The 137,259-nt window shown below is 52.1% G+C and overlaps 7 protein-coding genes, 3 long non-coding RNA genes and 1 pseudogene across 48 annotated transcripts in view; 5 read left to right on the top strand and 6 right to left on the bottom strand.

The window, feature by feature from the left end:
- Positions 1-9,067: 9,067 nt before the first annotated feature.
- LOC697791 (carboxylesterase 4A) lies at positions 9,068-30,463 on the bottom strand. The gene is given in 16 exon segments (XM_028841241.2): positions 9,068-9,824; positions 11,979-12,051; positions 12,277-12,405; positions 13,394-13,547; positions 13,911-13,991; positions 14,557-14,697; positions 15,230-15,268; positions 15,423-15,558; positions 22,153-22,172; positions 23,061-23,114; positions 23,227-23,380; positions 23,798-23,931; positions 24,105-24,243; positions 24,353-24,557; positions 26,664-26,786; positions 30,244-30,463. Coding segments are annotated over 14 exon segments (1,425 nt in total). The 5' UTR covers positions 24,355-24,557; positions 26,664-26,786; positions 30,244-30,463; the 3' UTR covers positions 9,068-9,655.
- Positions 30,464-39,036: 8,573 nt separating this feature from the next.
- On the bottom strand, positions 39,037-51,439 carry LOC695543 (cocaine esterase). Of its 8 annotated transcripts, none has more exons than XR_013410996.1 (12): positions 50,655-51,409; positions 45,516-45,720; positions 44,413-44,554; positions 43,132-43,265; positions 42,792-43,050; positions 42,265-42,363; positions 41,841-41,981; positions 41,639-41,719; positions 41,223-41,367; positions 40,646-40,808; positions 40,094-40,229; positions 39,037-39,630 (listed from the first exon to the last, which is right to left on the bottom strand). XR_013410996.1 is itself a non-coding variant. In XM_015126353.3 (12 exons), exons 1-12 carry the CDS (start codon positions 50,728-50,730, stop codon positions 39,444-39,446), a joined length of 1,680 nt encoding a protein of 559 aa, XP_014981839.3. In that variant the 5' UTR covers positions 50,731-51,439; the 3' UTR covers positions 39,037-39,443. The 8 variants fall into 8 exon arrangements, 7 of the variants coding, with proteins under 7 accessions (XP_014981839.3, XP_077840277.1, XP_077840276.1 ...); XM_015126353.3 differs by having other exon boundaries at positions 40,094-40,166; positions 40,671-40,808; positions 50,655-51,439; XM_077984151.1 differs by having other exon boundaries at positions 40,094-40,191.
- On the top strand, positions 51,300-59,517 carry LOC144337627 (uncharacterized). Its single transcript, XR_013410997.1, has 5 exons — positions 51,300-51,439; positions 54,414-54,619; positions 56,158-56,280; positions 56,767-56,897; positions 57,820-59,517. It is a non-coding gene; the product is annotated as an uncharacterized LOC144337627 (long non-coding RNA).
- Positions 57,696-68,965, bottom strand: LOC114674438 (cocaine esterase-like; annotated as a pseudogene). Its single transcript, XR_003725544.2, has 12 exons — positions 68,612-68,965; positions 63,548-63,752; positions 62,457-62,598; positions 61,464-61,597; positions 61,124-61,382; positions 60,612-60,710; positions 60,193-60,336; positions 59,991-60,071; positions 59,574-59,718; positions 59,020-59,157; positions 58,447-58,519; positions 57,696-57,983 (listed from the first exon to the last, which is right to left on the bottom strand). The product of XR_003725544.2 is annotated as a cocaine esterase-like (transcript).
- Positions 68,966-72,603: 3,638 nt separating this feature from the next.
- On the bottom strand, positions 72,604-84,987 carry CES2 (carboxylesterase 2). 17 transcript variants are annotated; one of them, XM_077984141.1, is made up of 13 exons: positions 84,006-84,965; positions 79,514-79,628; positions 78,751-78,955; positions 77,649-77,790; positions 76,684-76,817; positions 76,344-76,602; positions 75,816-75,914; positions 75,393-75,536; positions 75,191-75,271; positions 74,775-74,919; positions 74,220-74,357; positions 73,643-73,715; positions 72,604-73,179 (listed from the first exon to the last, which is right to left on the bottom strand). In XM_077984141.1, exons 4-13 carry the CDS (start codon positions 77,766-77,768, stop codon positions 72,990-72,992), a joined length of 1,383 nt encoding a protein of 460 aa, XP_077840267.1. In that variant the 5' UTR covers positions 77,769-77,790; positions 78,751-78,955; positions 79,514-79,628; positions 84,006-84,965; the 3' UTR covers positions 72,604-72,989. The 17 variants fall into 17 exon arrangements, 15 of the variants coding, with proteins under 15 accessions (XP_077840267.1, XP_077840268.1, XP_077840270.1 ...); XM_077984142.1 differs by having other exon boundaries at positions 83,796-84,532; XM_077984144.1 differs by having other exon boundaries at positions 83,842-84,532.
- A 55-nt stretch (positions 84,988-85,042) lies between these two features.
- CIAO2B (cytosolic iron-sulfur assembly component 2B) lies at positions 85,043-87,397 on the top strand. Its single transcript, XM_015126352.3, has 5 exons — positions 85,043-85,237; positions 85,394-85,473; positions 85,718-85,843; positions 86,630-86,675; positions 87,152-87,397. Exons 1-5 carry the CDS (start codon positions 85,081-85,083, stop codon positions 87,247-87,249), a joined length of 507 nt encoding a protein of 168 aa, XP_014981838.2. The 5' UTR covers positions 85,043-85,080; the 3' UTR covers positions 87,250-87,397.
- Positions 87,398-93,148: 5,751 nt separating this feature from the next.
- RRAD (RRAD, Ras related glycolysis inhibitor and calcium channel regulator) lies at positions 93,149-97,780 on the top strand. The gene is made up of 5 exons (XM_001086160.5): positions 93,149-93,974; positions 94,189-94,573; positions 95,565-95,638; positions 95,764-95,968; positions 97,120-97,780. Exons 2-5 carry the CDS (start codon positions 94,204-94,206, stop codon positions 97,395-97,397), a joined length of 927 nt encoding a protein of 308 aa, XP_001086160.1. The 5' UTR covers positions 93,149-93,974; positions 94,189-94,203; the 3' UTR covers positions 97,398-97,780.
- A 2,206-nt stretch (positions 97,781-99,986) lies between these two features.
- CDH16 (cadherin 16) lies at positions 99,987-111,182 on the top strand. Of its 10 annotated transcripts, none has more exons than XR_013410991.1 (18): positions 99,987-100,426; positions 101,152-101,209; positions 101,505-101,588; positions 102,829-102,984; positions 103,055-103,193; positions 103,899-104,057; positions 104,857-105,053; positions 105,657-105,779; positions 105,989-106,139; positions 106,370-106,597; positions 106,701-106,777; positions 106,855-107,043; positions 107,145-107,386; positions 107,973-108,106; positions 108,785-109,075; positions 109,158-109,301; positions 109,924-110,040; positions 110,821-111,182. XR_013410991.1 is itself a non-coding variant. In XM_015126349.3 (18 exons), the coding sequence occupies exons 2-18, from the start codon at positions 101,165-101,167 to the stop codon at positions 110,916-110,918; spliced, it is 2,490 nt and encodes an 829-aa protein (XP_014981835.1). In that variant the 5' UTR covers positions 99,987-100,426; positions 101,152-101,164; the 3' UTR covers positions 110,919-111,182. The 10 variants fall into 10 exon arrangements, 8 of the variants coding, with proteins under 8 accessions (XP_014981835.1, XP_077840256.1, XP_077840257.1 ...); XR_013410990.1 differs by having other exon boundaries at positions 109,138-109,301; XM_015126349.3 differs by having other exon boundaries at positions 108,785-109,027; positions 109,194-109,301.
- Positions 111,183-128,480: 17,298 nt separating this feature from the next.
- Positions 128,481-129,746, bottom strand: LOC144337624 (uncharacterized). The gene is made up of 2 exons (XR_013410987.1): positions 129,340-129,746; positions 128,481-129,020 (listed from the first exon to the last, which is right to left on the bottom strand). It is a non-coding gene; the product is annotated as an uncharacterized LOC144337624 (long non-coding RNA).
- A 170-nt stretch (positions 129,747-129,916) lies between these two features.
- On the top strand, positions 129,917-132,343 carry LOC144337625 (uncharacterized). The gene is made up of 3 exons (XR_013410988.1): positions 129,917-130,296; positions 130,620-131,732; positions 132,119-132,343. It is a non-coding gene; the product is annotated as an uncharacterized LOC144337625 (long non-coding RNA).
- A 642-nt stretch (positions 132,344-132,985) lies between these two features.
- PDP2 (pyruvate dehydrogenase phosphatase catalytic subunit 2) overlaps positions 132,986-137,259 on the bottom strand; it is a 7,804-nt gene continuing 3,530 nt past the window's right edge. For 5 of the 6 annotated variants that reach the window (XM_077983423.1, XM_028840363.2, XM_077983421.1 and 2 more), the window contains exon 2: positions 132,986-135,969. In XM_077983423.1, the coding sequence (XP_077839549.1) occupies positions 134,325-135,914 (1,590 nt within the window). In that variant the 5' untranslated portion in view covers positions 135,915-135,969 and the 3' untranslated portion in view covers positions 132,986-134,324. 6 annotated transcript variants of the gene reach the window in all.

Below are 137,259 nucleotides of genomic sequence, written 5' to 3'. Positions count from 1 at the left end.
GGGCATGGCCTGGAAAGGACTTTCTGAGCCTCTGGGGCCTGCTACATCCATAGCTCTTTCAAAGGATCCTGCTTCTATCAGCATTAAATGATCCGGCTGGACTGGGACCGGACCTGCTCTGGGAGCTGAAGGGAGCCATGCATAGCTAGAGCAGAAGCGCGGGCTCCAAAGCCTGACCAATGTGGATGCTTTAGGTTAGGTGGTGATTGTGATCAACCAATCAGAGCCTTCTCTGAGGCAAGTGTGTGGTGTGAGTGTGCATGTGGGTACCAAGCCCAGAGGAGGCAGTCATGAAGCTCAGGTTACATCCAGGCCTCATTCAGACTGTAAACCATGGAAATGGTGCCCCCTAGAGGTGTGTGCTGCAACAGCTATTCTGTCAGCCATGCCTGGATGCTGGCAGGTGGGGCTGCTACCAGAATAATGGGTTCCACATTCAGGCTGCCTCCCTGCTTCTCACATGAGACCTCCCACTACCAATGATTGTTTGGGTATAGTTGCATCCTCACTCTTCAGAAAAATATTCTTGTCTCAGATATACTGAGTATTGTGGATGTATTGGTCGCCTAGAGGCCAGGAAGGTTAGGATTTCTCCTGGCAGGGAGTATCAGAGAAGTCAATTGAGTGTCTGAGATCACACAGCAGAGGGAAGAGTTATATTAAAACCCAAGCCCCCCTACTCATTAGCAGTCTTTCCTAGCACTGCAGAATCCTGTGATGTAGGAGCAGCAAATCCATGGTGGCACCCCTGCCAGGTGCTGAGAGGCCCAGCAACAGGGCCAGGGATCTGGGGTCTCTGGAAGGCCCTGGAAGCTGCCAGCCCTTCCCCCAGGCCAGAGGAGCTGCCTCTTTGGCAAGAGACGTGAATCAGCCACAGGCGCCTCCGCCAGCTTTTGATGAATTTTCCTGCCACTGGTGCTAATTTCCTGAAAGGCTTTTTCTTTCACCTTCAGGCTCCCCCTCAAAAGGGTTCTTGCTCTTTATCGGTGGGGGATCCATAATGATCACCCAGCAGCTCCTTGGTGAGGTCACCAACATGCTCCACCAGCAGCTCCTGTGGCTGAAAGGGCTGGGAGTGGACAGGGGTCCTGGACCATGGCTAGAGGGAGCTGAGGCCAGAGTCCTGTCCTACCACAGGGACTGTTCCCAAAGAAAGTCTGGCCCAGAGAGGCAAGTGGTCTGCCTGAGGACACACGGAAGAACAGGCCCAGACAGGAACACACAGCTCCCTAAATTCTGCCTAAGAGAGGCGTGGTGAACTCTGCTCTGTGGGCCATGTGATCTCAGCCTCTGAGTTCTTTCTGTGCTCAACTGGGCCCTCCTCCCCTACCTACTGGCTCCCCAAATAGACCCAAGCCTAACCCCTCATGGCAGTGGAGTCATCATTGCACAGAGGGCTGGTGGTGGGAGGTGAGAGTGCTGTCTTAACAAGCTTTCTGTGGGGTGGGAGGTCTGTTTGTGTCTCTACCCTGGACTGGACACCCTCTTGGGGCTTTTCCTGGGCCCAGTGGGTAGGTGTCAAGGTCTCCCAGGCCTGGGGAGGGACCACATGAGTTCCCAGACTTGGCTGGGTGGGAGTACACTAGGCCAGAGTACCCCAGGGGCCATTCTGTGAGTGGGGGAGGTGAGTAATCAGAGCTGACCTCCCACCTTGGCCTAAAGTTCCTTGGAGAAACAGGACACCTGCCCTTATGTGTCACTAGGTCCTGACCATCTACTTTGGGAACTTGCTCGCTCGATTCCATGAAGGACCACTGTCTAGTTCTCTGCCACCATCCCCCGGTCTACTCACTTCCACTCTCTCTTCCTCCAGTGTCTCTGTACTAGGTAACCTCAAAGACCCTTCTGGAAGGTAAATCTGACCAAGACATGCCCCTCCCATGGCTCCCTAGTGCCTCCGCTTAGAGTCCATGCTCCCTCCCAGCTTACAGGCCTGGTGCTCCAGTTCTGGGCCATTTCCTCTTTCAGCCTTTCTGTGGGGGTCATGCTGACTGACACAGAGCTGCTGGGACTGAACAAGCCAATTCCTGCCTCCAGGCCTTTGCTCCTGCTGTGCCCTCTGGCTGAGATAGCTTCCCCTCCACTCCCACCTTCATTCCCTCCACTATTCCCTATAGGTTCTTTCAAACGCTCCTCCAGGAAGCCCTCCCTTTCCATCACCCTCCCACCCCAAGGTGTCTCAGTGGTCAGACAACTGTGATGAGAAACAGATCCCACAGCTACCTTCTGAGTGTCCAGGCATGGCCCCCCTCCTGCCTGAACTGCCCCAGCACTGCCCTGGCTCTCTTTCCATTTGTCTGTCTGGCTGTGTGTCCACCAGCTTCTGCCTCTTTCCTCCACCCCTGACTTTTTTTTTTTTTTTTTTTTTTTTGACAGGGTCTCACTCTGTGGCCCAGGCTGGAGTGCAGTGGCACAATCTCGGCAACCTCCGCCTCCCAGGCTCAAGTGATTCTCGTGCCTCAGTCTCCTGAGTAGCTGGGATTACAGGTGTGTGCCACCATAACTGGATAATTTTTTTTTTTTTTTTGAGACGGAGTCTCGCTCTGTCGCCTAGGCTGGAGTGCAGTGGCCGGATCTCAGCTCACTGCAAGCTCCGCCTCCTGGGTTTCCGCCATTCTCCTGCCTCAGCCTCCCCAGTAGCTGGGACTACAGGTGCCCGCCACCTCGCCCAGCTAGATTTTTGTATTTTTTAGTAGAGACGGGGTTTCACCGTGTTAGCCAGGATGGTCTCGATCTCCTGACCTCGTGATCCGCCCGTCTCGGCCTCCCAAAGTGCTGGGACTACAGGCTTGAGCCACTGCGCCCGGCCCTGGATAATTTTTGTATTTTTATTAGAGGCAGGGTTTTGCCATGTTGGCCAGGCTGGTCCAGAACTCCTGACCTCAGGTGATCCGCCTGCCTCGGCCTCCCAAAGTGCTGGGACTACAGCCTTTTAAAAAATCTTGTCTCACTGCAACCTCTGCCTGCCAGGCTCAAGCCATCCTCCCACCTCAGCTTCCCAAGTAGCTGGGACTGCATGGGGATGCCACCATGCCCGGCTAATTTTTGTATTTTTCGTAGAGATGGGGTTTTGCCATGTTGTCCAGACTAGTCTTGAACTCCTGGGCTTAAGCCATCTGCCCGCCACAGCCTCCCAAAGTGTGGGGATTACAGGTGTGAGTCACGTGGCACCCGGCCAACCCCCTGACTTTCTTGGCTGATTGTTCCATCCTCATTCTTTAATGCAGCTGCACCTCATTCCATTGGACTCAAGGTGGTGTCATTGTCGCTATGTTCCTTCATTGTTGCTATGTTCCTTCATTGTTCAGTCTGCATCCTCCAGTTTCTGAAAGGGGCTCTCTCCCTCTCCACACAGTTAATTACCTTGGTAGAAAGAAGGAGTTCTGGTTCTTTTAGAGACATGGGCTACACTTTCCCAAAGAAAGTGTGGCTCAACAAGACCTGAGTAAAGTTCCAGAGCACGTAGCAGGCTCCCAGCCCTCCAGACCTGAGGGAGCAGAGGGAGAACACACAGAAAAGGTCACTGCATCCAGTTCTGGTCCAGCCTCAGCTCTTCTAACCCAGTCCCTTGTGGCACTCATGGGGAAACAGCAGGATCTCTTTGGTCAACCTCACCTGTGGACCTTCCTACTGAACCTTCTCCCACTTCTTGTTCTAGAAACTTCAGCCTCCTGCAGAGGATGTACTGAGCTCAGGCCCACTTTGTCCCTTACTCCGGGGCCCCAGTGTGACCAGCTACAGCGGCAAGGGGGTTCGTTGGGGGAAGGGAAAGCCTTGACGTGGTGTCATCTGTCCCCTACAACTCCCTCTTCCAGCCCTTTTTTCACCCGATGCCTCCCTTCCTGGACCTCGGGGCTTTCTTTAGCTTGGGGTCCTAGCCAAGCTCCTGGAGCCTCTGCCCATGCAGCCCGCAGGCTCCTGGAGGACAGGACCCATCTCTCTTGGGTCTCCCAAAGCCTATAGGTGGGTAAGTCAGGTTGCGCACGGGACGGAACCAGGGGAGGAAGTTCATGCATTCACTGTCACTAATGAGTTCTTGTTTCCCTGTGCTGCCCACCCTCCACCCTGCCCACGTGCCTGTCGCGGGGCACGATCCAGCACCGGCCGTGGGTTTCCAAAGCCTGGCTCTGCCATAGCCTCCAGCGGGGAACTGCTCCAGTCGGCCAGCCCAGAACCGGGCCTTGGAGGTCCGGAAGAAGCAAGGAGGGCCATGAGAAGGCAAGAAGGCTTGGGCCGAATCGCCCCCGCCTGGAGACCGGCGGCGAGATTCAGCTCCCGGCGCCCGCACGTCCGCCCAGGCTCTGGACCAGCGCCAGGCGGTTGGATCCGTGACTGCAGTTGGCGGGAGGCCGGACGGCGTGTCCCCCGGGGCTCCCAGGCAGCCAGCGCTGTCGGCCAGGCCGGGAGGACTGCGGCAGGCGGGCGGGCGACGGGAGCCTGGGGACCCGCGGCGGAGGCAGCGCTGCGTGGGCTGCGGTCAGCAGGGGCCCCGCAGAGGGGCCGCGTCTCTTGCGCTAATTGGCCCTTTCCCAGCCGCCTGGGCCGGTAATTGCTGCTTCCAGGGTGGAAGGTGGGGGCGTGGCGGGGGAGAAGCTGGGGAGCTGCTTCCGGAGCCGGGAGCCAGGCTCAGCCGGAGGTGGGCGGCCCGGCCCGGCCAGCAGGGGGCGCGTGTGTGCGCTGTGCCCGCGAGAGCTTAGCGCCCGCACTCGTTCGTCCCCGCGGTAGCGCCGGCTGGTGTGAAATCCAGGGGATGGGGAGGGCGGCTGGGGGCAAGACTCAGAAGTGTTCTCGGGCTTTCACCAAGATCCAGTCTGTTGTGCGCACCGATCCACGCGGGATGGGGCCTAGCAACAGCTTCAGGAGAGACTCCGGGTGGCCGTGGGAGGACCTGAGTGGGGACAGGAAGACAAGGTGGGACGATGGGGCAGTAGTAAGTAGCCCTCCCGCCTCCGTCATCCAGCAGTGCAACCCAGGAAGGAGCTGACTGGAAGAGGGACACCTTCCTGGGTGTATGGGGAGGGTGTGGAGCCAGGGCTGTGGGAGGCAGGGGCCAGCCCAGCATTCAGACTGCCCACTGGGGTTCTCCCAGGCTTGTCCTCCCTCCTAGGGAGGGTTCTAGGGTTTCCCCAGAGCCCTTTATGATTGTCATATCTGCCACAGCCAGCCCAGACCCGACAAAGCCCTGGCTCCTGCTCAGCTGCACTTCCTCCAATTTGGGGAGGAGGGCCCTGGGTAGGTGGCCCTTAGAAGCAGCTGCCCTCCCCACAGACCCGTGTGAGAGAACATGAGGAGGGGCGTTCAAGAAAAATCATTCATGATCCTTGTTAAAGCTCAGTAAAGCAGACTTTATTCAGGAGCATCGAAATAGGCATAGGGGCCGAGTCGTAGCTCATACCTGTAATTCCAGCACTTTTGGAGGACAAGGCGGTAGAGAGGTTCTCACTCTGTCACCCAGGCTGGAGTGCAGTGGTGTGATCATAGCTCACTGAAGCCTCGACTTTCTGGGCTCAAGTGATTCTCCCACCTCAGCCTCTTGAGTAGATGGGACTACAGGCATGTGCCACCATAACTGGCTAATTTTTTTAATTAATATTTTTTGTAGGGATGGGGTCTTGCAGTGTTGTCCAGGTTAGTCTCAAACTCCTGGGCTCAAGCAGTCCTCCTGCCTCAGCCTCCCAAAGTGCTGGGATAACAGGCATGCGCCACCATGTCAGACCCAAACATTTTTTAAAAATCAGCCGAGGCTGGTGGTGCCTGCCTGTGGTCCCAGCTATTTGGGAGGCTGACGTGAGAGGATTGCTTGAGCCCAGGAGTTTGAGGCTGCAGTGAGCTGTGATTGCACCACTGCACTTCAGCCTGGGCAACAGAGATGACCCTGTTTCCAAAAAAAAAAAAAAAAAAAAAATTGACATAAGGACTGCCACAGTGGGGTTTTGCAGTCAGGCAGTTGGGGAGAGAGATTGGGCTCAACTCTGAATACAGCATGGACAAGTAAGAATTTATAGCCAAGGAGCAAGGTGGGGTCAGTGGATGGAAAATTACTGAAAGGAAACATCAGAGATAAAGGGGGAATTCTGGCTAAGCCCATCCAATAGGATTCTTGCTGCAGCCAGGCCGGGGTGACCAGACATCACCTTGGGGATAATAGAGGCTAAAGAACTTTTGTTTTTTTATTTTTTTTTTGAGGCAGAGCCTTGCTCTGTCACCCAGGCTGGAGTGCAATGGCACGATTTCAGCTCATTGCAACCTCCGCCTCCCGAGTTCAAGTGATTCTCCTGCCTCAGCCTCTCAAGTAGCTGTGATTACAGGCACCCACCACCACACCCAGCTAATTTTTGTATTTTTAGTAAAATGGGGTTTCACCATGTTGGCCAGGCTGGTCTCAAACTCCTGAGCTCAAGTGGTCTGCTTGCCTTGGCCTCCCAAAGTGCTGGGATTACAGGCGTGAGCCACCGTACCTGGCCCAGGCTAAGGAACTTAATTAGATTATGGAAGGTGATCAGATGTCAAGGATGGGGGGCTCTGGTTAAACTGACTTAGCAGGAATCTTGCTAAAAAGTCAGGCCTAGCTGAAAAAGTTCAGGAAAGTCTGAGTAGAGTTTGGTCAACGAGAGAATCTTTGTCAGGAGAGAAATCGGGAGGAACCATTAGAGGCAGGCCTGGGCTAGCTCCTGGGCTGTGCCAGCAGGCCCCAGGGTGAGTAGCCAAGGACCTCCAGGTCACAACGTCCCTTGTGGACACTGGAGTGAAATCTGGCTCAGTTGGAGCTGAGCCCCTGCTGAGTTCTGCACTGGCTGCCCCAGGACCACCTTCCGGGGGCTGAACTAGCAGCCCTCACTCTGGCTCCTTACTGATGAGTGGCTGTTTGTTTGCCTGCGACATCCTCCAGCTGTGCTTCCTGAGACTAGAGCTGCCCCATCTCCTGTGGTAGCCACCCTCCTCAGGGATTGCTCCAGGTCTGGATGGAGGTGGCAGGGTGCCTCAGGCTGGCCTGGACCCAATTCCTGCTCTGCCTCCACCAGCTCAGGCCCTTGGGCAAAGCTTTTCAATGTCTCAATGCTTCAGTTTCTTCATCTGTAAAATGGGGATAATAAGATCCATGGTCGTTGTGAGGATTGTTTGCTTGGAAGGGGCTTCCCCCCTCCTCCACCATCCCTTTGCTTTGGGGGTTAGATCCTGGGGTATGAGGAATTAGATGGCCTCGTCCCACAGATCTATGCAGCTTCCATTTGCCCCAGAGACTCAGGAACCTCTGGGAATAAAGGACCTAATCAACACTACTTTGGGACAAAAATACTGTGGAACACTATGCCAGTGTTCATAGCAGCATTATTCACAATAGCCTAAAGGTGGAAAGAACCCAAATGCCCATCACTGGATGAATGGATAAACAAAATGTGGTATATACCTGCAATGGAATATTATCCAGCCTTAACACGGAAGGAAATTCTGATAGATGCTACAGCATGGATGAACCTTGAAGACATCATGTGAAGTGAAATAAGCCAGACACAAAAGGACAAATACTGCATTACTGTACTTATGTCAGGCACCTGGAAGAGTCAAGTTCATAGAGACAGAAAGCAGAATAGGGGTTACCAGGGGCTACGACGAGGGGGTAACAGCGAGTCATTGTTGAACGGGTACAGAGTTTCAGTTTAGATGATGAAAAAGTTCTAAAGACAGAATAGTGGCAATGGTTGTGCAATGATGTGAATGTACTTACTGATATTGAACTGTACATGTAAAAATAGTTAAAATGGGGCTGGGCATGGTGGCTCATGCCTGTAATCCCAGCACTTTGGGAGGCTGAGGCGGGCGGATCACAAGGTCAGGAGATCGAAACCATCTAGCTAACACAGTGAAATCCTGTCTCTACTAAAAGTACAAAAAATTAGCCGGGCATGGTGGTGGGCACCTGCAGTCCCAGTTACTCCGGAGGCTGAGGCAGGAGAATGGCATGAACCCAGGAGGCGGAGCTTGCAGTGAGCTGAGATGGCGCCACTGCACTTGCCTGGGTGACAGAGCAAGATTCCATCTCACAACAAAAAACAAAAATAGTTAAAATGGTAAAATCTGTCACATGTATTTTACCACCAAAAAGCCCACAGTGGCCAGGCATGGTGGCTCATGCCTGTAATTCCAGCACTTTGAGAGGCCGAGATGGGCGGATCACCTGAGGTCAGGAGTTCGAGACCAGCCTGGCCAACGTGATGAAACCCCATCTCTACTAAAAATACAAAAATTAGCCAGGCATGGTGGCGGGCACCTGTAATCCCAGCTACTCGGGAGGCTGAGGCAGGAGAATCGCTTGAACTCAGGAGGTGGAGGTTACAGTGAGCCAAGATCACACCACTGCACTCCAGCCTGAGTGACAAGAGCGAACTCCGTCTCAAAAAATAAAAAACTTTAAAAAAAAGCCCACAAAACAATGAAACAAAACTGTGGGACAGGGCCGGGCGCGGTGGCTCAAGCCTGTAATCCCAGCACTTTGGGAGGCCGAGACGGGCGGATCACTAGGTCAGGAGATCGAGACCATCCTGGCGAACACGGTGAAACCCCGTCTCTACTAAAAAATACAAAAAACTAGCCGGGCGAGGCGGCAGGCGCCTGTAGTCCCAGCTACTCGGGAGGCTGAGGCAGGAGAATGGCGTGAACCCGGGAGGCGGAGCTTGCAGTGAGCTGAGATCCGGCCACTGCACTCCAGCCCGGGCGACAGAGCCAGACTCCATCTCAAAAAAAAAAAAAAAAAAAAAAAACTGTGGGACAGGCTGGGATATGCACGGGCTGCAAGAGAGGCCAGAGGAATCTGGATGCAGGAGTAAGACCTAAACTGATGGACAAGTGAGCATGGGGTGTGGCTGTCCTACTGTACTGCACTTGAGACCATGAAGGCAAAAGGCAAGTGTTTTGTACCCCAGGCAACTTTGCAGTAGCACCCCTTGACTGAGTGTAGCATCCAGGCACAGCCCACTAAGGAACAGGCAGCAACACTCCCTTTCTCCCAGGGCTCAAATTGAGACACCATTCACTTCATGCACCCATTTTATAGGTGGAGAAATTCAGGTCAAATCAACACTTCTTTATTGAGAACATCCCTGTGGATAGACTTTGGAGTGGCCCTGGGGGAGATAAGTGCGGGTGGGAGAGAAGATCCCAAACTACCAAAAGTTTGCTCCATGTCACAACCTGCCCTAGGCCTCCAGGCCAATGTGAACAGATGGGCACAAGGTTGAGCAGGATGGATGGTAAATGCCAAGCTGGGTGCAGTGACAGGGGCAGTAGCAGTCTGGGTCGACCTCCCATAAGAAGGAGCCACAAGGAGACATTGAAGGGTGGGAGGATTTGAAGAAGGGAAAAAGAGAGGTTGTCCCGAGGCTGGAGAGCTGGGCACAGTATGGTGTTGACAGGGCCTGGCCTAACTGGATGTCAACATTGAGGTAGGGGGCATCATGGGATGTCAGGCTGGAGAGGGCAGTGCAGGTCCCACACAACAGGCAAAAGCTCTAGCTCTGGCCTGGAGGCAGCAGGGAGCTCCTGCAGTTCTAAATTGGGGTGGGTAGAACTCTTGTCCCCAGGTATGTCCATGGCCAGTCTCCCCAGGGCCTGGGTGGTGGGGCAAACCCCTCTTTGGCTCCTTCCTGCATAGCCACCCTTAGAATTGCCTCTGCTTCTCAGGTCTCTGAGACTGGTACAGACTCACGCAAAAAGCCATCTTCTTCTCCTTGAGCTTCATGCCCACGCTCATGGTAAAATCCAGCTGCAGGTACTTTTCATCCTTGTTGTAGCGTGGCCAGCAGGGCAGATTTCCATCATTGGGATTTCTGCCCAGAAGAAAAAAAGAGAGGATTACGTGTGTTCCTCTTCATCATGCTTCTTTCTCTCACCCTGCCCTCATTTAATTTGCCCTTGGGAATTGGGGTTCCAGAGGGCTTTACAGAGATGATACTTAGATCTTTAAGAAAGAGTAGGAAAGTGTGTATTGGGGTGGGCCTTCCAAGCAGAGCAAACCGTATGTGCCAGGTTGAGAGATATAAAAGACCAAGGCTTTTGGAGGAAGCATAAGTCAAGAGTTAGGTAAAAACAGAGTGTGTGTGTGGCCAGGCACAGTGGCTCACGCCTGTAATCCCAGCACCTTGGGAGGCCAAGGCAGGCGGATCACGAGGTCAGGAGATCGAGACCATCCTGGCTAAAATGATGAAACCCTGTCTCTACTAAACTACACAAAAAATTAGCCGGGCGAGGTGGCGGGCGCCTGTAGTCCCAGTTCCTTGGGAGGCTGAGGCAGGAGAATGGCATGAATCCAGGAGGCGGAGATTTCAGTGAGCAGAGATCGCGCCACTGCACTCCAGTCTGGGTGACAGAGCAAGACTCTGTCTCAAAAACAAAACAACAACAACAACAACAAAACAGAGTGTGTGTGAAAGGGATCGAAGTGGAAAGGAGATGACGTACGAAAGATTTTGAAAGGCCTTTCATGCAAGGCTGAGGGGCCTTTATCTTGAGGCAGAGAGAAGCCATGAAGGGTTTTAAGCAGGTGAGTGACTTGGTCAGATGTTATTTCGGAAAGAACCCTTGGGCTGGGTATGGTGGCTAACGTCTGTAAGACCAACACTTTGGGAGACATAGGTGAGAAAATGGCTTGAGCCTGGGAGTTGGAGACCAGTCTGGGCAAAATAGCAAGACCTCATCTCTCCAAAAAATACAAAAATTAGGCCAGGCATGGTGGCTCACGCCTGTAATCCTAGCACTTTGGGAGGCCGAGGCGGGTGTATCACCAGGTCAGGAGATCGAGAACATCCTGGCTAACATGGTGAAACCCCGTCTTTACTAGAAATACAAAAAAATTAGCTAGGTATGGTGGCAGGCGACTGTAGTCCCAGCTACTCGGGAGGCTGAGGCAGGAGAATGGCATAAACCCGGGAGGCAGAGCTTGCAGTGAGCCGAGATTGCGCCACTGCCCTCCAACCTGGGTGACAGAGCGAGACTCCGTCTCAAAAAAAAAAAAAAAAAAAAAAAAAAATTAGCCGGGCATGGTGGTGTGTGCCTGTAGTCCCAGCTACTTGGGAGGCTGAAGTGGGAGGATCACCTGGGAGGTCAAGGCTGCAGTGAGCTGTGATTGCACCACTGCACTCTAGCCTGGGCAGTACAGTGAGACTGTCTCAAAAAAATTTAAAAAAAGAAAAAGACAGACAATGAGTATCATCTGGATGGATTGAAAGGAGAGAAGCCAGGCGCAGTGGCTCATGCCTGTAATCCCAGCACTTTGGGAGGCTGAGGTGGGTGGATTGCTTGAGGTCAGGAGTTCAAGACCAGCCTGGCCAACATGGTAAAACCCCATCTCTACAAAAAGACAAAAATTAGCCGGGCGTGGTGGCCTGTAATCCCAGCTCCTCGGGAGGCCGAGGCAGGAGAATCGCTTGAACCTGGGAGGCGGAGGTTGCAGTGAGCTGGGATTGCGCCACTGCACCCCAGTCTGGGTGACAGAGTGAAACTTTTAAGAAAATAGTCACAAGGCTATCCAAAGCTCTCTTTACATGTCACTTGCCCCCTATACTGGGTCAGACACCTCCTCTATGCTCTCAACATGCCTTGTGCTCCCCCAGTACAGCTCTCAGCGTGCCAGATTATAATTTCCTGATTTTACGTGGTGAGCTGCTGGAGGATGGGGCTCATGTCTGCAATATCCTTGAATTCCAGCTCCCAGTACCGGGGCTGGGCCCAAAAGAGAGCAGTGGTGAATGACTGTGGAATGCTTGAGTGAATGAAGAGTGTGGGTCATGGATCAAGAAGGACACATTCTGGAGACATTTAGGATCTGGTGACTGACTGGGGAAAGCTGAGGAACAAGGGGCACTCTGGTTGGGTCAACTGGGCAGTTCCTGTAGGACATGCTGGGGCAAATATCCAAAGCAGCTGGCCATCGGGTCCAGCACTGGGCAGGTAGAATGGCCAGATGTGTTGGGGGGTAGACTCACCCTGTGCAGGCAAAGTTGGCCCAGTATTTCATCATCTGGAGGCTAAGTGCCTTCTCCTTACCTGTGAAAAGGCCTGGGGGCAGAATGGGATGTGGGATTTCAGACAGAGCAGGAGATGCTGACATCCCACCCTACTCTTGCTACTTTTGCTGCCTCCAGAGCAGAAGACTTTCATTTGGGAGAGCATCACAGATTAGGAACTGGTGAGCTCTCTGTGGCCAGCCGATGGAGGGGTGGGTCTGCATACAGACGTGGAAAACTGGACACCCAGTCGGGGTGTCCGGTGGGGCCTTTATACCTGTGGCGAAGGGGCCCCCGAAGAGGAAGTACATCTCATCCCCATGGTCTGCCCAATCAGTGCGGGGTTTGACAATTATTCCACGAGCGTGGTGCTCAAATTCATACAGGTAGACAGGGAGTCTGGCATCTGTGAAGAGGGAAACTGAGGAGGGCTGCAGGAAAAGCCTCAGCCTAGGCTTCTCATCCACCCCGTGTGTCCCACTAACCTGCACCAAGCAGGAAAAAGAACTTTGGCTTCAGAATCAAGGGAGCAGACTTGAATCCTGTCTGTGCTATTCATTCGCTGTATGATCTAAAGCAAGTAGCTCTACCTCTCTGAATTGTATCAATAATTCCTTATCTTCAGACTGAGAATGCTAAAACCTAATTCACAGGATTGTGGCCGGGATCATGGAAGCCTTTCTTTTCCCTGTTCTGAACCTTCCTTTCTTGGCCTCTTATTGAAGGGTCTTCGGTGTCTGCAGTTTCCAGCCCCCACTTTAACCTGTCACCCACATGTTCCCTAGCCCCAGTCAGCCTGGACTTTCACGGTGCCCCTAAGCCTGTCCTTTCAGCCAGCAAGCCTTCCCTGACCACCCCAAGCTTCTCCTCTGTACTGTCTGAGGTTGCCCTTGTTCCTAAGGAAGAACAGTTCCTCTCTTATACCCTTTTTTTTTTTGAGACGGAGTCTCGCTCTGTTGCCCAGGCTGGAGTGCAGTGGTGTGATGCTGGCTCACTGCAGCCTCCCCCTACTGGGTTCAAGCAATTCTCCTGCCTCAGCCTACCGAGTAGTTGGGACTACAGGCATGCACCACTATACCTGGCTAATTTTTTTGTATTTTTAGTAGAGATTGGTTTTCACCATGTTGGTGAGGCTAGTCTAGAACTCCTGGCCTCAAATGATCCGCCCCCACCTCAGCTTCCCAAAGTGTTGGGATTATAGGCGTGAGCCACCGCTCCTGGCCCCTTCCTCTCTTATAGTTGATAGCATGCTGCCTCCTCTGTGGTATTTTAGAATCCTACACTAGCCCAGAAGTACAGAGAGGGTTGGGGAGCAGTCAATAAGCCCAGTTGGTAAACAGCACACCTGGAGAGTGGACAGGGCCAGTGTGGCCACTCATGGGGACCCCACATACCTCAGTGGTAGTGAACAGTCTGCAGCATGGCGTACACGAAAGTGGCATCTTGAACTATGTCCATCATACAGTTTCGTAGCATCTTCCAGTTATGCTCATTGACATTGTCCAGGTACTCCTCCACCACAAGTGGTACCTGCTCCTTGGTGATATTCTGGGTGGGGAGGCCACACTTATCTGAGGCCTGGGTGCCAGCTGGGCCAGAGGTGGGCCCACCAGTGACTTGGATCCAGGCTCAGCCCCCCAGGAGTTTTTGGCCTGGGAGGGGAAAAAGGGAGATTCCTGGGAAAGTTTCCATCTCAGCAGATTGTAACCCCGAATTTTGCTGCATAACTTCCCCTATGACCCTGAGCACCTTACCTATAAGCAGTCATCTGATCCCACACCAAACCCCAGGCCCTCCAAGAAAGATCCTTACCCTGGATGGGAGCCCCTTTGCAGAGAGTAGCTACTAGGTTAAAAAAATGGGGGGTCAGCCCTGTCCAAACTGAGCACCCCTGCCAGCTGGGTCCCTCACCAACAGGCTGCGGGTACTCCAGAGCATCTTAGTGATGGTTTCCTTTCTCATCGCCTGCCGGTTTAGCGGGAACTTCATGATCTGTTCACAAGCCAAGGACCCCAGTGTGGGTCAGGCCTGAGCATTAGGAGGGATTCTGGCCAGAGCCACAAAGGCCCCAAGGGTCTTGCCCATCTAATGATGAGTTCTCAGACACAGCACACAGCCCAGGAAGGGCCCATGACTCTCTCTTGCCCGCCTGCTCCCATCCTACTCATCACTACCACCTGGGCTAGAGCTGAAGTGGTACTGAGTGGGGGTCCCTCCTGAGCTGGGGCATCTACCCTGACCCAGGAGCAAGGGAGGGCTTCAGGATTTGCAGTTGCCTAGAGGCTTGAGAATGAACATCATAAGCCATCTAAACTATGATCTGAGAATTTTTGGCCCTCAAATCTCCAACAGGCCACACTTTGCCCTTCTTCCCCTCCAACATTCATGGCCAGTTTTTACTGTACAGGGACTACAGGAGGCTCCCAAATATGTGTGCATCCCCAGAAGGGCTACTGGCATCTGCCCTGGTGCCCAGCACTGTCCAAGAGGCATCCTTCCCTGCCTCCACTGTGGTACTCACGTAAGGCAAGAGCCAATTGAACTCCTACTCACTTACATAAGGCAAGAGCCAGTTGAACTCCAGGTTGTTGACACCTAGAAGGTAGGGCACAGATGAAACCTGCCCCTGGGTCAGGAGCACCAGAGAGTCATCTGGGATCACCACACCATCCTCCACAGGGCTCATGGACCAGATAATCTACAAGGCAAAGGGCATTTCCAGCCAGTCTCCTCAAGTATCCTCCCAGGGTCCCTGCGACCTTTGGTGCCCCTTCAGAGGCTGCTCTAGCCTAGGCTCTTTGATTGCAAAAAGACTGGAGCTGGCATGGTGAGCCCCAGGAGGATGGGTGTGGGAGGGGAGCAGGATAGGCAGGACCAAGCTACGTGGACTTGGGATGCTTACCGCGGGTATCTGTATAGCTCACTCCTTCACCTCTTGAAAATCTTTGCTAAATTTCACTTCACTGAGTCCTGTCCTATCCATTCTATTTAAAAGTCCACACCTCCCAACATGTCTAACCCCTTTACCCTCTCCATTCCTTGCTATTCACTTATCATCTTCTAAGGAGGTGGATAATATATTTATTTACAGAGTTTATTGTCCTTCCCCACTGGAACATCAGCTCCACTCGGGAAAGGATCTTGGCCTGAACAATTCCCTAAGTATCCCAAGTGCCTGGCACAAAGTAGTGCTCAGTAAATACTCAAATTGCAGAATGTGGCCTGATTACCTCTTCAGGGTCTCTCTGGAAGTTCAGTTGGAGGAATCTCTGTGGTGGAGAGGAAGGGATCAGAGTTAAAGGAAGTCTCCCCAGTGTGCTCTTGAGACAGGGTCCCTGGGGAAGTAGTTGGGGGTGGCTGGGTACCAGGATAGGAGGATGGCCTTCAGGTAGCCAGGTCAGGCAGCTGGAATGTTCTACCTACCATCTTGTTGGACACACACATCACCTTGGCCCCTGAAAGTGCCCTCAGGCAGTTTACCAGGATCTGTGTGCTGTTCTGGTTGTATCCAGCCAGGTGGGCAACCTTCTATAGAGAGAAGAAGGGATGCTCAGGGGTGCTTCCATCCTGTCCCTTCTTGCTGAGCCCTGTTTAAGGCCCAGCTCAAGTGGTGTCTCCTCTGCTGGTCACTTCCTCTTCTGTGACTCCTGATGTCCTGTCCACTTTTTTTTTTTTTTTTTGAGACGGAGTCTTGCTCTGTTGCCCAGGCTGGAGTGCAGTGGCACGATCTTGGCTCACTGCAACTTCTGCCTCCAGGTTCAAGCAATTATCCTGCCTCAATCTCCCAAGTAGCTGGGACTACAGGCACACACCATCATGCCCAGCTAATTTTCGTATTTTTAGTAGAGTCGGGGTTTCACCATGTTGACCAGGCTGGTCTCGAACTTCTGGCCTTAAGTGATCTGCCCACCTCGGCCTCCCAAAGTGTTGGGATTACAGGCATGAGCACCGTGCCCGGCCTCCTGTCTGCTGTTGACTGTGTCCTGGCTGGAGTTATTTTAGTTGGCTGTTTTCCTCCCCAAGTGACCATGCTCTTCCCAAGGGCAGGAATGGAGGTAGACTCATCTGAGTCCTGGCACCCAGCCCAGTGCCTTATACTTTGTGGATATTTGGGGTATTTTTGGAGCATGGGCTCTCTGGCCACCTCGCCTTTTCTCCCTGCTGGCCCAACCCCTAGGTGTCTATTCTCATAACAGCTGGGCCTGGACCATTTGGGGTGCAGGACACCCTGTTTGCCTCGCCTTGTTCCTCTGCTCCCTTCTGCTGTTGTCCTAGCCTAGCCTGTTCCCAGAGCGTCACTGCTCCCTTTCACCAGTCCTTCCCTACAGCATTCCAACACTCCTCAAGCCAAACCTGTCCACCCCCACCCACATTCCCAGCAACTATCCCATCTCTCTTTCCCTCAGGCCAAACTTTTTAACAGGCTGCCTTCCCCTCCACTCCCAGGAGAGACCCAGTTTCTCCAAGGTATCAGCATCTGTATCTCTATAGATTGTTTTTTGTCTTCTTTGATTGACTTCTTGGCAGCAGCTAATGTGGTATTAGAATGCTGTCTAGTAAACCACATCTACCTTCTCACTAGGAAAGCCAGGGCTCTGATAGCCAGGAACTGGGACTATGAATAGCCAAGGCTTCTGTGTCCATCCCACCCCCAGAGCCATCCTGCCATGGTCACCAGTGACATCCATCTAGCTAAATCTCTGTCATTGTCTTACTTGCCCTGACAACCCTCAACGTGGTTGACCACATTATATTCCCTTTTGTTCTGTCTCTTTCTCTCTTTTTTTTGTTTGAGACAGAGTCTCGCTTTGTCGGCCAGGCTGGAGTGCAGTGGCACGATCTTGGCTCACTGCAACCTCCGCCTCCTGGGTTCAGGTGGGAGATATCAGCTCACTGCCTCGGCCTCCTGAGTAGCTGGGATTATAGGCACATGCCACAACACCTAGCTAATTTTTGTATTTTTAGAAGAGATGGAGTTTTGCCATTTTGGTCAGGCTGGTCTCAAACTCCTGACCTCGTGATCCACCTGCCTCGTCCTCCCAAAGTGCTGGGATTACAGACGTGAGCCACTGTGCCCAGCCTCCTCTCTTTTTTTAGAGACAGGGTCACCCAGGTGAATGCAGTGACATGATCATAGTTCACTGCAGCCTTGACTTCCTGGGCTCAAGTGATCCTTAGCCTCCCAAGTAGCTAGGACTACAAGCACGCACCATCACACTGGATAATTTTTAAATTTTTTGTAGAGACAGGGTCTCACTATGTTGCTCAGGTTGGTCTAGAACTCCTAACCTCAAGGGATCCTCCCACCTCAGCCTCCCAAGGTGTTGGGATTACAGGTGAGAGCCACCACGCCCGGTCAGATGCTCTTTCTCGAACAGCTTTCCTTCTCTGGGCTTCTGTAAAACCCCGTGCTCCTGATTTTCCTGCCACCTTGTTAGTGGTTCCTCCTCCTCTCCAGGCCTAAGCATGAGAGTGCCCAGTCCTCGACCCTCAGTTTTTTTTTCTGACCATCCTTTCTCCCATCATCCAGGCCCAGGGGCTTCATACTACTGATGTGCTGATGATCAGTTTGCCTTCTGTCTCCTCTCTCCAGCCACCTACCTGCCCTCCACATGGAACATCTGTCAGCACGTCAAGTTTAACAGGCCCCAAAAGGAACTGTGTGTGTGTGGATGGGTGTGTGTTTTAGATAGGGTCTCACTCTGTCTCTCAGGCTAAGAGTGAGTGGCATGATCACAGCTCACTGCAGCCTCAACCTCCCAAGCCCAAGCGATCCTCCTACCTCAGCCTCCCAAGTAGCTAGGACCACGGCACTGCGCCCAGCTAATTTTTTAAATCTCTTGTAGAGACAGGGTCTCACTAGGTTGCTCAAGCTGGTCTGGAACTCCTGAATTCAAGTGATTTTCCTGCCTCGGCCTCCCAAAGTGCTGGGATTACAGGCCTGAGTCACTGCTCCTGGCTCAAAATGAATTCCTATTTTGCCCAAACTTGCTCTTGCTCCAGTCTTCCTCATTTTGATAAATGGTACCCCTATTTCCTTGTCTGCTGTGGCCAAAAACTAGTCATTATCAGTGATTCCTCTTCTTCCCTTGTGGCTTATATCCAATTCTCCAGCAAATCCTGTCAATTTTACTTTCTAAATAAATTTGGAGTCTGATACCTTCCTTCCACCTCCCCGGTAACTACTCAGGCAGAAACTACTATCTTTGCAACATCCTTCTCTCCCGCTGCCCACTGCAACCACCACCCATGGGCTATTCTGAGCAATCCACAAATTCTCACACTTGACACTCTGTTTCCAAACAGGCATTGTTCTGACAGCTCATAGTCAGTTTCTAACACCTGACACTCAGACTTCTATACAGTGAACGTCCTAACCTCTAAATCCCTGATCTCCAAGGTCCTAACAGTGGCCATCCCATGTTCTGTCACCTGATCTTTGGGATTCTAAATAAGTCACAGAATGTTCAGGATAACTGGGATCTTTCCAGTGACAGCCAATGTTCTGACAATGAACACCCTGGTATTTTAGTAACTGCTGGTCGTGTTCTAACAGTGGACAACCTGTTTCTTTCTTTTTTTTTTCTTTTCTTTTTTTTTTTTTTTGGAGACAGGGTCTCACTCTGTGGCCCAGGCTGGAGTGCTGTCAGTGGCGACTCATGGCTTACTACAACCTTGACCTCTTGGGCTTTGATCAAGTGATCCTCCCACCTCAGCCTTTAGAGTAACTGGGACCACAGGTGCTCACCACCACCCCCAGCTATTTTTAAAAATTTTTTTGTAGATATGGGGTCTTGCCATGCTGCCTAGGCTGGTCTTGAACTCCTGGGTTCAAGCAGTCCTCTTGCCTTGGTCTACCAAAGTTCTGGGATTAAAAGTGTGAGCCACTATGCCCAGCCAACAACCTGTTTTTAACAGCTAGACACCTAGGGTGGTATTTGTATCTTTTTATATCAGCTGATATCCAGGTTCTCAGACATTTTTCTAAACCTTGTGCTTTAACCAACCGATGCTGAGCATTGTTAATGATTGCCACAGAATGTTCTGGACAGTGGATTACTCAATAGTCTGAATAAATAGTAAATACACTTGTTCTGGGTAAACTGCCAAGCCCTGTGCTTCAAAGGGCAGTCATTGTTCCAATTATGCTTCTGTGACTCAGGCCTCAGCCCCCAGAGAGAGGGAAGAGCTCCGGAATGGGTCAGGAGGGTGATGTGAGAGTGAACACTGCCCCTCAGACACATTCAGGAAAACGCAGCTCCCCAGCAGGTGCTGGGGCACGGTCAGTGACAGCCCCCCCCTTGCCTGGAGCTCTCCTCTAAGAAACCAACAACAAGGCTGGGAGTGGTGGCTTATGCCTGTAATCTCAGCACTTTGGAAGGCTGAGGCAGGTGGATCACGAGGTCAAGAGATCAAGACCATCCTGGCCAACATAATGAAACCCTATCTCTACTAAAAATACAAAAATTAGCTGGGCGTGGTATAGCATGCACCTGTAGTCCCAGGTACTCGGGAAGCTGAGGCAGGAGAATCGCTTGAACTCAGGAGGCAGAGGTTGCAGTGAGCCGAGATCATGCCACAGCTCTCCAGCCTGGTGACAGAGCGAGACTCCATCTAAAAAAAAAAAAAAAAGAAAGAAAAGAAACCAACAACAGCATTGTCAGTGACTTAAACACCATCGGGACCAGTTAGCTCATGATATGGGTCTGAAAACTGAGGCCCAGAATGGGCCCTAGGCCTGCCTGTGGTCACACAGTGAGTTATTCTCAGTGAGTTGTGCAAAGCCCCACCCAGATGCAGGCACAGGCCCACTGCCCCCTCCCGCGGACAGGCCTCTGACTCTTACCCAGGTGGGTGGGTGGTAGCATCTCTGATTCCTTTCCAGGGCTCCGGGGGTTCTGGAGGCGCAAACCTGCGGACACCTAGAAGAGGTCTGGAGAAGGGGACTCCCAAAAAGACTTGGATGGGTGTCTTCCCCACGTGCATCTGTTTTCCTTGCAGGGTTCTATATTTGGTGACCACTTGAGGCTTCTTGGTGTGCAAGGCACCTGGGAAGAGAAAGGAAAAGGGTCACCTCTGCTCAGCCACCCAGCCACAAATGGGATCCTGGCTCAGCCACTCAGCCACAAATGGGATCCTGGCTCAGCCACTCAGCCACAAATGGGATCCTGGCTCAGCCACTCAGCCACAAATGGGACCAAGACACCTGGGAAGAGAAGGGAAAAGGGTCATCCCTGCACAGCCACTCAGCCACAAATGGGACCCTGGCCCATCTGTCATGGGAAGCGGCAGCTGCTTTTCATAACAATTGATCATAACCATTGTGTGTCTGTCCACTTTTTCTTGTGCTTCTCTCAGAATTTTTTCTCTCATTTAACTCCCTTCCTCCCCTCCCCTCCCCTCCTCTCCTTTCCTTTTTGAGATGGAGTCTCGGTCTGTTGCCCAGGTTGGAGTACAGTGGCACAATCTCGGCACACTGCAAGCTCTGCCTCCCAGGTTCATGCTATTCTCCTGCCTCAACCTCCCAAACAGCTGGGACCACAGGCACCCGCCAGCATACCCAGCTAATTTTTTGTATTTTTAGTAGAGACAGTGTTTCACCATGCTAGCCAGGATGGTCTCGATCTCCTGACCTCGTGATCCGCCTGTCTCGGCCTCCCAAAGTGCTGGGATTACAGGCTTGAGCCACCGCGCCCGGCCTTTTTTTTTTTTTTTTTTTTTTTTTTTTTTTTGAGACAATGTCTCGCTCTGTCACCCAGGCTGGGGAATGCAGTGGTGTGATCTTGGTTCACTGCAACCTCCACCTCCCAGGTTCAAGCAATTCTCCTGCCTCAGCCTCCCGAGTAGCTGGGACTACAGGCCTCTGCCACCACATCCTGCTAATTTTGTATTTTTAGTAGAGACAGGCTTTTGCCACGTTGGCCAGGCTGATCTCAAACTCCTGACCTCAGGTTATCCACCCACCACAGCCTCCCAAGATTTTGAGATTACAGGCATGCGCCACTGTGTCCGGCCAAAGTATTTTAATTTTTGTTTTTTTGTGATGGAGTTTCGCTCTGTTGCCCAGGTTGGAGCGCAGTGGTGCCATCTCAGCTCACTGCAACCTCTGCCTCCTGGGTTCAAGCAATTCTCCGGCCTCAGCCTCCTGAGTAGCTGGGATTACAGACATATGCCACCATGCCCAGCTAATTTTTGTATTTTTAGTAGAGATGGGGTTTCATCACGTTGGCCAGGCTGGTCTTAAACTCCTGCCCTAAAGTGATCTGCCTGCCTCAGCCTCCCAAAGTGCTGGGATTATGGGCGTGAGCCACCGTGCCTGGCCTAATCTCTTTAATGATTTATTTCACTGTGCATTTTTAATTTTGTTTTTGTCATCATTGTTTTAAGTGTTTGTTTTAGGGCTTACCACAAACATTTTACCTAATCAGAATAAGCTTCAGTTTTGTTTTTTGCTTTTTTGTTTTAGACAGGAAGGAAGGGGAGAGAGAGAGAAAGAAAAAGAAAAGGAAGGAAGGAAGGGAGGGAGGGGAAAGAAAGAAGAGAATAGAAAAGAGAAGAAAGGGAGAGAAAGAAGAAAACACAAAGACTCCAGCCTGGATGACAGAGCAAGACCTTGTCTCAAAAAAGAGGGAAAGGGAGAGAGAGAGACGGAGGGAGGGAGGGAGAGAGAGAAAGAGAGAGAGAGACAGAGACAGAAAAAGAGACAGAAGAAAACACAAACGATAGGAGTGGGGGGAATTTTGTGTAAGGACTGACTCTTGACACAGCACTAAGCTGCAGAGGGTCTTGGAAGGGACAGATGACTCCTAGTTATCCTGCAAAACCCAGCTCTTCTCCTTCCAGGGTGCCTTTGGAGGCCAGGAGTGATCTGCTGAAGCCCCTTAGTCCTGTAAAACGACAGAGTCTTACTCTGTCACCCAGGCTGGAGTGCAATGATCACAGCTCACTGCAGCCCTGACCTCCTGGGTTCAAGGATCCTCCCACTTCACCCTCCCAAGTAGCTGGGATCACAGGCATGAGTCACTATGCCTGGCAAATTTTTTCATAGAGACAGAGGTCTCACTATGTTGCCTAGGCTGGTCTCAAACTCCTGGGCTCAAGCAATCCTTCCACCTTGGCCTCCCAAAGTGTCGGGATTGCAGGCATGAGCCACCATGCTCGGCCCAATGCTGTCTCTTACCCAGAATTCTGGCCTGGCCCTTTCCAGCCCCACTCCCCAGGCTCAGGCCAAGACCCGGGTATGCCTCCAGCTAGCCACATGGGGACAGAGCAGCAGCCCTGTACTAATGTTAGTTGTAGGGCACGGTGAGGGTCCAGGAGGTGGGCCAGGGCCAGGAGCCTGGCTGTGTTGTGGTCTGGGGCTCACAGAGGAACAGACAGGGCCTGACCAGGACTCGCCCTAGGCATATGGCGAGTCAGACTGCTTCTAGGCCTTCCTTGGGGTGGCAACATTAGGTAGCTCCCACCCCAGGGGATGGACCTGATTCCCAGGCATGGCCCCCACTTCTCTAGTGCCTTCACTTCCTGCCCTGTCCCCTAACCTGAGAGCTTGCTGCTGCAGGACCTGTCACTCTCTCCCACACCTGCAGCCTTTGCAGATGTAGTTCCCACTGTGGCTTCCCCTGGATTCTCTTCACAAGGCCTTACAATGAGGATGTAGGGTGGGGATCTGGAGCCTGAATGGAGAGCTCTCAGGCAGCAGGTGGCTGGGAATGGAGACCCCCTCCACCATGCTGCCTGGGGCAGAGAAGGGTGCTCCTCAAGACCCCACCCTGGAGAAAGGGCCAATGATGATGTGCTTCAGGGTGGCATCCTTCAGGAAGCCCTCCCTGACTGCCCACATGCTGGAATGCAGCAGTTGTTTCCTCTGTTCCTCCTTCATCCTAGTGGGCTCCTCTTTGCTAACAGGAAGTTCCCTGCCAGCAACCCCCACTACTCTGAGACCCCAGGGCCAGCACAGAGTGGGGTACGGGAGGCACACATAGAGTAAGAGAGGGAAGGAAATGCAGACCTGAGCTAGGGGCCGGGGTGAGACTCGATGATCCCTTGGCTGGTGATGACCCCACTCTGTGTGATGGCTCTGTGGAACAGCCCTGCAGCCACTGGGGACAGGACCTGGGTGCAGTGGAGACAGCAGGTGGCTGTCAGATGAGGGCAGAGGGGCTGGGAGTTCTGAGACCACCGGAGCCCTCCTGGCCACCACTGCCAGTCCCCTATGGTGACTTACCAGGCCAGAGACAATGCTTCCACCAGCAGATCCACCAAAGACGGTGACACAGTTGAGGTCACCCCCAAAGGGAGTGATGTTTCCTTGCACCCAGCGCAGAGCAGCTACCACATCTAGGAAGCCCTGGTTGCCAGGTGCATGCTCATCTCCAGTGCTGGGGGCAGTGTGGGGCAATGGTTAGTTCAGCCTGGCTCCTCGCCAGCCTCTGCAGGTTTGCTTTGAATTAGCCACCAGGATGCCAGACACTTCTCTGCTCCCCAGGTCTGGCCTGACTGGGAGCCATGGTTGGCATCTCCAGGGCCTGTTGCTCTTTGTCCCATATCCTGCTGGAACCTGGGCTTCAGCCCAGGAATCAATGCCCTCTACAGGGACCAAGTTCACTGTATAATTCTGGCTTTGGCTGGACCGCTCTCCCAGGGTGGAGGTTTGGGGGGTGCCCTTCTCTGCCCTAGACAGCATGGGTAAGCAGCCCTCCATTCAGGCTCTGGTCCCCAGCCTAGATCCCCAGCTGCTCTGGTGAGCTGGCCACTCCCTGGTGCAGGCAGTGCTCTGGCCAGGCCCGTCATCTCACCTGAAGAAGCCAAGGACCCCAAGGTGGTACTGGACTATAACCACGACCACGTCCCCATAGGCAGCCAGGGCTGATTCATCATAGGAGGTGGCAGCGCCAGTTATCAGAGAGCCTCCATGGACCCATACCATGACCTGCAGAGGTGGCCATGGGGCAGTGACCCCCAAGATCCTGAGACCTCAGCTGCCCACCTGCCAGCCCAGGGCAGTCTCAGGACCTCTAGGGTGCTTTGGAAACAGGGATGGGGAGGGGAAAGGTGGGAGTAGTGGAGCTGGATCGGGTGGACAGGGCCCTCTGGGGTGCCTACCGGCCTACTGGCCCCTGCGGTGGCCTCAGCTGGGCTATAGATGTTGAGGACCAGGCAGTCCTCTGAAAGAGAGAAGATCTGCTGTTTTCCATTGAGGATAAATCTGCTGTTGTTCATGCTCTCCACGTCTTGTAGGCACCTGTGGCCAAGGGTGGGGCCTGAGGTTGAGTTGTTCAATCCCACAAGCCCCAGCAGCAGGATTCCCCCAGTAACCTGCTGGTTTGCCCGCCTCCACCAACACTACTCACATAGGGGGTGCACTGCTGGCATCCTGCACACCCTCCCAGGGCTGTGCTGGGCGTGGGGCTGAGAACCGGTCAGGCCCCAGTGGTGGCTGGGCAAATGGAATGCCCAGGATGACATTCACAAGGCGGTCTGTGCCCTTCACGCCCACCTGCCGGCCTCACACACGACCCAGGGTGGTACGTACCTCAGGCTGAGCAACTTTGGGCCCTGAGGGAAGGACAGAGAGGCCATGGGGTGAGTTTGCAGCCCCCACGAGGGGAAGGAGTGAAAGACAAACACTCGGGCTGTTCTCAGTACTTACCACACAGCACCTTGGTAACCTTCCCAGCAAGCTGGTGAGCCTGGTCTTAGGTTGACTCCCAACTTACTCCTCCCTGCCTGCCTGAGAGTCACTACCACTCCACTCCAGGCCAGACTGGGCCTGCCACTGGGGCCTTGAGCCTTGGGGCCAGCCACTTGCCCATTTGTTTGTTTTTATTTTTTGTTTTTGAGACAGGGTCTAGCTCTGTTGACCAAGCTGGAGTGTAGTGGCATGATCTTGGCTCACTGCAACCTCTGACTCCTAGGTTCAAGCAATTCTAGGACCTCAGCCTCCCAAGTAGCTGGGATTACAGGTGCGCACCACAACACCTGGCTAATTTTTTTATTTTTAGTAGAGACGGGGTTTCACCATGTTGGCCAGGCTGGTCTCGAACCCCCGACCTCAAGTAATCCATCCACCTGGGCCTCCCAAAGTGCTGGGATTACAGGCATCAGCCATCACGTCCAGCCCTGAATTATTTTTAAAAATATAGAGACGGGGTCTCATTATGTTGCCCAGGCTGGTCTCAAACTCGGGGGCTCAAGCAATCCTTTCATCTCAGCCTCCCCAAGTGCTGGGATTACAGGTGTGAGCCATCGTGCCTAGCTGGCACCACCATGTTTCTTATACGGCCTGCAGAACTGTGGGTTAATTAAACTTCTTTTCTTTGTGAATTACCCAGCTTCATGTATTGTTTTACAACAACACAAACAGACTAAGACTGGAGGACTGCCTCTCCCAGGCTAGATAATTCCCGGAGATAGGAGGCAGCTCTCTGGGGAGTTGGAATTGGCAGGCAACTCTCTAGGGAGCAAATGCAAACCAGTCCAGAGCCACATCCCAACCACCTCCTTTATATAGCTCTCAGCTCCTGGCTGCCATCAACCAGCCGTAATCACCACAGAGCCAGGTACCAGGAAGCTGGGGACAGCCCCTTTTCCCAGAGCCTGCTGCCAATCATAAACCTGTTTAGCCTGCCTTGCCTACTCCTTCCCGCGGAAACCATGGCAAAAGGGCTTGCCCACATTTCCCCCCTGCTCCCTCTGCCTCCTGGCGAATGCCACCTGGTGCTTCCCTTTGTGGCCTTGTATGGCATGGCCTGCTTCCTGTTCACAGGGAACTATGAGCAAACTTCTTCCCTCCTGATAGTCATTTGCATATCTGCTTGTCTTACTATACTTGATTAAAACAAATCTCGGCCGGGCCCAGTGGCTCACGCCTGTAATCCCAGGACTTTGGGAGGCCAAGGCGAGCGGATCACGAAGTCAGGAGATCGAGACCATCTTGGCTAACATGGTGAAACCCCATCTCTACTAAAAATACAAAAAATTAGCCGGGCATGGTGGCGGGCGCCTGTAGTCCCAGCTACTCGGGAGGCTGAGGCAGGAGAATGGTGTGAACTCTGGAGGCGGAGCTTGCAGTGAGCCGAGATCCTGCCACTGGGCTCCAGCCTGGGGGACACAGCCCGAGACTCCATCTCAAAAAAAAAAAAAAAAAAAAAAATCTCAGGCCCCCTTGAAACATAAAGACAGGCCAGGCTTGGTGGCTCATGCCTGTAATCCCAGAACTTTGGGAGACCGAGGTGAGTGGGTAACCTGAGCTCAGGAGTATGAGACCAGCCTGGCCAACATGGTGAAACCCCATCTCCACTAAAAATACACAAATTAGCCGGGCGTGGTTGCAGGCGCCTGTAATCCCAACTACTCAGGAGGCTGAGGCAGGAGAATCGCTAGAATCCAGGAGGCGGAGGTTGCGGTGAGCTGAGATCGCGCCATTGCACTCCAGCCTGGGCAACAAGAGTGAAACTCTGTCTCAAACAAACAAACAAACAACAATAACAACAAAAACAAATATAGCAAGAGCAGAGCACCTGCCCAGAGAGAATGCACAACCCCCGGTCTGCCTCCAAACAGGACTCTTTCCTGAGCGGTCTGCCCACTGCTCCCTGTACCTGTCTCACTCTTGACTTCTCCACACCAAGTCCCTCTGCAGGCCCAGCACGTGTGTCTTACCAGTGGCTATGGCAGGGCATGCCAGGAGCAGACAGGCCACCAGGATAAGGACCCCAGACTCCACTCTCACTGCTGTCTCCATTCTCCTGGGGCTTTCTTCCTTCTGGTGGGTTTGTGGTATCGCTGTCAGGAGTAAAGTTGCAGACCTTCGGGGTGAGTGTTACAGCTCCTAAAGACACTACGTCTGGAGTTGTTCGTTCTTTCCGGTGGGTTCATGGTCCCGCTGGCTTCCGGAGTGAAGCTACAGACCTTCTCGGTGAGTGTTACAGCTCCTGAAGGCAGCGTGGACCCAAAGAGCAAGCAGCAGCAAGACTTACTGCATAGAGTGAAAGAACAAAGCTTCCACGGTGTGGAAGGTGGACCCAAGCAGGTTGCCACTGCTGGCTCGGGCAGCCTGCGTTTATTCCCTTATCTGACCCCCACCCACAGCCTGCTGATGTGTAAGAGAGCTGATTGGTCCGTTTCAACAGAGTGCTGATTGGTGCGTTTACAATCCTTGAGCTAGACAGAGTGCTAGACATAAAGGTTCTCCAAGTCCCCACTAGACTCAGGAGCCCAGCTGGCTTCACCTAGTGAATCCCGCACCCGGGCAGCCGGCGGAGCTGCCTGCCACTCCCGCGCCGTGCACCCGTACTCCTCAGCTCCTGGGCGGTTGATGGGACCAAGCGCCGCGGAGCCGGGGTGGCGCTCGTTGGGGAGGCGCGGGCCGCGGGGGAGACCACCACGAGGTGGGGCTCGGGCATGGCGGGCTGCAGGTCTCGAGCCCTGCCCCACGGGGAGGCGGCTGAGGCCCGGCGAGAATTCGAGCGCGGTGCATGTGGGCCGGCAGTGCTGGGGACCCGGCGCAACCTCCGTAGCTGCTGGCCCTGGTGCTAAGCCCCTCACTACCCTGGGCCGACGGCGCCAGCCGGCCGCTCCGTGTGCTGGGCCCGCCAAGCCCATGCCTGCGCCCGCCGGAACTCGCGCTGACCAGCGAGCTTCGCGCGCAGCCCCGGTTCCCGCCAGTGCCTCTCCCGCCTTCCCGCCAGCGCCTCTCCCGCCACACCTCCCCGCAAGAGGGAGGCGGCTCCGGCCTCGGCCAGCCCAGAGAGGGGCTCCCACAGTGCCAGGCGGGCTGAAGGGCTCCTCAAGCGCCGCCGGAGTGGACACCGAGGCCGAGGAGGCGCCGAGAGCGAGGGCCGCTAGCACGTTGTCACCCCTCACTGGGATTACAGGCATTAGCCACCACACCCAGACGAAGATCCGGTTGTTTAAAGGAGCCTAGCAGGCCAAGTGTAGTGGCTCATGTCTGTAACTCCAGCACTTTGAGAGGCCGAGGTGGGTGGGTGGATCACTTGAGCCCAGGAGTTCAAGACCAGCCTAGGCAACATGGTGAAACCCTCTCTCTACAAAAGATACAGAAATTATCTGGGCATAGTGGTGCATGCCTGTAGTCCCAGCTATTTGGGAGGCTGAGGCAGTAGGATCGATTGAGCCTAGGGAGTTGAGGCTACACTGAGCTGTGATGGCACCACTGTACTCCAGCCTGGTCAACAGGGCAAGACCCTGCCTCAAGAAAATGAAATAAAAAAAATAAAAGAACCTGGCATTTATCTTGCTCTCTCTCTTGCCATGTGATGACATCATCTGCCACGATTATAAGCTTTCTAAGGCCTCACCAGAAGCTGAGCAGGTGCTAGCACCATGCTTGTACAGCCTGCAGAACTGTGAGGCAAATAAACCTCTTTTCTTTATAAACTACCCAGTCTCAAGACTTTCTTTCTTTTCCTTTTCCTTTTTTCCTTCCTTCCTTCCTTCCTTCCTTCCTTCCTTCCTTCCTTCCTTCCTTCCTTCCTTCCTTCCCTCCCTCCCTCCCTCCCTCCCTCCTTCCTTCCTTCCTTCCTTCCTTCCTTCTTGTTTCACTATTGTTGCCCAGACTGGAGTACAATGGCACGATCTTGGCTCATCACAAACTTGGCCTCCTGGGTTCAAGCGATTCTCCTGCCTCAGCCTCCCGAGTAGCTAGGATTATAGATGCCCACCACCGTGCCCAGATAATTTTTTTTGTATTTTTAGTAGAGATAGGATTTCACCATATTGGCCAGGCTGTTCTTGAACTCCTGACCTCAGGTGATCCACCCCCCTCGGCCTCCCAAAGTGCTGGGATTACAGGCATGAGCCACCTCACCTGGCGCCAGGTATTTATTTATACCAATACAAAATGGACTAACACAGGGCCAGTGTCCAGTCTTGCCTACTAGGGCTGTGCCTGAGCCTTGATGTGGGGTTGGGGGAACTGATGTTGATTTTTTTCTTTTTTTTTTTTTTTTTTTTTGAGACGGAGTCTTGCTGTGTCTCCCAGGCTGGAGTGCAGTGGCGTGATCTCGGCTCACTGCAAGCTCCGCCTCCCAGGTTCACGCCATTCTCCCACCTGAGCCTCCCAAGTAGCTGAGACTACAGGCGCCCACCACCACGCCCGGCTAGTTTTTTGTATTTTTAGTAGAGACGGGGTTTCACCATGTTAGCCAGGATAGTCTCGATCTCCTGACCTCGTGATCCACCCGCCTCGGCCTCCCAAAGTGCTGGGATTACAGGCTTGAGCCACCGCGCCCGGCCGATTTTTTTCTTAAATTGAGGTGAAATTCACATACAATTAACTATTAAAAAGCATACAATTCAGTGGCAATTAGTGTATTCCAAATGTTATGCAACTACCACATTTCTAGTCACAAAAATGGTTTCATCACCCCAGCAAAAACACTGTAACTATTAAAGGCTGGGTGGAGTGGCTCACACCTGTAATCCCAGCAGATTGGGAGGATGAGGTGGGTGGATCACCTGAGGTCAGGAGTTCCAGACCAGCCTGGCCAACATGGTGAAACCCAGTCTCTACTAAAATTACAAAAATCAGCCGGGCCTGGTGGCATGTGCCTGTCATCCCAGCTACTCAGGAGGCTGAGGCAGGAGAATTGCTTGAACCCGGGAGGCAGAGGTTGCAGTGAGCCGAGATCACGCCACTGCACTCCAGCCTGTGTGAAAGAGCGCGACTCTGTCTCCAAACAAACAAAAAACCATAAAGACAATCATGGCCCCTGGCAGGGCTGCCCTTGGCCATCATTCAAGATAGCAAGAGCAGACCGGTGCAGCGGCTCATGCCTGTAATCTCAGCACTTTGGGAGGCCAAGGCAGGTGGGTCATTTGAGGTCAGGCATTTGAGACCAGCCTGGCCAACATGGTGAAACCCCATCTCTGCTAAAAATACAAAAATTAGCCGGCCATGGTGGCAGGTGCCTGTAATCCCAGTTACTCAGGAGGCTGAGGCAGGAGAATCGCTAGAATCCAGGAGGCGGAGGTTGCAGTGAGCTGAGATCGCGCCATTGCACTCCAGCCTGGGCAACAAGAGTGAAACTCCGTCTCAAACAAACAACAACAAACAACAAATATAGCAAGAGCAGAGCGCCTGCCCAGAGAGAATGCACAACCCCTGGTCAGCCTCCAAACAGGACTCTTTCCTGAGCAGTCTGCCCCCTGCTCCCTGTCCTGTCTCAATCTTGACTCCTCCACACCAAGTCCCTCTGCAGGCCCAGCAGGTTTGTCTTACCAGTGGCTGTGGCAGGGCATGTCAGGAGAAGACAGGCCACTCCAACCAGGACCCTGGACTCCACTCTCACTGCTGTCTCCATTCTCCTTATAACTAGTTGGACAGAAGCTTCAGAAGGTAGAATAAGATCCCTGCCCTTCAGCACAACCAATCTCTAAAGGGCTGTGCTATATAACCTCCATGGACAGCCCTGCCTAGCTGGTGGCCAGCCCCTAGACCCAATGCCTCATGCTCAGGCTGAGTCAGAGGCAGGGCTGGATGAGTGCCCTGCAGAGGCCTGGATGATATGACAGCCCTTCCCGACCCACTGTTTTCAAATTCCAGCTCTCCTGACTTGGTGATCTCCATGAAATCCCGTGCCTTCATCTCAAGATGACCACATCACTGACCCGAGGAAGTGGTGGCCAGTGACCCCGGGGTGCCACTCTGAGTAGGCAACCTGGCCTGAGGTGAGGGCTTGATATGGTTTGTATGTTTTGTCCCCTCCAAATCTCATGTTGAAATGTGAAAGAAAATAGAACAGTGATGATAATAGGACCCACCTCATAGCACTGAAGTGAGGGTACATGTTTCATGTGTGTGCGTGTGTGTGTGTGTGTGTGTGTGTGTGTGTGAAAACATGAGGCTTGGGACTGGGTGTGGTGGCTTATACCTGTAATCCCAGTGCTTTAGGAGGATGGGGCAGGAGGATCGCTTGAGCCCGGGAGTTTGAGACCAGCCTAGGCAACACAGGCAGGGAGACACATCTCTAGAAAAAATAAAAAAAATTAGCCAGGTGTGATGGTGCATGCCTGTGGTCCCAGCTACATGAGAGGCTGAGGTGAGAGGATCATTTGAGCCCAGGTTGTCGAGACTGCAGTGAGCTGTGATAATGGCACTGCACTGTAGCCTGGGCTATAGAGTAAGACAAAGAAGGAAGGGAAGGGGAAGGGAAGGTAAAGGGAAGGGGAAGGGAGAGGAGGGGAGGGGAGGGAAGGGAAGGAAGAGAGAGAAAGAAAAAGAGAGAGAGAAAGAAAAACAGAGAAAGAAAGAAAAAGACAGAAAGAAAGAAAAAGAGAAAAAGAAAAATAGAGAAAGAGAGAAAGAAAGGGGGGAGGGGAGAGGAGCAGAGGGGAAGGCGGGGGAGGTGAGGGGAGGGGAGGGACTTGGAACCAGAACTGATGGAAGCCTGCTCTTGACCAGGGCGGGGATTTGCAGGGCATCTGTCTCTCTGCTGGCTTAGGAGACTCCCACCCCAAGGGAGAGCAGGACTCACTTCTGGGCCTCAGTGTCAGGAACATGGCTGGCTGGGAGTAGGCGGTGGGAGGATGGATAGATATGTGCTGGCCCAGTGAAGGACAGAGTGAGGGTTGTGCCTAAACACGATGCCAGATCCTCTTCCGGGGCTCCACCTGGCACCCAGAGCTGAAGAGAAAGGCTTTAGGATGAAACTTCCCTTCTGCCAAAAATAACCAGTGCCAGCTGGGCATTGTGGCACAAGTCTATAGTCCCAGCTACTCAGGAGGCTGAGGCAGGAGGATTTCTTGAACCCAGGAGCTTGAGGCCAGCTTGAGCAACATAGCAAGACTCTGTCTCAAAAAAAACACAAAAAAACACAAAAAACCCCCCCAAAAAACATTGCAGCTTCCTGAATCATCCTGGCAGCCTGGGGTGGGCTTTGCTTTTCAGAGCTGCCTCCAGACCTTTGTCTTTCCCTTCTCCACCTTCCTCTTCTTGTTGCCATCACAGCCCTGCCACTCCCCAGCCACACACCCTCTTGATCATTTGCTGAAGATTTTAGCACCTGGCTCTAGCATGCTTTCCACCTTCAACACTCAAATCAAGGCACCTGGATCTCTTCTCTGCCTGCAATCTTACCTTCCATCTTCAGGTGTGGATGCTGTCAGGCGAGATCTCCATCTGCTCCCAAGGCCAAGTTTCCCAACTCCCTGCAGCTAGGTCTGCCCTCCCTCCTAGCATTGCGGATGGGCCTACCAGGGTCAGGACCAGGGTGAGACAGGTCAGCAAGACACCCAGGGCATAAAAGTTAAAGAGTCACTCACCCCCGGGGTCATACCAGTAGAGGGTCAGCACCTGAGAATGAGTGCCTTCTAAATTTTATACTTGCTTGTCTTGCTCTAGTCCCAGCTCTTGGACCTACCCATGGACATTAGACCTTGGTCCCCTCCCAGCTCCTCAGGGCTGTCTCTTCGGCAGCAGCATCCCTCCGATCAGCTGCAAACCCAGCTTCTGTGTAAATGCCACCATACAAAGCCTGCCTTGACCCACTTTGCCCTCTAGCTATTGCTCCATTCCTCTGTTTTTCTTTCCCTCCCTCCTTCCTTCCTTCCTTCCTTTCTCTTTCTTCTTCTTCTTTTTTTTTTTTTTTGGAGACAGGGTCTCACAGATTCACGCCATTCTCCTGCCTCAGCCTCCCGAGTAGCTGGGACTACAGGCACCCGCCACCACGCCCGGCTAATTTTTTTTTTGCATTTTTAGTAGCGACGGTGTTTCACCGTGGTCTCGATCTCCTGACCTCGTGATCCGCCTGCCTTGGCCTCCCAAATTGCTGTGATTACAGGCGTGAGCCACCGCACCCGGCCTATTTTTTATTTTTTAGCTAGGCTAGTGGTGCACGCCTTTAGTTGCAGCTACTCAGGAGGCTGAGGTGGGAGGATTGTCTGAGCCCAGGAAGTCAGGGCTGCAGTAAGCCATGATCGTGCCACTGCACTCCAGCCTGGATAATAAAGGGAGACTGTCTCAAGAAAAAAAAAGTGAAAGGAAAAGAAGAGTCATCTCAGGAGCACATTTATCTGTGTGTGAGGAAATGTTACATATATAGTAAATGTAGAGAGATGGAGACACACACAGAGAGAGAAAGAGTCAGAAGCGGAGACTAAAAGTCCACGTAACCAATTGCAATGAGATGCCACTACACACCCATTAAAATATCAGGGTCAGGTGTGATGGCTCACACCTGTAATCCTAGCAATTTGGGAGGCCCAGGCAAGAGGATAGCTTGAGCCCAGGATTTTGAGATTAGCCTGGGCAAAATAATGAGATCCCGTCTCTACAGTTTTATTTATTTATTTATTTATTTATTTATTTATTTATTTATTTTTTTATTTTTTTTTTTTTTGAGACGGAGTCTCGCTCTGTCCCCCAGGCTGGAGCGTAGTGGCCGGATCTCAGCTCACTGCAAGCTCCGCCTCCTGGGTTTACGCCATTCTCCTGCCTCAGCCTCCCAAGTAGCTGGGACTACAGGCGCCCGCCACCTCGCCCGGCTAATTTTTTGTATTTTTTTTAGTAGAGACGAGGTTTCACCGTGTTAGCCAGGATGGTCTCGATCTCCTGACCTCGTGATCCGCCCGTCTCGGCCTCCCAAAGTGCTGGGATTACAGGCTTGAGCCACCGCGCCCGGCCCAGTTTTATTTATTTATTTTATTTTTTTTATACGGAGTCTCGCTTGGTCGCCAGTCTGGAGTGCAGTGGCACAATCTCAGCTCACTGCGACCTCCAACTCCTGGGTTCAAGCAATTCTCCTCCCTCAGCCTCCCCAGTAGCTGGGACTACAGGTTCACACCACCACCCCCAGCTAATTTTTGTATTTTTAGTAGAGACGGGGTTTCACCATGTTGGCCACGACGGTCTCAATCTCCTGACCTCGTGATCTGCCTGCCTCAGCCTCCCAAAGTGCTGGGATTATAGGCATGAGCGACCGCGCCCCGCCACAGAATTTTTTAAAATGCCTGTATTGCTGGCTACTCAGGAGGCTGAAGTGGGAGGATTCCTTGAGCCCAGGAGTTCAAGGTTATAGCGAGCTATGATCATGCCACTGCACTCTAGCCTTCGTGACAGAGAGACCCTGACTCTAAAAAAACAAAAACCAAAACCCGAAAAAATCAGATTTAAGGTCCATAAGACCAAGTGTTGGTGAGGATAGAAAACATCTGGAACCCTCACGGATGGCTGGTAGGGTTGCAAAAATGACATAGTCATTTTGGAAAACAGTTTGGCATTTTATTTTTTAAAAAATTCTGGCAGGGCACAATGGCTCATGCCTGTAATCCCAGCAGTTTGGGAGGCCAAGGTGGGCAGATCACTTGAGGTCAGGAGCTCAAGACAAGCCTGGCCAACATGGTGAAACCCCGTCTCTACTAAAAATACAAAAAATTAGCCGAGCGTGCTGACGGGCACCTATGATCCCAGCTACTCGGGAGGCTGAGGCAGGAGAATCATTTGAAACTGGCAGGTGGAGGTTGCAGGGAGCCAAGATTATGCCACTGCCCTCCAGCTTAGGTGACAGAGCAAGAGTCCGTCATGAAAAAAAAAAAATCTATTTATCGTGTAGTGTAGATATTTATTTATTTATTTATTTAGAGAATCCTGCTCTGTCGCTCAGGTTGGAGTGTAGTGGTGCAATCTCGGCTCATTGCAACCTCCACCTCCTAGGTTCAAGCAATTCCCGTGCCTTAGCCTCTCAAGAACCTGGGATTACAGGCATGTGCCACCATGCCTGGCTAATTTTTGAATTTTTAGTAGAGACGAGGTTTTACCATGTTGGCCAGACTGGTCTTGAACTCCTGACTTCAGGTGATCCTCCCACCTCAGCCTCCCAAAGTGCTGGGATTACAGGCGTGAGCCACCAAGCCCAGTCTAGTATATATCTTGAAATAAGAGGCATTTTCTTTAAAAGTGAAACACACCCTTGCCATATGACCCAGAATGGCATTATATGGTGAGTGCCCACTCTCAGCTATCTACCCCAAAGAAATGAAAGGCTTGTCAGAAAATGTTCATGGCAGCTTTATAAAAATACTCCCAAAATGGAAGTCACTCAAATGTGCACCCACTGACGAATTAATACAATTGCGTATATTGGCGAGGCACAGTGGCTCACTTCTATAATCCCAGCACTTAGGGAGGCTGAGGTGGAAGGATTGTTTAAGCCCAGGAGTTCAAGACCAGCCTGAGCAACACAGCAAGACGCTATCTCTAAAGAAAAGGAAAGGGGGTATATTTATACATGGAATACCACTCTGCGATAAAAGAAAAGAACTAACTGGTTGAATTTCAAAAACACACTTGACAGAAGCCAATAGCAAGTTATTTCATTTATATAATTAGTACTATCATATTAATTTATCCTTTGTATTCATTTATATTCTAGAAAACGCAAACTATAGCAACGGAATGCAATTTGGTGGTTGCTTAAGGGCATGGATCAGGACAATGATTGACTGCAAAAGGGCTTGAGGGAATTTTGGAGTGATAGAAACATTCTAAAACTCCATGTGGTAGTGTTTGCATGTCTTATACATTCACTCAAAGTAATCAAACTGTACACTGAAAATGGGTGAGTTTAGGCCGAGCACAGTGGTTCACATCTGCCTGTAATCCTACCAATTTGGGAGGCCTAGATGGAAAGATCACTTGATCCTAGGAGTTGGAGACCAGCTGGGTAATCTAGTAAGACTTCATCTCTACCAAAAATAAAAAATAAAAAAAATTTAAGTTATCCAGCCATGGTGGCGTGTGCCTGTGGTCCTGGCTACTTGGGAGGCTGAGATGGGGGATGGCTTGAGCCCAGGAGGTGGATGCTGCAGTGAGCTGTGATTGTGCCACTGCATTCCAGCCAAGGTGACAGAATGAGATCTTGTCTAAAAAAAAAAAAAAAAAAAAAGGCGGGGGGAAGGTAAATTTAATTGTAAATTGTTTAACTATAAAGCTGTTAAAAAGTAACTATTAAGTCTAAACAGTAATCCTGGGAACCGACTTTGGGAAAGTATATTGTACATCTGCAGAACTGAAAAACGTACAGAGACATGCATGCAGCTGGTGCTCAATAAACACTTTCAGAATGTAGTGGGAACATTATGCACCAAACAGTGTTCATTGAAAGGAAAGTCTCCTCCCTCTCTCAAGTCAGCCCAGGCTTAATATTATCCTTGTCTACCACCTGGTGGCCAAAATGCACAATGTGGCTGTTCTGGTCTTTCACTCCTAACTTCAAAAGGCTCTGTAGTTGGGCTTAAGGGCCGTGGGTGGAAAGAAGGGAGACGTTCCCCCTGGGAAACTGGTGCCCTGAGAGGCAAGTTGGTCAGAGGTAGGGGCATAAGGGGATCGTTAGGGTCTATGGGACAGGAATACAGCCTCTTAATGACAGAGAGAATATACTTTGGTGAAACCAAGAGGCTGCTTGAACACAGTTGGCCACCTTTGCACACTGAGGTAAAATATGAGGTTTTTGCAGAGCGGGGCAGGAGAAAGGTTTAGGGACAACAATGAGGTAAGTAGGAAAATAATCATGTGGACACACACGGTGAGTTCGGGGATGCTCAGGGGGTTGAAAGGTTGGCAGGGGAACTCTGAAAGGTGAGAGGACATCTCCCTGGATAGAGAGGCCCCTGGGAGCCAGGGGACAGGAATCTCTTGGCAAGTGTGCTAATATCCTGCGAGTATGGGCCTTACAGTGTCTGTAAACCACCGAGAAGAAGAGCAAACTTCAGGAGACGGGCCACTGAGGAAGCAGCTTGGCTTTCCTGGCCACTGTGCAGGCAGCCCAGGCTCAGGGGCCTATGGACAAGCCCAGTCTTGCTTCTTACAAAAGCGGGGTGAGTCACTTCTGCAGGACATCTATAGTTGGGTGGGTGGCTTGTTTTAATTTTTTTTTTTTTTTTTTGAGACGGAGTCTCGTTCTGCCGCCCAGGCTGGAGTGCAGTGCTGTGATCTCAGCTCACTGCAAGCTCCGCCTCCCGGGTTCACGCCATTCTCCTGCCTCAGCCTCCTGAGTAGCTGGGACTACAGGCGCCCGCCACTGCGCCTGGCTAGTTTTTTGTATTTTTTAGTAGAGACGGGGTTTCACCGTGTTAGCCAGGATGGTCTCGATCTCCTGACCTCGTGATCCGCCCATCTCGGCCTCCCAAAGTGCTGGGATTACAGGCTTGAGCCACCGCGCCCGGCCTAATTTTTTTTTTTTTTGAGGTGGTGTCTTGCGCTGTTGCCCAGGCTAGAGTATAGTGCTGTGATCTCAGTGCACTGCAACCTCCGCCTCCCAGGATCAAGCCATTCTCCTGTCTCAGCCTCCTGAGTAGCTGGGATTATAGTCGCCTGCCACCATGCCTATCTAATTTTTGTATTTTTAGTGGAAATGGGGTTTCACCATGTTGGCCAGGCTGGTCTTGAACTCCTGACCTCAGGTCATCCCCCACCTTGGCTTCCCAAAAGTGCTGGGATTACAGATGTGAGCCACGACAGCCAGCCCGAGGTTGCCATCTATTAACCGGAGAACAAGTTCTTGCCAGACACTAAATCTGCTGGCACCTTGATCTTCGATGTCCAAACCTCCAGAACTGTAAGCAATACATTTCTTTTGTTATAAGGCACCCAGTTTATAATAGTAACCTGTAGTATTTTGTTTAAGTTTTATATCAGTAGAGGAAACTATTTTTTTGAGACAGGGTCTTGCTGTGTTGCCCAGGCTGGAGTGTAGTGGTACAATCACTACTCACTGTGGCCTGACCTCAGTGATTTGCCAGCCTCAGCCTCCTGAGTAACTGAGACTACAGCTGTGTGCCACCACATCCAAATAATTTTTGTATTTGTTTGTAGAGATGGCATTTCTCCATGCTGCCTAGGTTAGTCTCAAACTCCTGGGCTCAAGCTCAGGAGGCCCACCTCAGCCTCCGTTAGTGCTGGGATTACAAGTATGAGCCACCACACCCGGCCTAACTGGTAATATTTATTTATTTACTTACTTATTTTTGAGGCAGGGTCTCTCTCTACCACCCAGACTGGACCGCAGTGCTGCAATCTCGGCTCACTGTAACCTCTGCCTCCTGGGGTCAAGTGATTTTTGTGTTTCAGCCTCCTGAGTAGCTGACATTCTAAGTGTGCACCACAAAGCCTGGCTAATTTTTGTATTTTTAGTAGAGATAGGGTTTCACCATGTTAGCCAGGCTGGTCTCAAACTCCTGGCCTCAAGTGATCTGCCCACCTCGGCCTCCCAAAGTGCTGGGATTATAGGTGTGGGCCACCGCACCCAGCCTAACTGGTAGTATTTTTGCTATAGCAACTGAATGGACTAAGACACTAGGATTCCGGTATCCAGGTTTCCGTTTGGCCACTCACAGATATAGGATCACTTGGGGCTTGTGGAGAGGCAGATAGAGGCTTTTTTGGAATTTATTTTTATTTTTTCAGACCTCTCAGGGATGAACAGACATAGGCTTCTCATGCTCAGGTGTGGGCAACATTCTTCAAACACCTCCCTCAAAATGGGAAAGGCCTGGGGGCTCAGAGGAGAGAAGAGAGAAGGCAGGGAGAAGGTGGAGGTGAGGGAGGGAGGATGGGGCCCAGCGCTCAGTGGGGTGTTGGGGAGGGTGGGTTTCCACTGGGGTTTGCCCATCCACAGTTCAGTGGTGGGATCTATCGAGTGTGTCTAAAAAGAGAGGACCCGTGCCAGGTTTGGTAACTAACATCATGCTGTAGCTTCTTTTGTCTCTTTTTCTTTGGAAACGGAGTCTCGCTCTTGTTGGCCAGGGTGGAGTGCAGTGGCACAATCTCAGCTCACTGCAACCTCTGCCTCCTGGGTTCAAGTCATTCTCCTGCCTGCCTCAGCCTCCTGAGTAGCTGGGATTACAGGTGTGCACCACTGCGCCCGTCTAATTGTTGTATTTTTCGTAGAGATGCGGTTTTACCATGTTGGCCAGGCTGGTCTCAAACTCCTGTCCTCAGGTGATCTGTCCACCTTGACCTCCCAAAAGTGCTGGGATTATGGGCATGAGCCACAGTGCCTGGCCTGTTATTCTCTTATTTTTATTTTTCTCATGTTTTTTTTTCTCCTTATATTTTGTTTTCTTTGTTTGTTAGAAATCTTTTTTACTTGTCACTGACTTGAAGCTCAAAATTTTCCTATTTAGTTTCTAATCATTCCCTCTCTCTCTCTCTTTTTTGAGAAGGGGTCTCACTGTATTGCCCTGGGTGGTCTCAAACTTCTGGCCTCAAGCCATCCTCCCATCTCGGCCTCCCCAATAGCTGGGATTACAGGTATGAGTCATCATGCCTGAGTAAGTTCTTAATAAATGCTTTCTGAATGCATGGACAGAAGAATGAATGAATGGCTAAGTGAATGAAGGAATCAACTTCTTTCTCCTCAGTGGGTGTGTGGGCACAGCAGGCTGACGCTCGCCTGTAAGCGAGCCCACACCCTGTAAAGGGAGCTACAGCTCTGTGTGTCTCTCTTCAGGCTCCTCGAGCTCCTGGATCTTCTGGGGCAGCACCGTCGTCCACAACTGGAACCTGTGGGCCTTCAGAGCCCGGCCCACTGCAGGCTGTAGGTTCAGCTGCAGGTATTGCTCCTCCTGGTCGAACAGCGGCCAGTGTGGCAGACCCTCGCCGTTGGGGTTCCTGTAGACATGCCGTCCCAGCAGGGCGATACGAGGGTCATTCTGAGCCCCTGGAGCCCAGACCTGAGCACCCTGACTCTGGTCAGGCAAGGCAGCCAAGCAGGCCAGGTGGGCTTGGGGTAGAAGTGGGGAGGCTTCCAGAAACAGGAAACAAATTCCCTCCAGCTAGTGTCAGCTCCAGTGGGGGCGGGGCGGCCGGCTCTGATGTGTCCCTCTCTCTGGGAGGGAGACCCTGACGGTGGCACAGCACTGGTGCCCACCCTCCAGGTAGAGCGGGGAGATGGAGCGTGTCCACTGCCCCACGGCACTGTCACCCTGTCCAAGTGGGTCCCGCGGCTGGGGAAGGGGCTATCATGTGATTAAGGATGTGGGTGTGCTCATGAGGTCACCCCAGACTAGGAGATTGCTGGATGGGCACAAGCCCCCCAACCCGGGGAGGTTGAGGCAGGGGTGTGCCGTCTCACCCGTTTCGAGCAAAGTTGGCCCAGTACTTCATGGTCTTCCTGCTTAGCCGCTCCTCCTCCTCAGTGAATTTAACTGCAGAGAGGAAGGGGACATGTGTCTTGGTCAGGATGGCCCACCTCAGCATTCCAGGTGGAGCTTGTCCATGACCCCCCAGCCCTTAGTCCCCAGTCCCATTTCTCTGCTTTGTCTCCCACTGCCCTCAGAAGCCAGTCCTCCCCTTTTCCAAACTTTCCCCTTAGCCCAGGCTCTGGCTGACTCCATCCTTCCTGGCCCTGAAGGCCCCTTCTCCCTTCTGTCACTGGCAGTCATTGAAGAAACAAACATGTCCCTGAAACATCTTCGCTGCACCAGGCAGACACCCAAGTGTGGGGAGGGATGGAGGGAGCACAGGCCACAGTCTGAAGAATCATGAATTCTAATCCTGACACAGCCTTTGGAGCTGTAACATCTTGGACGCCTGATCTCATCCTGTCTCTGAGCCTCAGTTTCCTTATCTGGGCAGTGAGGACAATTAATCACCCCTCAGGGACCCAGCCAGGGACCCAGCCCACCTCCCGGGAAAGGAATAAGACTCACTGTAGTTGCCCCAGAAGAAATTTCCGAAAACAAAAGGAAGCTCATCACCATGGTCTGCCTTCACGTGCGGCGGCCTGATATTCTTGACCCAGCTAGGCTGATGCTGGAACTCATAGAAGTACACAGGGGCCCGGGAACCTGTGGGGTGGACAGCCTGTGACACAGTGGCCCCTCCCCTGAAGACTTCTTTCCTCACCCATGGGGATAAGATACCCAGGTCCAAAGCTGGCTGGAATCTGGACAGTGGGGTGTGGAGCCCCAGGCTGGGGCAGGAGCAGAGGAAGAGACGGGATAAATCATGGCCTCAGACTTCTTAGCTGTATCATCTTGGGCAAGTCACTGAAAGTCCCTAACTTCAATTTCCTCATCTGTGAAACGGGGAAATGTCTGTCTCTTGGGCTAGCCGTGAGGATTTACTGCAGTGATGGACCTCAAGTGTCCCAGGGGCCCAAAAAACATGGGTGGGGACCCGGACAGCAGCAGGTCGCACCTAGGACCCACAGCCCTGAGCTGTACCCCTGCCAGTCAGGCCTTAGGGCCAAATATACTCACGCTGAAAATGTGCTACTTGGAGTGCAGGGATCACAAACATGGAGTCTGCCATCATCTCCTGGAACTGGGCTTGGAGGTTCTGGGGCTCCCCATTGTCCCCAACGTACTCTTCCATCAGCAGGTCACCAAATGTAGGCGGCAACATCTACCCCAGGTGGATCAGGAAGAGGCAGGTTACGCTGGATGTCAGGGGCAGGGAGGAGGTGGCCTCGGGCTTGGGGAGATGGACCGTGAAATGAACAGGAAGGGGGAGCAAAGGCGAGGCTCTGAGGTGACCCCACCCCGAAGCACACACACACTCGGGCCTTTGCTCATGGGGGTCACTACATAGGCAGGGTATCTGGGGGTTGAATTTCCTCTGCCTCAGGACAGGAGAGGAGCCCTTCTCCATTGGCGAGGGACCCCAGGAGCCTTACCGTCAGCGTTAACATTTTCTGCAGAACAGCCTGGAAGGCCTCTCTGTCCATTTCCTTCTGGGTGTCATAGATACCCATGACCTGGGTGGCCAGGAGAGAGTCTGTAGTTGGGGATGGGATGAGCCTGGAACTACGAAGCCCTGAACACTCCCCACTACCAGATGGGCTCCCCAGGCACTTGAGGGCTTGGGTTGGGCCTCACTTTGGGGATGATCCAACCGAATTCATCATTGTTAACACCAATGATGCTGGGGACAGGTTGAAAGTCAGCAGAGGCCAGCAGCTCCTGGGGATGCCTGGGCAGGAAGATCCCATCCACCACTCCAGGGATCGTCTTGAAAGGCTGAGGGGAAATGCAAGGTCAGGGAACAAGGTCAGGTCCCAGACACCTTCCAATTCCCTCTGAGTACCTTCCACTCCTTCCCGATTCATCCCCGGATGCTCATATCCACCCCAGGAGATCAATGTTTGGCTCAGCATGCACCGACATTCTGTCCCCACCCAGGGCTATGACACCCAGGCATGCAAATGAGATAATGTGCCCAGGGGATATGAGGGCCATGCAGGCCTGCCAGCCCCATGCCTATTGCACCCCTTTCTCTACACCCACATCTGCTTAGACCGACCTTGTTAATTGCAAGAATCTCCTCTTTACTCTTGCCCTGCAGGCAGTTCACCAGGGCCTCAGAGTCAGCTTGGTCACAGGCTGACAGGTTGGCCACCACCTGCAAAGGGACCAGGCAGGGGCTGGCTCATCCTTCCAGGTAGAGGAGGGGAGTTTTCCAAGGCCCTGGCAGGGGGCAGGGGCACCCCAAATCTCACAGGGTACTGCATATGAATTCCTGCAGTTCTGACACTGTTCCAACTCAGAAGTCCCAGAAAGAAGGACCATCCCATCTGCCTAGATGGTTCCCCTCATGATGGGGATCCCTAGGGTGACAACTTTGCACAGAGGCCACAGAACAAACTTGGCCTCTGCAATGGCAGAAGGATGTGCATTCTGACCCTGGAGCCCCCCAGCAATTCCAAGGTAGGCGGCAGCTCCTGGTGCCTGCTCCTGAATGGCTCTTGTCATCCCTGGTTAACAGACAGAGGCTCTGAGGGGTATGAGAGGAGGTAGCAGGCCTAGGCCTCTGCAGCTGAGGGCACTCACCGTGGAGATAACATCAGCTGAGCTGGCAATGAGGCCAGGCAGCAGGGCCACGCCACTCTCCATGATGGCCCCATGGAAGAGTCCTTGGGACATGGGGGACACAACAAGTGAAGACACACTCGTGCCACCCGCAGACTCGCCAAAAATGGTGACACGGTCAGGGTTGCCTCCAAAGTGGGCGATATTCTGCCGGACCCAGCGTAGTGCGGCCACTTGGTCCAGGTAGCCCCAGTTGCCGGTTGCATGCTTGTCTCCAGTGCTGAGAAGTAGCAGGGACAGGGATCACAGGGCTGTCCTGGCCCCGCTCAGCCCCCAAGGCCCAGCCCAGCCCTAGTCTCACCTGAAGAAGCCCAGGACACCCAGGCGGTACTGGATGGTGACCACCACCACGTCCTCAAAGGCGGCCAGCATGGAACCATCATACATGGAAGCCATGCCAATAACAAGCGCACCACCGTGGATCCACACCATCACCTGGGGAAATCAAGGCAGCTACCATGATGCTCCCACCCAGCCTGAACCCCACCAGGGCCACTACCTAGACCAACCAGTGCTTTGCCTCTGTCTACCTCCCCATTAGAACACCAGCACAAATTCATTACATGGGCCAATTGTTAAGCATCCAAGATCTATCAGGAAGACCAGCCCCTGTATCAAAGCCTGGTTTCATTTGTCCCAGAAAACTCACCGAAGTGGAAAGAAAAGGGGCGTCTCCCTGACAGCTCCACATGAACATTAATCAAAAATGTCCTTAGCCTGAACCACATAGTGAGACCCCCTTTCAACAGAAAATGTTTTAAAAATTAGCCAGGCATGGTGGCATAGGCCTGCAGTCCCAGCTACTCGGTAGGTTGAGGTGGGAGGATCACCCTGGAATTCGAGGTTATAGAGACCTATGTTCATGCCACTGCATTCTAGCCTGTGCAACAGAGCATGATACCATCTCTAACAAAAAAAAGTTTTTGTGGCCAGACACGGTGGCCACGCCTGTAATCCCAGCACTTTGGGAGGCCGAGACAGGCGGATCACAAGGTCAGTAGATCAAGACCTTCCTGGCTAACACGGTGAAACCCTGTCTCTACTAAAAAAATACAAAAAAAAATTAGCCTTGCTTGGTGACCAGCGCCTGTAGTCCCAGCTACTCAGGAGGCTGAGGCAGGAGAATGGCATGAACCCAGAGGCGGAGCTTGCAGTGAGCCGAGATTGCACCACTGCACTCCAGCCTGGGCAACAGAGTGAGACTCCGTCTCAAAAAAAAAAAAAGTTTTTGTGTGTGCCCATTCTCATAGACCCAACAGATTATCCATGGCTGGGGTTCTTGGTCACCTCAAGGTGCAGCCCTTGGGCACTTAGGTGGATGTCCTGCGCATCAGTTGGCTGGGTGAGTCCTGGGTCCAGCCCAGAGCCACAGCCTTTGACCTCTGGGAGCAGCCAGAACTCTGTGACCTCATGCCCGGGGATCAGCTGCCCAGCCTGGGTAAGGAGCATTTCTCAGACCTGAGAGTGAGAAGCTTCTCAGCACAGTCCACTCTGCAGCAGGGCCTGTGCTAATATTGTCCTTTCTACCTACTTGCAGAAGAACTGTCCTCCAACCCCCAGTGAACTGTGGTCTGACACCTACCGGCAGGTTAGAGCCTTCATGGCTGTAGGCCGGCGTGTAGATGCTGAGGTACAGGCAGTCCTCGGACATGGGGACCAAAGGGATGGTCACATTGAACTGGCTATAAAATTCTGACTCCAGTGTAGTGAGGTCCTGCAGACACCTAGTAACCAGGGTAAATAATCAGTCCAGGGGCCAGGCTGTGGCCAAAACCAGACCCTGGGTTCAGCTGTGCTCCCAGCCACCCTCAGCCCCTCTCACAATACCCTGCCCACACATGATCCCTCCCAAAAATCCCTTCCCACCAAGTTACAGGCCACAGGCTCTGGGGAAGCTGGGATGGAGCTTGGACTTCCAGGGAGGTCTTGAGGTCATTGAGGACCTTGGGTATCATTCCTCCCGACACCAGAAACCTTGACTCTCAGGGGTTTCTATGAGAACCATTGGCTGCATGTGTTGACATTCACCACTATATCGCTGTACCCCCTTAGGCCTGGGATGGGGGAGTAGCCCACACATGTGTGCTACATGAGTGAATGGATGTTAATTTCTCATGAGAAGGGCAGTGGGATGTCCCTCATCCCAAGTTTAAATTCTCCAAAACTCATCATTCCCACATGGCCTCCAGTTGGAAAAATATACATGTCTCTTGGCCAATGGCTCCTGGCCCAGTTGGTGGACACAGTGACTGTGGAGAGTGCAGGTCCCCAGGAAGCTACCACTACTGTTCTCTTCAGCTATTTGCAACATCTGCCACTAGAGTTAGGGGCTCCTACAAGGTTCATAGAGCTACATCGAAACTTTCCCAGAGACACCTGCCACTGGTGGCAGAGAAAGCTTGGCATAACCAGAATCTGGGGAGAGCTGTGTCTCTGCCCCTCCCTTCAGCACCTGGAGCCAATGCCTCCCAAATGCCAAGCCTTGAGCCAGGAGTCTGAGAAGTTATTCACCCTCCCGAGCCTCAGCATGCTCATTGGAAAAATGCACGTGGGAATCCACGAAACTCAGAAGGAAAACTGGCTGTGGGGGTTTAGGTGACATGACAATTGCAGCCTAGCTGAGCTCAGTGCACCCCCATCCCTGCCCCAGGGCATGGAGTTCCCTGGACCCCTGGGAGAGCTTACATGGCCGGATGGGTGGTTCCATCTCTCACACCATTCCAAGATTCAGGGGGCTCAGGGGGTGCAAATCGCAGCGGACCTAGAGGTGGCTTGGCAAAGGGAATTCCCAGGAAGGTATGGACCCCGGTATCGGCGCCCCTGACATGGACAAGACTCCCCAGCACCTGGCCCGCGTGTGTGGTCCGGATGGGACTGGCAGAGTCCTGGCCTGTGGGCAGAGAGACAGACATCATGGTTGGGTTTGACCAATCAGCTGCCCTCCCATACTGTTGGTATTGCTGCCTCCTTGCCACCCTCAGCTCAGCTCAAGGGATCCTGATATAAACACAGGCTTTACGAACTTCCTGCCTGTAACAGTCCCTTCCCACTCTGCCTCCCTGGGTCTGTCTCCATCCCACCAGGCTGAGGCTCCTTGGGGCCTGGCACCATCATTCACCCCTAAGACACTCAAACAAAGAGTCACATGCCCTTGTTGGGACTAGAGTGTCCTTTCAACTGTGTGCCAGGTCATGTGACAGTAGGATGATGGTGGGAATTGGGCAGGCATGTTTCCTGTCCTCAGGGATATCATGCCCAAGGTGGCAAGAAATGACATAAAGAAAGCATCCTCCAAACCATGAGTGATGTTGGTGAAAAGAGCTACAAGAGAGAAGTGTGACTGTGGCTGGAACATAAAAAGCACAGAGGCTGGCTTGGAGATTCTAGTGGGACTCTGTCTCTGCAAAAAAATGAAGAAAATAAATTAGCTGTGTGTGGTGGCACATGCCTGTAGTCCCAGCTACTTGGCAGGCTGAGGTGGGAGGATTTCTTAAGCTTGGGAGTTGAGGCTACAGTGAGCCATGATCACATCACTGCACTCCATCCTGGGTGACAGAGTGAGAACCTGTCTCAAAACAAAAACAAAAACAAACAAACAAATAAAAAACAGCCTATCTGCTGTGGGGATCACGGAGGGAGGAAGTGACTGAAAATCACCTAACAGAGAATGTCAGTCCTCTTAATAGATAAAGAATTTCTACAAACAAAGAATATGGCAGCCATGCAAAAACAAAGTAGTATAAGAATATGTTTAGAATAAGCAATACAAATCAGTCTGTCTCAAATAAAGAGAGCATTACCTCATTCATAGTAAGAGAAATGCACATTGAATTTTCACTGTGATGTCAACCACTCATTTTGTGGTATCACAAAAAGCAAGACAATCAGACGTTACATATTTTGTATCAGAAGTACACAGCACCACATGTGAAGTAGTCCTCCAAAAAACAAAACAAAATAAAACCTAAAATCCAAATCTTATGCCTCTAGAATATAAATACAAGTTTACACGGTAGACAAGGGACAGAAGAACAGTTACAAGACACCACTGGGATGCAATCAGCAAAACCTAAATGGTGGCATCGTCTCCAGAACAAATAAACTGGTTTCTTCAACATGCAACAAAATTTAGAAAGAACATAAAAGAGAGGCAGAGGGTAAATCTGAAGACTGAAAGAGATTCAAGAAACACATAAAAATGACATATGATAATAAGTGTTGGTAAGGATGTGGAAAACTTGGAACTTTCATACATTGCCGGTAGGAAGGTAAAATGGTGTAGCTGCTTTGGAAAACAGTCTGGCAGTTTTTCAGGGGATTAAACATGGAGTTGCCATGTGATCCAAAAATTCCACTCTTAAGTATAAAGCCAAGAGAATTGGCCAGGCATGGAGGCTCATGCCTATAATCCCAGCACTTTGGGAGGTCGAGGTGGGTGGATCACCTGAGGTCAGGAGTTCGAAACCAGCCTGGTCAACATGGAGAAATCCTGTCTCTATTAAAAATACAAAAATTAGTCAGGTGTTGTGGCATGTGCCTGTAATTCCAGCTACTTCGGAAGGTGAGGCATGAGGATCCCTTTAAGCTGGGAGGTGGAGTTTGCAGTGAGCCTGGGCAACAGAGTGAGACTCCATCTCAAAAAACAAGAAAGAAAGAAAGGAAAAAGGAAGAAAGAAAGAGAGAGAGAAAGAAAGAAAGAAAGAAAGAAAGAAAGAAAGAAAGAAAGAAAGAAAGATCATCTATCAATTTGCAAAATATGTACTTTATTTGAATCCTGATTTTTTAAATCATAAATATGAAGGAATGTTTGACTATATATTTGATTAAATTGAGAACATATTATGTTGTGGAAACACACACATACATACATATTTTTTTTTCTTTTACTAGGACATAATGACAAATTTACAGATGATATGATGTCTGGGATTTGCTTCAAATAATGGTGCAAGGGAGAGGTGGCCTTCCAGTAAACACTGGTTATATTCAACCTGAGAAAGCTGATTTAAAACAGAAACAAAAACAAGATTTTTATCATTGCTGAAGCTGGACAATGGGTATGTTGGATTTGTTATACTACTCTTTCTACCTCAGACTTGGCTCATCCCTTTGTGCTGTGCAGCCCTCGAGTAGCCTTCACCCTCTCTGTGCCTCATGGAGGTTCACCTGCCCTTGTTATTCCCACCAGCTCCCACCTGCCTGGCACCTTCCCTTTTGGAATCTCAGGTTCTGCTTCTGTAGGATTTGAGAAATCTGAGCCCATTTCCATAATAAAAAGTCAAAACACAGGCCAGGCATGGTGGCTGATGTCTGTAATCCCAGCACTTTTAGAGGCTGAGGCGGGTGGATCACTTGAGGTTAGGAGTTCAAGACCAACTTGGCCAACATGGTGAAACCCCATCTCTACCAAAAGATACAAAAATTAGCTGGGCGTGGTGGTGCATGCCTGCAGACCCAGCTATTTGGGAGGCTGAGGCATGAGAATCGCTGGAACCCGGGAAGCAGAGGTTGCAGTATCTCAAGGTGGCACCACTGGACTCAAGCCTGAGCGACAGAGTGAGACCCTGTCTCAAGAAAAAAAAAAAAAAGAAATCAAAAAATGAAAACAGCCTTAGGGAGCTAATGCCACCCTACACCTGTCAGTTTAACATGGATCAATATGTTTGATGCCACCTGGTGTGGGTGAGGCCAGGGTCAGTAGACATTTACAGGCACCAGACAGGACATTTTAACAATGTCTCCAAGTCAAAAGGCCCACTCCTCTCCCCAGTAACACGCTCCTGCACACAATTCCTTGCTGGAGGGGATGTCTATCCAGGTAATTCCCTGTGGCCACTGGCCACTGATGCCTGATGGTTGTTACAGCAAAGGACATCACCTGCTGAAATGTCCCTGGTTAGAGACCTGTTACATCAACTCATGTAATAAAGAGATTCATTACTTGCTTCATCCTTGAGAGAAGCCCTTCCATTAATCAGTATGAAGAAGCGCTACCATGTAGGGGTGTGTGGAGGCCACCCTATGTGTTAGAAAGTGGAAAAGCCTGGCCCCAAAAGTGGGTTAATTTATGACTGTTGAGATTAAAATCAAGGACAAGTGCACACATCTGTTCTTGTGTAAACTTCTGGGCACTGTGTGTGGTGCCATGGGGACTTTGATGGCCCCTGAGAAGAAGCCAAGACTGGTTGGGACCAAAGAGGATGGCACACATCACCTGTACCCTATGCCTTGTCAATAATTTTCCTGAATGTGGTTCCAACCCAAAATTTCCTCTGTGTGTGTGTGTGTGTGTGTGTGTGTGTATATATATATATATATATATATTTTTTTTTTTTTTTTTTTTTTTCCCAGACGTGGTCTCCATGTGTTGCCCAGGCTGGAGTGTAGTGGTGCAATTACAGCTCACAGCAGCCTCCACCTCCTGGGCTTGAGATCCTCCCACCTCAGCCTCCTAAGTAGCTGGGAGTACAGGTGTGTGCCACTATGCCTCTTTTTTTTTTTTTTTTTTTTTTTTTTTTGGTAGAGACAAGTCTTGTTGCCCAAGTTGGTCTCTAACTCCTAGCCTTAAGTGATCCTCCCATCTCTGCCTCTCAAAGTGCTGGGATAACAGGTGTGAGCCACTGTGCTTGGCCAAAAATATTTTAAAAGGTAGCCGTCTGTGAGGCCGGGCAAATCTTCCTGCTGGGCTCTTGGTGAATTCTAGAATGTGGTCAAGGGCAGGCATGGGAGGAAGCCCTGCGGGAGTGCACCATGGGGCAGGGGGAGTATGGACTCCACCTGGGTAGATTAAATTAGGAAAGGGTTGGGAGGACAGTCATATCATAGACTTAGGAGAGTTTCAGGTAACAGGACCAAAGGCGGAAACAATCCTGGAGCTTCTGATAAGGGCCGGGAGAAGCCTGGCGGGCACACAGAGCCGTCACCTTTGCCCTGGAAACCAAGTTGTACCTTTGCCCAGGATGAGATAAATAGCGTGAGGGACACAACAGCTCTTTGGCTCTTTTCTCTTGAAAAAGATATTTGCTTTTTCACCCAGGCTGGAGTGCAGTAGTGTGATGAAGGCTCACTGCAGCCTCAACCTCCCCTGCTACAGTGATCCTCCCACCTCAGCCTCCCAAGAAGTTGGGACTACAGGTCACAGGCCACCACAGCCCACCAATTTCCTTAAATATTTTGCATACACCGAGTCTCACTAATATTGCCCAGGCTGGCCTCCAACTCCTGGGCTCAAACGATTCTCCCCCTGGGCCTTCCAAAGTGCTGGGATTACAAGCGTGAGCCAATCACTCCCAGCCACTGCAGCCTTTTGGATCCCCTTTAGGATTTGGCCCCTGGGGGCTTCTGTTCCCCAAGGACCACTAATCTTGTCTGAGGCCCCTTTGCAGGGGTCAGGGCGCCCCCCTGGCCAAGGACGCCACACACTCAGAGCCAGATGCTGCGAGAAACTGTTATTGTTATTATCGGCCGGCAGCACTGGCTACGGCCACAATCCTAAGAGGGAAATGGACTGAATCCCCGCACCCCCAATCCCTCACCCACTCAGACCCAGAGCTGCCGACCCGGCCTGGCATGTCCCGGCGCTCCTGGATCCCCTGTACTCTGCTGATTCTTCGCTGTGGTGTCCCGCAGCCAGACCCTTTCTCCGCTTCTAGGAGCCCACCTCGGGCGGCTGGGAGGCGTCGCGTGGGGCTCACGAGTTCCACGCTGTCATCTCCACCAGCTCCTACCTCCCAGGCACCTTCCCTCCCGCACTGTCAGGTTCTGCCTCCGCAGCATTTGGCAGCTCTGAGCCCGGTCCCTGTCGCCCCTCCGTGGGAGCCTCACCCTGGCCGCGGACTAGAAGCAGCAGGAGCCCACAGGCCACCGCACTCAGCCGCTCTCGAATTCCGTGCAGCCTCATGGTCAACTTGCTGGTCTCGGTTCGCTGTCCGCGGACAGGCTGCTGTTCACCCAGAGGCTGCCCGGGTCGTTCCAGCCGTGGATCAGTGCCTCGCCCAGCCTCGGAGTTTGGACTGGGCAGGGAGTGGGTGGGGTGCGCTGGCTTTGCGGGGAAAGGTGGGTCTGGTAGGAGAGCAGGACTGAGCAGTCATAGATGGGTGGGGATCTAGTGGCTGGCAGGCAGGCCCGGGCACGGCCACTTCCCTTCTGCCCAGGCCCCTTTAGCATCCTCCGAACGGGCTGCGCGGTTTCTACAGCCTCTCCCTTTAAAAAGGCCAAATATTTCTTTCTCGGGGAGCTTGGCTGTTAAGACGCGAGTCTGCCGAGGCTCCTGGCTGAATAAAAAACCTCTTCCTTCTTTAATCCGGTGTCTGAGGAGTTTTATCTGCGGCTCGTCCTGCTACATTTCTTGGTTCCCTGACCGGGAAGCGAGGTGATTAACAGATGGTCGAGGCAGCCCCTTAGGCAGCTTATGCCTGCCCTGTAGAGCATCCCTTCGTGGGACTCTGGCCAGCTTGAGCCATGCGGATCCTGAGAGCGCTCTCGTGTAGGCAATTGCCCGGGTGGAATGCCTCCTCCTAGCAGTGCACAGCAGGCCCCTGTGGAGGATCAACACAGTGGCTAAACACCAGGAAGGAACTGGCACTTTAAGTCTGGACATCTGCAACTTGGTAAGACTAGTCTTTGGAACTTGCCCACTCCATTTGAGTGGAAGCATGGCCTGATCACCCAGGGCGTGCCTGTACCGGCACTTTGGTTTTGTTTGTTTGTTTTTTTTTTTTTGAGACGGAGTCTGGCACTGTCGCCCAGGCTGGAGTGCAGTGGCCGGATCTCAGCTCACTGCAAGCTCCGCCTCCGGGTTTGTGCCATTCTCCTGCCTCAGCCTCCCAAGTAGCTAGGACTACAGGCGCCTGTCACCTCGCCCGGCTAGATTTTTGTATTTTTTAGTAGAGACGGGGTTTCACAGTGTTAGCCAGGATGGTCTCAATCTCCTGACCTTGTGATCCGCTCGTCTTGGCCTCCCAAAGTGCTGGGATTACAGGTTTGAGCCACCGCGCCCGGCCTGTTTTTGTTTTTCACTTGAATTGATTGCTTGATACTTTGGTTTTTGTTTTTGACTTGAGTGGAATTGTTTGATACTTTGGTTTTGGTTTTGACCTGGCTCGGATTTCTGGATACTCTGATTTTGGTTTTGATTCTGGTTTGGTATAAACTGAAAAGGTGTGTATGCACCCTTTTTACCCGTTCTTTGTTTTGTGGTGTGCATGTGGTGTGAGCGTGGTGTTTTGTCTCGAGGAAACATGGGTCAGAGACAAAGTAAGCCCACTCCGCTAGGAACTATGTTGTAACATTTTAAGAAGGGATTTAATGGAGACTCTGGGGTTACTATGACACCAGGAAAACTTAGAACTTTGTGTGAAATAGATTGGCCAACATTAGAAGTGGGTTGGCCATCAGAAGGAAGCCTGGACAGGTTCCTTGCTTCTAAGGTATGGCACAAGGTAACTGGTGAGTCAGGACACTCAGACCAGTTCCCATACATAGACACTTGGTTACAACTGGTGCTAGACCTCCCACAGTGGCTAAGAGGGCAGGCAGCAGCAGTGCTAGTAGCAAAGGGACAGACAGCCAAGGAAGGATCCCGCTCCACTCACCGAGGGAAATCAACTCCTGAAGTTCTGTCGACCCAGTATCAAAAGATCCATTGCAGGAGATGGCACCAGTGATCCCAGTGGTGCCCTCCCTTTACCAGGGAGAGAGGCTCCCCACTCTTGAGCCCACAGTGCTTGTGCCTCCGCAAGACAAACATATCCCTAGGCCACCCAGAGTAGACAAGAGAGGAGGTGAAGCCTCGGGAGAAACCCCTCCCTTGGCAGCTGGTTTATGACCCAAAACTGGGGTACAAATGCCCCTGAGAGTAACCAGTGTGCTTATTGTAAAGAAATGGGACATTGGAAGAACAAATGCCCTCAGCTAAAAGGAAAACAAGGAGACTCAGAGCAGGAGGCTCCAGACAAGGAGGAAGGGGCCCTGCTCAACCTGGCAGAAGGGTTATTGGACTGAGGGGGACCCGGCTCAAGTGCCCCCAGAGAGCCTATGGTCAGGATGACAGTCGGGTGTAAAGACATTGATTTTCTTGTAGACACCAGTGCTGAACATTCTGTAGTAACCACCCCAGTTGCTCCCTTATCCAAAAAGACTATTGAGGTAATTGGAGCCACGGGGGTTTCAGCAAAGCAAGCTTTCTGCTTCCCTCAGACTTGTACTGTAGGAGGACATAAAGTGATTCACCAGTTTTTGTACATGCCTGACTGTCCCTTGCCCTTGTTGGGAAGGGACTTGCTTAGCAAGCTGAGAGCCGCTATCTCTTTGTCAGAGCACGGCTCTTTGCTGCTAAACTGACCTGGAACGGGAGTCATTATGACCCTTACGGTACCCTGAGAGGAAGAATGGAGACTTTTCTTAACTGAGCTGAGCCAAGAGATAAGACCAGCTCTAGCTAAGCGGTGGCCAAAAGTGTGGGCAGAAGACAGCCCTCCAGGGTTGGCCATCAACCAAGCCCCCGTACTTACAGAAGTTAAGCCTGGGCACAGCCGGTTAGGCAAAAACAGTACTCAGTCCCCAGAGAAGCTCTTGAAGGTATCCAGGTCCATCTCAAGCACCTGAGAACCTTTGGAATTATAGTTTCTTGTCAGTGTCCATGGAATACTCCCCTCCTGCCGGTTCCCAAGCCAGGGACCAAGGACTACAGGCCAGTACAGGATTTGTGCGTGGTTAATCAAGCCACAGTGACTTTACATCCAACGGTACCTAACCCGTACACATTGTTGGGGTTGCTGCCAGCTGAGGACACCTGGTTCACCTGCTTGGACCTGAAAGACGCTTTCTTTAGCTTCAGATTAGCCCCTGAGAGCCAGAAGCTGTTTGCCTTTCAGTGGGAAGATCCGGAGTCAGGTGTCACTACTCAGTACACTGATCTGATCAGACTGACAGGAGCTGAAGAATATAAAGACTGGGGCAGACTAAGCACCTTCTCATTAGGCTCCCAGGAGCCCATGGTCACATTAGAAGTTAAAAGCAGCAAGATTCTGCCGTATCTGGATTCCAATTTCTCACTGAAGGCTAAGCCACTAAACAGAGTTACAAACGGGGGGATGGGGGGGGGTGGGGAGAAAAACCCCTCCTCTAAGAAACTTAAACAGTAAAAAGAGCCATACCTTGTGAAAACTTGCTTATAGACTTTGCAGAACTGCCCCATGCTGGAGACTATTGTACATGCTAGCGCTTGTTTGCTCATTTAAGATAAAAATCAGGTTTTTGCCTATGGTCCTCCTCTGAGTCAGGTGCACCCCCACCAAACAAACTAGGTATTTGCCCTATAAAATTTTGTTTGGTCGGCCACCCCCAAATCATAGGTCAAATTAAAGGTGACCTCCAGAAACTAAAGAAATTAACCTTAAGAAAACAAATGCAGGCTTTAAAAATAGCCATACAAAGTGTTCATAATTAAATAAATGAAAATGCCTAAAAACCTGACACCCCTTTAAATCTAGTGACTCTGTTTAAAGTAAAATCTAATTTTTCTAGCACCCATATAGGATGGGCCCTATACTGTAACCTTGTCCACTCCCACTGCTGTTAAAGTTGCAGGTGTTGTGTCTTGGATCCACCACAGTCAGCTAACACCGGCAGCTCAGGAGAAGTGGACCGGCCAGCAGGACGCAGATCATCCAACCCGACTGATTCTGAGACGAGACCAAGCTGCTGCTGAGGACAACAGCCCTGCTCTAGTCACACGCCGGAGGCTGACTAGTCTACACACGGCCGAAGCTTGAGGACTCATCAAGCAAGTAAATGTAGTTAAAAATCTTAATAGTTTTCCCACGATACTAACTGTTTTCCTATTGTTCTGTCGCTGTGTTCAACCTTTTCCCCAAGTGAGGACCTCTTTTACCCTTGCTGGATATGAATATGCTGTACATTGTTTTGTTGTTACACTCCCCATAACCACGCTAGAAGAAACACCTATATAAGGTGTCCCCACTGTACATTTACTACTTAGAAAACCCAGACCTGTTCAGTCCAGCAACAATTCCGAGTCTTACAGTCATTCTTTAAACATATAAACCAGAAGTTACCAAAACCTCTTCCTTTAGAGGTTCCTTAGTAGAACCTCTTTCTTTAGTAAAAACAGAAAAAAACCTATTTGCTCAGTTGGCTGAAAACATTGCTGGCAGCCTAGATATTTCTTCATGTTGTGTTTATAAAAAGGCTAACATAAGAGACCAATGGCCTTGAGAAGCAAAAGAGTTAATGCCTCAAGATAACTTTACTTTAACTCTTTCCCCAAACAGATGCCCTGAGTTCAAGCATCTGGCTCTTAAAAACTTGTTACTAAAAAAAACTGTGTTACTCGCTAAGAAAAAGCTTTTCAGACCCAGTGACAAAACTAATCTGCTTAGGACATGACAAAGTTGATACATGTGCCTGTACAAGTTTAACACAGGTTTGATCCTAGGTCTTCATTTAGAAAACAGTTTCCAGCTATAAAAATTTAACACCTCATTATAAGTATGTTACTGATAATAGAAAGTTGCTTGCTGCTCCCCTGTGTATTACACTTGTTCCTTCAAATGAAAGAAGGTTTTGTAGCTACCATGGTTCATCAGAAAACTTCAGCACAAGTATATGACATAAAACACTATCGTTCTGTCTTGCAAAGAGACTCAGAAAGTAAAAATAAAAGTGAGAACTCCCACTAATTAGTGAAAATTCTCAAAGGTGGGGATAAGGAAGGAGACCACTACTACTCCTGCTGCCCTCCTCCCCCCACCTTGCAAAGTTCACAAGACAGGAGGAAAGCGAGAAAGAAACAAAAGTAAGATAAATAGCCAGACAACCTTGGCACCACCACCCGGCCCTAGGAGTTAAACAAAGTAATAATAATAACATCAACCCCTGGCTTAAACTACTTGTGTTATCTGTAAAGTCCAGACACTGTATGAAAAAAGCATTGTAAAACTTTTTGTTCTGTTAGCTGATGCATGTAGCCCCCAGTCACGTTTCCCACGCTTGCTCGATTTATCACGACCCTTTCACGTGGACCCCTTAAAGTTGTAAGCCTTTAAAAAGGCCAAGTATTTTTTGCTCGGGGAGCTCGGCTCTTAAGACGCGAGTCTGCCGACGCTCTCGGCCGAATAAAAGCCTCTTCCTTCTTTACTCCGGTGTCTGAGGAGTTTTGTCTGCGGCTCGTCCTGCTACAGTGGAATCACGACTCACTGTGGCCTTGACCTCCCAGGCTCACTGATTCGCTGGCCTTAGCCTCCTGAGTAACTGAGACTACAGGTGTGTGCCACCACATCCAAATAATTTTGCTTTTTTTTTGTAGAGATGGCATTTCTCCATGCTGCCTAGGCTGGTCTCGAATTCCTGGGCTCAAGCTCAGGAGGCCCACCCCAGCCTCCACTAGTGCTGCGATTACGGGCATGAGCCACCGCACCTGGCCTAACCGGTAATATTTATTTATTTATTTATTTATTTATTTATTTAAATTTATTTCTGAGGCAGGGTCTCTCTCTGTTGCCCAGACTGGAGTGCAGTGGTGCAATCTCGACTCATTGCAACCTCTGCCTCTTGGGTTCAAGTGATTCTTGTGTCTCAGCCTCCCGGGTAGCTGACATTCTAAGTGTGCACCACAAAGCCTGGCTAATTTTTGTATTTTTAGTAGACACAGGGTTTCACCATGTTGGCCAGGCTCGTCTCAAACTCCTGGCCTCAAGTGATCCGCCCACTTCGGCTTCCCAAAGTGCTGGGATTATAGGTGTGGGCCATTGCGCCTAGCCTAGCCGGTAGTAGTTTTGCTATAGCAGCTGAATGGATTAAGACACTAGGATTCCGGTATCCAGGTTCCCTACTGGCCACTCACAGATATAGGATCACTTGGGGCTTGTGGAGAGGCAGATAGAGGCTTTTTTGGAATTTATTTTTATTTTTTCAGACCTCTCACGGATGAACAGGAATAGGCTTCTCACGCTCAGGTGTGGGCAACATTCTTCAAACACCTCCCTCAAAATGGGAAAGGCCTGGGGGCTCAGAGGAGAGAAGAGAGAAGGCAGGGAGAAGGTGGAGGTGAGGGAGGGAGGATGGGGCCCAGCGCTCAGTGGGGTGTTGGGGAGGGTGGGTTTCCACTGGGGTTTGCCCATCCACAGCTCAGTGGTGGGATCTATCGAGTGTGTCTAACAAGACAGGACCCATGGCAGACTTGGTAACTAACATCATGCAGTAGCTTCTTCTAGTCTCTCTCTCTCTCTTTTTTTTTTCAAACGCAGTCTTCCTCTTCTTGCCGAGGCTGGAGTGCAGTGGCACAATCTTGGCCCACTGCAACCTCTGCCTCCCAGGTTCAAGTGATTCTCCTGCCTCAGCCTCCTGAGTAGCTGAGATTATAGGTGTGCACCACTGTGCCCGTCTAATTGTTGTATTTTTCGTAGAGATGCGGTTTTACCATGTTGGCCAGGCTGGTCTCAAACTCCTGTCCTCAGGAGATCTGCCCACCTTGACCTCCCAAAAGTGCTGGGATTACGGCATGAGCCACAGTGCCTGGCCTATTATTCATTTTTTATTTTTATTTTTCTCAGAGTTTTTTTCCTTATATTTTGTTTTCTTTGCTTTTTAAAAATCTTTTTTACTTGTCACTGACTTGAAGCTCAAACCTTTCCTATTAATTTCTAATCTCTCTCTTTTTTTTTTTTTGAGAAGGGGTCTCACTGTATTGCCCTGGTTGGTCTCAAACCTCTGGCCTCAAGCCATCCTCCCATCGCAGCCTCCCCAATAGCTGGGATTACATATATGAACCCTCATGCCTGAGTAAATTCTTAATAAATGCTTTCTGAATGGATGGACGGAAGAATGAATGAATGGCTATGTGAATGAAGGAATCAACTTCTTTCTCCTCAGTGGGTGTGTGTGGGCACAGCAGGCTGACACTCGCCTGAAAGCGAGCCCAAACCCTCCTCCCTGGCACAGGGAGCTACAGCTCTGTGTTTCTCTTCAGGCTCCTCGAGCTCCTGCATCTTCTTCTGGGGCAGCACCGTCGTCCAGAACTGGAACCTGTGGGCCTTCAGAGCCCGGCCCACTGCAGGCTGTAAGTTCAGCTGCAGGTATTGCTCCTCCTGGTGGAACAGCGGCCAGTGTGGCAGACCCTCGCCGTTGGGGTTCCTGTAGACATGCCGTCCCAGCAGGGCGATACGAAGGTCATTCTGAGCCCCTGGAGCCCAGACCTGAGCACCTGGAGTCTGGTCAGGCAAGGCAGCCAAGCAGGCCAGGTGGGCTTGGGGAGTGAGGGGGGCATCTTCCAGAAACAGGAAACAAATTCCCTCCAGCTAGTGTCAGCTCTAGTGGGGGCGGGGTGGCTGGCTCTGATGTGTCCCTCTCTCTGGGAGGGAGACCCTGACGGTGGCACAGCCCTGGTGCCCACCCTCCAAGTAGAGCGGGGAGATGGAGCGTGTCCACTGCCCCACGGCACCCCCACCCTGTCCAAGTGGGTCCCGCGGCTGGGGAAGGGGCTATCATGTGATTAAGGATGTGGGTGTGCTCATGAGGTCACCCCAGACTAGGAGATTGCTGGATGGGCACAAGCCCCCCAACCCGGGGAGGTTGAGGCAGGGGTGTGCCATCTCACCCGTTTCGAGCAAAGTTGGCCCAGTACTTCATCATCTTCCTGCTTAGCCGCTCCTCCTCCTCAGTGAATTTAACTGCAGAGAGGAAGGGGACATGTGTCTTGGTCAGGATGGCCCACCTCAGCATCCCAGGTGGAGCTTGTCCATGACCCCCCAGCCCTTGGTCCCCAGTCCCGCTTCTCTGCTTTTTCTCCCACCGCCCTCAGAAGCCAGTCCTCCCCTTTTCCAAACTTTCCCCTTAGCCCAGGCTCTGACTGACTCCATCCTTCCTGGCCCTGAAGGCCCCTTCTCCCTTCTGTCACTGGCAGTCATTGAAGAAACAAACATCCTGAAAACCTGCTCTGCACCAGGCAGACACCCAAGGGTGGGGAGGGATGGAGGGAACACAGGCCACAGTCTGAAGGGTCATGAATTCTAATCCTGGCACAGCCTTTGGAGCTGTAAAATCTTGAACGCCTGATCTCATCCTGTCTCTGAGCCTCAGTTTCCTTATCTGGGCAGTGAGGACAATTAATCACCCCTCAGGGACCCAGCCAGGGACCCAGCCCACCTCCCGGGAAACGAAGAAGACTCACCATAGTTGCCCCAGAAGAAATTTCCGAAAACAAAAGGAAGCTCATCACCATGGTCTGCCTTCACGTGCGGCGGCCTGATGTTCTTGACCCAGCTGGGCTGATGCTAGAACTCATAGAAGTACACAGGGGCCCGGGAACCTGTGGGGTGGACAGCCCGTGACACAGTGGCCCCTCCCCTGAAGACTTCTTGCCTCACCCATGGGGATAAGATACCCAGGTCCAAAGCTGGCTGGAATCTGGACAGTGGGGTGTGGAGCCCCAGGCTGGGGCAGGAGCAGAGGAAGAGACTTGGGATAAATCATGGCCTCGGACTTCTTAGCTGTATCATCTTGGGCAAGTCACTGAAGGTCCCTAACTTCAATTTCCTCATCTGTGAAACGGGGAAATGTCTGTCTCTTGGGCTAGCCGTGAGGATTTACTGCAGTGATGTACCTCAAGTGTCCGCAGAGCCCAATAAACATGAGTGGGGACCTGGATAGCAGCAGGTCTTACCTGGGACCCACAGTCCTGAGCTGTACCCCTGCCAGTCAGGCCTTAGGTCCAAATATACTCACGCTGAAAATGTGCTACTTGGAGTGCAGGGATCACAAACATGGAGTCTGCCATCATCTCCTGGAACTGGGCTTGGAGGTTCTGGGGCTCCCCATTGTCCCCAATGTACTCCTCCATCAGCAGGTCACCAAATGTAGGCGGCAACATCTACCCCAGGTGGATCAGGAAGAGGCAGGTTAGGCTGGATGTCAGGGGCAGGGAGGAGGTGGCCTCGAGCTTGGGGAGATGGACCGTGAGATGTAGCAGGAAGTGGGAGCAAAGGTGAGGCTCTGAGGTGACCCCACCCCCAAACACACACACACTCGGGCCTTTGCTCATGGGGGTCACTACATAGGCAGGGTATCTGGGGGTTGAATTTCCTCTGCCTCAGGACAGGAGAGGAGCCCTTCTCCGTTGGCGAGGGACCCCAGGAGCCTTACCATCAGCGTTAACATTTTCTGCAGAACAGCCTGGAAGGCCTCTCTGTCCATTTCCTTCTGGGTGTCATAGATACTTGTGTCCTGGGTGGCCGGGAGAGAGTCTATAGTTGGGGATGGGATGAGCCTGGAGCTATGAAGCCCTGAACACCCCCCACTACCAGATGGGCTCCCCAGGCACTTGACAGCTTGGGTTGGACCTTACACTGGGGTTGATCCAGCCAAATTCATCATTGTTGACACCAATGATGCTGGGGACAGGTTGAAAGTCAGCAGAGGCCAGCAGCTCCTGGGGATGCCTGGGCAGGAAGATCCCATCCACCACTCCGGGGATCATCATGTTGAAAGGCTGAGGGGAAATGCAAGGTCAGGGAAGAAGGTTGGGTCCCAGACATCTTCCAATGCCTTCTGAGTACCTTCCACTCCTTCCCGGTTCATCCCCGGATGCTCATATCCAATCAATGCCTGGCTCGGGCATGCACCAACCTTCAGTCTCCACCCAGGGCTATGATACCCCGGCAGGCAAATAAGGTAATGTGCCCAGGGAATATGAGGACCATGCAGACCTGCCAGCCCCATGTCTCTTGCACCCCTTCCTCTACACCCACATCCATTTAGACCAACCTTGTTAATTGCAAGAATCTCCTCTTTACTCTTGCCCCTCAGGCAGCCCACTAGGGCCTCAGAGTCAACTTGGCCACAGGCTGACAGATTGGCCACCACCTGCAAAGGGACCAGGCAGGGGCTGGCTCATCCTTCCGAGTAGAGAAGAGGAGTTTGCCCAAGGCCCTGGCCAAGAACAGGGACACCCCAAATCTCACAGGGTACTGCGTATGAATTCCTGCAGTTCTGACACTGTTCCAACTCAGAAGTCGCAGACATAGGAGCCATCCCATCTGCCTAGATGGTTCCCCTCATGATGGGGATCCCTAGGGTGCCAACTTTGCACAGAGGCCACAGAACAAACTTGGCCTCCGCAATGGCAGAAGGATGTGCATTCTGACCCTGGAGCCCCCCAGCAATTCCAAGGTAGGTGGCAGCTCCTGGGGCATGCTCCCCGATGGCCCTTGTCATCCCCACTTAACAGACAGAAGGGGAGGTAGCAGGCCTAGGCCTCCACAGCTGAGGGCACTCACCGTGGAGATAACATCTGCTGAGCTGGCAATGAGGCAGGGCATAAGGGCCACGCCACTCTCCATGATGGCCCCATGGAAGAGTCCTTGGGACATGGGGGACACAACAAGCGAAGACACACTTGTGCCACCCGCAGACTCGCCAAAAATGGTGACACGGTCAGGGTTGCCTCCAAAGTGGGCGATATTCTGCCGGACCCAGCGTAGTGCGGCCACCTGGTCCAGGTAGCCCCAGTTGCCAGTTGCATGCTTGTCTCCAGTGCTGAGAAGTAGCAGGGACAGGGATCACAGGGCTGTCCTGGCCCCGCTCAGCCCCCATGGCCCAGACCAGCCTTAGTCTCACCTGAAGAAGCCCAGGACACCCAGGCGGTACTGGATGGTGACCACCACCACGTCCTCAAAGGCGGCCAGCATGGAACCATCATACATGGAAGCCATGCCAAAAGCAAGCCCACCACCGTGGATCCACACCATCACCTGGGGAAATCAAGGCAGCTACCACGATGCTCCTACCCAGCCAGAACCCCACCAGGGCCACTACCTAGACCAACCAGTGCTTTGCCTCTGCCTACCTCCCCATTAGAACTCCAGCACAAATTCATTACGTGAGTCACAGACTAGGTACCCAGGATCTATCAGGAAGACTAGGCCTCACATCTTTTGGATTGACCTCTCGTATCAAAGCCTGGTTTCATTTGTCCCAGAAAACTCACCAAAGTGGAAAGAAAAGGGGCGTCTCCCTGACGGCTCCACATGAACATTAATCAAAAATGTCCTTAGCCTGAAGCACATAGTTAGACCCCCTTTCAACAGAAAATGTTTTAAAAATTAGCCAGGCATGGTGGCATAGGCCTGCAGTCCCAGCTACTCAGGAGGCTGAGATGGGAGGATCGTCCAGGAATTCGAGGCTACAGAGAGCTACGTTCATGCCACTGCATTCTAGCCTGGGAAACAGAGCATGATGCCACCTCTAACAAAAAAAATTTTATGTGTGCCCATTCTCATAGGCCCAACAGATTATCCATGGCTGGGATTCTTGGTAACCTCAAGGTGCAGCCCTTGGGCACTTGAGTGGATGTCCTGGGTGTGAGTTGGCTGGGTGAGTCCTGGGTCCAGCCCAGAGCCACAGCCTTTGACCTCTGGCAGCAGCCAGAACTCTGTGACCCCATGTCCAGGGGCCAGCTGCCCAGCCTGGGTAAGGAGCATTTCCTGGACCTGACAGTGAGAAGTTTCTCAGTATGGTCCCCTCTGCAGCAGGGCCTGAGCTAATATTGTCCTTTCCAGCTTCTTGCAGAACTGTCCTCCAACTCCCAGTGAACTGTGGCCTGACACCCACCGGTAGGTTAGAGCCTTCGTGGCTGTAGGCCGGCGTGTAGATGCTGAGGTACAGGCAGTCCTCGGACATGGAGACGGAAGGGATGGTCACATTGACTTGGTTCCGAACCTCTGAATCCATTGTGGTGAGGTCCTGAAGACACCTGGTAACCAGAGCAAACAATCAGTCCAGCGGCCGCATCAGACCCTGGGTTCAGATGTGCCCCCAGCCACCCTCAGCCCCTCTCACAATACCCTGCCCACACATGATCCCTCTCAAAAATCCCTTCCCACCAAGTTACAGGCCACAGGCTCTGGGGAAGCTGGGATGGAGCTTGGACTTCCAGGGAGGTCTCGAGGTCATTGAGGACCTTGGGTATCATTCCTCCCGACACTGGAAACCTTGACTCTCAGGGGTTTCTCTGAGAACCATTGGCTACATGTGTTGACATTCACCACTATATCGCCGTACCCCCTCAGGCCTGGGACAGGGGAGTAGCCCACACATGTGTGCTACATGAGTGAATGGATGTTAATTTCTCATGAGAAGGGCAGTGGGATGTCTCTCATCCCAAGTCTAAACTCTCAAAAACTCATCATTCCCACATGGCCTCCAGTAGGAAAAATATACACGTCTCTTGGCCAATGGCTCCTGGCCCAGTCGGTGGACACAGTGACTGTGGAGAGTGCAGGTCCCCAGGAAGCTACCACTACTGTTCTCTTCAGCTATTTGCAACATCTGCCACTAGAGTTAGGGGCTCCTACAAGGTTCATAGAGCTACATCGAAACTTTCCCAGAGACACCTGCCACTGGTGGCAGAGAAAGCTTGGCATAACCAGAATCTGGGGAGAGCTGTGTCTCTGCCCCTCCCTTCAGCACCTGGAGCCAATGCCTCCCAAATGCCAAGCCTTGAGCCAGGAGTCTGAGAAGTTATTCACCCTCCCGAGCCTCAGCATGCTCATTGGAAAAATGCACGTGGGAATCCACGAAACTCAGAAGGAAAACTGGCTGTGGGGGTTTAGGTGACATGACAATTGCAGCCTAGCTGAGCTCAGAGTACCTCCACCCCTGCCCCAGGGCTTGGAGTTCCCTGGACCCCTGGGAGAGCTTACACATCCGGATGGGTGGTTCCATCTCTCACACCACTCCAAGATTCAGGGGGTTCAGGGGGTGCAAATCGCAGCGGACCTAGAGGTGGCTTGGCAAAGGGAATTCCCAGGAAGGTATGGACCCCGGTATCGGCGCCTCTGACATGGACAAGACTCCCCAGCACCTGGCCCGCGTGTGTGGTCCGGATGGGACTGGCAGAGTCCTGGCCTGTGGGCAGAGAGACAGATATCACAGCTGGGTCTGTCCAATCGGTTGCCCTCCCATACTGTTGGTATTGCTGCCTCCTTGCCATCCTCAGCTCAGCTCAAGGGATCCTGATCTATAAACACGGGCTTTATGAACTTCCTGCCTGTAACACTCTCTTCCCGCTCTGCCTTCCTGGGCCTGTCTCCATCCTACCAGGCTGAGGCTTCTCGGGGCCTGACATCATCATTCAGCCCTAGGACCTTCAAACAAAGGGTCACATGCCCTTGTTGGGACTAGAGTGTCCTTTCAACTGTGTGCCAGGTCATGTGACAGTAGGATGATGGTGGGAATTGGGCAGGCAAGGTTCCTGTCCTCAGGGATGTCATGTCCAAGGTGGCAAGAAATGACATAAAGAAAGCATCCTCCAAACCATGAGTGATGTTGGTGAAAAGAGCTACAAGAGAGAAGTATGGCTGTGACTGGGACATAGAAAGCACAGCTGCTGGCTTGGGGACCCTAGTGGGACTCTGTCTCTGCAAAAAAATCAAGAAAATAAATTAGCAGGGCAAGGTAGCGCATGCCTGTAGTCCCAGCTATTTGGCAAGCTGAGGTGGGAAGATTGTATGAGCCTGGGAGGTTGAGGCTACATTGAGCCATGATCGGGTCACTGCACTCCAGCCTGGGTGACACAGTGAGAACCTGTCTCAAAAAAAAAAAAAAAAAAAAGGCAGCCTATCTGCTGTGGGGATCAAGGAGGGAGGGTAGCCCTCCAAAAGCAAAACAAAATAAAACCTAAAACCCAAATCTGATTATGCCTCTAAAATATAAATACAAGTTTAGAGGGAAGACAGGGGACAGAAGAACAGTTACAAGACACCACTGGGATGCAATCAGCAAAACCTAAATGGTGGGATCCTCTCCAGAACAAATAAAATGGTCTCTTCAACATGCAACAAAATTTAGAAAGAACATAAAAGAGACACAGAGGGTAAATCTGAAGACTGAAAGAGATTCAAGAAGCACAGAAAAATGACACATAAGAAGAAGTGTTGGTAAGGATGTGGAAAACTTAGAACTTTCATACATTGCTGTTGGGAAGGTAAAATGGTGCAGCTGCTTTGGAAAACAGTTTGGCAGTTTTTCTGAGATTAAACATAGAGTTGCCATATGACTCAGCAATTCCACTCCTAAGTATAAATCCGAGAGAATTGGCCAGGCATGGAGGCTCACACCTGTAATCCCATCACTTTGGGAGGTCAAGGTGGGTGGATCACCTGAGGTCGGGAGTGCGAAACCAGCCTGGTCAACATGTGAAACCCTGTCTCTACTAAAAATAGAAAAATTACCCATGCGTGGTGGCACGTGCCTATAATTCCAGCTACTTGGGAGGCTGAGGCATGAGGATCCCTTGAACCTGGAGATGTAGGTTGCAGTGAGCCCGGGTGACAGAGTGAGATTCCATCTCAAAAAAAAAAAAAAAAAAACTACCAATTTGCAAAGTATGAACCTTATTTAATCCTGATTTATTTTTAAAAAATTTGTTTTAATACAAGTATCATTTATAAACATTAAAGAACATTTGACTATATATTTGATTAAATTGAGAACATATTATGTTGTGGAAATACACAAGTACATATATATATGTTTCTTTTCTTTTTTTTTTTTTTTTTGCGACGGAGTCTGGCTCTGTTGCCCAGGCTAGAGTGCAGTGGCTGGATCTCAGCTCACTGCAAGCTCTGCCTCCCGGGTTCACGCCATTCTCCTGCCTCAGCTTCCCGAGTAGCTGGGACTACAGGCGCCTGCCACCTTGCCCGGCTAGTTTTTTGTATTTTTTTAGTAGAGACGGGGTTTCACCGTGTTAGCCAGGATGGTCTCGATCTCCTGACCTCGTGATACACCCGTCTCGGCCTCCCAAAGTGCTGGGATTACAGGCTTGAGCCACCGCGCCCGGCTTCTTTTCTTTTAGTAGGACATGATGAAAAATTTACAGATGGTCTGATGTCTGGGATTTGTTTCAAATAACGGTGCAAGGGGGAGGTGGCCATCCAGAAAACACCCGGTTATATTCAACCTGAGAAAGCTGATTTAAAACGAAAACAAAAACAAGATCTTTGTCATTGCTGAAGGTGGACAATGGGTACGCTGGATTTGGTACATTACTCTTTCTACCTCAGACTTGGCTCATCCCTTGGTGCTGTGCAGCCCTCTAGCAGCCTTGACCCTCTCTCTGCCTCAGGGAGATTCACCTGCTGCAGTTATTCCCACCAGCTCCCACCTGCCTGGCACCTTCCCTTTTGGAATCTCAGGTTCTGCTATGTAGCATCTGAGCCCAGTTCCATAATAAAAAGTCAAAAAATAGGCCAGGCGTGGTGGCTGACATCTGTAATCCCAGCACTTTTGGAGGCCGAGGCAGGTGGTCACTTAAGGTTAGGAGTTCGAGAACAGCCTGGCCAACATTGTGAAACCCCATCTCTACCAAAAGATACAAAAATTAGTTGAGCGTGGTGGCACGTGCCTGTAGACCCAGCTATTTGGGAGGCTGAGGCATGAGAATCGCTGGAACCCGGGAAGCAGAGGTTGCAGTATCTCAAGGTGGCACCACTGGACTCAAGCCTGAGCGACAGAGTGAGACCCTGTCTCAAGAAAAAAAAAAAAAAAAAAAATCAAAAAATGAAAACAGCCTTAGGGAGCTAATGCCACCCTACACCTGTCAGTTTAACATGGATCAACATGTTTGATGCCACCTGGTGTGGGTGAGGCCGGGCTCAGTAGACATTTACAGGCACCAGACAGGACATTTTAACAATGTCTCCAAGTCAAAAGGCCCACTCCTCTCCCCAGTAACACGCTCCTGCACACAATTCCTTGCTGGAGGGGATGTCTATCCAGGTAATTCCTTGTGGCCACTGATGCCTGATGGTTGTTACAGCAAAGGACATCACCTGCTGAAATGTCCCTGGTTAGAGACCTGTTACATCAACTCATGTAATAAAAAGATTCATTACTTGCTTCATCCTTGAGAGAAGCCCTTCCATTAATCAGTATGAAGAAGCTCTACCATGTAGGGGTGTGTGGAGGCCACCCTATGTGTTAGAAAGTGGAAAAGCCCTGCCCCAGAAAGTGGGTGAGTTTATGACTGTTTAGTTGAAAATCAAGGACAAGTACACACATCTGTTCCTGTGTAAACTGCTGGGCACTGTGTCTACTGCAGTGTGAACAGGCAGTTTCGAATGTGCGCCATGGGGACTTTAATGGCCCCTGAGGAGAAACTAAGACTGGTTGGGTAAAAAGAGTACAGCACACATCACCTGTACACTCCTATGGCTTGTCAATTATTTTTTCTGAATGTCGGTCCAATCCAAAATTTTGTGTGTATATATATATATATATATATATATATGTGTCAAAGTCTCCATCTGTTGCCCATATTGGTGTGCAGTAGTGTGATTACAGCTCTCTGCAGCCTCTACCTCCTGGGCTTGAGATCCTCCCACCTCAGCCTCCTTAGTGGCTAGGAGTACAGGTGTGTGCCACCATGCCTGACGCTTTTTTTTTTTTTTTTGGTAGAGACGAGTCTTGTTGCCCAAGTTGGTCTCTAACTCCTAGCCTCAGGTGATCCTCCCATCTCTGCCTCTCAAAGTGCTGGCATAACAGATGTGAACCACTGTGCCTGGCCCAAAATATTTTAAAAGTTAGCCATCTGTGAGGTCAGGCAAATCTTCATGCCTGGGCTCCTGGTGAATTCTAGAATGTGGTGAAGGGCAGACACGGGAGGAAGCCCTGCGGGAGTGCACCATGGGGCGGGGGCGGGGGGTGTATGGACTCCACCTGGGCAGATTAAATTGGGAAAGGCTCAGGAGAGACAGTCAGATCATAGACTTAGGAGAGTTTCGGGTGAGAGGACGAAAGCCCGAAACACTCCCGGAGCTTCTGAAAAATGCCTAGAGAAGCCTGGCAGGCACACAAAGCCATCACCTTTGCCCTGGAAGCCAAGCTGTGTCCTTGCCCAGGATGAGGTAAATGGTATCAGGGACACCATGAGCTCTTTGACTTTTTTTTTTTTTAAGACAGATTTTTGCTTTTTCACCCAGGCTGGAGTGCATTAGTGTGATGAAGGCTCACTGCAGCCTCAACCTCCCCTGCTAAAGTGATCCTCCCACCTCAGCCTCCCAAGTAGCTGGGACTACAGGTCACAGGCCACCACAGCCCACTAATTTCTTTAAATATTTTGTACACACCGAATCTCACTATATTGCCCAGGATGGCCTCCAACTCCTGGGCTCAGACGATTCTCCCCCTCGGCCTTCCAAAGTGCTGGGATTGCAAGTGTGAGCCAATCACTCCCAGCCACTGCAGCCTTTTGGATCCCCTTTAGGATTTGGCCCCTGGGGGCTTCTGTTCCCCAAGGACCACTAATCTTGTCTGAGGCCCCTTTGCAGGGGTCAGGGCGCCCCCCTGGCCAAGGACGCCACACACTCAGAGCCAGATGCTGCGAGAAACTGTTATTGTTATTATCGGCCGGCAGCACTGGCTACGGCCACAATCCTAAGAGGGAAATGGACTGAATCCCCGCACCCCCAATCCCTCACCCACTCAGACCCAGAGCTGCCGACCTGGCCTGACAAGTCCCGGCACTCCTGGGTCCCCTGTACTGTGCTGGTTCCTCGCTGTGGTGTCCCGCAGCCAGACCCTTTCTGCGCTTCTAGAAGCCCACCTCGGGCGGCTGGGAGGCATCGCGTGGGGCTCACAAGTTCCACGCTGTCATCTACACCAGCTCCCACCTCCCAGCACCTTCCCTCCCGCACTGTCAGGTTCTGCCTCCGCAGCATTTGGCAGATCTGAGCCCGGTCCCTGTCGCCCCTCCGCGGGAGCCTCACCCTGGCCGCGGACTAGAAGCAGCAGGAGCCCACAGGCCACCGCACTCAGCCGCGCCCGAAGTCGGTGCAGCCGCATGGTCGGCTCGCTGGTCTCGGTTCGCTGCCGATGTACACGCTGCTGTTCACCCAGAGGCTGCCCCGAGTCGTTCCAGCCGTGGATCAGTGCCTCGCTCAGCCTTGGAGTTTGGACTAGGCAGAGAGTGGGTGGGGTGCGCTGGCTTTGCGGGGAAAGGTGGGTCTGGTAGGAGAGCAGGACTGAGCAGTCATAGATGGGTGAGCATCTAGTGGCAGGCAGGGCCGGGCACGGCCACTTGCCTTCTGCCGGGGCCCCTTTGGCATCCTGGGAACGGGCCGCGCTGCTTCTACAGCCCCTCCGCGATCCAGGGAATCCTCTCCTCAAACCAGTCCTTGTCCACAAGCCCGATGAGCGTGCAGGAGGCTCGACAGGAGGGAGCAATAAACTAGAATTGGAGAACCCAGGAGGGCTTCTCTGAGGAGGTGCACGATCAGGATCCCCACAGATGGAGAAATGGGAAGGAACTTGATTGGGGTGAAGGAACCGCTTGAGCAAAGGCAGAGAGGCCTGACGGCGCCCTTCATTCTGGAAGCTCCTCCTTGCTTTCAGGACTCAGTTTCCTGGGTCCCCCTTCACAAACCCTCATCTTACAGTCTAGAGTCTGAAGGTCTCCGCGGTCCCCTCCCTACTCAGTCACGCCCTTCTTTTGAAACGTACACGTGTCTGAGGCACTTCTTAAGGAGCGCCCCCCTTTGCCTCGGTGGCTTTCAGTTTCCTCACCTCTGGCGGAGACCAGGGCCATGGTCATTTATCCAGTTGACAAACATTTCACAAGGGCCTGGACCTGTTGTCTGAGCGCTGGGAACCCGGCACTGCCGGGCCTATGTTGCAATAGGGGAGGCTCTAAAGTCACCTGGGGGTCCAGAGACACTGGGAGCCCTGACAGGCCAGAGGCAAGCAACCCACCTAGGCACAGGAGTGTGCCATGGCCCTGTAACTATAGGTTTTACAGTGTCTGAAGCCCGGAGGTGGAGGCTACAGTGATGTGTGATTGCGCCACCGCATTCTAGCCTGGGTGACAAAACAAGACCTTGTCTCAAAAAAAAAAAAAAAAAAAAAGGGGGGGGAGGTAAATTCGAATATATTTCACCATAAAGCTGATTAAAAAAAAAAAATTACCTATTAAGTCTAAACAGTAATCCTGGGAACCGATTTTGGGAAAGTATATTGTACATCTGCAGAACTGAAAAACATGCAGGCAGCTGGTGCTCAATAAACGCTTTCAGAATGTAGTGGGAACCAAACAGTGTTCATTGAAAGGAAAGTCTCCTCCCGCTCTCAAATTCAAGTCAGTCCAGGCTTAATATTATCTTTGTCTACCACCGGGTGGCCAAAATGGGCAATGTGGGTGTTCTGGTCTTTCACCCCAAACTTCGAAAGGCTCTGTAGTTGGGCTTAAAGGCCGTGGGTGGAAAGAAGGGAGACTTTCCCCCTGGAAAACCAGTGCCCTGAGAGGCAAGTTGGTCAGAGGTAGGGGCATAAGGGGGATTATTAGGGCCTATGGGACAGGCATACAGCCTCTTAATGACAGAGAGAATATACTTGGGTGAAACCAAGAGGCCAATTGAACATAATTGGCCACCTTGGCACACTGAGATAAAATATGAGGTTTTTGCAGAGCGGGGCAGGAGAAAAGTTTAGGGACAACAATGAGGTAAGTAGGAAAATAATCATGTGGACACACACGGTGAGTTCGGGGATGCTCAGGGGGTTGAAAGGTTGGCAGGGGAACTCTGAAAGGTGAGAGGACATCTCCCTGGATAGAGAGGCCCCTGGGAGCCAGGGGACAGGAATCTCTTGGCAAGTGTGCTAATATCCTGCGAGTATGGGCCTTACAGTGTCTGTAAACCACCGAGAAGAAGAGCAAACTTCAGGAGACGGGTCACTGAGGAAGCAGCTTGGCTTTCCTGGCCACTGTGCAGGCAGCCCAGGCTCAGGGGCCTATGGACAAGCCCAGTCTTGCTTCTTACAAAAGCGGGGTGAGTCACCTCTGCAGGACATCGATAGTTGGATGGGTGGCTTGCTTTTTTTTGTTTGGTTGGTTGGCTGGTTTTTTTGAGATGGTGTCGCACGTTGTTGCCCAGGCTGGAGTGCAGTGCTGTGATCTCGGCTCACTGCAACCTCCGCCACCCGGGATCAAAGGATTCTCCTGCCTCAGCCTCCTGAGTAGCTGTGATTACAGGAGCCTGCCACCATGCCTATCTAATTTTTGTATTTTTAGTAGAGATGGGGTTTCACCATATTGGCCAGGCTGGTCTTGAACTCCTGACCTCAGGTCATCCCCCAACCTTGGCCTCCCAAAAGTGCTGGGATTACTGGTGTGAGCCACTGCCCCCTTCTCCATTTGCCAGACACCAAATCTGCTGGCACCTTGATCCTCGATGTCCAAACCTCCAGAATTATAAACAATATATTTCTGTCATTATAAGGCACCTAGTTTATAATATCAACCTGTAGTATTTTATTTAAGTTTTATATCAGTGGAAGAAACTATATTTTTTTGAGATAGGGTCTTGCCGTGCTGCCCAGGCTGCAGTGTAGTGGTACAATCACCACTCACTGCAGCCTTGACTGCCCAGACTCACTGATTTGCCGGCCTCAGCCTCCTGAGTAACTGAGACTACAGGTGTGTGCCACCACATCCAAATAATTTTTGTATTTGTTTGTAGAGATGGCATTTCTCCATGCTGCCTAGGTTGGTCTCGAACTCCTGGGCTCAAGCTCAGGAGGCCCACCTCAGCCTGCAAAAGTGCTGGGATTAAAGGCATGAGCCACCATTTCCGGACTAACTGGTAACTTTACTTATTTATTAATTTAATTTATTTATTTATGAGGCAGGGTCTCGCTCTGTGACCCAAACTGGAGTGCAGTGGTGCAATCTTGGCTCACTGCAACCTCTGCCTCCTGTGTTCATGTGATTGTCATGTCTGACTCCCAAGTAGCTGACATTCTAGGTGTGCACCATAAAGCCTGGATAATTTTTGTATTTTTAGTAGAGACAGGGTTTCACCATGTTGGCCAGGCTGGTCTCAAACTCCTGGCCTCAAGTGATCCGCCCACCTTGGCCTCTCAAAGTGCTGGGATTATAGGTGTGGGCCATTGCACCTAGCCTAGCCAGTAGTATTTTTGCTATAGCAGCTGAATGGACTAAGACACTAAGATTCCGGTATCCAGGTTTTCTGTTGGACACTCACAGATATAAGAGCACCTGGGGCTTGTGGAGAGGCAGACAGAAGCTTTTTTAAGAATTTATTTTTACTTTTTTAAGACCTCTCAGGGATGAACGGACATAGGCTTCTCACACTCAGGTGTGGGCAACGTTCTTCAGACGACCTCCCTCAAAATGGGAAAGGCCTGGGGGCTCAGAGGAGAGAAGAGAGAAGGCAGGGAGAAGGTGGAGGTGAGGGACGACAGTGCCTAGGGCTCAGTGGGTTGTTGGTGAGGATGGGTTTCCACTGGGGGGATCTATCTAGTGTCTTATCAGAGCTCACTGTGGGGATCTATCTAGTGTGTCTAAAAAGAGAGGACCCGTGGCAGGTTTGGCAACTGACATCATGCAGTAGCTTCTTCTATTCTCTTTTTTTGAATGGAGTCTCGCTCTTGTTGCCCAGGGTGGAGTGCAGTGGCACAATCTTGGCCCACTGCAACCTCTGCCTCCTGGGTTCAAGGGATTCTCCTGCCTCAGCCTCCTGAGTAGCTGGGATTACAGGTGTGCACCACTGTGCCCGTCTAATTTTTGTATTTTTCAAAGAGAATGGGGTTTCACCATGTTGGCCAGGATCGTCTCTAACTCCTGTCTTCAGGTGATCTGCCCAACTTGACCTCCCAAAAGTGCTGGCATTACAGGCATGAGCCACAGGGACTGGCCTATTATTCTCTTTTTATTTTTAATTTTCTCATGTTCCTTTTCCTTATATTTTGTTTTCTTTGCTTTTTAAAAATCTTTTCTACTTGTCACTGACTTGAAACTCAAAACTTTCCTATTTAGTTTCTAATCACTCTCTCTTTCTTTTTTATTTTTTTTTGAGAAGGGGTCTCACTCTGTTGCCCTGACTGGTCTCTAACCTCTGGCCTCAAGCCATCCTTCCATCTCAGCCTCCCCAATAGCTGGGATTACATATATGAGCCCTCATGCCTGAGTAAGTTCTTAATAAATGCTTTCTGAATGGATGGACGGAAGAATGAATGAATGGCTACGTGAATGAAGGAATCAACTTCTTTCTCCTTAGTGGGTGTGTGTGGGCACAGCAGGCTGACGCTCGCCTGTAAGCGAGCCCAACCTCTCCTCCCTGGCACAGGGAGCTACAGCTCTGTGTGTTTCTCCTCAGGCTCCTTGAGCTCCTGCATCTTCTTCTGGGGCAGCGCCTTCTTCCAGAACTGGAACCTGTGGGCCTTCAGAGCCCGGCCCACTGCAGGCTGTAGGTTCAGCTGCAGGTATTGCTCCTCCTGGTGGAACAGCGGCCAGTGTGGCAGACCCTCGCCGTTGGGGTTCCTGTAGACATGCCGTCCCAGCAGGGCGATACGAAGGTCATTCTGAGCCCCTGGAGCCCAGACCTGAGCACCTGGAGTCTGGTCAGGCAAGGCAGCCAAGCAGGCCAGGTGGGCTTGGGGAGTGAGGGGGGCATCTTCCAGAAACAGGAAACAAATTCCCTCCAGCTAGTGTCAGCTCTAGTGGGGGCGGGGTGGCTGGCTCTGATGTGTCCCTCTCTCTGGGAGGGAGACCCTGACGGTGGCACAGCCCTGGTGCCCACCCTCCAAGTAGAGCGGGGAGATGGAGCGTGTCCACTGCCCCACGGCACCCCCACCCTGTCCAAGTGGGTCCCGCGGCTGGGGAAGGGGCTATCATGTGATTAAGGATGTGGGTGTGCTCATGAGGTCACCCCAGACTAGGAGATTGCTGGATGGGCACAAGCCCCCCAACCCGGGGAGGTTGAGGCAGGGTTGTGCCGTCTCACCCATTTCGAGCAAAGTTGGCCCAGTACTTCATCATCTTCCTGCTTAGCCGCTCCTCCTCCTCAGTGAATTTAACTGCAGAGAGGAAGGGGACATGTGTCTTGGTCAGGATGGCCCACCTCAGCATCCCAGGTGGAGCTTGTCCATGACCCCCCAGCCCTTGGTCCCCAGTCCCGCTTCTCTGCTTTTTCTCCCACCGCCCTCAGAAGCCAGTCCTCCCCTTTTCCAAACTTTCCCCTTAGCCCAGGCTCTGGCTGACTCCATCCTTCCTGGCCCTGAAGGCCCCTTCTTCCTTCTGCCTATGGGAGTCATTGAAGAAACAAACACGTCCCTGAAACACCTGCTCTGAATCAGGCAGACACCCAAGGGTGGGGAGGGATGGAGGGAACACAGGCCACAGTCTGAAGAGTCATGAATTCTAATCCTGACACAGCCTTTGGAGCTGTAACATCTTGGACACCTGATCTCATCCTGTCTCTGAGCCTCAGTTTCCTTATCTGGGCAGTGAGGACAATTAATCACCCCTCAGGGACCCAGTCAGGGACCCAGCCCACCTCCCGGGAAACGAAGAAGACTCACCATAGTTGCCCCAGAAGAAATTTCCGAAAACAAAAGGAAGCTCATCAGCATGGTCTGCCTTCACGTGCGGCGGCCTGATGTTCTTGACCCAGCTGGGCTGATGCTGGAACTCATAGAAGTACACAGGGGCCCGGGAACCTGTGGGGTGGACAGCCTGTGACACAGTGGCCCCTCCCCTGAAGACTTCTTGCCTCACCCATGGGGATAAGATACCCAGGTCCAAAGCTGGCTGGAATCTGGACAGTGGGGTGTGGAGCCCCAGGCTGGGGCAGGAGCAGAGGAAGAGACTTGGGATAAATCATGGCCTCGGACTTCTTAGCTGTTATCATCTTGGGCAAGTCACTGAAGGTCCCTAACTTCAATTTCCTCATCTGTGAAACGGGGAAATGTCTGTCTCTTGGGCTAGCCGTGAGGATTTACTGCAGTGATGGACCTCAAGTGTCCGCGGAGCCCAATAAACATGAGTGGGGAACCGGATAGCAGCAGGTCTCACCTAGGACCCACAGCCCTGAGCTGTACCCCTGCCAGTCAGGCCTTAGGTCCAAATATACTCACGCTGAAAATGTGCTACTTGGAGTGCAGGGATCACAAACATGGAGTCTGCCATCATCTCCTGCAACTGGGCTTGGAGGCTCCGGGGTTCCCCATTGTCCCCATTGTACTCTTCCATCAGCAGGTCACCAAATGTAGGCGGCAACATCTACCCCAGGTGGATCAGGAAGAGGCAGGTTAGGCTGGACGTCAGGGGCAGGGAGGAGGTGGCCTCGAGCTTGGGGAGACGGACCGTGAAATGAACAGGAAGAGGGAGCAAAGGTGAGGCTCTGAGGTGACCCCACCCCCAAGTACACACACACTCGGGCCTTTGCTCATGGGGGTCACTACATAGGCAGGGTATCTGGGGGTTGAATTTCCTCTGCCTCAGGACAGGAGAGGAGCCCATCTCCATTGGCGAGGGACCCCAGGAGCCTTACCGTCAGCGTTAACATTTTCTGCAGAACAGCCTGGAAGGCCTCTCTGTCCATTTCCTTCTGGGTGTCATAGATACCCGTGACCTGGGTGGCCAAGAGAGAGTCTGTAGTTGGGGATGGGATGAGGCTGGAACTAGAAAGCCCTGAACACTCCCCACTACCCGATGGGCTCCCCAGGCACTTGAGGGCTTGGGTTGGGCCTCACTTTGGGGATGATCCAGCCGAATTCATCGTTGTTGATACCAATGATGCTGGGGACAGCTTGAAAGTCGGCAGAGGCCAGCAGCTCCTGGGGATGCCTGGGCAGGAAGACCCCATCGACTACACCAGGGATCATCATGTTGAACGGCTGAGGGGAAATGCAAGGTAAGGGAAAAAGGTCAGGTCCCAGACACCTTCCGATGACCACTGAGTACCTTCCACTCCTTCCTGGTTCACCTCCAGATGCTCATATCCACCCCAGGAGATAAATGCCTGGCTCGGGCATGCACTAACCTTCAGTCCCCATCCAGGGCTATGATACCCAGGAATGCAGATGAGGTGCCCAGGGAATATGAGGAGCATGCAGGCCTGAGAGCCCCATGCCTATTGCACCCCTTCCTCTACACCCACATCTGCTTAGACCGACCTTGTTAATTGCAAGAATCTCCTCTTTACTCTTGCCCCGCAGGCAGTTCACCAGGGCCTCAGAGTCAACTTGCTCACAAGCAGACAGGCTGGCCACCACCTGGAAAGGGAGCAGGCAGGAGCTGGCTCATCCTTCCAGGTAGAGGAGGGGAGTTTGCCCAATGCCCTGGCCAAGAACAGGGGCACCCCAAATCTCACAGGGTATTCCATATGAATTTCTGCAGGTCTGACACTATTCCAACTCAGAAGTCCCAGAAAGAAGGACCATCCCATCTGCCTAGATGGTTCTCCTCATGATGGGGATCCCTAGGGTGACAACTTTGCACAGAGGCCACAGAACAAACTTGGCCTCTGCAATGGCAGAAGGATGTGCATTCTGACCCTGGAGCCCCCCAGCAATTCCAAGGTAGGCGGCAGCTCCTGGTGCCTGCTCCTGAATGGCTCTTGTCATCCCTGGTTAACAGACAGAGGCTCTGAGGGGTATGAGAGGAGGTAGCAGGCCTAGGCCTCTGCAGCTGAGGGCACTCACCGTGGAGATAACATCAGCTGAGCTGGCAATGAGGCCAGGCAGCAGGGCCACGCCACTCTCCATGATGGCCCCATGGAAGAGTCCTTGGGACATGGGGGACACAACAAGTGAAGACACACTCGTGCCACCCGCAGACTCGCCAAAAATGGTGACACGGTCAGGGTTGCCTCCAAAGTGGGCGATATTCTGCTGGACCCAGCGTAGTGCGGCCACTTGGTCCAGGTAGCCCCAGTTGCCGGTTGCATGCTTGTCTCCAGTGCTGAGAAGTAGCAGGGACAGGGATCACAGGGCTGTCCTGGCCCCGCTCAGCCCTCGTTGCCCAGCCCAGCCTTAGTCTCACCTGAAGAAGCCCAGGACACCCAGGCGGTACTGGATGGTGACCACCACCACATCCTCAAAGGCGGCCAGCACGGAACCATCATACATGGAAGCCATGCCAAAAACAAGCCCACCACCGTGGATCCACACCATCACCTGGGGAAATCAAGGCAGCTACCATGATGCTCCAACCCAGCCTGAACCCCACCAGGGCCACTAGCTAGACCAACCAGTGCTTTGCCTCTGTCTACCTCCCCATTAGAACTCCAGCACAAATAAATTATGTGGGCCACAGGCTAGGCATCAAAGATCTATCAGGAAGACCAGGCCTCCAAACCTTTGGGTTCTACCCCTTGTTTCAAAGCATGGTTTCCTTAGTCCGAGAAAACACACCAAGTGGAAAGAAAAGGGGTGATGGCTCCACATGAATATTAATAAAACATGTCGTTAGCCTGAAGAACACAGACCTCGTTTGAACAGAAAATGTTTTAAAAATTAGGTCCGCAGTCCCAGCTACTCAGGAGGCTGAGGTGAGAAGATCGCCCAGGAATTTGAGGTTACTGAGAGCTATGTTCATGGCACTGCATTTTAGCCTGGGCTACAGAGCGAGATGCCATCTCTAACAAAAAAAACTTTTTGTGAGGGCCCATTCTAATAGACCCAACAGATTATTCATGGCTGGGATTCTTGGTAACCTCAAGGTGCAGCCCTTGGGCACTTGAGTGGATGTCGTGGGTGTGAGTTGGCTGGGTGAGTCCTGGGTCCAGCCCAGAGCCACAGCCTTTGACCTCTGGCAGCAGCCAGAACTCTGTGACCCCATGTCCAGGGGCCAGCTGCCCAGCCTGGGTAAGGAGCATTTCCCGGACCTGACAGTGAGAAGTTTCTCAGTATGGTCCCCTCTGCAGCAGGGCCTGAGCTAATATTGTCCTTTCCAGCTTCTTGCAGAACTGTCCTCCAACTCCCAGTGAACTGTGGCCTGACACTCACTGGTAGGTTAGAGCCTTTGTGGCTGTAGGCCGGCGTGTAGATGCTGAGGTACAGGCAGTCCTCGGACATGGAGATGGAAGGGATGGTCACATTGACTTGGCTCTGAACCTCTGAATCCATTATGGTGAGGTCCTGAAGACACCTGGTAACCAGAGCAAACAATCAGTCCAGCGGCCGCATCATGGCCAAAACCAGACCCTGGGTTCAGATGTGCCCCCAACCACCCTCAGCCCCTTCTCACATTCTGCTCACACATGATCCCTCTCAAAAATCCCTTCCCACCAAGTTACAGGCCACAGGCTCTGGGGAAGCTGGGATGGAGCTTGGACTTCCAGGGAGGTCTTGAGGTCATTGAGGACCTTGGGTATCATTCCTCCCAACATTGGAAACCTTAACTCTCAGGGGTTTCTCTGAGAACCATTGGCTACATGTGTTGACATTCACCACTATATCGCTGTACCCCCTCAGGCCTGGGACAGGGGAGTAGCCCACACATGTGTGCTACATGAGTGAATGGATGTTAATTTCTCATGAGAAGGGCAGTGGGATGTCTCTCATCCCAGTCTAAACTCTCAAAAACTCATCATTCCCACATGGCCTCCAGTAGGAAAAATATACACGTCTCTTGGCCAATGGCTCCTGGCCCAGTCGGTGGACACAGTGACTGTGGAGAGTGCAGGTCCCCAGGAAGCTACCACTACTGTTCTCTTCAGCTATTTGCAACATCTGCCACTAGAGTTAGGGGCTCCTACAAGGTTCATAGAGCCAACCCAAATCTTCCCCAGAGACACCATCTGCCACTGGTGGCAGAGAAAGCTTGGCATAACCAGAATCTGGGGAGATCTGTGTGTCTGTCCCTCCCTTCAGCACCTGGAGCCAATGTCTTCTGAATGCCAAGCTTTAAGCCAGGAGTCTGAGAAGTTATTCACCCTCCCGAGCCTCAGCATGGTCATTGGAAAAATGCACGTGGGAATCCACGAAACTCAGAAGGAAAACTGGCTGTGGGGGTTGAAATGAAATGACAACTGCAGCCTAGGTGAGCTCAGAGCACCCCACCCCTGCCCCAGTGTCTGGAACTCCCTGGACCCCTGGGAGAGCTTACGCATCCGGATGGGTGGTTCCATCCCTCACACCACTCCAAGATTCAGGGGGTTCAGGGGGTGCAAATCGCAGCGGACCTAGAGGTGGCTTGGCAAAGGGAATTCCCAGGAAGGTATGGACCCCCGCATCAGCGCTCTTCACATGGACAAGACTCCCCAGCACCTGGCCCGTGTGTGTGGTCCGGATGGGACTGGCAGAGTCCTGGCCTGTGGGCAGAGAGACAGATATCACAGTTGGGTCTGTCCAATCGGTTGCTCTACAGACTGTTGGTATTGCTGCCTCCTTGCCATCCTCAGCTCAGCTCAAGGGATCCTGATCTATAAACACAGGCTTTACAAACTTCCTGCCTGTAACACTCCCTTCCCGCTCTGCCTTCCTGGGCCTGTCTCCATCCCACCAGGCTGAGGCTTCTTGGGGCCCGGCATCATCATTCAGCCCTAGGACCTTCAAACAAAGGGTCACATGCCCTTGTTGGGACTAGAGTGTCCTTTCAACTGTGTGCCAGGTCACGTGACAGTAGGATGATGGTGGGAATTGGGCAGGCAAGGTTCCTGTCCTCAGGGATGTCACGTCCAAGGTGGCAAGAAATGACATAAATAAAGCATCCTCCTAACCATGAGTGATGTTGGTGAAAGAGCTACAAGAGAGAAGTATGGCTGTGACTGGGACATAAAAAGCACTGCAGCGGCCTGGGGACCATAGTGGGACTCTGTCTCTGCAAAAAAAATCAAGAAAATAAATTATCGGGGTGTGTTGGTGCATACCTGTAGTCCCAGCTACTTGACCGGCTAAGGTGGGAGGACTGCTTGAGCCTGGGAGGTTGAGGCTACATGAGCCATGATCGGGTCACTGCACTCCAGCCTGGGTGACAGTGAGAACCTGTCTCAAAAAAAACAAAAACAAAAACAAAAAAGCACAGCCTCTGGGTGTGGTGGTATGGGCCTGTATTGGCATGGTGGTGTGGGCCTATATTCCCAGCTACTCAGCTACTCAGGAGGCTAAGGCAGAAAGGGTTCCATGCTGCATGAGCTATGATCTGGCCCTTGTACTCTAGCCTAGGCAACAAAGCAAGACACAGTCTCCAACAATAAAAACATAGCATGACTGCTGTAGGGATCAAGGAGGGAGAAAGTGACTGAAAATCACCTAACAGAGAAAATCAGTCCCCTTAATAGATAAAACGTTTCTACAAACAAAGAATATGACACCTACACAAAAGGAAAAGCAGCATAAGAATATGTTCAGAATAAGCAATACAAATCAGTATCTCTCAAATAAACAGAGATCTTTACCTCATTCATAGTAAGAGTAATGCACATTGAATTCTCACTGTGATGTCAACCACTCATTTTGTCGTATCACAAAAAGCAAGGCAACCAGATATTACATATTTTCTTTCAGAAGTACACAGCACCACATGTGAAGTAGTCCTCCAAAAAACAAAACAAAATAAAACCTAAAACCCAAATCTGATTATGCCTCTAAAATATAAATACAAGTTTACAGGGTCGACAGGGGACAGAAGAACAGTTAGAAGACTCCGCTGGGATGCAATCAGCAAAACCTAAATGGTGGGATCCTCTCCAGAACAAATAAACTGGTTTCTTCAACATGCAACAAAATTTAGAAAGAACATAAAAGAGAGGCAGAAGGTAAATTTGGAGACTGAAAGAGATTCAAGAAACACATAAAAATGACATATGATAAGAAGTGTTGGTAAGGAAGCGGAAAACTTGGAACTTTCATACATTGCCGGTGGGAAGGTAAAATGGTGCAGCTGCTTTGGAAAACAGTCTGGCAGTTTTTCAAGGGATTAAACATAGAGTTGCCATATGACTCAGCAATTTCATTTCTAAGTATAAATCCAAGAGAATTGGCGGGACATGGAGGCTCACGCCTGTAATTCGAGCACTTTGGTAGATCAAGGTGGGCAGATCACCTGCAGTTAGGAGTTTGAAACAAGCCTGGCTGATATGATGAAACTCTATCTCTACTGCAAATACAAAAATTAGCCATGTGTGGTGGCGTGTGCTTGTAATTCCAGCTACTTGGGAGGGTGAGGCATGAGGATCCCTTGAACCTAGGGGGCAGACATTGCAGTGAGCCTGGGCGACAGAGTGAGACTCTGTCTCAAAAAAAAAAAAGAAAAAAAGAAATGCCTACCAATTTGCAAAGTAGGAACCTTATTTGAATCCTGATTTAAAAAAAAAACAAACTTGTATTAATACAAGTATCATTTATAAACATTAAAAGAATATTCGATTATATATTTGATTAAATTGAGAACTGTATGTTATGGAAATACACACATACATTTATGTTACTTTTGTTTTAGTAGGACATGATGAAAAATTTACAGATGAGATGATATCTGGGATTTGTTTCAAATAACGGTGCAAGGGGGAGGTGGCCATCCAGAAAACACCCGGTTATATTCAACCTGAGAAAGCTGATTTAAAACAAAAACAAAAACAAGATCTTTGTCATTGCTGAAGGTGGACAACGGGTACGTTGGATTTGGTACATTACTCTTTCTACCTCAGACTTGGCTCATCCCTTGGTGCTGTGCAGCCCTCTAGCAGCCTTGACCCTCTCTGTGCCTCAGGAAGGTTCACCTGCTGTAGTTATTCCCACCAGCTCCCACCTACCTGGCACCTTCCCTTTTGGAATCTCAGGTTCTGTTTCTGTAGGGTTTGGGAAATCTGAGCCCATTTCCATAATAAAAAGTCCAAACACAGGCCAGGCGCAGTGGCTGACGTCTGTAATTCCAGCACTTTGGGAGGCTGAGGTGGGTGGATCACTTGAGATTAGGAGTTCAAGACCAGCCTGGCCAACATGGTGAAACCCCATCTCTACCAAAAGATACAAAAATTTGCTGGGTATGGTGCCGTGTGCCTGTAGACCCAGCTATTTGGGAGGCTGAGGCATGAGAATCGCTTGAACCCACCAAGCAGAGGTTGCAGTAATTCGAGATGGCACCACTGCACTCAAGCCTGAGCGACAGAGTCAGACCCTGTCTCAAGAAAAAAAAAAAAAAAGTCAAAAAACAAAACAGCCTTAGGGAGCTAATGCCACCCTACACCTGTCAGTTTAACATGGATCAATATGTTTGATGCCACCTGGTGTGGGTGAGGCCGGGCTCAGTAGACATTTACAGGCACCAGACAGGACATTTTAACAATGTCTCCAAGTCAAAAGGCCCACTCCTCTCCCCAGTAACACGCTCCTGCACACAATTCCTTGCTGGAGGGGAGGTCTATCCAGGTAATTCCCTGTGGCCACTGATGCCTGATGGTTGTTACAGCAAAGGACATCACCTGCTGAAATGTCCCTGGTTAGAGACCTGTTACATCAACTCATGTAATAAAGAGATTCATTACTTGCTTCATCCTTGAGAAGCCCTTCCATTAATCAGTATGAAGAAGCTCTACCATGTAGGGGTGTGTGGAGGCCACCCTATGTGTTAGAAAGTGGAAAAGCCCTGCCCCAGAAGTAGGTGATTTTATGACCATTTAGATGAAAATCAAGGACAAGTACACACATCTTTTCTTGTGTAAATTGCTGGGCACTGTGTGTACTGCAGTGTGAACAGGCAGTTTCCAGTGCATGCCATGGGGACTTTGATGACCCCTCAGGAGAAGCCAGGACTGGTTGGGTAAAAAGAGTACAGCACACATCACTTGTACCCTCCTATGGCTTGTCAATTATTTTTTCCTGAATGTGGGTCCAACCCAAAATTGTGTGTGTGTATGTGTGTGTGTGTGTATGTGTATGTGTGTATATATTGCCAGACAAGGTCTCCATCTGTTGCCCAGGCTGGAGTGCAGTGGTACGATTACAGCTCACTGCAGCCTCAGCCTCCTAGGCTTGAGATCCTCCCATCTCAGCCTCCTGAGTAGCTGGGAGTACACATGTGTGCCACCATGCCTGAGTCTTTTTTTTTTTTGATAGAGACAAGTCTTGTTGCCCAAGCTGGTCTCTAACTCCTAGCCTTAAGTGATCCTCCCATCTCCATCTCTCAAAGTGCTGGGATAACAGGTGTGAACCACTGTGCCTGGCCCAAAATATTTTAAAAGGTAGCCATCTGTGAGGCCGGGCAAATCTTCATGCCTGGGCTCCTGGTGAACTCTAGAATGTGGTCAAGGGCAGGAATGAGAGGAAGCCCTGCAGGAGTGCATAATGGGGCGGGGGGTGTATGGACTCCACCTGGGCAGATTAAATTGGGAAAGGCTCAGGAGAGACAGTCAGATCATACACTTAGGAGAGTTTCGGGTGAGAGGACCAAAGGCCGAAACACTCCCGGAGTTTCTGATAAGGGCCTGGAGAAGCCTGGCAGACACACAGAGCCATCATCTTTGCCCCGGAAGCCAAGTTGTGTACTTGCCCAGGATGAGGTAAATGGCGTGAGGGACACCACGAGCTCTTTGGCTTTTTTTTTTTTAAGACAGATTTTTGCTTTATCACCCAGGCTGGTGGAGTGCAGTAGTGCGATGAAGGTTCACTGCAGCCTCAACCTCCCCTGCTAAAGTGATCCTCCCACCTCAACCTCCCAAGCAGCTGGGACTACAGGTCACAGGCCACCACAGCCCACTAATTTCTTTTAATTTTTTGTACACTCTGAGTCTCACTATGTTGCCCAGGCTGGCCTCCAACTCCGGGGCTCAAGCGATTCTCCCCCTCGGTCTTCCAAGGGGTTGGGATTACAGGCGTGAGTCAATCGCACCCAGCCACTTCGGCCTCTTGGATCTGCTTTAGGATCTGGCACCCGGGGGCTTCTGTTCCCCAAGGACCACTAACCTTGTCTGAGGCCCCTTTGGAGGAGTCAGGGCGCCCCCCTGGCTAAGGACGCAACACACTCAGAGCCAGATGCTTTGAGAAGCTGTTATTGTTATTATCGGCCAGCAGCACCGGCTACGGCCACAATCATGAGGGAAATGGATTGAATCCCCGCACCCCCAATCCCTCACCCACTCGGACCCAAGGCTCCCGACTCGGCCTGGCATGTCCCGGCGCTCCTGGGGCCCCTGTAGTCCGCTGGCTCCTCACCGTGGTGTCCCGCAGCCCGAACCTTTCCGCGCTTCTAGGAGCCCACCTTGGGTGGCTGGGAGGCGTCGCGTGGGGCTCATGAGTTCCACGCTGTCATCTCCACCAGCTCCCACCTCCCAGGCGCCTTCCCTCCCGCACTGTCAGGTTCTGCCTCCGCAGCATTTGGCAGATCTGACTCCAGTCCCTGTCGCCCCTCCGCGGGAGCCTCACCCTGGCCCTGGACGAGAAGCAACAGGAGCCCACAGGCCACCGCACTCAGCCGCGCGCGAAGTCGGTGCAGTCGCATGGTCGGCTCGCTGGTCTCGGTTCGCTGCCGGTGGACACGCCGCTGTTCACCCAGAGACTGCCCCGGATTTGGCCTCGCCCAGCCTCGGAGTTTGGACTGGGCAAAGAGTGCGCGGGGTGCGCTGGCTTGGGCCAGGAAAAGGTGGGTCTGGCAGGAGTTCAGGATCCCCACAGATGGAGAAATGGGAAGGAACTTGATCGGGGTGAAGGAACCGCTTGAGCAAAAGCAGGGAGGCCTGAAGGCGCCCTTCATTCTGGAAACTCCTCCTTGCTTTCGGGACTCAGTCTCCTGGGTTCCCCATCAGGTCCCTCATCCCCTTACAGTCCAGGGTCTGAGGGTCTCAGCGGTCCCCTCCCTACTCAGTCATGCCCTTCTTTCGAAACGTACACGTGACCGCGGCACTTCTTAAGGAGCGCCCCCCTTTGCCTCTGTGGCTTTCAGTTTCCTCACCTCCCGCGGAGACCACGGCCATGGTCATTTATCCACTTGACAAACGTTTCACGAGCGCCTGCCGGTCCGAGCGATGAGGACACCGCACTCCCGGGCCTATGGTGCAGCAGGGGACCCAGGCGGCTCACCAGGAGGTCCCGAGACACAAGGAGCCCTGCCAGGCCAGAGGCGACCAACCGTCGTGGATACAGGAGCTCTCGGCCAGCCCGACTTCCCGGAGGAGGCGGTGTGGGGACCACCTCCGACCGCCTTTTGTGCCCCCTGAGACCTGGCTCTGGCCTCTACGTTTCAGCCCGCTATGGGCTCGCATGACCCAGCGCCACCGGGGTCCCTTCTCAGCGCCTTTGCTCCAGCGACCATCACGTTCCCGGGTCCGCGCAGCCAGCATCGTGGTCACCGTTTCTCTCACACCTCAGGCGGAAAACCCCCAACGCGGCGTGTCCCTCGTGCGACCCCGTCGCCACGCCACGCCCCCCTTCCCGTTCTCCGGAAGTGCGCGGGTAGGAGCGGAAGCGCACGCCCGCTAGGGTTGGCGGTGGTGATTCCGCCATGGTAGGCGGCGGCGGGGTCGGCGGCGGGGTCGGCGGCGGTGGCCTCCTGGAGAATGCCAACCCCCTCATCTACCAGCGCTCTGGGGAGCGCCCTGTGACGGCAGGCGAGGAGGACGAGCAGGTTCCCGACAGCATCGATGCACGCGAGATCTTCGATATCCGCCGCTGCTGGGCGCGGGAGGGTTCCGGGGGCTTGCGGTCGGGGGAGCAGTGATGTCCAGCGGCTGGTGGAGCCGCATCCCAGCTGGGCGTTCCTGGCAGAAAGTTCTGAGCGGGCAAGGGCGCAGAGTCCCTTTTCCTTCACTTCCCACATCTGATTCGCTCCATCAATGACCCGGAGCATCCACTGACGCTAGAGGAGTTGAATGTAGTAGAGCAGGTGCGGGTTCAGGTGAGTCACTTCCAAGGGGAGCGAATTGCTCCAGAGAGTCAGAAAGGTTTCTGTGCACCAGGAGCTGGCGTGCTCTCCGCTCACGGACACCGAAGGGTATCTGTGGGAAGGGAGATTGTTCTGCTTATTTTATGGGTGTTGAAGCTGAGGCCCATGGAAGTTGGATGATTTGCCCAAAGCAACAAACTAAGAGGGGCCTTGGGCTGAGGGTGGTTGACTCTTGACATGTTCCCTCCATAACCAGGTTAGCGACCCCGAGAGTACAGTGGCTGTGGCCTTCACACCAACCATTCCGCACTGCAGCATGGCCACCCTTATTGGCCTGTCCATCAAGGTCAAGCTTCTGCGCTCTCTTCCTCAGCGTTTCAAGGTCAGTTGGAGCTGAGCCTTGGGAGTGGGACCAGGCATTGAGGATCTACTGCTGAGGATAGGGACTGGGAGAGCATGAACATGGAGAGGACATCAGAGTGGGGCCTGGAAGGATCCCAATTAGCAGAGAGGAAACTGGGAGGAAGCTTTTCAAGTCGATATGACAAGAATAAAGATCTGAGCTGGAAAGTGGAGAAAAGTATTGAAGAGTGTGGCAGGAAGGGCAGCAGGGAGCTGCAGATGGGTTTGGACCAGGGATGGGGCACAGGCAGGCCTTTAAATCAGCAGTAGTGGGCAAGTTCTTTGGATAGAATTGGAATAGCTAGGGCCGGGCACGGTGGCTCACGCCTGTAATCCCAGCACTTTGGGAAGCTGAGGTAGGTGGATCACCTGAGGTTAGGAGTTGGAGACCAGCCTGGCCAACATGGTGAAACCTCATCTCTACTAAAAATACAAAAATTAGCGGGGCGTGGTGGCGTGTGCTGTGGTCCCAGCTACACGGGAGACTGAGGCGGGAGAATCAAATTGAACCTGGGAGACAGAGGTTGCAGTGAGCTGAGATCGCGCTACTGCACTCCAGCCTGGGAAAGACTCATTCTTGGGAAAAAAAAAAAAAAAAAGAATTGGAATACCTGTGGATGGGTTTGGGGTGCAATGGAAGGGCCAGAGTCCAAAGGTATGATTAGGAGGAAGGATCAGCTGGAGATGGTGCCTGAGGGTTTGGGGGCTGCAGGGAAAAGCGTGGGTCAGTGGGTGGGTGTTCAGGCCCTGGTTATCTCCCTCCCAGATGGACGTGCACATTACTCCAGGGACCCATGCCTCAGAGCATGCAGGTAAGGGTGGACTGGTGGTGAGGGTATTGGCCCAGGCACCCTAAGCAGTCTGAGGCTTCCCCTTTGCCCAGGAGTCTATCGGCAAGACAGGGAATGGGTAACTTCGTGAGTGAAATTGCCAGAGACTCCTCAGTGTAGGTTATAGCCTAGACCAAAGCTGGCCTGACAAGAATCTCCTGTGCTTACCATGTCCTCTTCTCCCAAATCCCTTTCACCAAATATACAGGACCAGAGTGTGTCAGACTTCAGCAGCGTGGGAGGCAGCCAGGGGGAGGGATCCTAAGAAGGCAGGCTAGGTGGGCTCAGGTGGTTGAAGTAGCCTGATCAAGGTGTGGGGTCCTGGGAAGGAGGTGACAGGAGGGCTCTGTTGCTGCAGGGGACATATCCTATACAGAGGTTCAGAGGTAGGGCTGGCTAGCACTCTGGCCAGAGCCTAGCTTTGACTCTGCCTTCCCCACACTCTCCTTCCCACCTAGTGAACAAGCAACTTGCAGATAAGGAGCGGGTGGCAGCTGCCTTGGAGAACACCCACCTCCTGGAGGTTGTGAATCAGTGCCTGTCAGCCCGCCCCTGAGCCTGGCCTTTGGCCCCTCAACCTGCATACTGGTGTCCTGGTCCCAGCTCCTGCCAGGGCTCTTACCTTTGTTTTCTTGAATCACTCACAATGAGAAACTAACATTTTGCTTTTTGTAATAAAGTTAATTTATATTCAGTTCCCAGCATGCTTTGGTGTCTTTCATCTTGGTGGAGTCCTTTGGAGTTTGAGGGAGGATGGTGGTGGTAATCACCACCATCTGAAGGGTGGTGTACTTGCAACTTTAAGTAAAACAAAATCAAAATGGAAAGAGTAGTGTATGAATGTGCCTGTATGCTCACCACCACCACTAGAGTCAGTAGTTGTTGACATATTACACACTGGCCTTATTTATGTGTGCATATATAAACATCAGTATATTTGCGAGTAAGCTGCAGAGACTTGACTCTTCACTTTGAAGTACTGCGGCTCCCTCTAGATGAGTAAGCCTGTATAGCCACAATACTTTCATCTGATCAGAAAATGAACAGTTCTTCAACACCATCTAATACCCAGGCATATCTGGATTTCCCTAATGTGTCATTCATAGTTGTTTTTGTTTTGTTTTTGAAACAGGGTCTTACCCTGTTGCCTAGGCCCAGGTGCAGTGGCAAGATTGTAACTCACTGCAGCCTCCAACTCCTGGGTTCAAGCAATCCTCCAGCCTTGGCCTCCCAAGTAGCTTGGATTAATACAGTGGCACAGTTATACCTTTCTGCAGCCTTGACCTCCTGGGCTCAAGCGATCCTCGCACCTCAGCCTCCCGAATAGCTGGGACTGCAGGCATGCACCACTGTGCCTAGCTAATTTTTAATTTTCTTGTAGAGACAGGGTCTCCTTAGGTTGCCTAGGCCGGTCTCTAGCTCCTGGGCTTAAGTGATCCTCCTCCCAAAATGTTGGGATTACAGGTATGAGCCACCCCAACCAGTCCAATTTAAAAATTTTATTTTTTTTATTTTTTGGTAGAGATGAAGCCTTGCTGTGTTGCCCAGCCTGGTCTCAAATTCTTGTCCTCAAGCAATTCTCTCACCTGGTCTGCCAAAGCACTGGGATTACAGGCTTGAGCATCACACCTAGCTGTTTTTCAGTTTTTTTAATTCAAAAAAACATTTTATCAAGAGGTAGTCTATTGCTCTGCCACCGGGGCTGGAGTGCAGTGATGCGATCAGAGCTCACTGTAGCCTCAACCTCCTAAGTCCAAGTGATCCTCCTGCTTCAGTCTCCTGAATAGCTGGGACTACAGGCATGTGCTACCATGCCAGGCTAATTTTTAAATTTTTTGTAGAGACTGGGTCTGCCTATGTTGCCTAAGCTGGTCCCAAACTCCCAGGCTCAAGCCTCACAAAGTGCTGGGGTTACAGGTGTGAACCAACACACCTGGCCCTTTGTCTTTCTTCACAGTGATTTTTTGGAAAAGTTCAGAGAAGTCCCAGTTCTGCAGTCTGATTTGTTCCTGATTTGTGTTACCTGTAACTGGAAGTTGGTCTAAAGGCCTCAATGAGTCCAGGTTTGAGCTTTTTGATGAAAACCCTGTCCAGGAGTGGCATATATCTTTTATAAATCCACTAGTCGTGTGATGCCAGCTTTTCCTGCTGTTAGTGATGTGCCGTCTGGTCCCTGGTAAGGGCGGTGACATCAGACTTCTCTGTTGAAGGGAACCTGAGACACCTTCTTGGTCAGCTCTCCCAAAGGCATGTGTCACCCGCAGTGTTGAGTAAGAGGGAAGCTCAGCACCATGAAGTGATAGGCTCGGGTCTAAGGCCTCTGTCTCCCCTTGGCCCTGTGCTCAGATTGCATTTGGTCACCTGGACAGACTGTAGGGCTTAGACCTTGGCTTAGCCGGTTAGGATCGCTTTCCCAGGGGGAACATCCTTCCTGCCTTAGTCTCATTCTCTGAGGATAAATGGCAATATTAAGAAGCAGTGCCCAACCCCACTCCATCCCTACTGAGGCTCAGATGTGATTGTGGGCAGAGAAGCCTCAGTAGGGATCTGGCCATTTTGCAGATCTGTTCTTGAGTGCCTGCTGACAGCATTGAGCCTATCCTAAGAGTGGAATTCAGCTGAGGGCTTTACACTTACTATCTAGTCCTCCATCTAGCCCTATGCAGCAATTGCTATCCTCTCTCTCTCTTTTTTTTTTTGTTTGTTTGTTTTTTGTTTTTTTCTTTTCTTTTTTGAGACACAGGATCTCGCTATGTTGCCCAGGCTGGAGTATGGTGGCTATCCATAGGTATGATTATAGCACACTACAGCCTTGAATGCCTGGGTTCCAGGGATTCTCTTGCCTCAGCCTCCTGAATACCTGGGACGACAGGCGTGTGTCATCATGCCTAGCTTGCTATTCTTTTTTTATCCCAAATTTTTAGGACAGGAAATGGTTTTCTAGAAGAAATGTAGTTAGATCTCCATTATCCATGGGTTCTATATCCATGGGTACAACCCACTATGGATCCAAAATGTAGTTAGGCCTAGGATGACTGTGTCTGTACTGGACATGTACAAACGTTTGTTCTTGTTTTTATTCCCTAAACAACGCAGTCTAACAACAACTTACATAGCATTTACATTGTATTAGGTGTTACAGTAGTAATCCGGAGATGACTTACAGTATATAGAAGGATGTGCAGAGGTTGCATGCAGATACTATGCCATTTTATGTAAGAGACTTGATCTCAGCCACTGAAGTTGAGTTTAAAAAATAAAGTAAAAAAATACATGTAAAGGAGTTGAGTATTCATGGATTTTGGGATTCATGGGGATCCTGGAACCAATCCCCTGTGGATACCAAGGGACAACTCTGATTTACTTCTCAAGACGTTTATTTCTATTTACTTCTCAAGAGGTGGCTCACATTTGTAATCCCAGCATTTTGGGAGGCTGATGTGAGAGGATCGCCTGAGCCCAGCAGTTTGAGACAAGCCTGGGCAATACAGCAAAATCCTGTCTCAAAATAAAATTTTTTTTTGTAATTAGTGGGGAATGGTGGTGCACACCTGTGGTTCCAGCTACTCGGGAGGCGGAGGTGGGAGAATCGCTTGAGCCCAGGAAGTTGAGGCTGCAGTGAGCTATGATTGTGCCACTGCACTCCAGCCTGGGTGACAGCAAGACCCTGTCTCAAAAAAAAAAAAAAAAAAAAAAAAAAGAAAAAAGAAAAAAGACTTCTGGCTAGGGAGTAAAGGAGGCCCTGAGCAGCTTGATAGGTGCTGTGCAGCTGGCAGGGGGCGCCATTGCCTGCAGAAGGAGCTAAGCCTATCCTGAACTCCAACTCCTATTGTCCACACTCAGCTCACTCTTAGGAGGGAATGTCCTCGTCACCTAATGACCAAGAGGAGGTGCTGGATCTGGCTACCTAAGATCAGAGTGGTGAAGCCATTAGCCCCTGTTGCCCAGAGCTGCTTCATCTGTAATAGGGGGATAGTCATGGCAATCACTTGGGACTGCTTTTGGGAGATTTAAATGGGTCTAGGCCTAGCTCTGATGATCTAGGCACTGTATCCCACACAGATGAGGAAGCCGAGGGCTCCAGAGAGGCAGGGTGAACAGCTGGACCTCAGGGAGCCTTCCCAAGCTGAAGGCCTCACACCCTGCGACGTGTGTACCTTCTGCCTGACAGTCCCTGTCTGAGGTGGCCGTGGTGTCTGTGTTGAGCTGGGGACGAAGGGAGTCATGGGGGCGGCAGGTGTGGTTGAGTCATTCGGCTGGCTTCCTGACAGCCAGGCCATCGTGGGTGAGGGACACCAAACTGCTCATGCCACAGCTGATGTATCAGATAGTCCCCTTGTCACTCTTGACTCAGCTGTGCCTGGCCCCCCCTGCAGGGCCACCATCTGTGCATCCTGGGCCAGTGCCCAGGGAACTTTCTGGAACCCCAGATGCTATCTAAGGACATGGGTACAGGGGGTGGTGAAGTTTGAGGTTCCCGAAACCCTCTACCAGGTATGTCTGGCTCTGCTGTTTCTGGCCTGTGACCCCTCAGGCCTTGGTTACCATGTCTACAAAATGGGAACAACAAATCATAGCTGAGTTTGACCCAGGGATTAGATGACATGTATGAACATGCCCAGCCATATCTATTTTTGCTCATCATCCTGCCCCCAGCACAAGGGCCTGGCACACAGTAGGTATTTAGTACAGTTTAGTGGAATGAATGAATGCATTGGGCCTTAGAACACAGCAGAGGCCCCAGGGCCTGAAGGCTGTGGTGTGAGGTGGGGGTGGGGACACTGAAGCCCAGCCCAGTTCCCTCTGCAACATCTTGTCACCTGAGGGAGGGGGAAGAGTGTGGGGTCCTACAGAGAGGAGGCATGGGTATGGGGCTAGGGGAGAGGTATCTGCATTGTTTCTGAGACCTCTGCCCCACTCCTGGACAGACCACTGTCCTGGAGAGAGTGGAGCAGAAACAAGAGAGGAAACACAAATTCACCTAACCTGCCCCATCCAATCAAGGATGATGATGATAAACGTGCTCTTAGTGAGATATTACTGTCTGCCCGACTTGAGCCAACTACTGTTTTGTCTCATAATAACTGTCAGGAAGAGATGATCCCTGTTCTACACAGGAGAAACTGAGGCTCAGCCTAGATAAATGGACACAGGTGAAACAGCTAGCAAGGGGCACAGCTGGGATCTGAAGCCCAGGCCAATCTAGGGGTGGTTCTAGCCTCAATTTATTCCTCCTGAGCAGCCACGCTCAGCCCAGATTGCTGGGAGGACCAGGTGGTGGGAGTGGGGGTGTCTCAAGGTCGTGTCCTGGTGTTAATCTCTGGGGCCCCTGGCCATATCTAGCTTGTGGTGAGTGTCTCTGGACTGTTGGAGCAGCCACTGGAATGCCTGGGGCTTGAGTGGCCCTTTGTGGATGCAGTTCCCTTGGCAATGAAGAAACACTGCTGAGGTCAAGAGCTCAGATTGCCAGAGGGGAAACCCAGCCCTGCTTCTTTGCATGGCCCCCTGCTGGGAAGGACCACAGCTACCCCCCACCCTCACCCTCTGCCAGACACCCAGAGGCTCTTTCCAGTGGCACAGTTGTGGGGTTGGATGGGACACAGGCAGCCCAGCCAGGATTCCTCATGGGAAGTGTGTGCTGGCTCTTTAGACTTGTCTGCTAATGGGAGGCTCTGGCTATAACTCCCTCTTCCCACTGGAGTTCGTTCAGGAAGCCAGAATCAGCATGGGGATGCCTAGGCCTCCAAGATCCCCTAGGACCATGGGCAGGCCACCCCTCAGCCCAGCTTTTGCCTACTTTGGAGACCTCAAGGACAAGAGGGCCCTAATCTTACCAAGCCAGGCCCTCCTCAATCCAAGGCCTTCTTAGGCGTTGCCAAGGAAACAGATGCAGCAGCCAAAGAGCCTGGCCCAGGTCTCCATGACAACCTACCACAGCCCACCAGGGTCCATCCATCTGTTATGTCACCTGAGCCCCAAATGGGTGCCCTCCCAGCCTCACCACACTTGTCACAATCAGATGTCACAGTCTGATAGCAGGTCCCTGTCACAAAATACCTCACAGCCTGACCTGTAACCCTCACACCCCTGAGAGATGAGCAAGGAGCTAAGACACTCCTCATACTTTGACCACACGCTGTGTTTATGGCCCTCTTGGGTGGGGGTCTGAACCTCCAGGCCCTAGATGTGCCCTGGGCAGCTGGCTCAGCCTGCAGCTAGAAAGAAGAAGGGAGACCTTGGCGACTCAAAATGGCTGGCTCCTGCTGGCATTCAACACCCGTTGGCCTGGATTTCCCCAACTCTGGGCAACTTCCAGTCCAGAAGCAGAATAACCAGAGCCAGGGCCAGGGCCAGGGCCAGGGCTGGGACAAATTATTTTTAGCAGAGTTGCTGGCAGCTGCCTGGTGGGTGCTGGGAGGTGGGATGGGGACTGAGTTTAATCCCTTCCCTCTTCTGGGCTGGGGTTTCCTCCCCAGGAGTCAAGCAGGTACCTCCACCTGCAACACTGTCAGAGCCGCCCCCACCCCCAGCAGCCCTCTCAGGGCCCCCAGGGGCTCACGGGGTGACACCAACCCTCACCCTGAAGAGTAGGCTCATTAGGGAGAATCTTCAACTCCAGGATGGGGAGAGAGTGGAAAGGATTTTGTGTGAAATGACACCCCCTAAATTCCAGCTCAGACCTGAACCTCTGGGGAGTGGGTGTCATGGGCAGAGAAGAGGGATCTCTGTCCAGCCTGTAACTCGTTTACTTGCTAAGAGGAAGACCGGCGACTTGGGGAGAGGGAAGGGAGAATTCACTCTCACGGGGCCAGACCGAATTCTTCCCCTGAGGGCAGTTGCTGCTCTTGGCTGGTTGAGTTTACCCTGCTGCCTGCCTCCGCATCACGTACTCCCCCGGCAGCCTCGCGCTCTCTCTCCTCACACACACACTCAGCCCCGGACCTTGCCTACCAGTCAGCCCCTCTATTCCCAGACAGCTACTGCTCCTCCCCTGGCGGGTAGGGCGGGGTGTCGGGTGTGCGAGGTCTGAGGAGGAGGGTGGGGGATTCCCCTGGTGGGGGTGGACAGACACGTCAGCCCCCGCAGCAGCGTGAACCGGGGGCGGGAGCGGGGGCGGGTGGAGGCTTAAATAGGCGACTCTGGAGCCAGAGCCCAGTGCGGGCTGAGAAGGCGGTGGCTGCAGCAGCAGCGGCGGCGGAGACCCAAGAGTCCGAGTCCAGACTACGAGTGGGTTGCATCCTAACCCGGATCCTAGTCCTGAGCGTGTCTGTGTGCGAGTGGGTGAGTGTCTTGGCGGAGCGGGGTCGGGGCGGCTGCAGATAGATGCGCCAGGTCCGGAGGGGTCCCCGGTGAGGGCGCCGCGACCTCGGGGCTGGGGGAGGGCTGCGGCGGGACCTCCGCCCGAGCATCCCGCCTGACTCCAGGTTGGGCAGGTGCGCCCCGGGTCCCGCCTCCCTCACGGCTTACACGGTCACCCGGGTTCCTGCTCCCCTAGACGGCCCCGGACACGATGACCCTGAACGGCGGCGACAGCGGAGCGGGCGGCAGCCGCGGCGGGGGCCGGGAGCGCGAGCGCCGTCGGGGCAGCACGCCCTGGGGCCCAGCGCCGCCGCTGCACCGCCGCAGCATGCCGGTGGACGAGCGCGACCTGCAGGCGGCGCTGGCCCCCGGGTCCCTGGCGGCGGCTGCGGCCGGGACGGGGACTCAGGGTCCCAGGCTGGACTGGCCCGAGGACTCTGAGGACTCACTCAGCTCGGGGGGCAGCGACTCTGACGAGAGCGTTTACAAGGTGCTGCTGCTGGGGGCGCCCGGCGTGGGCAAGAGCGCCCTGGCGCGCATCTTCGGCGGTGTGGAGGATGGTCCCGAAGCAGAGGCAGCAGGTGAGCGGATCGAGCTGTTCGCGAGAGGGGAGATCCCGGGGCTAGGACTGAGGGCTGAGACCAGGACTCAAAGCCGCAAATACCATGGAAGAATGTATTATTATTATTATTATTATTATTATTATTATTATTTTGAGACGGAGTTTCGCTCTTTCGCCCAGGCTGGAGTGCAGTGGCCCGATCTAGGCTCACTGCAACCTCTGCCTTCGGGTTTCAAGGGATTCTCCTGCCTCAGCCTCCAGAGTAGCTGGGATTACAGGCGCCCACCACCACCCCCGGCTAATTTTTGTGTTTTTAGTAGAGTTGGGGTTTCACCATGTTGGCCAGGCTGGTCTCGAACTTCTGACCTCGTGATCCACCCGCCTTGGCTTCCCAAGGTGCTGGGATTACAGGCGTGAGCCACCGCGCCTGGCCAATACTGTGGAATTCTATTCGTGTTTTCAGAATCACGCTTCTACCTACTCATTTCATAAATGGGGAAAGGAAAGGAGAAGGGACACCCCCTGGCCTTTGGTAGGGAAGAAATGCCCAGAGTAGAAGGCCAGGGCATAGATATGGCTGCTCTGTGGGATGGGACCGGACATCCCTCCCTGCCTATCAGGGACAGGTCAGAGTTTCGAACCAGAGGGATTTCTAAGAGAGGAGCCCTAGGTGGCCAAGGTCCCTAGGGAGCAGGACAGTCACTATTCTAACTCAGGCCACTGGGTCAGAGCCACCTTGGGACCCAGGCAGCAGGAGGACAGGGGGCATTGGAGCAGCCACCTGGGACATTGCTAGCTTGGGGGGCATGTGGGTAGAGGTCAGGCACACCATGCCCTCCAGCCCCCACTTCCCTGCCTGGCACTGCTGTTGCCACATACCAGCATCTGCAAGTGGAGTGGAGGATGAGGAGGGCTCTGGGGAGGAGCTGGAGGGTGTGGCCATAACAGGAAACCTGGCAGCAGGGGCTTTGACAGTCAGCTGGTAACCTGTTTACTGGTCTCCTGCCTAGGGCACACCTATGATCGCTCCATTGTGGTGGACGGAGAAGAGGCATCACTCATGGTCTACGACATTTGGGAGCAGGTAGGGTACAGGCTGAGACCCAGGGCAGGGGAGGGAGGAGTGAGTTGGGGTAGGGGTCTGGGAGTGCCAGGCTTGTGTCAGGGTCATGAGGACTGTTGGGCAGACTGTGTGTGTGTGTTCCCCAGGACGGGGGCCGCTGGTTGCCCGGACACTGCATGGCCATGGGGGATGCCTATGTCATCGTGTACTCAGTGACGGACAAGGGCAGCTTCGAGAAGGCCTCAGAACTGCGGGTCCAGCTGCGTCGTGCACGGCAAACAGATGATGTGCCCATCATCCTTGTGGGCAACAAGAGCGACCTGGTGCGCTCTCGTGAGGTCTCAGTGGATGGTGAGTAGGCGGCAGGTTGCAGGGGGAGGGAGTGCCCAGCTGGGCCCTGATATAGGCAGTCTTGGCTCAGCTTGAGTCCCTGGGGATAATCAGAGGCTAAAAATGTTCAGAAAGAAAACTGGCGGGGAGGGAAATGGGAGAGAGCCGGTGCCTGCTCACAGGGCTCCAGAAGGCCCCAGAGGGGTGGGGAAAGAACCAAATCTGATAGGGGAGCTGGGGGACCGCAGGGCCCTCCTCTCCTGCCCCTCTTGGTCCTGACCTGGCTGGTTTCGGGGTAAGTGGGTGGAAGAGAGTGTAGGGGAACAGGCCAGGAGGTCAGAGTCCTAGGTCTCGGCCATTCTTACAGTAGACTTGGCCCTGGGGAAGACCCGTCCCACTTGGCCTCAGCATCCTTTCCTATGGGTCCTGGTACTGAGCCCCTCAGAGGAACCCAGCAGTGACTTGGTGACCTTGCCCATGCAACCCGAATCCACTGCATCGTTTGTCATGATATAACCTCTAATTAAAAACTACTAAGTTGTGCCAGGCGCAGTGGCTCACGCCTGTAATCCCAGCACTTTGGGAGGCCGAGGCGGGCGGATCATGAGGTCAGGAGATCAAGACCCATCCTGGCTAGCACAGTGAAACCCGGTCTCTACTAAAAATACCAAAAATTAGCCAGGCATGGTGGCGGGCGCCTGTAGTCCCAGCTACTTGGGAGGCTGAGGCAGGAGAATGGCGTGAACCCAGGAGGCGGCGCTTGCAGTGAGCTGAGATTGTGCCAGTGCACTCCGGCCTGGGACACAGCAAGACTGTCTCAGAAAAAAAAAAACAAAAAACAAAACAAAACAAAAAACTAAGTTGTCCAACATACTTCTCATTTTCCTGTGTTTACTACTGTTGTACTTTAAGTATCAGGCTTCAAATTATTTCAATAAATGGATCTCCTTTTGAGGGCCACTGTTTTGGGGGCTCCTTAAATGAAGGCACTCTGCCTACTGGGTGACGCAGCAGGGACCAGTACCCTCAGTACAGGAGCTGGGGTCTCTGTGTTTTGGGGGAGGACCCTGCAAATTCTCGAGTGGCAGTTTCCATGGGTGGCCAGGGTTGGAGGGGACTCCTCACTCACCCACCCTTTATTTACTGGTGCCTGCCTGTCCCCACCCACACAGAGGGCCGGGCCTGCGCGGTGGTCTTTGACTGCAAGTTCATTGAGACATCAGCGGCATTGCACCACAATGTCCAGGCGCTGTTTGAAGGTGTCGTGCGCCAAATACGCCTGCGCAGGGACAGCAAAGAGGCCAACGCGCGACGGCAAGCAGGTACCCGGAGGCGAGAGAGCCTTGGCAAAAAGGCGAAGCGCTTCCTGGGCCGCATCGTAGCTCGTAACAGCCGGAAGATGGCCTTTCGCGCCAAGTCCAAGTCCTGCCACGACCTCTCGGTTCTCTAGGTCCCACCCGCTCTCAGTATGGTGGGAGACGGATGAACGGGTTGGTGGGCTGGCCCAGCCAACTGCCCCAGGAGCCTCAGGGCTGGCTCAGACTCTGGGTCCCTTGGAGCTGCCAGCCGGGTACCCCCAACCTCATGGTCGTGGACAGACAGACAGTGTTGCCCAGTGAGGCCAGGGGCCAGTGAGGGCTGGGCCCACAGAGATGCATGCGCAGGCTGATCTGCGTCCCAAGCAGCCGGAGCGCAGCCGCGGGGCAGGCCTGTGTGCCGGGAGAGGACTCTGACTTTTTTCACAACCCGGGTGTGCCTGCCCTGGAGGGAGGCTGTTCAGTGCTGTGGCTATTTGTTTACATGCAGATTTTTGTAATAAAGACTATTTCCTGATATGTCATGGCTGTTGACTGTCTTTCCTCCTATCTGGGCGCTTCAGGAGCTGGAAGGATTTCTGAAGTTGAGGGATGGGGGCTCACTGCCCCACCCTAGTGTGTGGCCATGATGTGTTAATGTGGGGGTCCGGATATAGCCAGCTGGAATGGGCATCGGGTCTGGCTGGGGGTTCAAGGAGCAGGAGACACAAACCCCTCCCAGTCCCTGTTATCCAGACTCTTCTCTTTCTGCATGGGGCCTGGCATTGCCCAACTGATTGAGGGTTCAATCACTCACTGTCCATAAAGGGAAACTGAGGCTGCTCAAGGGAGCACATTCTGCCCTGGGTCTCACAACCAGGCAGGAACCCTGAGTCTCACAACCAGGCAGGAACCCTGGGTCTGGCTCCACAGCTGGTATTTCTGCCCTGTTCCCTCTTGAAGGACCGGAATCAGCTGAGGTTGGGGATAGAGAATGCCGAGGGATGGTTTGTGAAGGCACACACAGGCACACTCAGCTCCACATGGCTCCTCCACCTCTTCGCTGGGATTGAGCCTCTGAGGAGGCCCTCACTGTTCTCTCCACCATGAGTATTCAGGCAAAAACATTTCATGCTCAGCATTGGCTAATTCAGTTTCGGTGGGAGCAGCTGCCTGGAGCCTGCCCTGCCTGGAATGAGAGGTCTTGCATTTGTATAGGAAGGTGTACTCGTGCTTGTGGTTGGGGATGCACCTGTCTCCCTGCCCACCCATGCCTGTGGCCCCCTCACGCTTGGCACAAGTGCTGCTAAGAGTTTTTATCTGCATGGTCTCAGGAAAAATCGTCCCCATTTGGTGCTGGGTGGGAAGTGGCTGAGTGGGGACTGGTATACAGGTCTGCCCATCTCCAAAGCCTGGAGGCAGCCTGGGGCGAGGTGGGGGGCAGTTTCTAAGAAGGTTCTGGGCCAGGGTCCATACGTTCCTTCCTTAGTTCAATTTATTCATTCCACAGACTCCAGGGAGCCCTGGCAACCTGGTTAGAATCCTGACTGCAGCTTGTTGAATTGCAGGAGGCGGCTTGAGGGCTGCCCCTCCATGTACCAGGGAATGCTGAGATTCACCCACGTGCTCCCCAGGGCAGAGGTAACTTCTCAGAGCTGTTGCTGCTCTGCCCCTCCTCCCAACATACTTCAAGGAATACAGAAGGCATGGTATTTTCAGAGCAAGTGAGGGTCCTCAGGCCTTCCTGGTTCTATCACTTATTGACTGTGTGACCGTAGGCAAACCACTCAGCTTCTCTGTGCCCCAGCGTGTGACATGGGTGCAATGCCCCTTCAGAACACAGTATGTGGCATAATGAAGGTATGTGCTCAGAGCAGTGCTGGGCACATAGCAGGAGCTTAACACGTTTGAAAACCCCTTCAACCTCTCCACAATGCACTGCTCCTGGTTGGGTGCCAGAGTGACCCTGAAGCAGGCACTCAGCTTGTGACAAGGCTGGGGGCAGCTGGGGGTAGCTTCTGACCTGAGAGAGACTAATCAGGTACACAGTGGGAAGGACTTCACGGGGACCATGGGAGGCTTCGCGGGGACCAAGGCTGGGGAGGGAATGGAGACCAGGATCTTCCCACCCTCTCCCCTCATTCCAGACTCCCAGGCCTCAGAAGTGTCTCCTGGCTCTGCTTGGCTGCACTCATTGCGGGGAGAGCCCGTGTTCAGCCCTGTAACTCCCTCAAGGTCACCTGAGCCGGTTTAATCTTCTTAGAGGCACAAGACCGCCCATTGTCTCAGCCCTGTCACTGTTGAGTGGCCAGTGTAAGGACTTGGGGAGCTCACAGGCTGCTGCACTCCCCCACCACAGGTCCCCCTGGGGGGTGGTCTGGAGCCCCAATACCCAGTTCCACTCATGCACTGCTCATCCATCCTTTGCCACCTCCAGCTCCTTGTCTTAGTTCCACAAGCCATGGGGAGTTGCCAGGGCAGAACGAGAGCCAGGTCATTTCTGAGTCCCTGAGTTCTGCTCTCAAGGGGCTCCCAGTCTAATGGAAGACGCAGACAATGACAATCTGGTGTCCTCTGTGTATTAATAGAGATAGCACATGGCATGGCGTGAGGGGGTGGGGCGTTCCCAGAGGAGACTCCTGAACCAGCCTGGGAACACAGGGGAAGTTTCCTGGAAAAAGGAGTATTTGAGCTGAATACTGAATCATGAGCAGGTGCTTACCACACAGATGAACGAGTGGGAAGGGTGTTCCAGGCACAAGGAACAGAGTGTGCAAGGGTGTGGCTGCAGACGCTGGAGCCTGGGAGATAAGTGAGACCAAGTCTGGAGCCACAGAAAAAGTAGTGTCCAGACCCAGAGGGCCAAGGAATACCCCCTGGGCTGTGTTGGGGTCGAGGGAGTGCCAGGCCAACCATCTCCCCACCTCCCGGGGCTGGCAGTCACGGATGCTGAGCAGCTCCTAACTTTCCAAAGTCAATGAGTAACTTGGGGGGCTGGGCGGGGCCAGGCCTGCTGCTATGGGCCCAGTGGCCTTTTCCATTCCTGAGCAAGCGTGGCTGAACCCTCCTACCTGCTCAAGTGCCCTGCCTTGCCCCACCCAGCCCAGCCTGGCCAGAGCTCCCTGGAGAAGAAGCCCTTTTGCTTAGCAGCTGGACCAAGGGAGCCAGTCTTGGGCATTGGAGGGTGAGGGGCTGGGAGTGGAGGGGAGGGCATGGCTGAGGCTGGGGTTGGTGGCGGGAAAAGGAGAAACACTGCCCTGTCCTCGCCGTCTGAGAAAGAATTCCCAGGGCCTCATCTTAGAGAGGTTGTTGATTTGTTGCTGCTCTGTCTGCCCAGCTCCATGACAAGGGCTGGAAAATGATGAGACAAGAGCCAGGCTCCTGCTCCGGGGGCTCTCCTTGTCTAGAAGGTGGCAGTGGGAGGCAGGACAGTCCAGGAGGCCCTGAGCTAGGAGGAATCTTCCTGTGGTCAAGTCCTCTGTGACCTTGGCCAGACCCCAGCCTTCAGGCCTTGCCAGCAACAAGAGGTGACTTCAGGAAGTGACGCTCCAAGTCTTCAGGAACTTTCCAGCTTCAAACTTTTGTGATTTGGGGGGTTGCTAGAAAATTACCACTTTGGGATCTGCAAGTTGGGGAGGCTATGGTGAGAAGGAGCTGAAGGTCTAGAGGTGAAATTCCGATAGAGTGCTTGAGGGGCCAAGAGCCCAGACGCAGGGTGGCTGGGCCTGGGGGCCTTGGTGGGCCTGGCTGAGGAGCAGGGCACTACCCTGCAGCAGATGGGGAACCTCAGCTCCTTTGCAGGGGAGGAAGAGGAGGCTAGCCTGCAGTGCGATCCCACTAGTTGTGTGTGTGGGATGGAAAGCCCCTCCCCACCCACCTGGGCTGGCTCCTCACTGCTATGTCCCTCAGGCCCGTCCTGACCATGGTCCCTGCCTGGCTGTGGCTGCTTTGCATCTCTGTCCCCCAGGTGAGCTGGGCACTGCCCCCACTCCTTCAGGTCTTGGCCTTGGGGGTTGACACCCTTGCCCCTAACTCCACCTGGACGAATTGCACTGACTGTGAGAACGGTGCAAAGCATGGGAGGGGTCAGAGCTGGGACTACAGAGCTATCGTGGGATGAGGAGGTCAAAGGCCAGAGCACGGGTGGATGGACTAAGGTACGGCCAGGCCCTGAGAAGGGGCAGAAATTCCCCTCTTTTGTTGGGTCCCAGTGCCCAGGCAGGAAGATAGAGCCTGGTGACAAGGTGAGAATCCTCCCACAGGCTCTCCCGGAGGCCCAGCCTGCAGAGCTGTCTGTGGAAATTCCAGAAAACTATGGTGGGAATTTCCCTTTATACCTGACCAAGGTGAGCCAGAGAGCTGGGGGGGTGGGAGGGTGGGGGGGATCCCTCCCCACAAAGTCCTGCTTCTCCTTCCTCTGGCACCCTTCCTCTTGCTGTTTCTCTTTGAAACCTTGCTTTCCAGAGAGTTATACATGTTATACAGGTTATCCATGTTATACAGGTTGAGTGTCCCCTATCTGAAATGCTTGAGACCAGAAGTGTTTCAGATTCTGGATTTTTTTTCAGATTTTAGAGTATTTGCATATAAATCATGAGATATCTTGGGGAATGCAACCCAAATCTAGACACGAAATTCATTTGTGTTTCATATACACCTTATACACATAGCCTGAAGGTAACGTTATACATTTTTTTTTCTTTTGAGACGAAGTTTCGCTCTTGGCCCCCTGGGCTGGAGTGCAGTAGTGCGATCTCAGCTCACTGCAACTTCCACCTCCTGGGTACAAGAGATTCTCCTGCCTCACCCTCCTGAGTAGCTGGGATTACAGGCATGCACCACCACACCCAACTAATTTTTTTTTTTTTTTTTTTTTTTTTTGTATTTTTAGTAGAGACAGGGTTTTGCCATGTTGGCCAGGCTGGTCTTGAACACCTGACCTCAGGTGATCTGCCCGTCTTGGCCTCCCGAAGTGCTGGGATTACGACTTTGGGATTTGCGAGCTGGGGAGGCTATGGCGAGAAGGAGCTGAAGGTATAGAGGTGAAATTCCAATAGAGTCCTTGAGGGGCCAAGAGCCCAGTGTGCGTCACTGCTCCTGGGTGAATATTTTTAATGATTTTGTGCATGAAACAAAGTTCTGACTATGTGTTGACTGTGACCTGTCACATGAGGTCAGATGCGGCATTCTCCACTTGTCACATCATGTTGATGCTCAAAAAGTGTCAGATTTTGGAGTATTTCAGATTTCAGATTTTCAGGTTAGAGATGTTCAACCTGCAGTGGGAATGACTAACAGATTTTAATCCTAGCGGAGAGTACAGCTTTAGGTTAAAGAATGAAATCTTGGTGATGAGGTTTCAAGCTTCAGAAAGAAGGGCAGGGAGTTTTGGGGAGCACCAGGTCCAGGGAAAAGAGTTCTGTCTCTGAGTCTCAGTCCTGATGCTTACTGACTGTGTGACCTCAGACAGGAGCCAGATGTCTCTGAGACTCAGTTTCCCCACATGCAAAATGAGGCCATCAGGTGGAAGGGGGTCATCTCCCAGGCCTGGCCACTGCTGCCTTCACTTCTGTTCACCCCCATCAGCTGCTGCTGCCCCGTGAGGGGGCTGAAGGCCAGATCATGCTGTCAGGGGACTCAGGCAAGGCAGCTCAGGGCCCATTTGCTATGGATCCAGATTCTGGCTTCCTGCTGGTGACCAGGGCCCTGGACCGAGAGGAGCAGGCAGAGTACCAGCTACAGGTATGGCTGGGCCAGGTGTGGGGGAGCGCAGGCAAGGCAGGGCCAGACGCTGATTCCCCTTTCCTGCCAGGTCACCCTGGAGACACAGGATAGACGTGTTTTGTGGGGTCCACAGCCTGTGCTTGTGCGTGTGAAAGACGAGAATGACCAGGTGCCCCATTTCTCTCAAGCCATCTACAGAGCTCAGCTGAGCCGGGGCACCAGGCCTGGTGAGTGACCAGGTCAGACAATTTACAGTAAGGTCAGGTGGGCCTTGATGGAACGGCGGAGAGCAAAGAGATGGCCAGACAGTTGGCATAGGACAGGTCAGCCATTTCTGTCCCATTTCTTTTCTTGCTTTGCTTTGCTTTTTTGTTTTGTTTTGTTTTGTTTTTTTGTTTTTGTTTTTGTTTTTCTGAGATAGAGTCTCACTCTGTCGCCCCCCAGGCTGGAGTGCAATGGCGTGATCTTGGCTCGTTGCAACCTCTGCCTCCTAGGTTTAAGCAATTCTCCTGCCTCAGCCTCCCAAGTAGCTGGGATTACAGGTGCCTGCCACCAAACCTGGTTAATTTTTTGTATTTTTAGTAGAGCCGGGGTTTTGCCTTTTCGGCCAGGTTGGTCTCGAACTCCTGGCCTCAGGTGATCCGCCCACCTCGATCTCCCAAAGTGCTGGGATTACAGGCATGAGCCACTGAGCCTGGCCCATCCTGTACCATTTCTGTCCCATCTTGTACCTCCCTACTCCACTGAGGGTACCATCCACTCTTGGCCTCAGTTTGCTCATCTGGGAAGTAGGACGAAAAGCCGTGACTCATCTCCAGAGTCCTGATGTGATGATGGATAGGGAAGAAAGGACAGAGGAGAAATAGGAGAGGCATGGGAGACTCTCCCCACCCTCTCTATCCCTTACAGTTTACCCTCCCACCATGAACCAGGCATCCCCTTCCTCTTCCTTGAGGCTTCAGACCAGGATGAGCCAGGCACAGCCAACTCGGATCTTCGATTCCGCATCCTGAGCCAGGCTCCAGCCCAGCCTTTCCCAGACATGTTCCAGCTGGAGCCTCGGCAGGGGGCTCTGGCCCTCAGCCCCAAGGGTGAGCCTGAGCAGGGTGTGCTGGGGAGGGAGGGTCAGTGAAAGCTGGAGAAGGTGGTATCTGAACCATAAGACAAGCATGGGTGGGAACTTGAGAGGTAAAAAAGGAGGGACGGGCACTCTAGGTGGAGACAGCAACAAGGCAGGGGGCTGTGGAGGCAGGGCCAGGCATGTAGAGTTAGGAAATGGTGTGAATGGAGGGCCTCAACTCCACGCTCCATGGAGACCTGGGCCTAAGGAACAAGGATAGGAACAGTCTAAGGGGTTACAGCCTAAGATGTTGCTGGGCGACCTTGTGACTGATGGCAGAAGAGACCTGGACCTAGAAGTTCAAACCAGAGGCATGAACTAGGGATGGAAAGAAAAGTGAATCAGACACCATCATAGCCAGCCATGCATTCACCCACCTACCACCCAACCACCTACACAGTCCATCCAATCACCCATCACTACACTCTTCCATTCTCACACTCAAACTCCCATCCACCTACCAAGTCAACCACCCATTCATCCAAGCAGCCCATCATCTACCGTCTACCTACCTCCTCATCCTGGTCATCCACCTACCCCTCTAGTCTATCATGCATTCATTGTGTGGAGAGATACGGAGGTGGCTTTGCAAACCGTCATGTCCTGGTTGGAGGCTCACAATAGTGCTTAAAGTTCCTCTCTTCCCTTGGCCAAGAGAGTGTCCCAGTCACCGGCCGTATGCTTGGTTTTGTGTCTGGTATCTGCTGAGAATGATGCCCTGGCCGCTGCTCCCCAGCTGCCTGCTCAGTTGACCATCCTCCCTGTTCTAGGGAGCACCAGCCTTGATCACGCCCTGGAGAAGACCTACCAGCTGTTGGTACAGGTCAAGGACATGGGCGACCAGGCCTCAGGCCACCAGGCCATTGCCACTGTGGAAGTCTCCATCATAGAGAGCACCTGGGTGCCCCTAGAGCCTATCCACCTGGCAGAGAATCTCAAAGTCCTATACCCGCACCACATTGCCCAGGTGAGTAAGTGGCTGTCAGTGGCTGAAGCAGCCCCATGGATGGTGCAGCTGGGCCCAAGACTCATGGATATTTGGGGGCTGGGTCTGGAACTCACATGACCCCTGCTCCTCCCTCCACTCCTCCCATCACTTCCTGCTATGGACTGGGGTGTTCAAAGCCCCGGGCGCAGGCCCACAGCCCCTCGCCTGCCCTGCCATCCTCTAGCAGGCGTGATTCTGTGCTCTGACCTCTTGAACTTGCCCAAGGCTTCCTCAGGGAGAACAGCTGCTACCTCTTGCTGCCATAGGGATTGTCACCCCGGGCTAGGAATGTCTCAGGCCTCTTCTAGGAATGCCCTGGGGTCAGGCCCAGGCTGAGACGGTAGAAAATAAAGTAACCTGGTCACTCAGGCACGTTGGGCAGGGTCCAGGTTTGGACCAGGGCAAGGCCACTAACAACATGTACCCTGAACAGAAGGATCCCACCTGGACTCCAGGCCCAGGAAGGGCAGCACCTTGCCTGGGTCACACAGTTGCGGCTCAGGCTCCTCACACAGAAATCAGATGGGGCACAAGGGCTGACATGGATTGCTCCTGCCCCTTGGCCCGGGATGTCCCCCCCAGGTACACTGGAGTGGGGTTGATGTGCACTATCGCCTGGAGAGCCATCCCCTGGGACCGTTTGATGTGGATGCAGAGGGAAACCTCTACGTGACCAGAGAGCTGGACACAGAAGCCCAGGCTGAGGTGATATGAACGGGGAGTCAGGGACGCAGGCTGGGGGTGCTTGGTCACTGTCTAGTTGGCTTTTGGGGGTGTCACAACTACAATAGAGGCTGAGGCGGTGGGAAAGAGACCCGAAGAGCTGCAGCTGGCCCACCAGAAGGAAACTCAGAGCCAGGCAAGGCTGGAACTGCCCTTGGTCCTGACCTGAAGCCCCCTACTGCCCACCACAGTACGTGCTCCAGGTGTGGGCTCAGAATTCCCGTGGCGAGGATTATGCAGCCCCTCTGGAGCTGCATGTGCTGGTGATGGATGAGAATGACAACGTGCCTGTCTGCCCTCCACGTGGCCCCGCAGTCAGCATCCCTGAGCTCAGCCCCCCAGGTGAGCTATGGGATGGGAGAGGGGCGAAGTCTCTATGAACCACCCAGTCTTGCTCTTCTCTGGGATAAGGACCCAGCCTCAGGCTCCATGTCAATGTCCCTCCGTAACATACACACACACACACACACACACACACAAGCTCAAGTTCAGTTCGGCACAAAATAAGGAGTGGGTGGGGTAAGGCCTCCAGGCTGGGCTGTGGTCCTAGCCAGGCGGGTGCTGTCTTGCAGGTACTGAAGTGACTAGACTGTCAGCAGAGGATGCAGATGCCCCAGGCTCCCCCAATTCCCATATTGTGTATCAGCTCCTGAACCCTGAGTCTGAGGATGGGGTAGAGGGGAGAGCCTTCCAGGTGGACTCCACTTCAGGCAGTGTGACACTGGGGGCACTCCCACTGCAAGCTGGCCAGAACATCCTGCTTTTGGTGCTGGCCATGGACCTGGCAGGCGCAGAGGGTGGTAAGTGCCCTGATTGGTGACCCAGGTCCCCATGACCCCATGAGACCCCATGAGAGCCCTCTGTTCCTACCCTGACCTCACCAACATGTCCTCCCTGCCCTAGGCTTCAGCAGCACGTGTGAGGTCGAAGTCGAAGTCACAGACATCAATGATCACGCCCCTGAGTTCACCACTTCCCAGGTAAGCAGACGCAGGGGAGAAGACCTTGGGAAGGATGCTGGCAGGGGGCTCACTCACCATCCCTCCTCCTTCTCCAGATTGGGCCTATAAGCCTCCCTGAGGATGTGGAGCCCGGGACTCTGGTGGCCATGCTCACAGCCACTGATGCTGACCTCGAGCCCGCCTTCCGCCTCATGGATTTTGCCATTGAGAGGGGAGACATGGACGGGACCTTTGACCTGGATTGGGAGCCAGACTCTGGGCATGTTGGACTCAGACTCTGCAAGGTGAGGGCCGGGGTGGCTGGGAAAGGGGTCCACACACACACGCATGCATGCACGTGTGCCTTGACTAGGCCCCCACAGTGACCTGGGCCTCCTGATTCCAGAACCTCAGCTATGAGGCAGCTCCAAGTCACAAGGTGGTGGTGGTGGTGCGGAGTGTGGCAGAGCTGGTGGGGCCAGGCCCAGGCCCTGGAGCCACGGCCACGGTGACTGTGCTGGTGGAGAGAGTGATGCCACCCCCAAAGTTGGACCAGGAACGCTACGAGGCCAGTGTCCCCATCAGTGCCCCAGCTGGCTCCCTCCTGCTGACCATCCAGCCCTCCGACCCCATCAGCCGATCCCTCAGGTGAGCCAAAATCCCAGCCCCTTACCTGGACTGGATTTCCCCTGCTCCCTGGGGATGACCCCAGGGCCTCAGAGGGGACTCATATTATCTACAGCCTGCAATATTTTTCAAACTATGGCAAATGCCAAGATTGTGACTCCTGGCAGGGATCCGGGCTGGATGGACTGGGTGGGGCACGGAGAGGGGTGTTTTGGACCCCATGAGAGCTCGGATTATGCTTCAGCACCTGGAGGGAGGACCAGGCCCTCCTCCAATGCCCCCCAACAGATTACAGACAAACAAGGTTGTTCCCAGACTCTGATTCCTTCACAGAGTGACCTGGAGTGAGCAAAGTTGAAATGGGCCTCCCAGGCTCTAAGAGTTTCTCCCCTACCCGCATGATCTGTTGTTCATCCCACACCCACTACCACCACCATCACCACAAATCCTGAAGCTGGAGAGACAGACTGGGCATCCCAGGCTTTGCTGTGGCCTCTGAGTCACAGAGAGGATGTGGAATTTAAGCAAATCATATAGCCCTGGGCGATTCTGAACAAAACTCTATATGTAGTCCCAGTACCTCCTCACCCGCTTCCTTGGGTGGCAGGTTCTCCCTAGTCAATGACTCAGAGGGCTGGCTCTGCATTGAGAAGGTCTCCGGGGAGGTGCACACCGCCCAGTCCCTGCAGGGCACCCAGCCTGGGGACACCTACACAGTGCTCGTGGAGGCCCAGGATACAGGTATGGCCAGGAAGTGGTGGGAGCCCCTGGGAGGGGGTACAAACCTCAGGCAGACAGACAGCAGGACTGAGCTTCCTCCCAGAGGCCCTCGCTGGCAACCCCCAGCCCCAAGCAGGAGAGGCAGATATGAAGCTGGGTTCAATGTTCCTCTCTGAGAACGGATCTACTCCTCTGGTGGACAGGTCTGGCGTCTGCTCCCCTCGCTGACCACTCTCCTAGATCGACATGCAAAATCTCCCAACCTTGTCCTTTAGCCCCTGGAGGGCCTCTCAGGGTGTCAGCTTCAGGGACTGGTACAGGGCTGGGGAGGTGGCAGAAGGACCAGGGGCTGCCCCGGGGAAGAAGTGCTGGAGTGAATGGGCCACTGGAGCCGGGGAGGGGGGACTCTGAACACTGCTCAGGACAGAGAGCTGGCCCCTGTGTGGGGAGCCCTGGGAGGCAGGTTTCAGCTCTGAGTTGGGCTGTGATACAGGGCAGACCCAGCAGCAGTGAGCTCTGTTACAGTCAAGGATGTCCACAGTGGCATGGAGATGATGACAGGTGAAGAGAAGCATGGAGGGTGAGTGGCAGAGGAGTCTGTAGGGCGAGACTCATGGGCTGTGGGAGCAGCACAGGGACCTCAGAGCTCACCCCTGCCCCTGCCAACACCTGGCCAGCTCAGCGCTGCCTCTTCTGCAGATGAGCCGAGACTGAGCACCTCTGTGCCCCTGGTGATCCACTTCCTGAAGGCCCCTCCTGCCCCAGCCCTGACTCCCGCCCCTGTGCCCTCCCGATACCTCTGCACGCCCCGCCAGGACCACGGCGTGATCGTGAGTGGACCCAGCAAGGACTCCGATCTGGCCAGTGGACACGGTCCCTACAGCTTTGCCCTTGGCCCCAACCCCACGGTGCAACGGGATTGGCGCCTCCAGACTCTCAATGGTGTGTGGTGGGGAAAGGGAGGGAGGCTGTGGCCAAGGCAGGGAGGGGGTGTCACTTGGAAGTGAGATGCCCTTCTACCATGGGGGTGGGGCTGGGAATAGGGGGAGCAGCCCCCAGAGGGCCTGTCCAGGCTGGTGACCCTGGTCATTGCCTGCTGTCCCAAAAGGTTCCCATGCCTACCTCACCTTGGCCCTGCACTGGGTGGAGCCACGTGAACACATCATCCCCGTGGTGGTCAGCCACAATGCCCAGATGTGGCAGCTCCTGGTTCGAGGTGAGGGTGGACTTGGGTGCAGCCTGCAGTTCCTGAGGGAACTGCTGGCATGCAGGGGGAGGGAGCTGGGTACAAATGCATATGGGCTGGGCTCCTCATGTGGACAGCACATGCCTGTGCACACTTGCACACCTATGGCTGGGCACACACACCTGTGTGCACACAGGAACAGGCACAGAGGCACATACATTTTTTTTTGAGACAGAGTCTCACTCTGTCACCCAGGCTGTAGTGTAGTGGCACGATCTCAACTCACTACAACCTCCACCTCCCAGGTTCAAGCAATTCTCCTGCCTCAGACTCCCGAGTAGCTGGGATTACAGGTGTGCACCATCACGTCCAGCTAATTTTGGTATTTTTAGTAGAGACGGGGTTTCACCATGTTGGCCAGGCTGGTCTTGAACTCCTGGCTTAAGTGATCCACCCATTTCGGCCTCCCAAAGGGCAGGGATTACAGGTGTGAGCCACCACTGCGCCTGGCCAGTGCATATATCTTCACACATACGTGAATACACACATGTGCAAAAACACACACATATCAGCCAGGTGGCTGGGCTGGGGGCTCTGAGCTGCTGGGGAGTCCTCCCCTCCCTACTCTTACTTTCCTCCCCTCTCCCCCCAGTGATCGTGTGTCGCTGCAATGTGGAGGGGCAGTGCATGCGCAAGGTGGGCCGCATGAAGGGCATGCCCACGAAGCTGTCGGCAGTGGGCATCCTTGTAGGCACCCTGGTAGCAATAGGTAATGGAGTTTGGACATTACCTGCGTGGGCGAGGGCGATGGGTGGTTGGAACCACAGCCTCCAAATAAACACTTTTGTCCCCATGGTGCCCCCAGCTCTGAAAAGGAAGCCCCCAACTCTCCTAGTCATGATGTGCCTGCCCCTTTGATCATAGTCATTGTCATTATCGTTGATAATAGCATCTACGGTTACATGATTGCACATTGACTGGGTGGCAGGGACTATTGCCCGGAATCCTCCCAGCAACACTGTGAGGCAGATCCTCGTATCTCCCCATTTCGCAGATGAGGTCACTGAGGTTCAGAGAGGTTAAGTGACTGGTCCAAGGTTACACAGTCAGGTTGTGACACAGCCCAGGTCTTTCTAGCCTAATTGTGTCAGTCTAAGCCACCCCTTCCATCCCCTTTATTTCTTTAGCCCCTCAAATTTTGTCCTTGCTGGTTGTCCTTGCTGGTTCTAGCACACTGCTGTGATGAGCCTTTCTCTTGGAGGTCCATGGAGTTGGGGTCCAACTTACTGGTTCCCCAGTGTCCCCCAGAGAAGGGGACTTTGGAGGCTGAATATACTGGGACAGCCTCAGAGGGATAGGGGCCAAGCAGGCCGAGCAGTCAAGCTTCTCCAGGCACCAGGACCACAGAGTCATACCCAGCCCAGCCTCGGGATGCTGTCCAGGAAACTCATCTCTTCATTAAGCCAATGCCAATCACAGGAAGTCCCTCGTGAAGAACAAGTCCCACAGCCCCTTCTGAGGCCTGATCCATCCCTCTTGGGTCCCACAGGAATCTTCCTCATCCTCATCTTCACCCACTGGACCCTGTCAAGGAAGAAGGACCTGAATCAACCAGCAGACAGTGTACCACTGAAGGCGACCGTCTGAATGGCCTAGGCAGCTCTAGCTGGGAGCTTGGCCTCTGGCTCCATCCGAGTCCCCCGGGAGAGAGCCCAGCACCCAAGATCCAGCAGGGAACAGGACAGAGTAGAAGGCCCTCCATCTGCCCTGGGGTGGAGGCACCATCACCATCACCAGGCACGTCTCCAGAGCCTGGACACCGACTTTATGGACTGTCCATGGGAGTGCTCCAAATGGCAGGATGTTTGCCCAATAATAAAGCCCCAGAGAGCTGGGCTGGGCCCTACGGGATTGGTGTGTCTGTGTCTCAGTGTCTATGTGTGCATGTGTGTGTGTGAGTGTGCGCATACCTGCTCGTGTGCACACACCTGCTCTTTCATCCCTTCCCCATCTCCTGCCACATAGAAAGGGTCTGGGCTTGAAAGACAAGACTGAGGTCCCCTGCAGGGAAGGACATGAAGACATCATATGGGCTATTGGTGAGAGCTTGGGACCACAGCAAAGTGGGTCATTTTTGTGGGCATCCAGAGCTCACCATTCGCAGATCCTGGATGGGTGAACACTAGGCAGGTGATGGTCAAGGAGGGGTGCCTTTGAGGGTGTCATCTCTGTGTTTTCCTGGATGTCATCTTTGCTATGGGAAGGCAAAACCTTGTGAGTCTCCATCTTCTGCTCATGTATGAGCACCTTGTGCTCCTGTGCATGAGTCACCTACACCCAGGGATGGGCAGAGGTCCCTCAGTCTCTACAGGGGCCTGGGCAGGATGGTGAGGCCCCATGGGTCAGGAGCGTGAGAGGTGAGGCTGGAGATGTGTCCTTCTGCCCCAGTGCAGGCTCCAAGGCAAGCCACTGCTGTGTTTCACACACAGGCTGGTGAGTGCATGAGGGCATCTGCAGGAAATCAGAGAAGGGGAGTCACTTAGATGGACACCATCGGAGCGGGACAGGCACCTCTGTGGCTTACTCTGGAACTGCCCCTCTCTGAGGTTAACCCCTGGCCCTGGCCCAAGATTAAGCCATGTCCTGATGCTCTGCTGAGCCGGGCTAAGCTCTGCTAAGAGCTGAGCTCTCCAGATTGACCTTTAATCCCTGATCTGTGGGTGACCCCAGATACAAGCTGATCCCCTATGTCCCCTTCTCAACCATCTCTGGGGAGTCAAGGTGGGACTTGCTGTCCCAAGCACCATGAGCTGATGATGGTAAATCACGGGGAAGGGAGAAAAACAACCTCTGTGGGGCCCAGGCACTATTTTTAGGAGATAATCTCTCCACTGTTGGCAGATTCTGTGGGATAGGGGCCAAGCCAAGCCCAGCTAAGAGAGACAGGGCGGGCAATCTGGCGAAGACTCAGCTAGGATCCCCAGCCCAGGGGTTGGACTCTGAGGCTGGCCCCTGTCATTCTGGCTCAGGTACCCCCACTGCAGGCTCTGCTGACTACCCTTGTCCAGGCAGGGCTTCCCTGCCCCTCTGCCAGGATATCCTCTGCTCGGCCTGCATGCACTCAGAAATCTTCAGGGTGCAAACCTTCTGGAGGTAGTGTCTCATCTAATCTTTCCATCAACCTACAAGGGTGGATTATTGGCCCCATTTTTCAGTGGGGAATCTTGAAGGTCAGGGAGGTTAAGGGCCGTAGCTGGGAGTCTTAGAACCAGGGCACATGGCATAACATGGTCGAGGACCATGTTACCTCTCTGGAAATGTCCACAGTATTCAGGTGGTCTCTGCTACCCCAAGATCTCCCAGCAGGGCCTTAGCGATCACCCAGATCAGCTCCTTCTTGTAAAGATGGAAAGGTGAATTGCAAAGAGAAGGAGGGAAGTTTGTAGGTTCATACAGCCATAAGATGCGTCACTTGAGCTATAACCACCACTTTCTGGCCTTCATCCTAGATGGATAAGTAGGGAGATAGGAGGGTGCGTGGGTGAGTGGATAAGTGGATGGCTAGGCAGATGCATGGCCGGATGGATTGGTGGGTAGATGGATGGGTGGGTTGGTAATCAGGTGGGTGGGAGACCCACAGACGAAAGGGTAGATGACAGGATACCAGGACAAATGAAGGCATCTTTTCTAGTTTGAGGGCTTCTTCCTTGGGCCTCCAGGTCCCAGACCACTCTTGGTTGTGTCGGTGCTGAAGTTGTCTGCCAGGTCCACAAGCCCCTTCTCCACAGACAAGGGCCCAGGTTCCTTGGGCATCTGGGGATATAAAACTCTCCTGTATCCTCAGTCCCGTTCTGCAGAGGAAGGTGGCCAGGTGCAGTGGCTCACGCCTGTAATCCCAGCACTTTGGGAGGCCAGGGTGAGAGGACTGCTTGAAGCCAGGAGTTCAAGGCCAGCCTAGGCAACAAAGTGAAACTCTATCTCTACATAAATAGAGAAAGAGAGAAAGGTGAGGATCAGAGAGGGGATGTGGCTTGTCCTGGGTTGCAGAGGAAGAGAGACACAAAGCTGATTGGTCTTTAGGCTTGGCAGTGGGTCAGTGAATGCCTGTGGAGATTAATGCTAGTGAGGCAGGCTTCATTCTGCAGTCAGGGCCTCGCCCCTGCTAGAGCAAGGTGGGGGCCAACCAATAGCTGTCTGGGTAGAAGAACATTTGTTGTGCTTATCCATGCGATGTGTTCCCAGGAAAACTGCTTCACCTCTCTGAGCCTTGGCTTACTTGGTGATACAAGTTTTTGTAGTTAGGCAAACTACATGAAATAATCCCTGCACAATGCATTTAGCATAGTGCCAGGCACTACAGGGCTCAGTAAATGTGGCTTTCCCCAGTACATGGATTGTTGAGGGACCTACAGCCCCACACTTACACACACTCCCTAGAGGTCCCAAGAGGCCCAGGCTTTTGGGAGGGAGTTTGGAGAGGGGCCCCAGCTCCAGCCCCAATGCAAGAGTGCAAGACACCCCTTCTAGCCCCAGCTCCCTTCCAGTGTCCAGGTGCTCACTGGGTCTGTGATGTCCAGGGTCTCACGGGGCTCTGGGCTGGAGCTGGAGGGGGTTGTGGGGTTGGCCCCAGCAGAGCCTCATGCTGCCCCTCTCCTTGGCCCCTTCCAGAGGCACTAGGCCAGATCAAAGGGACCCAGCTCGGAGGATCGGGAGGCAGCTTGGAAAGAATGTAAACATGAGGATATTTTTAAACTTTTTCCAGCCCCAGCAATTAGGGCTCTTGAAGCCAGAGGCCCAGAGGTCAGTCTGGTCCTCACCCACAAAGAAAGCAACAGTCTCAGAGACCCCACCCCACCCACACCTACCTACACCCACCCAGGACTCTAGCTGGGGCCTTGGGGGAGAAGTTCTTCCTAGGACATCACCTCCAGACACGCTGCCGTGGCGCGACGATGCATTTCTAATGCGAGGGACTCAGCGGCGTGGGGCCCTGACTTAAGGGGTGGTGGGGGCCTACCAGACAGGGCTGGTGTTGGAAGACGGAGCTTGGGAGACTTCCTAGTGGCCCGGTCACTCTACCAGGCATGTGTGCACACGTGTGTCTGTGGGTGTATAAGTGTATGCTGCAGTCTGGTCTGTGTGATGCATACATCAGAATGTGTGAGTGTGTGAAGAGCTTGCCTCGGTCCACCCTTCCTCGTCTTCCCTAGCATCCCCGACCTCCTCCCTGGGACCCCTTTGGCAGGTAGGTGACATAGGGGGGACAAAAGAGTAAGAGTCACCTGAGAACAGGGAGGACACGAGGAGAGAAAGGCTCCAGAGCCAGGGGCAAGGAGGCTGGGGATACCAGGTCCGGGGCCATGCAATGAGTCAGGCTGTGAGAGCTGCAGGGATCACTGACGTGGGGACTGGGACTCGGCTCCCTCCATCACCCCCATGTGTCACAGGTGGAGATGAGGCTCCCTGGATCTCCTGCTTCTGGTGTCACAACTACACTCACCATGGATTCCATGACAACAGTCTCTTACCTTAGAGTGACACAGCCACCCTCACACCCTCACAGGAGTGTCACAGAACTCATGCAGGGCCCCCCCAACACCACCCAGTGGTCGTATCCCAGTGATCCCTATCTGTGAGACATGAGGACCCTCACCTTCTTCACATCCCCACTGACCAGAAAGTCAGAGTTCACAGGGGCACTCAGAAGCCAGGCCAGACTGTGGTCACCAGGACAACGGGGGACCCAGCCCCTGGAGAGGCCTCAGCTGGCTATCTGTAATTCTCCAGGGGCTGCTGTGCCACCTTGCCCTGCTTGTGGGCCCTGAGAGGGACAATGTCCAGCTCCAGGTCACAAGCTCCCCAGAGGAGGGCAGGGCTCAGGCCCCAGTTCAGGATCAATATGGCGATGGCATCCCCTCCAGATTCCCCCTGCTGAGGCAGCAGCCACAGGGGACGAGGCTTGGAGTTTTACCCTAAGATGTGGCAGGATTTGGGCCCCGGGATGATAGGGGAGCTAGGTGGGGCTGGAACTGATGAAAAGGGGAACCTGGAGACTTATCCTCAGTCTGAGGCTGAGGCTGGCCACCTAAAGACACGGTTGGTGTCCCTGTGGGTGCCCACTCACTGGGGCTGTTGCTATTCGTATCCAACTCCCAGTGGCGGTGGCAGTGGCAGTGGCAGCGGTAGTGGCAGCAGGGTCAGAGATAGCTGCTGGGTGGGAGAGAGTCATGAGCACCAGCCCTTTATCTGACACATTCCCTGGAAACTTGGCAGGGCCTGCCAGTCTCTGGGGGCCTGGGCGGGGCAGGGCGAGGGGTGGTCACAGGGATAGGATGAGGGGGCTGGGCTGGGCTCAGTGCAGATGAGGACCCGCTTCAGCCGCCTCTCCCACAGCCAGGCAAGGTCCCCTCAGAACTGGCCTGAGGGTTTCTAGTGAGATTTCTTCGATGTGGAGACTAAGACCACAGGTCACCCTCAGCTCCTACTCACCCTCAGTCCAACCCAGAACACCCCACCATTGGCCCCATCTCTGAGCTTTGGGCACTCCAGAGAACAATGTATTGGCTTCCTCAATGACGCGGCTTTCTTCACAGGAGAGCACTGGACTGTGAGCCACAGGGACCCATCTGGCAGCCGTCCTGTCCACTTCCCAGCCACGTGACCCTGGGCAAGTCACTTCCCTTCTCTGAGCCTCAATCCCCTCATCCGTCTCCTGGGCTGTGGTGGAGATAACAGGGTCCAGTGGTCAGGAAGGCAGGCTAAGGACTGCAAAGTGTGAGTGTGTGTGCACGTGAGCACTTGGGTGGGGGGCTGGGGTGGGGAGAGGGAGGCACATGGGTCTCCCACTTTGGGAGACTCCCGCCCTATGGATTTTCCATGGGCACGTCGGCACTCTCTCCCCTGAAATAGGCTCTATGAGCCGTGTGCGACAGAGCCCAGACTGAGGGGCCTTTTTTTAGCTGGCCTTTGATTGTCAGCTCTCTAGCAGCTGCTATTTTGAGCCCCAACGCCTAGAGGAGTAGGGCCAAGTGGGGGCTGAGGTTAGCTCAGTGGGCCTGGCTGGCTCCCCGAAGGCATCCCCAAGGGGGGCTGGCTATGCCATCTCACACCCTGCATTGCTGGCAGGGAGAGCACGACATCCCCTATGGATGGGGCCTAGGGGCTCCTCTGTCCACCTCGGTGGAAGCTGCAGACCTGGCAGAAAAAAAAAACACATTTATAGAGCTCACCCCACAGGCCACTGCCCAACCACCCCCACCCGGAGAGGAGCACGCTGTGGGGATTAACTGAGATAATACAAGCAAAGCCCTTACTTAGCACAGAGGCTGGCACATAACTGGCTCTCAAAAAATGGAACAGCTTCTGTTATTATTGTCATTACAGCTGCAGTTATTCTTGGTTTTGCTGTTACAGTAATGTTTTTACCAGATTTCTTTCCAGTCTTTTTTCTATGCATCTATTTTATGTTACTGGGTTCTGGACATGACCCTTACCACTCCATCCCCATACATGTGTACACGCCTGGTTTCAGCAGAAAGGAGCTCCTCTAAATCTGCTGGGGTGCCCTCTATGTCTCTGTGCTCCACTCCATACAGGGATCACCCCTTCTCTAAAACGCTTTTGGGGTTGATCCCTGAGATGGCACTTGACCTTTCAGAGTGGATGTAGTCATGTCCACAGCTTCTGTGATTTCTTCAAATGCCATCAGCCACTGCCCCATAGGATTCCAGGCCCCCAATTCTGAATGTCCAGTTCTAGATGCTAGATCCCTGGCTGGCCGCTGTACCTGGGTTCTAGAGCCCTCTGACTAGAACCTGAGGAAATGGGCTTGGTCCACAGCTAGGTGTAAGTGGAATTGCCACTGCATGAGGTGTGGCAATGGATCCTAAGGACAAACGCAGATGCTCTGGGCACCCTGGTTATGGTGTGTGTGTGTGTGTGCAGGGGTATGGGCTGCTGAGAAGAGGGGGATGGGGGTAGGAAGCCAGATTCTGGGAAGTGGCTGGGGCACGCCCTCCCCTTCCCTATTGGGGTCACTTTCCGGCAGGGCAGCAAGATCAGCTGGGGTTGGGGGTCACATGTTCCATCCTTGTCCCAAATGGTTACTGCACAAGGTGAGACTTCCTTGTTACCCGAAGGACAAAAATAGGTCCCAGGTGATGGGCCACGATCCATGCCCAGAACCACCAGAGTTATTCTTAGTGGCAGGCACAGAGCCAGGCCTGGCCTCAGGTGGACCTGAGCTGGCAGTGGTGTCTTCAGCTTGCAGGCTCACTCTGCCCATTCAGAGACCCTAAATGCAGTGGGGGCTGGAACCGCGTGCAGGCTGGCCCTCGATCGGTGGGGGCTTGAGTCCCGACTCAGCCATGTGACCTTGGGTAAGTCACTTGGCATCTCTGAGCATCTACCTCCTTCTCAGATGATGGGAACCCTGATCCCTGCCTCTCAGGGCGGGTGAGAGAATTTAGTGAGGCTGACAGATGGCACTCAATAGATGCATGAATCCTTGTTCATCTGTCCTGGAGTCCAGGCCCAGGGGTCCAGAGAGGGTAAGGGCCTTGCCTGAGTTGCCCAGCAGCAGAAAGGTCCCTTCTCCTCCAACTCTGAAGGAGCCAGAGCCAGGCACAAAAGCACATTTCTGGGAGGGCATATGGGGATTTTCCAGGAATAGCTCCATCCAGCTGGAGAATTCCATTCGCAGCCCTGCTGCCCAGGGCCCAGGCTAAGGAGGAGACACTCCAGCTCACTCTGGTTCTGCCCAGTTCCTGTTGCTCGCCGGCAGAGCCCAGGCAGAGCGCCCCACCCCTGTTCTTTCGCTGTTTGCTGTGGGGTTTGAGGGGCCTGAGGCTCCTAGGTTCCCCCCTCGAGGCCCTGGCACAGAACAGCTGGTCTGAGCACACAGTTGGTCCTCTCCTGACCCCTGGCCCCTTCGAGGAGCCCAGCCTTTCCTTCATCCAGTATGTCCTAGAATTTTCCCTGGACACAGCTCCTGCCCTCAGGCTCATCCCAGCTGAACACAGACAAGCTGACATGATGGACACTGACTTGGGGACAGATGGCATCTGACCCAGCTCCAGGGTGGGGTTTGACAAAGGCAGCTGGAGAGGGGAAATGTGGTCAGGCTGGGATAACTGTCTGGGCAAAGGCTCAGAGGTGTGACTGTGCTCGGGGGATTGGGACACACTGCAGTTTCCTTAAAGCTGGAAGTGGCCTGATGGGCTCTGGGGGGTGGGAGAGTGGGGGTATGGGAGGTGGGGGCAGGCAGTGAGTTGAACTGAATAGTTACTTGCTGAGCTGGAATTGAGCTCCAATCCCTTTCCCAACACAGACTTACGTCTTTCCCCCACAACCATCCCCACCAGAATTTTGCCCAGAAACAAGGGGAGTCCTGTCTGAGGAGAGCCTGACTGGCTGATTGGAATCCCAAGACATGCCAAGGTGTTAGAGGCACTGCCAGCTCTTCACACAGTGGCTATCTTCTGGGATATTCCTGTATCCACAAAATGCACTTTCTGCACACACAGGTCCCTGGGAAATGACAGGACACCCAGATCTGCTGGGAGCAAAGTACTCATAGGGTCCCAGCTGAGCCCTGGAACTCCCCAGACCCCCTCTGCCACTCCATCTCTGTGTCAGCCCAGCACCTGTGCCCTATCCGGCTTTGGCCACCATCTCCACCCTGGGGAGGGGGAGCATAACCCCCCTCCAGCCTGAGGCTGGCGCCAAGGTTTAGGAGCCAGCACAGAAGCCTCTGAGAGCCATAAGGGTGGAAAAAGTTACCCAGTACTAAATCAGCCAGCCTTGGGGTGATCTCATCCACTTCCCAAGATAAGTCCCTTCCCCCACCCTCTGGCCACTGGCCAATAGGGTAAGTCACGAGGGAGCTGGTGGAAGAGTGTGTGTGAGGGCTGGGGGAAGGATTTCAACTTGGGGTACATTCTGTACATTCTGTTTTGTGATCAATTCCCCCCGACATTTACAGTATTGACAATTAGCAGTTTCCTGTCAGATAAACTATGAAGATCTTCCCCCCTCACTTTTTCTTTTCCTATTTATTTCTAAAGTCTGCCAGCATGGACACATCAGAATCTCTTTGTCCAGCCCTCAAGGAGGACATGTCAATGGTGTCTAGTTTCTCTTTCTTACAAACACCAGTGCCATAACCATTTTTGTTCAAATCTTCTTATGCAATTGCCTGACTTTCTCTCTCTCTCTCTCTCTCTCTCGCCACCCCTCTCTCTCTCTCTCTCTCTCCCCCTCTCTATTTCTCACTTAGTTGAGACAAATTCTGACTGGTAGTAGGTGGGAGGGCAGGCCTCACTGTGTGCCTGAGTAGTTCTGGGCCCTTCCCCAAGCCAGAGGTGCCAGGCCCAGGGCAGAGAGAGGGGTCAGAGGCCAGTCCAGGGCCACAGGGTCAGGACAGTGGACAGGCTGTGGTCTGCTGAACTCTGCCTGCTTGAGGCGGGCTCCCCAAGCTTCCACCTGCTCTTGTTCACCCCCAGCCCCAAGGACTGGGCTGGCCCGGACACAGGGAAAGGCCATATACAGGGTATCCCATGACCCATGCAGGCACACAGCCCCCTATCCCACACATAGGCAGAGGTCCCAGCCTCAGGGTGGGGCCCACACACTCCGACCAATTCACGTCTTGCCTAGTGCTCTCCAGCTCTTGCTAGAATGCTTCCATAGACCAACAGCTCACTCTCCTTCCTAAGTTGCTGCCAGGCCTTTGGGGAGCAGGTGGAGCATGTGCTTCTTATCCAATCAATACAGATTCAGCAGAATCACGATTGCTGAGGAAGCTTTGGAGTCAGACACCAGGGTTTCAAACTCAGCTCTGCATTTGCTATTTTTGTGACCTTGGGCACATCCTTTTGCCTGCCCAGGGTCAGTTTCTTCACCTGTAAAATGCGTTAATAATACTTGATCATAGGATTGCATTAAGATTAAATGAGATAATACATGTAAAGTGTATTATCATGTATAAAAGTGATAATACATGTACAGAGCTGTGCTGAGCATAGGCTCAGAAATGTGACCTAGTTTATGATCACAAATTATCACAAATTGATTCCCTACTATGTCCAGTTAACAGAGAGACTCCCTCACTGGAAGCAACTCAGTGGCTGAAGCACAGAGGTGGTAGAGGTATGAGATGGGGTTGAAGAGTGGGCAGGGCCAGGTCACACTCAGCCTTGCACATCATGACGGGATTGTGACATTTTCCTGACTCCTTGGAAGCAGGGGAGGATGGTGGGAGGCAGAAATGGGAGGATGTCACTGAAAGCTTTTATTATTATTTTTTTAATGATGTTTGTTTGTTTCAGAGACAGATCTCCCTCGATTGTTCAGGCTGGAGTGCAATGGCATGATCATAGCTCACTGTAACCTCAAACTCCTGGGTTCAAGCGATCCTTCTGCCTCAGCCTCCCAAGTAGCTGGAACTGCAGGGGTGTGCTACCACTCCCAGCTCATTTTGCTCAACATTATTTTGTTACAACATTGATAGGCCGGGCGCGGTGGCTCAAGCCTGTAATCCCAGCACTTTGGGAGGCTGAGGCGGGTGGATCACGAGGTCAGGAGATCGAGACTATCCTGGCTAACATGGTGAAACCCCGTCTCTACTAAAAATACAAAAAAAACTAGCCGGGCGTGGTGGCGGGCGCCTGTAGTCTCAGCTACTTGGGAGGCTGAGGCGGGAGAATGGCGTGAACCCGGGAGGCGGAGCTTGCAGTGAGCCGAGATCACGCCACTGCACTCCAGCCTGGGAGACACAGCGAGACTCCGTCTCAAAAAAAAAAAAAAAACATTGATAAGGGAAAAAATCTATTTCTGGCTGGGGCTACTGTCTGTGCGGAGTCTGTAGCGGATTTTCTCCGGGTATTCTGGCTTCTTCCCCTATCCCAAGGATGTGCATGTTAGATTAACTAGCTTGTCTGCATGCTCCCAGCCTGCATGAGTGTGAGTGTACTCAAGGCAATGGCATCCTGTCTAGGCCTGGTTCCCGCCTGGTGCCCTGAGCTGCTGGGATAGGCTCTAGTCATCCATGACCTTGAACTGGAATAACTGGATAAATAATTGTATTACTTGTTTTTTTTGTTTTTTTTTTTTTTTTTTGAGACGGAGTCTCGCTCTGTCACCCAGGCTGGAGTGCAGTGGCGCGATCTCGGCTCACTGCAAGCTCCGCCTCCCGGGTTCACGCCATTCTCCTGCCTCAGCCTCCCGAGTAGCTGGGACTACAGGCGCCCACAACCGCGCCCGGCTAATTTTTTGTATTTTTAGTAGAGACGGGGTTTCACCGTGGTCTCGATCTCCTGACCTTGTGATCCGCCCGCCTCAGCCTCCCAAAGTGCTGGGATTACAGGCTTGAGCCACCACGCCCGGCCTGTATTACTTGTTTTTATTAGTCTTTCTTTCTTTTTTTTTCTGAGACGGAGATTTGCTCTTGTTGCACAGGCTGGAGTGCAGCGGCACCATCTCAGCTCACTGCAACCTCCGCCTCCCAAATTCAAGGAATTCTCATGCCTCAGCCTCCCGAGTAGCTGGGATTACAGGTGCCCACCACCACGCCTGGCTAATTTTTGTATTTTTAGTAGAGACAGGGTTTCGCCATGCTGGCCAGACTGGTCTCAAATCCCTGACCTCAGGCGATCCGCCTTCCCCAGCCTCCCAAAGTGCTAGGTTTACAGGCTTGAGCCACCACACCTGGCCTTGTTTCTATTAGTCTTTCTTAGTCAGTGTTTAATATGAGAAGCATTTGGGTCTTTATTTGGAAGTTTGATGATATTTCCATGACCGGAAATATGCTGTAGGAACTTAACTCTTGTTTATATCAATTAGCCTATGATAAAATTGGTTTCCTTGTACATCATTTTGCTTAAAGCTGCAATTTCCAAGAACTACATTAAGTGAGGACATTATGTAAAGACTTACTATATTCTATTAGATATTGTCAGGCCTCTGAGCCCAAGCTAAGCCATCATATCCCCTGTGACCTGCACATATATATCCAGATCACCAGAAGCAACTGAAGATCCACAGAAGTGAAAATAGCCTTAACTGATGACATTCCACTATTGTGATTTGTTTCTGCCCCACCCCAACTGATCAATATACTTTGTAATCTCCCCCACCCTTAAGAGAGGTTCTTTGTAATTCCCCCCACCCTTGAGAATGTACTTTGTGAGATCCACCCCCTGCCCACAAAACATTGCTCCTAACTCCACTGCCTATCCCAAAACCTATTAAGAACTCATGATAATCCCACCACCCTTGCTGACTCCTTTTTCGGACTCAGTCCGCCTGCACCCAGGTGAAATAAACAGCCTCGTTGCTCACACAAAGTGTGTCTGGTGGACTCTCTTTACACGGACATGCATGAGACAGTTATAAGCAAGTCCCTAAGGCTAGCCCAGATCCAAGAGGAGAGGAATTGACCCCACTGCTTGATGGAAAGAGTGTCAAAGAATTTGTGGTTATCTTTAAATCCATAACAGGGCCAGCTGGGGCAACATGGCGAAACCTTGTCTCTACAAAAAATACAAAAATTAGCCGGGTGATGGAGCACACCTGTAGCCCCAGCTACTCGGAAGGCAGAGGTGGGAGGATCACCTGAGCCAGGGAAGTTGAGGCTGCAGTGAGCTGTGATCATGCCACTGCACTCCAGCCTGGGCAACAGAGTGAGACCCTGTCTCAAAACAAAAAGCCCATAGCAAGAAGCAAAAGGTGGAGGGTTCTGGGCTCCATCCCAGGGATAACCAGGGCACAGGCCCAATGCTTGCAAGAGTTGATTTCAGCTTGTGAGGAAAGACAAGGGCCCTTTCTCTTTTCCCACTCTTTCCTCCCTAACATTTTAAATGCATGTACAAGTGCCTACTTCATACCAGGTACTGGGCTGATCCCTGGAGACTCAGAGGAGAGTCAGAGGAGGTCCCTGGTGCTGCCAAGAGGGCAGACAAACCGACAGACATGGGGGAGCTATCTGAGGAGATGTGATGGAGGTCCCAGTGCCATGGGAACTGGAGACAGGAGCTGGTACTGCCTGGAAAGCCAGGAAGTCTTCCCAGGGCAGGGGATGCTTCAGTAGAGTCATGCTGAGTCTCAGAAGCAAGCCAGGCGGAGGTGGACGGTGCAGTGGTAGGTGTTCTAGCAGAGGAAACAGCAAGGCTAAAGGCCTGGCATGTTCTAGGAACATGGAGCTCTGCATGATGGCCATGCCTACCCTGCTGGGAGCAGATAGAGGAGGCTGGAGAGGCCACCCTGGGGAGAGGGAGTCTGAGCTTTCCTCCTTAGGGTGAGGGGGAGCCATGGTTCAGAGCAAAGGAGTGACATGGTCAGGATGTCACCACACACAGCGGTGTGGTGGGTGGAACTGACTAGAGGGACAGCCGTCATTTAGGGTGGAGAGGATAAAGGTGGTGTGGTCCATTATTGGAACTGGGACAGGGGAAGACAGATGGGAATGGCCCCCCAGGGCTGCTGGAAGAGTGGCTGTGGGGACTGGCTGTAGGGAATGGGGTGGGAGGATGGGAGTCAGAGGCAAGGGGAGGTCCACAGAGGGGAAGAGCCATGTGGGGGAATATGGTCAAGGTGGCAGCCACTCCCCCACCATCTGGAGCCCACTGCCTGGCTCTGGCTCCTCCTGGGACCCCAGCAATTTCTTCCCTACAAGACAGAGCTGGGTGACCACAGGGACCCAGCCCTTCCTCCACCCACACTTGCTCCCAGCCCCAAAGACATCCCGAGTCGCAGGAGGCTTCCCTAGGGTGCTCCAGGCTGCAGTCCCCGGGAGGCCCAGCTTGGGCTGGAGATGAGCCTCAGGCCACATCTCGGGAACACTTTCCTCCAACTCAGGTGGCAGCTGACACTAGCGTGGTCAGATGGCGACATCTAGAGGCAACTTCCACCTCACGCTGCCTCACTCACAGAACCCCCCAGCCAAAGGCTCCCCACTGGTGTTCCCATCATGCCACCCTCAGGATTTAGTAACCAAGACACCAGTCAGAGCTTGGAAGAGCTCCTCCACCCCTTCATGCCAAAGCCCAGTGCAGGGCTGGCAAGGCCCCTGGGACCCCAAGTGAACCGTGGACACTCCACTCCCACAGGCCCAGGAGTATGCTGGCTGGTTGACAACCTTCCCCTCCCCATTCCTGCACTGCTTCATTTCAGAGGGATTCTAGCAGCTCAGCCAACTCTCCGCTCATACAGCAATGTCCTTACCTCCACCTCACCATCCGGGACCGTCCTGTGTCCAGCGTCCTGAGTGAGAACACAGAATGGCCCTCACCTTTCTGTAGTGTTCCCCCTTTTCTGTTTTTGTTTGTTTTGTCTTGTTTTGTTTCGGAGACAGGAATTCATTCTGTCACCCAAGCTGGAGTGCAGTGGTGCAGTGGTGCGATCATCTCTCATTGCAGCCTTGACCTCCTGGGCTCAAGTGATCCTCACACTTCAGCCTCCCAAGTAGCTGGGACCACAGGCATGCACAACTACACCTGGCTATGTAGTGTTCTTTTTTTGACAAATTGTTCATTTCCATCCATCCACACGCAAGGCCCCTCTGGTACTGGACACTCCTCACCAACTTTCCTTGCTTTTCACAGCCATGCAGCCGCTCACTGTTTGCCTCCTTCTCTCTCACCTGCTCCTCCCTTAATTTTCTATCTACCACTCCATCAGTCCTCCCATCCTTCCTCACTCATTCCACAGGCAGCCTGTGCATCCCCAGGGCAGGACAGGGGACCAGGACTGCAGCCACAGGGATGGGGATGAGGAGGAGGCAAATGAGAAAACAAGGACAAATACCCAAAAGCCCTAGTATCAACACGCAGGGAAAGTAGGGGATTGAGACAGGACTTTCTGCTTTGCCCCCTCCCTACCTCTATGCTGATGAAGAGCCAGCCATGCCCCCAGCCCTTCCTGAGGCCACCACATGACCTTGCTTATTTTCTCATTCCAGGAGGTCACCTGCAGGGCTCCTCCCACCCAGCCACATTGGCTAGTCCCCCTGCCTCCATAGTGCCCCTGCAGCCCCATCCGGGGCCACTCCTGTGCTTCACTCTATTTGTTCCCTTTCTTGGACTAGCCCCTCCCGGTCCCCATGGTGGCCTCTCAGCCTCTATCAGGATGAGGTGACCCCTGGACAGCTCCACATGCCTGGCCCTGGGGCACACAAGTTTGTGCAGGGTGGACAGAGCAGTAGCTCATGGCAGGCATTCCTTCTGTTCATCTGTTGCAGAGAAAATGGGGTGAGGCGTGGGACGGCTTGCCAGAATCCCAGAAAGGCAGGAGGAGTTGAGAACTGAGACAGAGTAGGCTTTGGAGACTCCCCCTACAGACCACTCTCCCAGGAGCTAGGTTAATGGGGCTGCTTTGGGAAGCCAGGGCAGGTGGATCACCTGAGGTCAGGAGTTCCAGACCAGCCTGGCCAACATGGTGAAACCCCATCTCTATTAAAATACAAAAATTAGCTGGGTGTGGTGGCGTGTGCCTGTAGTCCCAGCTACTCGGGAGGCTGAGGTACAAGAATCACTTGAACCCAGGAGGTAGAAGTTGCAGTGAGCCAAGATCATGTCACTGCACTCCAGCCTGGGTGACAGAGTGAGACTCCATCTCAAAAAAAGAAAAAATGAAAAAAAAAAAAGAAAGAAAGAACTGGGGCTGGACACGGTGGCTCACACCTGTAATCCCAGCACTTTGAGAGCCTGAGGCAGGAGGATCACTTGAGGCCAGGAGTTCGAGGCTGCAGTGAGCCATGGCTGCACCACTGCACTCCAGCCTGGGCAACAGAGCAAGACCCTGCTTAAAAAAAAAAAAATGTCAGAACTGGAGCCCAGGCCTCTTCAGCCCCACTCCCCTACTCCACCCTCCCTCCTACTTCCTGCCTTGCTCCTCCCAGCTAGGTGATTTTCCAGATCAAGGCTGCTTGCTGGTAGAGAAAGTCAGGGGCCAATGGAGCAAAGACATTCAGACCCACACACGTCAGTAAAGGTTCATTCATCCCAGAGAGCCAGTTGGAGCACTGGTCACCAACAATTCAGAGGATCACTAAGCTGGGGACCATTTAAGGGCATTTAGTAGCATCAAGTAAAACGGAAACAGAAACTCTAGAGATGGGCTAGGCATGGAGGCTCACACCTGGAATCCTAGCACTTTGGGAGGCCGAGGCAAGAGGGTCACTTAAGGCCAAGAGTTTGAGACCAGCCTAGATGACAGGGCAAAACCCCATCTCTACAAAATACAAAAAAAAAAAATTAGCTGGGCATGGTGGCACACACTTGTAGTTTCAGCTACTCTGGAGGCTGAGGTGGGAGGCTGGTTTGAGCCCAGGAGGCAGAGGTTGCAGTAGGAAGATATCATGCCATTGCACTCCAGCCTGGGTGACAGAGCCAGACTCTGTCTCAAAACACAAATGAACAAACAAACAAGTAAACAAAACCTATAGAGATGAAAGGTGAAAAATAAGTCTATAAATCTAATTCCTTCCCAGTCTATTTACAGAGCTCAAACAGCTCAATTTTAAAATTTTTAATTCTGGCCAGGTGTGGTGGCTCACACCTGTAATCCCAGCACTTTGGGAGGCCGAGGTGGGCAGATCACCTGAGGTCAGGAGTTTGAGACTAGCCCGACTAACATGGAGAAACCCCATCTCTACTAAAAATGCGTGGTGGCGCATACCTGTAATCCCAGCTACTTAGGAGGCTGAGGCAGGAGAATCACTTGAACCTAGGAGGCAGAGGTTGTGGTGAGCTGAGATCGTGCCACTGCACTCCAGCCTGAGCAACAAGAGCAAAATTCCATCTCAAAAAAAAAAAAAAAAAAATTAATTCTCCCTGTGTTCACTTTATCATGTTCCAAAACGATGGGACATTGGCATGTGTATAAGTTAAATATATGTAGCTTTACTTGTAAGAGCCGAAGCATTATCAGAGTCCACAGAGCTATTTTATTTTATTATAATAATAATAATTACTATTATTATTATTGAGACTGAGTCTCACTCTGTTGCCCAGGCTGGAGTGTAGTGGCATCATTTTGGCTCACTACAACCTCCGCCTCCCAGGTTCAGGCAATTATCCTGCCTCAGCCTCTCAAGTAGCTGGAATTACAGGTGTGCACCACCATGCCCATTTAATTTTCGTGTTTTTAGCAGAGACAGGGTTTCACCATGTTATCCAGGCTGCTTTTGAACTCCTGACCTCAGGTGATCTGCCCACCTTGGCTTCTCAAAGTGCTGGGATTACAAGCATGAGACACAACGCCCAGCCTTATTTTATTATTATTATTTTTGAGACTAGGTCTCACTTGGCCACACAGGCTGAAGTGGAGTGGTACAATCATGGCTTACTGAAGACTCCACCTCCGGGGCTCAAGCAACCCTCCCATCTCAGCCCCCTAAGTAGCAGCTGGGACTAAAGGAACACACCACCTTGCCTGGCTAATTTTTATTTTTATTTTTGTAGAGATGGAGGGGTCTCACTATGTTGCCCGGGCTGGTCTCGAACTCCTGGGCTCAAGCAATCCTCCAACCTTGGCCTCCCAAAGTGCTGGGATTACAGGTGTGAGCCACCACACTCTGCCCACAGAACTATGTTATCAGCAATAACCGCCAAAAAGCCTTCTAGCTTCCTTTCAGGACCACCAACCTCTCCTCCCAGCCCCACCCATTCCAGGCCAAAATTGTGCAAAAAACTACATAATTATCCCTTTCTGAAAGCCCGCTATTGGGACTTTGGACTTGGTTCAAATCCTGGCCCTACCACTGTGTCGTGGGTGTTTTTCAACCTCTGGGCATCAATTTGATCAAGCTGAAAAGGAGGGTTGGCTGGACATGATGGCATGAGCCACCGCACCCTTCCACTTCTGTCCACTTCTCTCTTCCAGGGGGTGGGGTAATGTGCCAAGTTGGTTTTAATGTCTCATGTTAAATAGTATGAAATTCTGGCAGGCTTTGGCCCTGAGTGTGTGGAGTCCCTCACGACAAAAGCCTTCACTTCTTTTCAGGTCTCCAAACACATGGTTAACGCTAAACAATAATTTCCTGGGCAATAGCCACCAAAACTTTGCAGAGCAGCATACTTCTCTTTTGGGTGGACTCTTGAACAGCCTAAAATCTTCCATGGTCAGATAAAAGTGGTGAAACAAAGGTTGGCCTAATCTACGAACCTAAGGACTGAAAAAAAAAAATGAGGATTCAAACCAAAAGAAACCAAATTTCTTTTTTTTTCTTACACTTACAAGTTTTAATTAAATATCTCTAATGGTTAGAAAATCAGTGTCAAATACGAACATTGGTATACAGCTTAAAATACAAATGTCAGTAATTGTTAAAGAACATGATTAATAATTGTTCCAAGTAAATGTTAAATCATTATTTCCCAGGAGGCAAGTTAAGCGTCAGGTGCCTGAGGGATAAGGGACAGGGCTTCAGGCTCGGATAGCTGCACGGCTGTCCCAATGAGCTTTCCACTCAGATGGTGCCAGGGGCAGCTCTCATCACAGGCTGGCTCACTGGCCTTTATCCCCAGCTCCAAGGCAACACCAGGACTTTTTCTGCCACAAGAGTCACATTTCAGAGTCAAATGATTCACTTTAAGATGAAAATTGCACAGCTCACTTCCAGAATATTCTAGTTTAACCTGGGAAGTTAAGACTTCCTAAAGGCTGAAGATAGGCCACTAGGGGCTGATGGAAAAGAGTCAAGCCAGAGTCATTCTAAACACATTTTTGTTTTGTTCTGTATAATTAATTATACTGTATCTTTTTTTTTTTTTTTTTTTTTTTTTTTGAGACGGAGTCTCGCTGTGTCGCCCAGGCTGGAGTGCAGTGGCCGGATCTCAGCTCACTGCAAGCTCCGCCTCCCGGGTTTGTGCCATTCTCCTGCCTCAGCCTCCCGAGTAGCTGGGACTACAGGCGCCCGCCACCTCGCCCGGCTAGTTTTTTTATATTTTTAGTAGAGACGGGGTTTCACCATGTTAGCCAGGATGGTCTCGATCTGCTGACCTTGTGATCCGCCCGTCTCGGCCTCCCAAAGTGCTGGGATTACAGGCTTGAGCCACCGCGCCCGGCCTACTGTATCTTTTTTAAGTAACTCAAGTTCAAACTCTCTATATTTCACTTATGTTTAAAAGATGCCAATTTGATTGTGTCTAAACTGAACTTTACCCAGTGGGCTGAATACTAAAGACCTTTTAGGTCAAAGGTACTTCTGGGAAAAAGATGTTTATATATTAATATACCTCAAAGTTTGCATTTTCATTATAATAAATTAGCCTTAATGTTAACAAATAACATCTCAGAAAGTTGAATCTAAGTAACCTGATCTACCATGCTAATTTGACTTTGTTTTTTGCTTTTGTTTTTTTTGAGACGGAGTTTTGCTCATGTTGCCCAGGCTGGAGTGCAGTGGCACGATCTCGGCTCACTGCAACCTCTGCCTCCTGGGTTCAAGGGATTCTCCTGCCTCAGCCTCCCAAGTAGCTGGGATTACAGGCAAGCGCCACCATGCCCAGCTAATTTTTGTATTTTTAGTAGAGACGGGGTTTCACCATGTTGGTCAGGCAGGTCTCAAACTCCTGACTTCAGGCGATCCACCCACTTCAGCCTCCCAAAGTGCTGGGATTACAGGTGTGAGCCACCATGCACAGCCAACTTTTTTTTTTTTTTTTAATTCAAACTTTTTTTTAGACACAGTCTACTCTGTCACCCAGTCTGGAGTGCAAAGGCATGATCGCAGCTTACTCCGGCCTAGACCTCTTGGGCTCAAGAGATCCTCTCATTTCAGCCTCCCAAGTAGCTGAGACTACAAGCATGTGCCACACCCGGCTTTTTTTTTTTTTTTTTTTTTTTGTAGAGGCAAGATCTATGTTGCCCAGGCTGGTCTCATACTGTGCTCAAGCGATAATTCTGTCTTGGACTCCCAAAGTGCTGGGATTACAGGTGTGGCCCACTGTGCCTAGCCACAAATTTGAATTTAGAATACTATCTTACCTATCCATTTTGACCAAGCCCCAGAATCAACAGAGATACAGTTATATATATATATTTTTTTTTTTTTTTTTTTTTTTTTTTTTTTGAGACGGAGTCTCACGCTGTTGCCCAGGCTGGAGTGCAGTGGCGCGATCTCGGCTCACTGCAAGCTCCGCCTCCCGGGTTCCCGCCATTCTCCTGCCTCAGCCTCCTGAGTAGCTGGGACTACAGGCGCCCGCCACCGCGCCCGGCTAATTTTTTTTTTGTATTTTTAGTAGAGACGGGGTTTCACTGTGGTCTCGATCTCCTGACCTTGTGATCCGCCCGCCTCGGCCTCCCAAAGTGCTGGGATTACAGGCTTGAGCCACCGCGCCCGGCCTACAGTTATATATTTTTTAAAAATCTGGTGAGGCGTGGTGGCTCATGCCTCTAACGCTAGCACTTTGGGAAGCTGAGGTGGGAGGATTACTTGAGCTCAGGAGTTCGCAGCCTGGCCAACATGGCGAAACTCTGTCTCTACTAAAAATACAAAAAATTAGCGGTGTGTGGTGGTGCATGCCTGTAATCCCAGCTACTTGGTAGCAGAAGCACAAGACTCACTTCAGCCTGGGAGGCAGACGTTGCAGTGAGCTGAGACTGTGCCACTGCACTTCAGCCTGGGCGACTGAGTGAGACTGTCTCAAAAAAAGAAAGAAAGAAAATAAATCTAAATTATACCAATAGTATCAAACTTTCTTACCTAAAATCATATACAATTTTAAGCACCAAAGCATACTTTCTTCAAAAGTTACATCCAAAATATTAAATGCTCAATTTTATTTTTCAGTTCATTTTGTCTCAATACTGAAATCTCTGTATAAAAGCAATAATAAATGCTTTGAAAGACCTGACAAGTACCACTAACCTCCTCTCAAATCCCAGTGTCCTGAGGAAGTAGCCCATGTGCTTCAAGAAGTCCAAGGACAGCAGGATAGTGGTCAGGGAGACAGGAGTTTAATCAGGAGGTGCTCCCCAGAATGTTCATGGAAAGAACTGATGATTCACAATGGAAAAAAAGCAAATGATAAATAAGCCTTTCTTCTTTCTCAATATTACTAATTAGAAAGCAGGAAAATCTATTAGGCAGAGAAACACCAGATATGCCTGGAGACACAGGTAAGGAGTCTGTGTTCTCTCAGCTGTCTCACAAGTTAATGAATCAGATACATTTATGACCCATGCTAGGCTCCAAAGTAAGATTCAGGTACTCTGTATGCCAGTAAAGGCTTCAAGGGTACTCCAGGGTTTAGCCGCTATAAAGAATAAAGAACAAAGAAAATGTCAGACAACCAGCCTGGGCAACATAGCAAGATCATGTTTTTACCAAAAAAAATATTTTTTAATTATCCGGGCCTGGTGGTTCATGCTGTAGACCCAGCTACTTGGGAGGCTAAGAGGGGAGGGAACATTGGAGTCCAGGAGTTTGACAGTGAGTTATAATGATGTCACTGCACTCCAGCCTGGGCGACAAAGCAAGACCTTGTCTCAAAAAACAACAAAAAGTGAACATCAGATAGAATCCTCAATTTTAACAACAAACCCTCATGCTAGCAGAATGGAAGTGATTTACATTTTATTTTTAAGATCTAGGAGATAGGCTGGGTGTGGTGGCTCATGCCTATAATCCCAGCACTTTGGGAGGCCGAGGTGGGCAGATTGCTTGAGTCTAGGAGTATGAGACCAGTCTGGACAACATGACAAAACCCTGTCTCTACAAAAATTTTAAAAATTAGCCAGGCATAGTGGTGCATAGTCCCAGCTCCTCGGGAGGTTGAGGCAAGAGGATTGTTTGAGCCTCAGCTGCAGAGGTTGCAGTGAGCCAAGATCATGACATTGCACTCCAGTCTGGTGACAGGGAGACCCTGTCAAGAAGGAAGGAAGGAAGGAATGAAAGAAATACAGAGACAGAGAGAGAGAGAGAGGAAGGAAGGACTAAGAGATAAGATGGATTTTTTTTTTTTTTTTTTTGAGACAGAGTTTCGCTCTTGTTGCCCAGGCTGGAGTGCAATGGTGTGATCTCAGCTCACCACAACCTCTACCTCCCAGGTTCAAGTGATTTTCCTGCCTCAGCCTCCCGAGTAGCTGGGATTACAGGCATGCACCACCACACCTGGCTAATTTTGTATTTTTAATAGAGATGGGGTTTCTCCATGTTGGTCAGGCTGGTATGGAATTCCTGACCTCAGGTCATCCATCCGCCTCAGCCTCCCAAAGTGCTGGTATTACAGGCGTGACCCACCACACCTGGCCAAGAAGGAATATTAATGGTTTCAGAATAAAAGGATCAAGGCTTAAATATTCAAAAGAGAATTTCTTAGATGAAAACACATGACTAAACAGTTGCACTGAAAAATGTACAGAGAAACATCACCAAATTAGAAGTATCCCAGCATTTGACTGAATGTCAGCTGGGACGTAGACAAAAAACAGGAAGCCAGACCTAGCTATTTGCTTTTCTTTTCAGTGGGTGGCATAAAGGGGTAAGTTGAGAAAAGGGATCAACAAATGTAGTTCAACTTAATTGAAGAATTCTGCCTGATGTAGTAGAAGCAAATAAAATTGTTGGTTTTGTGGGATTATATTTGTTCCCATTTAGGGACATATTTCCTGTTGTTTAAATCCCACAGCAACTCATGAGATGAAATTCATCTCCAAAAACGTATCCACATGACGAATTTCCAAGTAAATACAAAGAGTCTACAGCCCACAGAAACCATTACAAATTATTTTTTATTTTTGCCCCAACTCCTATACTAAATATGGTCTAAAGTTGAGGACTAGCAATGGTGGTTTATCCCACAGTCTTAGGGCAAGTGTCCCATCTGATAAGTCTCACTTCTCCCTCCTCCCCACCACCTCTCAGGAAAGGATTCAGAGAACCTTGGTTAGAAACTGTTGTCCTTAAGCCTTTTGTGTTTTCACCTCTCCAGATAGAGATTGAATCTTAAGTCCACCATCTGCTAAATAAACCTGTCCTGTCTAAACATCTATCACCACAACTACCATATGCAATCACATTTTCTCCTTTCCTGCAGCCATAGGCAGCAGGAACATGTGAAAAATTCTTTCAGACAGTATTTTGTAGTTGGCAGGTGCAGGGTAAATGAGGGATTCAGCATAGCAGAGGTAGAAGGATTGTGTGGAATTGACAGAAGAATATTTGAGAGGTATAATCAGAAAGCTTTAAATGCTGTGAATCAACCCCCAAAGGCTCAGCCCAGGAGGAAATTTTACTAATGCAGGAAAGGTCAGGAGTTAAGGCATAGACTAGTTACCTACTAGCATGGCTCAAAGTTTCTGGAATGGGACTCAGTAGAGGGAACCAAAAGCTGCAACAGTAAATTCAGCTGGTCCAGAGGCATAGATCCTATCAGCTGAAAATCAAAACAAGTCATTCCAAGCATGCTTACAGTAGGCGTGTTTGCAAGCTTAAGGATTCAGTTTTAAAATAAACGAAAACAGAGCTAGAATGTAGTATTACAAAATTTCTCATAACCATAATCACACACAAAAAAGTTAGGATATTGCATAGAAAAGTGTCCTGTAGTATGCTTTGTAAACCTAGGCCTTAGTAATTTAAATAAAAGACAAACAAATAAAGTATCTCTTCATAATCTAGAAGTCCATGATTGTGAATTCAGGAGAATTATTGAATTTGCAGATTTTTGTGGCAAGACCTCACAAGATCCTGAAGTTCTTTATTCTCAGAATCATGATTAAATTTACCCTTTGAAGGCTCAAGGCTGACACAGTTTCACATCTTTATCAAACGACTTGGGTTACATGAGCCCAAACCAATTCTATAGACTTTATGCTCTGTCCTCTCTGCATATAAGACTTGATCAGACATACACGGACATGAAATCACTGCTATTTAACTGTTTTTTAAAGCTAGGCTGTTTGTTTCTTTGTTTCTTCCTCCTGTTAGTCTATTTAGCAAATTAAACCTGCCTGCGCTTTTAATAGTAAGGTTTGGATAGCTAGTTTAAGAGTAAGTGAAACGTTTTAGAAGAGCATTTATGTTAACCTTGACAATAGGATGGGAGATTCTTAACCCCCCTTGTAATATGCACCGATTGATTCTGAGTTAAAATATACCACAGTGACAGTGATATCATCCCTGTACATCCTCGCCAAGTCCTCTGGCAATGTCAGCATCGCCGCCAGCCGCTCTGCCTCCATCTCCCCATACTCATTGTTCCCGATTGCATGTCTGATCAGCCGCGTGGCTGCATTTTGGTCAGCCTCGTGGAGCCCGCTGGCTTTCCTCTGCAGCAGCAGGCTCTGCATGAGCCCCAAGTTGGCGGGTCTCTGGGCCAGGTCTGTCTTGTGCTGATCTGCCTCAGTCAGGTGCCCCATTACCAGCCTTACCACGTCCTCATTGCTCAGCATGTCCCACAGGCCATCTGAGGCCAGCACAAGGAACTTATCCTGGGGCCTCAGCCTGTGGTATGTGACCTCAGGCTCAGCAGTCAGGTAGGGTGGAGTGTAGTAGTGTGGGGGTGTGAACTGGTAAATGTTGAGGGCCTCAGTATTGAAGCCCCTCTCCAGAACGCTGCGCTGCAACTCTTTACTCCACTTCAGCTGAACATCCCCAAAGGCCCTGCAGGGGATGAGGACACCCAGCAGCCTATCCTCCATGATGATTGTCCTGTCCTCTGACTCAGGGTGCTCCCTCTTTAGCCGGGACAGCTCGGCCTGGTTCCAGGCATTGTGGTCACGGGTAAGGGGCAGACAAGACCACATGCCATTGTCCTCCTGGACACCAAGGATGGCTCGGCAGTCACCAGCATTTGCCACGTGTAAGTGAATTCCATCAACATGGGCCATGCAAGCTGTTGCCCCAGAGAAAGCAACCTGGAGTGACAGGTTCCTTGTCACCTCATCTTCCAGAGGGGCCTGGATTTCCAGCGAGATGTCAGAATCCAGTCTCTGGAAGGAGTACATTAATGCTTCTTCAATGCTTAGTCCCATTTCCATATGCAAGTCAAGCAGTTCCTGCCAATAGACACGGAGGTGGTCAAGATGCACGGATGTGACATCCTTGTAGATACTGTCCCCTGGGTGCTTGAGCCAATGCAGGATGGGCAGCAAGGGTTTCATGCTTTCCATAGCTCCCTCCATGTGCTCCAGGGTCTGGTGGGACATCAGGGACACTGCCACATAGTAGAAAAGCCTCTCACTCACTGCTTGGGCACATGCATGACCGCCATGTCCATCGAAGATGCCAAACATTAGTCCATTGGTTTGCAGGCAGGAGGCTACACCTCGCCGGTCCTCCACTGGTGAATTGGCAGCCAGCTGATTGCTCTCAAACCGCAACACTGAATTTGGAACTCTACTTTCAAGGTCAAGAATCTTGTGGGCTGATTCGCCAGCTCGAAGCACTTCGTTTATCTGCTCAGGGCTGAGTTGCAAGTGAAAATCATCTTCCTCTGTTGATGTGTGTCTGTAGGCTTTGCACAGAGTGAAGCCACCACATGGGGAACTGTTTAGGGTGGGTGGCACCCGGGAAAAGAGCCTCCATTTTAATTTATTCCTATTTGAGACATACCTGGAGTATAAGCGTCTGCCCCCTTGCAGTGTGGCAATGCTGTTCCTTGTAGAATTTAAGATCCAGTAGGACACAGTACTTGACATTCTGAAACTATATCAGCAAATGTGTTCCTTCAGCAAAACAAGGATATTTTTAAACCTAAAAATTAAAAAGTTGAAGTTTCAAATTTAATTTCTTAAACATACTGACTTCTGAAAACATTTGCTAATATCCTGAACAAAAATGACTTAGAATAAACTATTTACAATACACTAAACTCACTCTCACCAGCAGACTATAAGTGTTCATTTAAATATCTGCTTCGGGCGCCGGGCGTGGTGGCTCATGCCTGTAATCCTAGCATTTTGGGAGGCCAAGGTGTGTGGATAGCTTGAGCCCAGGAGTTCGAGACTAGCCTGGGCAACATGGTGAAACCCTGTCTCTCCAAAAAAATTTAAAAAAAAAAAAAAAAAAATTGGCAGGGATGGTGGTGTGCACCTATAGTCACAGCTACTTGGGAGGCTGAGGTAGGAGAATCATCTGAGCCTGGGAAGTTGAGGCTGCAGAAAGCAGTGATTGTGCCACTGCAGTCTAGCCTGGGCCTCTTGCTAGAGAAGGAGTGAGACCCTGTCTCGAAAAAAACAAAAACAAAAACAAACAAATAAATAAACAAATAATCTGCTTCGGGCATAGTGGCTCATACCTATAACCCCAGCCACTCCAAAGGCTGAGGCAGGAGGATCACTTGAGCCTAGGAGTTCCGAGACCAGCCTGCGCAACAGAAGGGGACCTGGTTTCTACAAAAAATTTTCTTACAAATTAGCTGGGCATGGTGGCACACACCTATAGTCCCATTCACTTGGAAGGCTGAGGTGAGAGGATTGCTTAAGCCCTGGAGGCCAAGGCTGCAATGAGCGGTGCTCCTGCCACTGCACTCCAGCCTGGGTGACAGAGCAAGACCCTGTCTCAAAAAATAAATTATATATATATATATATGTATTTTCCCCCTAGTCTATAAACTCCATGACTCAAGCAACTATGGCTGCCTTACTCACCAACAGCTTTCCAGTGCCTGGACCTGTACCCGGCACACACTAAGTCCTCAAATACTGGCTAAATATGACATTTTCAGAAGCCCAATAGCACACTAGCTGTGATACTATCTTGTGTAGCATCAGACACACTGCTGATGAGGTAACACTCCACTTATCTATTGGTGGAATGGGAATATTAGTCTTAGAAGGTTTTGTGAGAATTTAATAAAATATGACCCTTCTACTAAAAAAAAAAGTAGTTATTATTTTCATCATTAGGTATATACCCCTCTAGTCATTCTGCACTTTTTTTTTTTTTTGAGATGGAGCCTGGCTCTGTGCCCAGGCTAGAGTGCAATGGTAAGATCATGGCTCACTGCAGCCTTGCCCTTCTGGCATCAAGGGATACTCCTGC

This window comes from Macaca mulatta, chromosome 20 (genome assembly GCF_049350105.2).
Source record: "Macaca mulatta isolate MMU2019108-1 chromosome 20, T2T-MMU8v2.0, whole genome shotgun sequence".
NCBI classification, from domain to species: Eukaryota; Metazoa; Chordata; class Mammalia; order Primates; family Cercopithecidae; genus Macaca; species Macaca mulatta.
Note: the sequence above shows the minus strand (reverse complement) of the source record. Positions and strands in the feature narration are given on the sequence as shown.

Coding starts and splice junctions, on each gene's coding strand:
- CES2 (XM_028841238.2), bottom strand. CDS start 84,333: ATGAAGGGCGCCTTCAGGCCTCCCTGCTTTTGCTCAAGCGGTTCCTTC. Junction 76,603..76,683: donor GGTGTCCTGGGCTTCTTCAG/GTGAGACTAAGG, acceptor GCTACTTCTCAG/CACTGGAGACAAGCATGCAA. Junction 75,272..75,392: donor TCGGCTGGATCATCCCCAAA/GTGAGGCCCAAC, acceptor TTGGCCACCCAG/GTCACGGGTATCTATGACAC.
- RRAD (XM_001086160.5), top strand. CDS start 94,204: ATGACCCTGAACGGCGGCGACAGCGGAGCGGGCGGCAGCCGCGGCGGG. Junction 94,574..95,564: donor TCCCGAAGCAGAGGCAGCAG/GTGAGCGGATCG, acceptor TCTCCTGCCTAG/GGCACACCTATGATCGCTCC. Junction 95,969..97,119: donor TCGTGAGGTCTCAGTGGATG/GTGAGTAGGCGG, acceptor CCACCCACACAG/AGGGCCGGGCCTGCGCGGTG.
- LOC695543 (XM_015126353.3), bottom strand. CDS start 50,730: ATGAGGCTGCACGGAATTCGAGAGCGGCTGAGTGCGGTGGCCTGTGGG. Junction 44,555..45,515: donor GGAACCACCCATCCGGCCAT/GTAAGCTCTCCC, acceptor CCTGGTTACTAG/GTGTCTGCAGGACCTCACTA. Junction 40,167..40,670: donor TTTCTTCTGGGGCAACTACA/GTGAGTCTTATT, acceptor TCCTCTCTGCAG/TTAAATTCACTGAGGAGGAG.
- CIAO2B (XM_015126352.3), top strand. CDS start 85,081: ATGGTAGGCGGCGGCGGGGTCGGCGGCGGGGTCGGCGGCGGTGGCCTC. Junction 85,844..86,629: donor CTCTTCCTCAGCGTTTCAAG/GTCAGTTGGAGC, acceptor TCTCCCTCCCAG/ATGGACGTGCACATTACTCC. Junction 86,676..87,151: donor CCATGCCTCAGAGCATGCAG/GTAAGGGTGGAC, acceptor CTTCCCACCTAG/TGAACAAGCAACTTGCAGAT.
- CDH16 (XM_028840700.2), top strand. CDS start 101,141: ATGTCCCTCAGGCCCGTCCTGACCATGGTCCCTGCCTGGCTGTGGCTG. Junction 106,140..106,369: donor CCCTGAGCTCAGCCCCCCAG/GTGAGCTATGGG, acceptor GCTGTCTTGCAG/GTACTGAAGTGACTAGACTG. Junction 110,041..110,820: donor AGGCACCCTGGTAGCAATAG/GTAATGGAGTTT, acceptor TGGGTCCCACAG/GAATCTTCCTCATCCTCATC.